The sequence below is a fragment of the Loxodonta africana genome, chromosome 10 (assembly GCF_030014295.1).
Source record: "Loxodonta africana isolate mLoxAfr1 chromosome 10, mLoxAfr1.hap2, whole genome shotgun sequence".
NCBI lineage: Eukaryota > Metazoa > Chordata > Mammalia > Proboscidea > Elephantidae > Loxodonta > Loxodonta africana.
Window position 1 is genome coordinate 57,510,653 of NC_087351.1, and position 144,179 is coordinate 57,654,831.

Genomic DNA, 144,179 nt, shown 5'->3' on the forward strand with positions numbered 1-144,179 from the left:
TGACATGACAAAGATAGAAATAAAAGGTTAAAATGGTTCAATAAAAGAAAGAACATCTGGTTGAGTATGTGTTTAAGGCTTAAGAGGCTGTTGGGATTAGTGAAATGGTATTTCTGTTGAGTCTAAGAACAGATGAAATTTAAAATGGCAGAAATGGGTGGAATTGGGAAAACACTGATAGGAAATGGCCAATAATCCTTAAGTAGGGGATGCAGGGCATACTTTGTGGGGAGAAATAGTTGATAAAGGTAGAAAGATAGGACGGGCGAAGGTTACAGATATTCTTACTTATGTCTTTCTTTTCTCTTATTTTTATCTGTTTCTTATCTCAATATTTCCTTCTGTCTTCTCTCATCTTTTTACACTGAAAAATATGTCCCCCAAACAATTATTTTACTTAATTGTTAGGCCATTAAAGCATTTCCTTAAAGTGTCTATTATATATGATTTTCAAAAGTCACTACAATGAAATAGTACTCATAAAAGTCTAGTGTAACAAGTCTTAGAGGATCAAAAAAGAGAAAAAAGAATAAAAGCTGAGCTATAAATATATGGGTGTGAAACCAGGTGGTTTTCCATGGAGGACTTTTTCCCCCACAGGTGTGTAGTTTTGAGGCATTGGCTTTTAACTTCTACTGGATTAAAGATAAAACCTCCGAATTGAAAAAGATAAGTAGTTAGATTTTTCCCAGTTTTTTTTTTTTTTTTTTTTACTTTAAGGAGGAAAGAAGGCTACTCTCTATCTAGAGTTACTTTGTTTTTGGCTTACCCTGTAGTTTTTTGAGGAAACCCTGGTGGTGTAGTGGCTAAATGCTACGGCTGCTAACCAAAGGGATGGCAGTTCGAATCCGCCAGGCTCTCCTTGGAAACTCTATGGGGGCAGTTCTACTTTGTCCTATAGGGTCGCTATGAGTCGGAATCGACTCGACGGCGCTGGGTACTGGGTTATAGTTTTTCAGCTTTGAGAGATTTTGTGTTATAGTTTAAACATGCCTTTGGGCAAATTTGATTTTTATCAGAGCAATTTCAAACCGTGCTGCATCCACAAAGTTAGAGATACAAGAGCTCGTTTGTGATCACCTTTAATAGGGTGATATTAGTGCTTTTGGTAACTTTTTAAAAAGTAAGCTCTTGGATAAGGAAATTGTTAACTATTGCTTTATTGCGGTTTAGTCATGTTCTAGTGCTTGCTAGTTAGGATTCTAGAAAGCCACAAGTGGTTGGAATTATAAAAGATTATTGCTCTTGTGGTTAATAATAAACCTGTTTTCCAGTTCAGATTATATTTACTTTATGTATGAGTTTAATCCCGTGATTTTAAAATCATGAAGAAATTAACAGATTAGATAAATTTCCTTTATGATGGGATCTACTTATTTTTTTAAACAAATTCTTTTCATGAAATGGTCAGTGTGTTTTTGATTCTCAGTTTCCAATATGAATCAGTTGCCCTGTTTTTGTTTCTTCTATTTATATTAATGATCATAAAATAGCATGCTAGAAATTCTTTCATTTTTTCTATATATAGCTAGGAAGTAATGCTATTTGTCTGTCAATATGCTTCTAAATTTGACGAACCCACAAACTCAAAAACGTAGCTATAATTTTGTATGATTTTGAAATGTTTATTTTCTGGCTTTCAGTACTAAAATGAATGTTTGCTTTTATACTAGTAATGAATTTGTTACACGCTTACTTCATGATTGTTTAGTCCTTCTTGAACTACTCAAACAGTGTTTCTCTTCTTGTCACTGTACTTACTAACCTTACTAAGTTAGGTTTAATTTTGCAGATGTTTGGTTTAAACTTGAAATGAGAACCTTGACTTGTAATCCACATTTTCATTGCTTTGGTTTGGTGAAGAAATTCTTTCGTCATTAAGATGCCACTTCAATATAATATTGAGGCAGAAAATTTTCTCATTAATTGTTAACTGTAGTTGTTAAGCCTGAAAATATCTTTAGAAAAAAATGCCTCTGGCTAAATGTTCCTTGTCTGCAATGAGAATTGCTGGTGTAAATGGCAGAAGTTGCAGTCTGACTGTCTCTTGCACACGTACCTTGGATTTCTACTAACTAGAGAATTGTCTGCACCAAGAAGTGGACTCACCAATATGCGGTATCTGTCGTGGGGGAGGTTGATTGGCTGTCTCTTTACAAAAGTTTAAAAAATAACTGTTTTATGCCCTTGGATGGAATGATTTATTATCTTTGACAAAAATAAAATGAAACTTCCTGTGCAAGGAAAGATGAACCAATCCAAGCTTTGGCAATTAATAACCTTGCCTAAAGAATAGAAGCAATTCATTATGATTGGTTTCAATTTATTTTTTCTCTTAAGATTTTATGTCTGTTTTCAATGAAGGAGAAGTGCTCAGATGTAGTGTAGTTTTTAAACACTATATGCAAACTATCTGTATGCAGCCTCTTTCTTGATTCCTATGCTGAAATTAAGGAGCCCTGATGGTTAAGTGCTAGGCTGCTGACTGAAAGATCAGGAGTTTGAGCCCAACAACTGCTCTGTGGGAGAAAAATGTGGCAGTCAGCTTCTGTTATTGCCATTGAGTTGATTCTGACTCGTAGGTTACAGCCTTGGAAACCCTAAAGGGCAGTTCTACTCTGTCCTATAGGGTCTCTGTGAGTTGGAATTGACTAGGGGGCAACAGGTATGCTGAAATTGGAATGCTTAATATTTATAAGGATTACTTAAAATTTAAAACTTAGCATGGTAACATCTAGGCAGATACCCAATTATAGATATGGAATAACAGTATTTTTGGCAGAGTTTCCTTATTCCATTAATACTCTTGGGTGATTTGATTCCCTGGAGGCTGTTTTAATGATGTGTTCATAGAAAGACTGACATTCCTAGAATTTCAACTGTACAGTGCAAATGATATTGATGGCAAATTACACAAAAGAAACAGCCCTGTTCTATGTGGCCAAGCTTTGGTAGACAAATACTTTATGAGTTCCAAGAAGTATCAGTCACTAGTATTTACTATTACAGGTACAGAATACAACAACATATAACTGCAGATAGGTGAGTGTGTTTGATAGAACACAACTGGAAAAATAAACACAGGCTGTATATTGTTTTCTCCTGATTGATTTAAATTCTAAGGTATAGCTCCCTTGTCTGTATCAGTGTTCCACTGAATACAAAGGTCTTTCAAGTGGAAGCGCACAAGACTAGCATGTCTAACATTTCCCACTCAGTTGAGAAAATCATGATGCAGAGAGTCAAACAGACCTGTACCTCTAATTTATATCCTTTGGCTTTTGCCAAATTCTTATTTCTGATTATTTCCAAGGCCTATGAAACAGTCACATTTAATATTCATATCTGATGTAGATGCTTTTAACTAGGAAATAATTTCTGATTAACAGAGCTACTGTATATGTACTATGGTTCAAGTATATAATTCACTCGTAAGACAAAGACACTAGATAGTTTTTGTTTGGACTTAAAAATCTCCTTCAAATAGACCCAGTGTATTACCAACTGGGATAGATATTTCATGAATGAGTTTTCATTTCATTTCTAAATAATGATGGTTCGAAGAATTTATCCAATTTAGCAGGTACAATAACTATTTTCTCTACTTTTCATTTGATGAACATCTTTTTTTAAAGTCTATAAATGGAAACTATAATAAATGAGATTTTAGAAATAATTAGATTATGAATTCAATATGCAATGTCAATGTTTGCCAAAAATTGCTGAATCCTTTATTACTTTGACTTCTGATTGAGTACACTCTGGCTTTCCTTTCTAAGTTTAAAAATTGTGCTATGTCTGATTCATAGTGCCTCTAACAAAGGGTATTTCACATAGATTAAATATTGAATTGAATTAGTGTGAAAGAGTCATGCGCAGCTAAAACTTTTGTTATACTTTTGAGAATAGATACATTCAGATGGGAACAATGAGCTCAGATTGGATTATCATACTTGGCTCTTTGGGAAAAATTTTCAAGGCTACCATTCAGTCTCTCATAGGCTGGCACCATTCAGTCTCTCATTTGAAGTTAATAGCTGAAGGTACTCCATAGTGACCCTACAGGACAGAGTAGAGCTGTCCCACAGGGTTTCCAAGCCTATAAATATTTATATCTTTCTCCTACAGAACGGCTGGTGGGTTGGAACATGACCTTTAGGATAGCAAATGAACACCTAACCACTGCACTACCAGAGGTCCTTACATATTGGCTAAGGTGGTACAAGTGGTTAACACTCTTGGCTGCTAACTGAAAGGTTAGAGGTTCGAGTACATTCAGAGATACGCCTGAAGAAAGGCCTTGTGATCTACTTCTGAAAAATCAGCCGCTGGAAACTCTATGGAGCACAGTTCTACATTGACACACGTGAGGTCTCCATGAGTCAGAATCTGGATTTTTTTATAATTTGGGAGATCACCTAGCACTTGAGACACAGAGGCAGCATTTTATATTTTGGACGTAAAATGTTCTGGGCTGTGCTAGTGTTTCTGCCACATCAGTATATGGGCAAGTTCTCAGAGTAAACTAATAACGTATTAAACTTCCAGAAGCCTGTTTTTATGGTGTTAATTGACCACTACTGAAATAATTATCCTGTTTACTGGCCTGTGTGTGGCATAGATCTCATGGATATTATAGCAATTTTCAATTTGGAATGTAAGAAGACCAAATAAAAAAAGACCAAATAGCACTGCTTTATTCAAAGATATGTGTTTGAGAACTTAATATACTCGCTGTGGTAAATATTGCCTGTTTTATCCTATCTGATACCCTTTCTGAATCTGGCATACCTTCTAGATCACTGTAGGAGTTTTCATGAAATCTCTCTCTCTCTTTGTCTTCTCATCTCTTTCTCCTTAGTAGCTTAGGAAGCTTTGTTTAAAAATAATAAATAGACACATTATTTAGCTTATTAAAATATGGGGAAAGGGAACTTTTAAATTTTAATTTTAGTGACTGTTATGGTGGCACAGTGGTTAAGCATTTGGATGTTAGCCAAAAGGTCAGCAGTTCAAATTCACCAGCCGCTCCTTGGAAACCCCATAAGGCAGTTCTACTCTGTCCTATAGGGTCTCTACGAGTTGGAATCTACTCAAAGCTAACACGTTTTAATTCAATAGTAGCAAAGAACTGAAATTAGAGGAGAAAGTTGTGTGAATTAATGAGACTACTTCTTTCCTGGATAAAAGGAGCTCTGTTAATCTGGTAATTGGCTTGCTAGTTTTTTTTTTAAGCTTTGAAAAGTAACTTCCAAATATACTTTTTTTTTTTCTTCTTTATCTCAATGCCATACTTTTGTTGGGGAGACTGAATATTGTCATGAACCCAAAAGTAGGTTTGTAAAGAAAAATTCATCCTGGAAAATTGTCAGCCCGTTGAATTCTGTCTTGTTAGCACAGTGGAGCAGGATTATATTTGTTTGATTCCTCATAAAAACACTTTGTTTCTTCAAGCATTGTGGAGTCAATGGGATTCAGCTTTTGCTTTTGGTAGATTAACAACAATGCCTGCTGTAAACAGCTTGCTCAGGCTGCTGTCTTACCCCTTGCAGTCAGTGATAAATACCTTGCAGCCCGACATAAATGCAGTCCATGCATATAAAAATATTAAACCACTTGATGGCACAAGTTTATAGATGCTCTTCAAGTTTCATTCAAGCTCTGGTATCTGGAAGTCTGTTATGACTTTCCTATTTCCTTTTGCTTCAGGACATTGAAATGAGCCAGACTCAGAGACAAGATATACATATTTATATATGTTTTGTAGGAACAACTGACCTTGAAAAAATGCAGAATAACTTGGAGAGGGCTGAATTATGCTTACTTTTCAAATTCCCGGTAGTCCTTTATTTTCTGAGCAGTGATTTAAAGTCCTTGAGATTGAAGAGCTTTTGAAAGGGGCATTTATTAATGTGTTCAATATATTTATTTATGACCAAATATATTTTAAAAACAGCATGTGTTCTAGATTTAGAAAATGTTGTTAGGCTTTTTTAGTGTCATTTTACTTGTTTTGGAAGACTTATAGTTTAAGAAAGTATTTTAATTTTGACTGGAAAAAGAGGAGGAAAGACAAAAAAAGAAAACTCACTGAAATGTTTTTAGTATATAATTGTTTATTCAGAGTAGTTTTTACCAGAAGTTTCAAATAACATTTCTATAAATCACACATGCAGTGATAATTGATTTTTATAATGATGAGTTTTAGTTATTGTTACAGGTTGAAGAGCCTCTGAATCATTAAAGAAATGTTACTATTAATTTTAGTGTTAAGTGGTACAATGCATCATTCACAGAGATGCAAGTTTACTCATGCCTAGGAAAGATAAGCAGGAGTAGTTAAGCATCCCTTATGTTAGCCCATGCTAGATTGATGTTAGCCCATGCTAGATTGAAAGGGGCCACCTTCTGTCTCTCTAATGGCAGCATCCGTGTCAGAATATCTTAGAAACGTCGGTCTGAATAGTAATTGTGGCCCATTTTAAGAGACCAGATCTTTGTACCAGTTTGGACTGTCTGCTTTGGCCTCCTCCTGCATCTGTCTCCTTGCCTTCTTTCTCTCCAATGCATCCTGCACAACTTTGGTCAGATACTATTTCTAAAACCTACTTTTATTATTTGTGCCATGCTTCAGTCATGAACCTACCACGTGCTTGTCCCTTGCCCTCCATCTCAATCCTAACTGTATCCTCTCTGTTCTGATTGGCATTCATTTGGGGCGGTGGTCAATGGAAGACAGAAAAGAATGTCATGAGGGGGAAAAAAAAACAACTGAGATGGGAAAGAGAAGACAAAATAATTACAAGAGATTATATTTGTGTTCTTGGACACTCAGGACAAATTATTCACATTTTAGTTAGTTTGCATCAGCTGCAACTTCAAAGTATTATTTTATGATTGCCGAGATGGTTTCATCTAACTTGGAGTATGAGCTGGGCTGATTTCCATTGTTAGAAAATATAAATTCTTTATTTTGCTGGTTTGGAAACCAATGAATAACACATTTGCTAGTATTTTCTGTTGACAGATATTTAGATAGTTTATATTTTTCATTAGTTGGAATTGACTTGATGGCACTTGGTCCTGATAAATCGAAACAAACCAAACCCATTGCCGTGGAGTCAATTCCAGCTCATGGTGACCCCCATGTCTTACAGAGTAGAGCTGCTCACTGGTCCAGAGGGTTTTCTTGGCTGTAATCTTTACAGAAACAGATCACCAGGGCTTTCTTCCATGGAGCTACTGGGTGACTTAGTTGAGTGCAAGGTTAGCAGTTGAGTGCAAACCATTTGTGCTACCTAGGGGCCTCCCCTCCGTTTTTTCGGAACTGAAAATAATTTTAAATATACCATCACCTTTGTATTAGAGGTGCAAGAAATTTTTTGATCCACTCATATCATCTTCTGATTCTCTGAATGGGCAATAGGATACATGACATTGTACCTTCTTTCCCTCCCACCCCCCGCTAGTGGAGGGATTCATCTATGGTTCTATAAATTGTGGCTTAGCTTAAAGACATGCAGTGAGTAGTTATAATCAGATTTCTTTCTTGGCAATTTGGAATTGTGAAACTAATAAGCTGTGCTGGTCACTGATAGTTTGAGTTGTAGGCTAGGATGACCATAGTTGACCATGCACAAACTGATGGTTAAGGAACAATAGGAGGTCTATTGTTAGCTGCTGTAGACTCAGCCCCTGACTCATAGTGACCCCACACACAAAGGAATAAAATTGCCCAGTCCTGCACCATCCCCGCAATTGGTTGTGGATCAGACTATTGTGATCCATAGGTATTCATTGGCTGATTTTAGAAAGTAGATTTCCAGGATTTCTTCCTAGTCTCTTAGTATGTGAGCTCTGCTGAAAATCATTCAGCATCGTAGCAACATACATGCCTCCACTGACAGACGGGTGGTGGCTGCGCACGAGGTGCATTGCTATGAATAAAATCTGAGTCTCCTGCAAGGAAAGCAAGAATTCTACCCCTGAACCACCACTGCCTCCATAGCAGATCTATAAAAGAGCAAAAATGGAGCAGAAATACAGAGCGCCTACTATGTGCCATTCACTCTTCTAGCTGTTCGGGTACATTAGTAAATAAAACAAAGATCTCTGCGTTCATGAGGCTTACATTCTAGAATAGACAAGCAACAATAGACATTTCACTGAGTAATGTAGTGTACTGGAAGGCAAAAGTGCTATAGAAAGAAGAAAAAGAGCAGAATGAGGGGGACTGGGAGTATAGTTCTTGTAAGGGTGGATGATTTGGGTCTTGGGAGAGGGATGCAGAAAGCTGCTGCCTTTGTTCTGACAATTTTCTTGTTATTAGCTCCAGTTTGCGTGAGCCCTGCCTGGAAAACCAAACCAAACCAATTGCTATTGAGTTGATCCTGACTCACAGTGACGCTATATGACCGAGTACAACTGCCCCATACTGTTTTCAATATGAGTCGAAATCAGTGACAATAGGTTTGGTTTTTGGTTTAAATCTTTACCGAAGCAGAGTGCCACAACTTTCTCTCGTGGTGCAGCTGATGGGTTTGAGTCGAGCGCTTAACCACCGCCCAGTTGTACTTATTTCCAGTGCTTGGCTTTTGTTGAATTTCAGTATCCTTCAGTAAGTCTCCTTTTCCATTTAAATTAGTTTCAATCTGTCCTGTCCTTTTCAACTTTGATGAAAACATTCTTATGCATTAAATTTTGGGCATTTGTCCAATGATTTTTTGGGGGGATAACTTTCTATAGGAAACCCTGGTGGCACAGTGCTTAAGTGCTACAGCTGCTAAGTGGATTACTAGATTGATGACTGTGCATATTCAAATTATTTTCAAGACAGATTACACTGCCATCCACAGTCAATGGGAGTGCCCGATTCTCCATATCTAACACAGACTTATGTACAAACATGTTTTAAATCTTCGTGGAATTAACATTTTATTATTGAATTTGGACATCGCTTATGTATCTGCTGTTTGTATTTATTCTTTTGAGAATTATCATATACCTTTTGCCATTTTTATGTTACAATATTTATGTTTTCATTGATTTTTAAGAGATCTCAATATAGTAGATACATTAGCCTTTTCTCTGACATGTAAGAGGTAAATATTTTCTTTTTACAGTCTTTTAAATTTTTTCTTTTTTTCATAGAGATATATTGATCTTTTTCTTTTTTGAAGTTAGTCAAATATACATAAAGCAATATAAAATTTTCCTTCTGACTTTGACAATGTGCTTTAGAAAACTCTTCTCCATCCCCAGATTATACTCAGCTATATTTTCTTTTAGTATTCTTCCAGTTTTAATTAATTAGGATTAAGCTTTATTAGTGAGGCTGTGTGTATTGATTACCCCTCTACCCTCCTACTTAAATTTCTTACTCATTTGTGTCTGTACAATATCCTGAGTAGATTGGGAGCTATCTCTCTTTACCCAGCCTACCTTTGTCTTCAGCTTTTACTCTTCTGGATTAGGAGGTTTCTTATGTCAGAGTGAGTGAGCACTGTTATAAGAAGCCTGGTCACAGAAAAGCTTGGACATTTTGCATCTTTCTGGCAGGTACATTCCTCTCATTCTGACTCCTTGATTGCAGGTGGTGTTTGAAAAAGTGTGGGGTCAGTGCTCCTCAATCAAAATATCACCAAACCAATCACTTCCCACTCCAGCCTCATCCTTCCTTGGAAACAAAACAAGTTCTAATACATTGGTTCACAACCTTGGATGCACATTGGCATCACTGGGAGGATTAAAAGAAATTCTGATGCTAGGCTATACCTTCTCTAAGATTCTGATATAATTGTTCTGAGTTGTGGTCTAAGCATAGTATATTTAAAATGTCTGGGTGATTCTAATGTGCTACTAAGATGTTGACAACACAGGCAGGCCAGCTCTTCTTTATACTCAAAGATGGGAGTGTATTTCCACCTAAGGATATGCAACTAAGGATAGATAATATATGTTGTTAGGTACCATTGAGTCATTTCTGACTCATAGTGACCCTGTGTATAATACTGCCTGGTCCTGCACCATCCTCACAATCATTACTATGTTTGAGTCCATTGTTGCAGCCACTGTCTCAATCTGTCTTGTCCAGGGTCTTCTTCCTTTTTGCTGGCCCTCTATCTTACTTAGAATGATGTCCTTTTCCAGGGACTGGTCCCTCCTGATAACATGTCCAAAGTACGTGAGATGAAGTCTCACCATCCTTGCTTCCAAGGAGCACTTTGGTGTACTTCTTCCAAGACAGACTTGTTCCTTCTTCTGGCAGTCCACGGTATATTAAATATTCCTTGCCAACACCATAATTAAAAGGCATCAGTTCTTCTTCAGTCTTCGTTATTCATTGTCTAGCTTTTGCATACGTATGAGATGATTGAAAATACCATGGCTCAGGTCAGGCACACCTCAGTCCTCAAACTGATGTCTTTGCTTTTCAACACTTTAAGGATGTCTTTTGCAGCACATTTGCCCAATGCAATATGCCGTTTGAGCTCTTGACTGTGGCTTCCATGATCATTGATTGTGGATCCAAGTAAAATATTTGACAACATCAACATTTTCTCCATTTATCATGATGTTGCTTATTGGTCCAGTTGTGAGGATTTTTATTTTCTTTATGTTGAGGTATAATTCATACGGAAGGTTGTAGTCTTTGATTTTCATCAGTAAGTACTTCAAGCTTCTTCGCTTTCAGCAAGCAAGATTGTGTTACCTGCACATCACAGGTTGTTAATGAGTCTTCCCCCAGTCCTAATGCCTCTTTCTTTTTCATATAGTTCAGTTTCTCCAATTATTTGCTCAGCATACAGATTGAACGAGTATGGTGAGAGAGTACAACTCTGATGCATACCTTTAAACCACGCAGTATCCCCTTGTTCCATTCAAATGACTGCGTCTTGGTCTATGTACAAGTTCCACATGAGCATAATTAAGTGTTCTGGAATTCCTATTCTTCGAAATGTTATCCGTAATTTGTTATTATCTATACAGTCGAATGCCTTTGCATAGGCAATAAAACACAGGTAAGCTTCTTTCTGGTATTCTCTGCTTTTAGCCAAGATCCATCTAGCATCAGCAATGCTACCCCTCATTCCATAGGTAGATAGATAATACATAGAACTGAGAAATAAAATTCTCTGTAGTGAAACACCTTGTGGAAATTGGGGTAAAGTGAATCTGCTGACTCTGAGCCAAGCCTCAGCTCTCCTTGAATGTCCCTGGGTAAGGTCACAGTATTGAGACACTATGAGATACCCTGGAGAGGATGCTCTAGTAAGAGTTGTGAGAATTAGCTTCTAGTCTTGACCCTACAGTTACTAAATTCTGTGACTTTTGGGCAGTCACAATTATGGACTTCCCTTACATTCTTTAAGTGTAAAATGAATGTGTTTGACTAGTTGATTTCTCACATACTTTCTTTTTAAATTGTGCTTTAAGTGAAAGTTTACAAATAAGTCAATCTTTCCTACAAAAATTTAAATACACCCTACTATGTGCTCCTGGTTGCTCTCCGCCTAATGAGAGAGCACACTCCTCCTCTCCACCCTGTATTCTCTGTGTTCATTCAGCCAGCTCCTGTCCCCCTCTGCCTTCTTATCACCCCTCCAGACAGAAGCTGCCCACATAGTCTCATATGTTTACTTGAGCCAAGAAGCTCACTCCTCACCAGTATCATTTTCTGTCTTATTGTCTAGTCCAATCCCTGTCTGAAGAGTTTGCTTTCAGAATGGTTCCAGTCTTGGGCTAACAGAAGGTCTGGGGACCATGACCTCTGGGGTCCTTCTAGTCTCAGTCAGACCATTAAGTCTGGTCTTTTCATGGGAATTTGAGATCTGCATCCCACTGTTCTCCTGCCCCATCAGGGATTCTCTGTTGTGTTTCCTGTTGGGGCAGTCATTGGTTATAGCAGTGTACCATCTAGTTCGTCGGGTCTCAGGCCGATTGAGTCTCTGATTTGTGTGGCCCTTTCTGTCTCTTGGGCTCGTAGTTACCTTGTGTCTTTGATATTCTTCATTCTCCTATGCTCCAGGTGGGCTGAGGCCAATTGATGCATCTTAGATGGCCGCTTGCTAGTGTTTAAGATCCCAGACACCACTCGCCAAAGTGAGATGCAGAATATTTTCTTAATACATTTTGTTATGCCAATTGACCTAGAAGTCCCCTGAGACCATGGTCCCCAGGTACCCACCCCTACTACTCTGGCCTTCAAAGCATTTCATTGTATTCAGCAAACTGCTTTTGGTTTGATCCAGTTGTGCTGACCTCTCCTGTACTGTCTCACATACTTTTTATTCAAATTTGTTTTTAATTTCCTAACTGCCCCATAATATTGTGGGAGGATGAGTAAATGCCAACATGACATATCGTCAGACATGTAGTGTATCAGACAGGGTCCAGTCAGGAGGCAGAAACCATACCGGTCATCTGACAGGGAAAACTTGATATAAAGAATTTTTAATGAGACAAGAGGTGGTTAACTAATAACAAGTGTGAAAGAGAATGTTAAGATGTACATAGGTAGCATCTGCAGAGAGTGGCTATTGCCCTGAGGGATGAGAAAAAATGATCGGGGAAGAAACTTACCAACTTAGGGGAGGGTTCCGTAAGGCTGAGATTCGAAACTCTGAAGAGAGGGTGTGGTTGCTACTGGAACAAACTGCTCACTGTTGTGGTGATGAAGGAGCTTGATGGGGACTGCTTGTGGTGGAAACTTGAGAGCTACCATGGCCATGGTGACCCTTCTTGTAGGGCACCTGCTGCTGAACTCAAGGACTGCCAGTGGCTATTGGGACCCCTGAAAGTTTCCTTCTTCCTCCAACCTGGCAGTGTTCCTCCAGGACTCCTGATTGGCTGTGCCTAGTGTCCAGACAGCTGGTGAAGGAGAAATATAGTCTGCACAAGGAAAACAAAGGGGGGCTTGGAGCTGAGAGGCAGTATATTAATATCTGGAAAATGTGGTCAGTATGCTTTTTAAACCCATAAACAGTAACTGTTGACATAGAAAATAAGCCCCCAAAATTGATACTTTGCTGTTCTCTATACAAAATGGTGTATTTGGGTAAAATCCTATTAGGTCTGAAGCTATTTCGAGCCTGAGAAAATTTCTAATATTTTAAAAATTCCATCTTTGAGCTATAATTCTGTATCACTCTCTGGCAAAGTGATGGAATGGTTTGTTTCATCATTCAATTTTGCCACCCAAGTGAAGACCAGATAGTGCTCGAGTCCACAGAGAATTTTATTGATTTAACTTTAATACTGTGTATTAATCTTGCTCCGAACAGCCTTTCCTACTCATCCGATTCCCCATATACTGCTTACAGTTATTTTCCATGTATAACCCATACGGCTTTTCAAATGCATTTATCTCATGGGAATCCAAAAGCTCTAGAAACATTTTTTAGTGTATATTTCAATGGTTGCAATTTCAAGGTGCAGCAGCAGCTGGTAGCCATCACAATTCATCTGCTGTCTCTTAGGGGATGTAGTAAGTTGCCCAGTGAACTTGGTACTTTTCTATATTTATTTTTCTCCCTTTCTCTCACTTAGATTGTATTTAATCAACAAAGTATACTAATATAAAGACAGAAAATTATTCTAACTAAAAAGATAAATTTTGACTGCAAGTGTTATTTTTATAAAATAGCCATTACTACTGAACTTTTTATGAGCAAAAGCCATCTCCTTCTCACCATTCCATATTACACAGCCTAAGTTTTAAGTTTAGACTCTCATCATACCTCACCTAGACTATTAAGCTAACCTACTAAATTTTCTCCTGGACTCCATTCTCACTTGCCTCAAATCTGTCCTCCATACCGTCATCTGTAAGATCTTTCCAAAAGACCTGATTTATTCCAAATCAGGCCATGTTCTTCTCCAGGGTTAAAAACCCCCGATTGCTTCCTAGTGACCGATCTCCAAGCCTCATCCCCTTTGTACTTTATATGTCAGTTTTCTGAACGACTGGCAATCGATTTCACACCACTACATACTGTTTTGTGCTTAGTGGATCCTACTCTTTCAGAACCAGGTCAAGCGTTGCCACGAAGATATCCCTGATACTTAAGAAGAGCTTTTTACTCTTTGTCATCAGTGCTTTATTACAGGACTCAGTCAGGCACTTGAAATATTTGAGTACCTACTTTGTGCAGGAAGAGGGACTAGAAAGTGAGGGATAAAAGATGGGAGAGTGCTATTTTACATAGGACGACTGACTTCTTTCAGCAGAGAGCTGAGTGAACTGTTCAAATGAGCCATGCACGTATCTGGGAGAAGAATATCTCAGGCTTAAGGTACAGTAAGTGCAAAGGCCCTGAGCAAGGCTGTGCTTTGGTGTAGGAGGAATAGCAAGAAGGCAAGATCAGCAGGAGAAGAGTAAGCAAAACAGAGAGTGGTTGGAGGCAAGTTTGGAAACTGAAGTGAGTGGAAGGCCTTATAGGCCATGGTAAGGAGTTTGGGTTTTATTCTGAATAAAAGGGGAAGTGAAATATTGTATAAAAGCATGTAGGGTTGAGTTCCCTTTTTGCTTTCATAGTGGAAACTAAGTTAATATTTAGAACACAGGGACATGACATATCCTAGCTAAAATTCTTTTCACTTTTGTAGCAAAACCTGAAGTGAAACAATGGGTTGACCTGTTATTTTACCTTTTATAGGTATGAGATATATTTAAGTGAAAGGAAGTGATGATTCTTGGAAAAATCAATTTCTTCTTATCAAATCTCTGAAAATGAAAAAGGCTACAATTTTTGCAACTCCTTGGAAAATAGCCTGTAGTCAGTAGTGGTTGTTGATCATGCATTAACCCATATTGCAAATCAAACTATTGCAAGGCACATTGGATTTTTTTGATCAATTTGTGTCTGAATACACAGGCTATATCTGTAATTTAAATTTCTTGTTAAAGATTCATAGTAAAATCTTGAGAGAATCAATGAAAATAGAAACACAGGAGTATACAGTTGTTTTCAGCATGGAAAGGACTTTTTAAAGAGATGAGATCTGTATCATTTTATAGAATGAATTAATGTGTAAATTGCATAACTCTTTTGCAATTTAATAAGAATTCTAAAAGCAATAAGTGACATAGGCTATATCTGAACTTCTGACTTTTAAAAATAAAATAGATATTTTTAAATCATAGACTTGCTTAAGATTAAAATAAAAATCTACGTTAGAAATTGTATATGAAAATCAGGGATATAGGTGAGTCTCAATAATGCTATAATTTGTACAATCAAAGTTGGTATAGTTATGTCATTCGCTTTGTAGGAAATATCCCATTCCACCTTCTAGTTACATATAAATTTCAAAAGTATAATACTCTTGTGAAAGTGAATGGGTCTCTTCCTGAAGAGCTGTATTAACCTCTTTTGGATAACTGGGAGTCCTTGGGTGGTGCAGTTAACACACTTGGCTGTTAACCGAAAGGCAAGATGTTGAAGTCCACCCAGAGGCACATTGGAAGAAAGGTCTGGCAGTCTATTCTGAAAGTCCACAGCCATTGAAAATGCTGTGGAGCACAGTTCTACTCTGACACACATAGGGTTGCCATGAGTCAGAATCAATTCCACGATAGCCGGTTTACTGGTTCTAGTAACTGAGGATGTCACACGGCTAACATCTGCATTTATCACACAAATTATTCAATAAAAGGTATGAAATCTGAACTAAAAAATGATAACAAAAAGTTTCAACTCTATAAAATTATACCAAAGAATTTGAAGAACATTAAAAAATAATGGGAGCACAGAATGTAATTCACACTCATGTTTATAGTTCCACAATTTGTACACACAGTATAAGAAGGTGATGGAGTAGGTCTCCTTGTATGCTTAGAAGCAATCACACCAGAGGATAGAGAGGATTAACCTATTTAAAATATTTTCTTAGAAAATATTTTAAACAGATGCTCTTCCTCCACTCTTCTCATATAAGTCTAAGTTATTCAATTTTAGTTGTCAGAAAATGGAATATTTCTTCTCTGTTAGAATCTTATGTACACTCTAAGGCATCTGTGTTTTCTAGAATTTTATTTGAGTTCTAGAACATATTAAATATAGAATTAGATAAAGAGAAGGTAGATGAACAAATGTCTCATTCATCTCCAAGTTAGACAAAATCCACATAATCTGACATCATCTCACTGAAAACTCTTTTCTGGCATTCTTTGGGGGTAGATATTTCTCAGAACAACCAAAGAACTTGATATTAAGGAAATAAGGATGATTTTTACAATATGACCTAGCGTATCCATTTAGAGTAATAACCTTTGAATAAAGAGTAGGGCAGTGAATTTGGCAAGAAAGGAGGATTGACAGAGGTAAAACAGGCTGTGTTCAGTACACTTTGATGTGGCCCAGCTACCTGGTCAAGCTGTGTGCAGGAGTCCCAGGAGTTCCATACTCTTAGTTTATCAGCTATCAAAATATAACCAGGCAAATTAGCCTGCCTGAATTCTTTTGTTCTGATGTACTCTAATCCTGGTGTGCCACACTTTGTTCTGGCCTCAAAGTGCCTGGGAGGGTTCCAAGAAGAACTTGGGAACAGAAATTACTTCATTGGGGGGTTGGGGTGGTGCTGGTGGATAGAGCTGGTCTGCTAATTTTTCATTTTAGAGGGCCTATTTTTAACTAAGCCTGTTTACTCTCAAATTCCCATATTATGGATAAAAAAGACTCAGGTCAGAAGATTGGATGAATAAAAAGTAATGTACAAACAAGTGTTCTAGCAAAGAAGCAGTAAAAGTCAGGTTCTGTAGAAACCAGGAATGGAAAATTCTTAAAAAAGAGAATTATAATAGTCATGTAAGCAAACTAGTAAGAAGTTACAGAGGTAGGTAAAGGACAAAGAAAGAAGAGACATACTGAAAAAGGAAATAGAGGTTAGTTGAAAAAATACCCCATTTATCTCCATATTAAATAAAGCTCACTTAGTAATTTCCCACAATTCATTACTATGATGAGTCATTTTCTGAAAGGAAAATTTGCCTCTGATGCCAGAGGCCCAAACATGAGAAATGTTCAGACTTTCTGATCCACATTTTCTGAACATTGACAGTTCCTTTCACGTGACTTGGCCCTTTAAAGGTGTTCTTGCAATCATTTCTCTTGCTAATCTACCTGCCAGGCCTCAGAGGTCATTAACACTGGCCTGCTTTTTAAAGTCCTGAGCTGAAGCCTCAGGGTATCTGGTTGTGTACAGAAACACATACTGGGGAAATGGCAGAGTTTCTGTCTTTTTGCAGGGAGGAAATCATCCCTGTTAATTGAATGAAGAGCCTGAAAGATGCTTAGATAATTGTTTGTAGCTCTCCTGTGGAATGAGTTGTCTTTGTCATGTCTTTGGAAGTCAAGACTCCAGTTCAAGCTTTTCCTCTGTGAATTAGAATTTGAACTCTTTTCATTAATGAAAATTAAATCTTTACGATCAAATCTCTGACTATAACTAAAAATCTATGTAAAAAAAAATTGAAATGTAAATTTGGACTATCTCCCCTCTACTCTTTACTCTAGGGAACAGATTTGGGGATTCACAGCGGCAAAATACCTCACGCACAGGAACTCAACTTATTTAACTGCCACTGGTGTATTCTTTGTTATTGAATACAAACACAGATTTGAAAATGGTGTCTGAAGGACGCTGTGCTCCAGATGCTGGTCTAGAACTCCTTTAGTACTGTGTGTTGCTGACTTGTGTACAGTGCATTGCCTTCTTGCACATGATAAGTATGGAAGGGAAGCTCTGGGATACCAAAGAAAGTCTTACTCGGTTACCTAAAAATTGGGAAAGAACTTATATTTTGGAGCCAAGATGAGTTCCAGTTCCTGCACAGACTCTTCAGTTGGGTAACCCTGGGAGGTTGCTTATCTCTTCAATCCTTAATATAAAGATAGGAAATTTGTACACTGGTTGTGCCATCTGAGACATTGCCAGGCACCTGGTAGGAAATTGATAAATGATAGCTATTATCATTATTATTCAGGTATTAATTATATGAATATTTCTTAAAATCTAAAACCATCTTGACTCGGGATACTGAAGGAGTCAGGCATTCTAGAGAGATGGGTTTACTCTGTCTTCAAATTATTCACATACAAGTTTTCAAGGAGAGGGAATTAAGTTGCATGTTGAGCTCTTATTACCTCTAAGGTCGTCTTCTCATTTTGTCCCCTTATATCCAGTTTTCACAGGAGAGAATTGCATTCTGTTGTGCTTTAATTTTCTCTGCGCTGTTGCAGCTATTACAAGAAAGTTTGCTGACTTCTTTCTTTTCATTTTCTATGCTAGAACTCAACACCCACACACACATAAACACACACACACATACATATACACATATATACAACCCTCCAACACACTCACACAGTAGACTGACAACTTTTCTCCTTCATATTATCTTTCTAAGCAAGCTTCTGTGGCATTTAAAGTCCCCAAGTTAACTCACTCTCTCCTGGCTTCCTCATCTGCATTGATACAAATGATAATTATACATACGAGGTCACTTAAGATGACCTTTTAACTAGCCTCTAATTCTTCCAGCTGTTTTATAACTTGGCTTCTGCCAGAGACTTTTAAAGGGGCCAAGTTTATTTTTATCTGTACAGTTTAAATAGATTTGAACAAAAATTTCAAGCAGAAATATACCAAAAATCCTTAACATTAAAGTTGTTCATTTTTGAAGTTGCAATCATGTATCATGCTTCTCCTAAGCACTAAACATGTATATATACAAAGATGCTTGCTTCTGTAGTACTCTAGGAAATAGAATAGAATTAACAAGAAAACCAGAAGTATAATTCTGATTACTGATCAGACTTGGGAATGGATATGTCTACCTACCGTCTGTTATTGTTCGGCTTGCAATCTAAGAATGGGTTTTATATTTTTAAATTGGTTGCAAAAAAAAAAATCAGCAGAAGGATAACATTTCATGATATGTGGAGATTACACAAAATTAAAATTGTAGTGTTATGAATAGTGATTTGAACACAGCCACATTCACTCGTTTACATTATTGTGTATGGCTGTTTTGATGCTACAACAGCAGAGTGGAATAACTGAGACAGAGAACACATGGTCTGCAAAATCTAAACATATTTACTATTTGACTCTTTACAGAAAAGCTTGCTGACCCCTGATCTAAAGCCTTTCCTGGACAAAATGTTATTTACCTGTATTACGGTTAAATTATACTTTCCTAAGTGTGTTATTAAGTGATTTATCTGAAATCACAAAATTAGTGACACAGATTGTGTCTTAGGGTGGGTTCCCTAGAGAAGCAAAACCAGTAAAGCGTATAAATATAAATATATATATATATATTTAGAGAGAGAGAGAGAGATTTATATCAAGGAAATGGCTCACACGTTTGTAGAGGCTGGACCGTCCCAAGTCTGTGGGTCAGGATACAGGCTTCTCCTGATTGATGTAGCCACAGGGACTGACAAATCCAAAATTGGCAGGTTGGAGAGCAGGGCTGTTGCTCACAGGCTGTGAAGACCGATGAATCCCAAGATTGGCAGGCAAGACTGCAGGTAAGCTGCTAGCTTAAGTTCCATGAACAGGAGGTCAGATGAACAGAAGCCAGTTGCAGGATTCAGAGCGAGCAAAAGCCCATAAGCCTTGCCAGAATAACCATTTATATTCAATGCAGGCCACACACCCAAGGAAACTCCCTTTAACTGATTGGCTACTCACAGCAGGTCCCATCATGGGGATGGTCACACATCACACCTCATCATGGAAGTGATCAGAACGTTGTACGACTGCCAAACCACCGAGAATCATGGCCTAGCTGAGTTGACACACAACCTTAACCATTACAGTTTGGGTTTCACATTTCTCAACAGGACCAACTTTTTTTTTTTTTTAATTGTGCTTTAGGTGAAAGTTAACAGAGCAAATTAGGCTCTCGTTCAACAATTCATACACAAATTTTTTGTGACAGTGGTTGCAATGCCCACAATGTGTCAACACTCTCCTGTTCTCCACCCTGGGTTCCCCATTTCCATTCATCCAGTTTTACTGTCCCTTTTTGCCTTTGCTTTTGGGCAGGTGTTGCCCATTTGGTCTCCTATACTTGATTAAACTAAGAAGCATGTTCCTCTCATGTGTTGTTGTTTGTTTTATGTTGTTGTTAGATGCTTTCAAGTTGGTTCCAATTCATAGTGACCCTATGTACAACAGAGCAAAACACTGCCCGATCCTGCACCATTCTCATAATCGTTATGTTTGAGCCCATTGCAACCACTGTGTTAGTCCATTTCATTGAGGATCTTTCTGTGTTTTGCTGACCTTATGCTCTACCAAGCATGATGTCCTTCTCCATGGACTGGTCCCTCCTGATAACATATCCAAAGTGTGTGAGATGAAGTCTCTCTATCTTTGCCTCTAATGAGCATTCTGGCTGTACTTCTTCCAAGACAAATTTGTTTGTTCTTCTGGCAGTCCATGATATATTCAATATTCTTTGCCAACACCATAATTCAAAGGCATCAATTCTCCAGTCTTCCTTATTCATTGTCCAGCTTTTGCATGCATATATAGGAGGTGATTGCCTTGGCTTAGGTCAGGCGTACCTTAGTCCTTAAAGTGACATCTTTGTTTTTTAACACTTTGAAGAGTTCTTTTGCAACAGATTTGCCCAATGCAAAGTGTTGTTTTATTTTCTAGGCCTCCTAATCTTTGGCTGAAGAGTGAACTTCTAGAGTGACTTCAGTTCTGAGTTAAAAGAGTGTCTGGGGGCCATAAATTTTGGGGGTTCCAGGACTAACATTTTAAACTTAATGAAAAAGTATTTAAAGACTATTCATGTAGAATGAAAATCTTGTATTTTTTAAAATATACAATAATTTTTCTCTTTCATTTATTCAATAAGGATTTAGGACATAGGGGGTTTTCCAAGTAATTTATCCTTGGAATATTTGCAATATAATAGACTAGGGGATACGTACATTCATGAAATGGGTGGTAAGTAAATCCATGTTATTGAGCTTCAGATAATGTACACACTATATGAACAGTGAATTCAACAGAAGGAATAGTATCATGGACTACAGTTAACCTGGGAAATAGATAAAGAGTAGTATTCATTCTATTAAATTTTTTGATGTGTGATTTTAAATTTTGTTATAAAGATTCAAAGTAACATATGAAACAGAAAATAGAATCTATTAGAATAAAGCAGTCTACACAATTGTCTTTTGTACTAATAAATGGCAGTTTTTTTTCATGGGGCGGTTGCTATGAGTTGGAATTGACTCAATGGCACACAACAACAAAAAAAATAACCTAAGATTTTTTTTGCTTGTATATTGTTAGGAACTCACTGGGTTAGGCATATTTAAAGTTTTCAATCAAATAACGTTACTATTCTTATTGCTGCTCAAATTTACCTGTTTTGATCACTGCAAATTTTTAAACATACTTTTAAAAAGTTCCCTGAGTATATGTCATGAGAATTTCTTCCTTTTTTTTTTAATATCTTATTGTGTTTTATGTGACATTTTACACAGCAAATTAGACTCTTATTCAACAATTTTTATACAGATTGTTCCATGGCATTGTTTACAATTTTCACAATGTGTCAACATTCTCCTTATTTCCATTCTGTTTCCATTGATCTAGCTTCCTTCTTCTCCTCTCTTTTTCATCTTTTGGGTAAGTGTTGCCCATTTGGTCTTGTATAATTGAGTGTTTAAGCGACACATTACTCACGGGTGATGTTGTTTATTTTGTAAGCCAATCTATTATTTGGCTAAAAGGTGACTTCCAGGAGTGTCTTCAGTGCCAACTTCAAAGGGTTTCTTAGGGAGATAGTCTTGGAGGTCCCTCTACTCTCTATTGGTTCAATAGGTGTGGACTTTTTTTTTAAATGAATTTGAGTTTTGTTCTACATTTTTCTCCCATTCTCTCCAGGACCTTCTATTGTGTCACTGATCAGAATGATCAGCAGTGGTAGCTGGGTGCCATCAGTTCTTCTGGTCTCAGGTTAGAAGAGGCCATGGTTCATGTGGGCTCAGGAGAGTTTCTGAATGTGATTTTACTTAAAGATCAACTTAAGCACTTTTAAAATTTTTTTATTGCACTTTAAGTGAAAGTTTACAAATCAAGTCAGTCTCTCATACAAAAATTTATATACACCTTATCATATACTCCTAGTTCTGCCCGTAATGCGACAGCACACAACTTCCCTCCACTGTCTATTTTTGTGTCCATTTGGCCAGCTTCTGACCCCCTCTGCCCTCTCATTTCCCCTCCAGACAGGAGCTTCCCACATAGTCTCATGTGTCAACGTGATCCAAGAAGCTCACTCTTTACCAGAATCATTTTCTATCCCATAGTCCAGTCCAATCACTATCTGAAGAGTTGGCTTTGGGAATGGTTCCTGTCTTGGGTTAACAGAAAGTCTGGGGACAATGACCTCTGTGGTTCTTCCAGTCTCAGTCAGACCATTAAGTCTGGTCTTTTTATGAGAATTTGGGGTCTGCATCTTTCTTTTATGCCATTGCTCTCCTGCTCCCTCAGGGGTTCTCTATTGTGTTCCTTGTCAGGGCAGTCATTGGTTGTAGCCGGGCACCATCAAGCTCTTCTGGTCTCAGGCTGATGCAGTCTCTGGTTTATGTGGCCCTTCCTGTCTCTTGGGCTCATAGTTACCTTGCGTCTTTGGTATTCTTCATTCTCCTTTGCTCCACGTGGGTTGAGACCAATTGATGCATCTTAGATGGCCACTTGCTAGCATTTAAGACCCCAGATGCCACTTTCCAAAGTGGGATGCAGAATGTTTTTCAACTTAAGTACTTTTAATGTTTCATCTTTATTCATGCAATGAATTCTACACTGCCTATTCAAATTCAACTAAGAAACAAAGCCTTAAGTTTGAGTTTTGTGCTAGAGATGTCAATTACTATGCCTTTTTAAGCAATAGCTTTTCTTGAGTCTTGAGATCAGCCCACCCTGGATAAGGCTCCTTGCTTTTCTCTGTCCCCTCACAATTTTCTTTTTATTTGAGGTAGCTTAAATGAGTCTTCTGCAAACATGTGGGCCTAAGACAAACAAAAACTTTCCTATTAAAAAAAAACACTAGATTGAAAATAAGGAGACTTGGTTCTTTTTCTGACTCTGACACCAACTAGATTACAATTTGTCAGATTGGTCTAATCAGGATTTCCCCAAATGATATCTCTCAAAGCATGAATTCTATAGGATTCCTTGAAAAAGAGTTTCTTGGTCAAATAAATTTCGGACTTATTGGCTATAATTTTTCTGTCTTGGAGTGTCATTAAGCATGTTAGCATGTGAACCTGTACAGGAAATAAATCAGTTTGACTTGGTATAACTGCAGCTTCCTAAATCCACTTGGCTACAGAACTATTAATACTACTATCCTGTGCTTCTAAAGTTCCAAGAAACATTCTTTGGGAAATGTTGGACTAGCTAATGTGTAGATCCCTTCTAACTCTGAAAGCCTGATTTAATGACAAAATATCAAAGTTACCTTTTCTTCCATGTGGAACCTCTTTTCCCTCTTATGTCTTTATCTGTTCAGTCAATGAAGCTGACCTAATTTATTCCCAATGTGTGTGTGTGTGTGTGTGTGTGTGTATAAATTATCAGATTCCAGACTTCATATTTGATGGGATTTTTTGTTTCCATAATTTTCTAATGTGGCCTAGAGAAAAGTAGGGCTGGCATTGTCAAAGCTGACTCTTAAAAAGATTACCGTAGTATTTGAATATTAGATAAATATTTTAGAAGGATGAGATTTTAGAGCAATCCTAGAGATGAAAACCTAAACCAGGGCAGTCATTGTAGAGATACAAAGAAAATGGATGAAAATAGATGAGTTATCAATTAGGAGGATTTAGATTCCAGTACATACACTTAGCATCATCGAGGCTTTTGGTTTATGGACTTGGGGACTGTCTGGTACTGGCTCTGCCACTAACTGAGTCACCCTCAGTAAAACATACAGTTTCCTGGGCCAAAGCTTTTTTATTTATAAAATGAGTATGTGTTTCACTAGATGACTCTGAAGGTCTCCTTCTGTTCTAAGTCAATGATTCCTATGAAACATGTTTAAAAATCTTCTGTGGTTTGTATACTAGTGCTATACAGAGAGACAAAGCCGAAAAGACCTAATTGTTTTCTTTCTTTTTAAGTACACTTATATTTCAAAGAATCAATTAGCTTAAAATATGAGGCTGGAATGTTCCTGAAGGTATTGGTAATGTGTTTGATGGGAATTGCAAGATGTTGGCAAAGGAGATAGTGGCGAGGGGTTTAAAATTAAAGGAAAGATATACGATAGCATTAAGAATAATTTTTATGAACGAATAATTTAAGGTAGTTATTAGCATCAGAGTAATACAGCAAAGATTCTTAATGTGAACAACTTTGATTATTTGCATAGATTGTTGAAAATAGAAAATACAGAAATAGGCAATAGCTTTGAAAGAATATAGACTCTGGGACAAGTAAAGCATTCTAGATGGCTTTCCACACTCTGAAGAAGACCTTATGGGCAGGCCGGGACATCATTTCAGATTTTCATTTTCAATTCCCAGCATGTTCTTTTACTAACCTTTTTCTTTTTAATTACATTCTCATTTTATCCAAGCCAGCAGCTTTAGAATTTCTGCGCTTTTCGTTTCATGCAGTCAATTTGCAAATAGAGCATGTCTGGGTTCCTCTGTGGCAAAGAAAATTAAAGAAGTTAACTTTGACTCCGTGACAAAATGGCTACAAACACAGAAAACTTAATCGTGGTCCTTCACAAAGTGCCTTTATTAAGTTATCTGATCATAGCTCTGCCCAAAGTAAACCTTTAAAGCTCCTTAAACATACTTACTAGCTCTAAGCAATCAAGGGTAAATGACCTTAATGTATAATTCCGGTGAAGAACACCTCACAACTTGAGGATAGCAAAAGTAGTCCAAGTATTCGATGGCACTAAACAGAACAACCAATTTTTTATTTCTCACCACAGGCTTGCAAAACTATTGCATAAAGCAGTCATGAGCAGCGTCCACTTTTAATATGGTGTTTGCAATTCAAATGTTTTTCTTCTTCAATTTTAGTCTACAACTGCAAACTCTGTATTCCCTTCTTGCTTGTCGTATCCTCGGGGCTTTGTTCTGCCAAATTGTTGGCTCACCGCTTTCAGTGGTAATTTATAGAACCTGTTTCACTCTGTGTCACCACAGGTTATAAATGAAAATGGAAACAATTTGCTGTTAAGAAATCTTTCAGAAACAAAATGCAAATAACATATTGAAACAAACTAAGGCTATTTTAAAAGAATTAAAAAAAAAAAACCCAAAATAGTGCAATATAATTACAAGGGTTGTATTACAGTAAGGTTCTCACCCTCCCTCTCTCTCTCTTTCTCAGTCAGAGAGTTTTCTTCTGAATTTAAATTAAAAAATACTTTCTCTCAGGTACTCTTTATTTCTGCTTTTCCCGATCAGTTGGTTTCAAGCCTTTGAACTGCGGTGGGAGTGGGGTTCTTGAAATTATTATTACCAAGTGTCTGCAAATCCGCCTGTACACCAAATATTGTCACCAGACTGAATGATCTGTGTTACACATTTGTGGACCATTATTTTTTAAAATAGCTGATGTTGTAATTACATTAATTTAAAGCTAAAGTGAAATCATGGTAAACTTTTTCTATTATGCATTTTTTAATCAACAGATTCTCAATGTATACCCTCTATCAAACGGAGATTTTAAATGTAAATCTAGAAAGGAGTTTCTCATACTCATAGTTGCGAATCACTCTTATATTGAATAATATATAGTTTAATTAGTAGTTAAAAGAATTACTGTAAGTTTCAAACATGATTCTTTTAAAGCAAGGTTTCTTAATTGCAAATTCATTAACCTCTGGAAATTGCTTGCAAAATATTATATAAATAAACATATGTTCATTTTTGTTTTTTCTGAAGACAGTACCCATAGCAGTTTTCAGCCGATTTTCAAAAATTTTTGTGACCATAACAAGATTGAGAACTTTTGTGTGAGGGAAAAAGATAAATATAAAAAAAGTGAGTAAACTCCATGTTTTCTTGGAGTGAGCTGTATAACCAGATTAAATAAAAAAACAAAACAAAAAACCTTGAAAGCCTCAAGTAAGTAAAGTTTTTGTGGGTTGCATTTGTGGGAGAGTGGCATATTTCAACATAAAATTAAATATACTCTTATAACTGCCTGATCATTTAGCATTGGGAGATCAGATTGTGGTGAAAATTCTTAAAAATGATCAATTGATTGAAAAATATGAATATGTTGTCTAATGTGGTGCAGTAGTTAAAAACTTGGCTGCTAATCAAAAGGATGCCAGTTTGAATTCACCAGCTGCCCTAGAAACCCTACGGGGCTGTTCTACTCTGTCCTATAGGGTCACTATGAGTTGGAATCAACCTGACAGCAACAGATTTGGTTTTGGTTTGGTTAATATTGAACAATTAAGACAACTAGGTTACTGACTTCTAGAAATGTTCCCCTTTAAATTAGTCACACTGGCATCAAGTAGTTATGAATTTATTTTCGCTTCCATATTTCTATCTGTAAAACAAATTAAAATATATATTCCTATTTACTTAATGGAAATGCTAAGATAAATGGATAAAAAAAAAGATAAATGGATACTACCTGAAAACATATAAAACTCAGAAAATTGAAATATGCTTTATATTTCCTAGGAAAATTCAGACTTAGTTATCAGAAAATATAAAATACATAGACCATCTGTTTTAAGTATTTTCATGCTCTCTTCCTTATGCCTCCTGTTAGACAAGTACCTTGAATTCTAGACCTATACCTCTCATCTCAAATAACCTGGTAATGAAGTTTGGAAAAAGGTAGATTGCCCTTTCTCAATGCTTATGTACTGGTGTCCAGAATAAAATGTAAGGACACAAAATTTCATTTACAAGCATCAGACAAGATTGTGCTATGTCTTCCCACCAAATAGTAAGCTCTAGGCTTTCAGATATCACAAAATTCTTCAATAATATTCTATCCCTGAGAACTCGTATGTTACATTCCTAACTGGCACCACGTAATGCCATTTTTAGCAATGACTTTTGACTAATGAGTTACTGTATTTTATATTTTTAAAAACTTTATCTGTTGAGATAAAATTTATCTACAGTGAAATGCACAAATCTTAAATGTATAATTCAACAAATTTTGACAAATGTATACCTCATATAAATAGCATCCCAATCAAAATATAGAACATGTCAATCTCCCCAGTAAGTACCCTATATACATCATCCCCATAGGGGTCCGCGGTTCTGATTGCTATTCCTATATTAGTTTGAATTGTAGGAGAACTTTACACAAAGAAATCATATAACAAGTACTATCTTGTGTCTGGCTTCTTTCATATGCATATTGTGATGAGCAAGTCCTTTGAACAAGCTAGGCAGCCATGGTTTGCTCCCTTCCTCTTTATGCTGGCATCTTTAGGCCTCAGAACAAACCACCACCTCCACTGAGGCCTGACGTTTGTTAGCAATATTAAAACCGGACGGTTCTGGCCTAACCACTCCTCCCTCCTCTGGAAGCCAGGGGAGCATGACGCAGGGTTAAAAAGATACGATTAGTCACTTAGGTTGGGGGTATGAAATAGCTGGGAGAGGAAGTTTTCTGAGTCTCTTCAGCTGTGGTGCAGGTGGGGCACACATAGTGTAAATTTACAGTCTACCTAAGTGGACCTACCTGGGCAGGGGGAGACTGGCAGTAAGCAGTGTCCTATTTAAGCTCCTCACCCGTGGCACAAGGTGGGGTGTGACCTGCATCCAATATATATACATGTTCTGGCAAACCTCTCTCTCGCGATCTTGCATCTGACTCATCTCTGTCATCTCTGCCCAAACAGCTCGTGATGGAACTTTTCTGGTTGTCTGCTGTCTGATTCCTATAAGTAATAATGGCTACTTTCCATCTGCTAACTTGTGTTCAGGCTCTGATCAGAAGGACATGATGTTTACGGAACAATCCATATTAGTTATTGGTGCCCTTTTTCTAATGGCCTCCTGGCAATCTAGTATTTGGGTACAACCTTTGAGAACTACACAGATTTGGAGCTTTGTCCTACAGTTATGGTGTGGTTTACATGTTGTCCTACTCTGATGGTTAAGGTTATGTGTCAACATGGCCAGGCCATGACTCTCAATGATTTGGAAGACATTATATAATCATCCTCCATTTTGTGATCTGAGATAAGCAGCCAGTCAATTGAAATGGGAGTTTCCTTGGGGGTGTGACCTGCATCCGATATATATGCATGTTACAGGAAAGCTGTCTCTCAATCCTGCATCTGACTCATCATCCTCTGACCTCCAGTTCTTGGTATGTGAGCCAGCAGCCTACCATCTGACCTACCAATTTTGGGTTTGTCAGCCCCTGCAACCACATGAGTCAGGAGAAGCCTCCAGCCTGACTGATGCCTGACCTACCAATTTGGGACTTGCTATTCTCCCACAACTGTGTGAGCCATTCCCTTGGGGGGGGGGGGAACTATGTGTTCATATATACGCTTCACTTGTTTTGCTCCTTTAGAGATCCCAGTTTAAGACATTTGGTACTGAGAGTGGTTCTAGAGGAGCAAAATCATAAGGATGAATTTTCTGAATTGGTTCTCAAATCTGTTTAAAGGTGCTAATGATTCTATTTCCACTAATAATCCATGGGATGAGGTGGAAATAGAAGTATGAAAAATATTACCACCATTGGATCAAAAGTTTGTGAGAGACAAGGCTCTGGGTGATTGCATATTTGATACTTTTCTACAATTTTATCAGACTAAGACGTATAAGAAAGCTGGGTGGTTGGTCCTACTTTCACTAGACAAAGTGGTGAAAGAAACAGATGAGCTCAAGGCTTCAGAGTCACAGCTCAAGCACCACATATGAGACCTAAAAGTTGCAACTTGTGCTTTGAAAGAAAGTCTTATTTTTTGTAGCAACAGGGCTAATATTGCCAAAAACCACACGCAGAGTCTTATTGTAGAGTGGCTGAATTACAATGCCAGTTGAATTCCCAACCTGAAATGGTGTCTGAAGTTAAAGTGAGGGCATGTATTGGAAAGAAATGGGATCCTGAAACTTGGGATGGGGACATACGGGCAGATAATCAGGAAGCTGGGGACACTGAGACCCTAAATTCTATTGAATCAATCCTGCCAACAGAACCAGCCCCCTTACTCCCACCTGAAGAGATTACTCCATCTCTGTCTGCTAAGCCAGCCTCCCCAGTAAAACCATTAACCCCTCCACTCCCATCTGATGAGATGAACACAGCTGTGTCTGAAGAATCTATGTCTGAGGTATTGCCTGGGGTGATGCCTGGGGCAATGCCCGGGGCAGATGCCTTACAAGACAATGCTGAATGTCCCCACAACCCACCCCCATTTTTACTTCCAGACCTGTAAGTAGACATAAGTCCCAGTGAACCCCAAGAGGTGAAGTACAAAGTGTGATTCATGTGGAGGTACATTACACTCCAAAAGAACTTTTTTTTTTTTTTTAAAATGTGTATAAACAGAAACCTGGGGAATATGTGTAGGAAAAACAGTTAAAGCATGGGAAAATTGTGCAAGAACATAAAGTTGCATCAGTGTGAGTTTACTGATATGGGCTTACTAAGCACAAATTCTTACTTCTATGTTTCAGTTTGAAAGGTTGGAAAAGGATCCAAGAGTTTATTTGGTTGATTCACTGATGCATGGATTGAGCAGTGGCCTATGCTAAATCAAGCTGAATTGGCAGTCCTGCTTTGGTATACTGTAGAGGAAGGTATCCAAAGACTTAGGGAAATTGGCATGTTAGAGTTGATAGATCAGATTGGACCCACAGACCCATTTGTGGAGTGCCCAGAGGAGACACCTTTTACCACAACATTGAGGAACAAATTTGTGAAGGGTGCCCCAGTATCCTTGGAGACTGCTGTGATTGCTATTTTATGTAAGTCAGATTTGACAGTGGGAACTGCCCTAACTGAATTAAGACACCTAACTACAATGGGGCTGATTGGATCTTGGGGTGGTAGGGGCCAAGTGGTGGCACTTAATCAACAAAGACAAGGTGAACATGGTTACTATGATGGACAACAGAGTCAAAGCAGTAATCAGAGTAGTCTGACTTGTATGGACTTGCGGTGTTGATTACTTAGTCATGGTGTCCTTACGAGTGAAATAGGTGGGAAATCTACTATTTACTTGATCTGTAGATGCGGAGGAATTCTAGGTCAAGTGAACAGCAAGTGGAACACCAGAATAGGGAGTCACAACCTATCAATCAGTTCTCAGACTTGAGCCAGTTTACAGACCCAAAATCCCTTGAATGAAGGGGAGGCTGGATCCTCTTGAAGGAGGACCGCACTACACTGCCAAAAATTTATACAGTTATTCTTTTTGCCAGTTTTATCCAAAGGGATCTACGGCCTTTTATGAGTGTGAGTGTTCACTGGGGAAAAAGAAATAATCAGACTTATCGGGGACTACTGGACACTAGCTCTGAGCTGACACTAATTACAGGAAACCAAAAATATCACCAGTCAGAGTAGGGGTATGTGGAGGTCAGGTTATTAATGGAGTCTTAGCTTCGGTCCATATCACAGTGGGCCCAGTGGGCCTCTGAACCCATCCTATAGTGACTTCCCCAATTCCAGGATGTCTAATTGGAATAGACATACTCAGCAACTGGCAGAACACCCACATTGGATCCCTAACATGTGGAGTAAGGGCTACTATGGTAGGAAAAGCCAAGTGAAAGCCATTAGAACTGCCTCTACCTTGGAAAATAGTAAACTGAAAGCAATAACACATTCCTAGAGGGATTGCAGAGATTACTGCCACCATTAAGGACTTGAAAGATGCAGGGGTGGTGACTCTTATACATCCCCATTCTGCTTCCCTATTTGGCCTGTGCAAAAATCATAAATGACAGTGGGTTATCGTAAACTTAACCAGGTGGTGACTCCTATTGTAGCTACTGTTCCCAATGTGGTTTCATTTTTTGAGCAAGCTAATACATCTCCTGGTACTGGTATGCAGCTACTGACCTTGCCAATGCCTTCTTTTTTTTTTAATAATTTTTATTGAGCTTTAAGTGAACGTTTACAAATCAAGTCAGTCTGTCACATATAAGCTTATATACACCTTACTCCATACTCCCACTTAATCTCCCCCAATGAGTCAGCCCGCTCCCTCCTTCCAGTCTCTCCTTTCGTGACAATTTTGCCAGTTCCTAACCCTCTCTACCCTCCTATCTCCCCTCCAGACAGGAGATGCCAACACAGTCTCAAGTGTCCACCTGATACAAGTAGCTCACTCTTCATCAGCATCTCTCTCCAACCCATTGTCCAGTACCTGCCATGTCTGATGAGTTGTCTTCGGGAATGGTTCCTGTCCTGGGCCAACGGAAGGTTTGGGGACCATGACTGCTGGGATTCCTCTAGTCTCAGTCAGACCATTAAGTCTGGTCTTTTTATGAGAATTTGGAGTCTGCATCCCACTGTTCTCCTGCTCCCTCAGGGGTTCTCTGTTGTGCTCCCTGTCAGGGCAGTCATTGGTTGTGGCCGGGCACCATCTAGTTCTTCTGGTCTCAGGATGATGTAAGTCTCTAATTCATGTGGCCCTTTCAGTCTCTTGCGCTCATAGTTATCGTGTGACCTTGGTGTTCTTCATTCTCCTTTGATCCAGGTGGGTTGAGACTAAGTGATGCATCTTAGATGGCCACTTGTTAGCATTTAAGACCCCAGATGCCACAGTTCAAAGTGGGATGCAGAATGTTTTCATAATAGAATTATTTTGCCAATTGTCTTAGAGGTCCCCTTAAGCCATAGTCCCCAAACCCCCGCCCTTGCTCCGCTGACCTTTGAAGCATTCAGTTTATCCCAGAAACTTCTTTGCTTTTGGTCCAGTCCAGTTGAGCTGACCTTCCGTGTATTGAGTATTGTCCTTCCTTTCACCTAAAGTAGTTCTTATTTACTAATTAATCAGTAAAAAACCCTCTCCCACCCTCCCTCCCCCCCTCGTAACCACAAAAGTATATGTTCTTCTCAGTTTACACTATTTCTCAAAATCTTATAATAGTGGTCTTATACAATATTTGTCCTTTTGCATCTGACTAATTTCACTCAGCATAAGGCCTTCCAGGTTCCTCCATGTTATGAAGTGTTTCAGAGATTCGTCACTGTTCTTTATCGATGTGTAGTATTCCATTGTGTGAATATACCACAATTTATTTACCCATTCATCCGTTGATGGACACCTTGGTTGCTTCCAGCTTTTTGCTATTGTAAACAGAGCTGCAATAAACATGGGTGTGCATATATCTGTTCGTGTGAAGGCTCTTATTTCTCTAGGGTATATTCCGAGGAGTGGGATTTCTCGGTTGTATGGTAGTTCTATTTCTAACTGTTTAAGAAAACGCCAGATAGATTTCCAAAGTGGTTGTACCATTTTGCATTCCCACTAAGAGTTCCAATCTCTCCGCAGCCTCTCCAACATTTATTATTTTGTGCTTTTTGGATTAATGCCAGCCTTGTTGGAGTGAGATGGAATCTCATCGTAGTTTTAATTTGCATTTCTCTAATGGCTAATGATCGAGAGCATTTTCTCATGTATCTGTTAGCTGCCTGAATATCTTCTTTAGTAAAGTGTGTGTTCATATCCTTTGCCCACTTCTTGATTGGGTTGTTTGTCTTTTTGTGGTTGAGTTTTAACAGAATCATACAGATTTTAGAGATCAGGCGCTGGTCAGAGATGTCATAGCTGAAAATTTTTCCCAATCTGTAGGTGGTCTTTTTACTCTTTTGGTGAAGTCTTTAGATGAGCATAGGTGTTTGATTTTTAGGAGCTCCCGGTTATCTGGTTTCTCTTTATCATTTTTGGTAATGTTTTGTATTCTGTTTATGCCTTGTATTAGGGCTCCTAACATTGTCCCTATTTTTTCTTCCATGATCTTTCTCGTTTTAGTCTTTAAGTTTAGGTCTTTGATCCACTTGGAGTTAGTTTTTGTGCATGGTGTGAGGTATGGGTCCTGTTTCATTTTTTTGCAGATGGATATCCAGTTATGCCAGCACCATTTGTTAAAAAGACTATCTTTTCCCCAATTAACTGAGACTGGGCCTTTGTCAAATATCAGCTGCTCATATGTGGATGGATTTATATCTGGGTTCTCAATTCTGTTCCATGGGTCTATGTGCCTGTTGTTGTACCAGTACCAGGCTGTTTTGACTACTGTGGCTGTATAATAGGCTCTGAAATCAGGTAGAGTGAGGCCTCCCACTTTCTTCTTCTTTTTCAGTAATGCTTTACTTATCCGAGGCTTCTTTCCCTTCCATTTCAAGTTGGTGATTTGTTTCTCTATCACATTAAAAAATGTCATTGGAATTTGGATCGGAAGTGCATTGTATGTATAGATGGCTTTTGGTAAGAAAGACATTTTTACTATGTTAAGTCTTTCTATCCCTGAGCAAGGTATGTTTTTTCACTTAAGTAGGTCCTTTTTAGTTTCTTGCTGTAGTACTTTGTAGTTTTCTTTGTATAGGTCTTTTACATCTTTGGTAAGATTTATTCCTAAGTGCCAATGCCTTCTTGATTCTGGTGTTGAAGGATCATCAGAAGCAGCTTACCTTCAGCTGGCAAGGCCATCAATACACCTTCACTGTCCTACCTCAAGGTATATTAACTCTCCAGCCCTATGTCTCAATTTAGATGGCAGGGACCTTAATCTCCTTTCCCTTCCACAAGATGTCACACTAGTCCATTATGTTGATGACATTATGCTGATTGTACCTAGTAAGGAAGAAGTACCAATGAATCTGGATTTATTAGTAAGACAGCTGCCTGATACAGGATAGGGAATTAATCCAACAAAAATTCAGGTGCCTTCAACCTCAGTAAAATTCCTAGTGGTCCAGTGGTATGGAACATGTGATATTCCATGTAAAGTGAAGGATAAGTTGTTACATCTGGCCCCTCCTACAACTAAAAAGGAGGGGCAACACCTTGTGGGCCTCTTTGGATTTTGGAGGCAACATATCCCTCATTTGGGTGAGCTATTCTGCATAGGGTCGCTATGAGTCGGAATCGACTCGACGGCAATGGGATGGGTATTCTGGCGTATGTACCAAGTGAAAAGCTGATAGTTTTGAGTGGGGCCCAGAACACTTATTCTGGATGTGGATTTGCCTTCCCTGCACTTAATGCTTCTGTCAGAACTACTATCCATGGACTTACAGAATGCCTTATCCACCATCATGATATACCAGACAGCATTGCCTTGGATCAAGGAACTTACTTCACAGCAAATGAGTGTGGCACTGACCCCATGCTCATGGAATTCACTGGCCTTACCATGTTCATCATTTATTAGTCATCTAGTGCTGCTGTAACAGAAATACCACAAGTGGATGGCTTCAACAAAGATAAATTTATTCTCTCCCAGTCCAGTAGGCTACAGGTCCAAATTCAGGGCATCACCTCCAGGGGAAGGCTTTCGCTCTTGGCTCTGGATGAAAGTCCTTGTCATCAATCTTCCCTTGTTCTGGGAGCATCTCAGCATAGGAACCTCACGTCCAAAGGACACGTTCTGCTCCTGGTGCTGCTTTCTTTGTGGTATGAGGTCCCCATGTCTCTCTGCTTGCTTCTCTCTTTTATATCTAAAAAGAGATTGGCTTAAGACACTAATCTTGTAGATCTCATCAGTATAACTGCCACTAATCCATTCATTGCATAATAGTGATAGGAGTTCCAACACATAGGGAAATCACATCAGGTGAAAAATGGTAGACAATCTTACAATACTGGGAATACAGGAGATCCCTTAGGACGCCTCTTAGTACTATGCACTGTGGTTATAGTCAATGGAAAACTACAGGAACCTAATTACAGCATGACTACTAATGGTCCTGTCCCTTCGGGAATGGTGGTTTGGTTACTCCATCAGGCAGAGACCCATGACCAGCTGAGCTGAGGTGGTTGCTGAGGGCAAAGGGAATATAGAATGGGTGATGGAAGAAACTAGTTCTAAATACCAGCTATGACCACATAATCAGTTGCAGAAATGAGGACTGTAATTGTTATGAGTTTTTCTTCCCAGTTTTGTAAAATGTGTATGTGTGTGTCTATATATTTTATATGTTGCTGTAAAAAATTAGCATAGTGCACTTATGAAAATACCTTGTCAGGGGAGGCTACAGCTGGCAAAAAAACAAAGCAAAACAAAAAACATACAACACACACATTATTTGTGTAAAAGCGCAGGGCATATCCTGTATTTTTACACAAATAATGCACATGTTAACCCAGTGCCGTTGAAATGTTATATCATATATATATCAAATATCTTTGTTTTATTCCCTCCCTTATTCCATTATTTATCATAGAATAAAAAATATAAATGCTGCAAGTGCATTTTCAGTTGTATGCATGTTAGTTGTACCATATCTGACTTTATCATTTTATTTAGAGATTATGCATGGTTTAGGGAGATATGCACAGGTGCCAAGTTGACAAGGGGCAGACTGTGATGGTTAAAGCTATGTGTCAACTTGGTCAGGCCAGAATTTTCAGTGGTTTGGCTAATACCATGTAATCATCCTTGATTTTGTGATCTGATGTGAGCACCAATCACTTGAAAGAGGGAGTTTCCTTGGGGGTGTGGCCTTCATCCAATATATGTGGATGTTCTGGCAAAGCTTGCACTTTCTAGATCCTGCATCTGACTCATTATCCCCTGACCTCTGGTCCTTGGAACTTGAACCAGGAGTCTGCTGCTGATTTTGGGTTTGTCAGTCCCTGCAACCACATGAGTGAGGAGAAGCCTCCAGCCTGACACCTGACCCATGAATTTGGGACTTGCCAGCCTCCACAACTGTGTAAATCATTTCCTTGAAAGAAATGTTTGTCTATGTATTTATATACATACTTCATTGGCGTTGCTCCTCTAGAAGAACCCAGCCTAAGATATCTGCAAATATGCTTTTGACATTTTTCCTGTTGTTTCTGTCAGTAGTTTAGCTGATCCCTTTGTCCCATTGTGTAGAAAAATGAAATATTTACCTACCTTCTTTTTGATAGCTATTTGAACTGTTTCAAGCTTTAGTACTGTGAATAAAGCTGCCATAAACATTTGCACAGGTCTTTCTGTGGTCATATGTTTTTCTTTTGAGTGAATAGCCAGGAATGAAATGCTCTGTTACTGGGTAAGTATATGTTTAACTGCTTTAGAAACTGCCAAAAAACTTTTCCAAAGTAATTGTGCTATTTTATAATTTCACTAGTAGTGTTATTAGGAATTCCATTGGCTCCACATCCTCACCAACTTTTGCTATGGTCAATCATTTTAATTTTAGCAGTCTTAATGAATGTGAACTATACCTGTGGCTTTAATTTGCATTCTCCTGATGATTATTGATGTTGAACACTTTTCATATGCTATTTTTATTTCTTTTTCAGTGTAGTTTTTTGCCCATTTTTTTTTATTGGGTTGTCTTTTTGTTATTGATTTGTACTAGTTTTTAAAAAATATATTTTGGATAAAAGTCATTTGGGGTGTGTGTATATGTGTGGCTTGCCTTTTCAGTTTCTTAGTGCAGATCTGTAAGTGTAGACATTTGTAATTTTGATGAGATCCAGGTTATCATTTTTACCTTTTATAGTCAGTGCTTTTTGGGTACTCTGTAAGAATTATTGCCTCCTCCAAGAGAAAACATAGTCCTCCATGCTTTCAAATAAAAGATTTATGGTTTTAGCTTTTCTGTAGATCTATGATCTGCCTTGACTTATTATTATTTTTTATAGATTGAAGTTGTTTGAATTTTGTTAGTTATTCCTGCATCTTTCTTTGAAAGACTTTCCTTTCCACACTGACACAATAGATCTTTTGATCTGTTTCTGGACTCCCTATGCTATTGCAATGATCTATATGTCTATCCTCATGCTAATGCTATGCTATCTTGATTATTCTAACTTTATAGTAAGTTTCAAAATCAGGTAGTATAATCCTCCAATTTCGTTTACTTTTTAAAAAATATTTTGGCAATCCCAAGTTCTTTGGGATTTTTATACATTTTAGAATTTTCTTGTAAATTTATACAAGAAAGCCTCCTGGAATTTTGATCAAGATTGTATTAAATGTATGAATAATTTGGGTAGAATTGACATTACTTCAATGTTGAATCTTCCAATCCATGAACACAGTATATTTCTCCATTTATGTATGTCATCATTAATATTTCTTAAAATGTTTTGTAATTTCAGTGTATGGATGTTTTACAGTTTTTGTTATTGTAGATAAATTTTTAAAAAAATTTATTTTCTATTGTTTGTTGCTAGTATAGAGAAATACAATTGCTTTTTCTATATTTTACAACCTTGCTAAATTTATTGATTAATACTGTTTTTTTTTCTGTAGTTTGACTGGACCGTTATACATAACATATATCTATATATCTACATCTATGTATCTATGTACCTATATAAAATAAATTTGGAAACCTTGGTGGCGTAGTGGTTAAGCGCTATGGCTGCTAACTAAAAGGCCAGCAGTTCGAATCTACCAGGTGCTCCTTGGAAACCCTACAGGGCGGCTCTACTCTGTCCTATATGGTCACTATGAGTCAGAATCTACTCAGCAGCAATGGGTTTATATTATTAATTTGTGTATTTTTTTATTTCTGTGGATAAAGACAGGTTTAGTACTTCCTTTCCAGTTTTATGTCTTTTATTTCTTTTTGTTCCTTATCCCACCTGGTAAGATTTTTAGCATAGTGTTAAATAGAAGTTTTAAACACACATATTCTTGCTCTATTCCTGAGATTTAGAGATAGACAGTAGTATTTAGTATTTCAGTGGTAACTATAAAGTTAGCTACAGGTTTTTAGTGGATGCCCTGTACCAGAATGAGGAAGCTCTCTTCCATTCTAAAATTATCAGTTTTTGGTCATGAAAGAACCCTGAAATTTTTTTTTTCCTGGAAAATTTATTTATTTATTTTTTAATTAACTTTTATTTAGCTTCAAGTGAATGTTTACAAATCAAGTCAGACTGTCACATATAAGTTTATATACACCTTACTCCGTTCTCCCACTTGCTCTCCCCCTAATGAGTCAGCCCTTCCAGTCTCTCCTTTTGTGACAATTTTGCCTGCTTCCAACTCTCTCTATCCTCCCATCCCCCCTCCAGACAGGAGATGCCAACACAGTCTCAAGTGTCCACCTGATATAATTAGCTCACTCTTCATCAGCATCTCTCTCCTACCCACTGTCCAGTCCCTTTCATGTCTGATGAGTTGTCTTCGGAAACGGTTCCTGTCCTGTGCCAACAGAAGGTTTGGGGACCATGACCGCCGGGATTCCTCTAGTCTCAGTCAGACCATTAAGTATGAGGACGCTGAATTTTATCAAATGCTTTTCCTTCTTTATTACATCAATGTGATAAAATGCACTGATTTGTTTTTTAATGCAAAACAAGCATGCACTCCTCAAATAAACCTTACTTGGTTATGATATAGTTTTATATGTATTGCTGTATTGTATTTACTTATATTTTGTTTAAAATTTTCTATCTACATTAATGAGGAGTATTAGTCTGTATTTTCCCCTTGTGATGTTTTTGTGAATTTTTGGCATCAGGGTTATGCTGGTCTCTTAAAATGAACTGGGAAGTGTTCTCTCCTCCTCTCTTTTCTGAAAGAGTTCTGCTAAGAATCTTTTTTCGACCTTAAATATTTGATTAGGGCTTCCAAGGGATAGTGGATAGATTAGAATTGCCAACTTTTTGGTTAGCAGATGAGCTCTTAACCACTGCACCACCAAACCAAACCAACCAAACCCAGTGCCATTGAGTTGATTCTGACTCATAGTGACCCTGTAGGACAGAGTAGAACTGCCCCATAGAGTTTCCAAGGAGCACCTGGTGGATTTGAACTGCTGACCCTTTGGTTAGCAGCTGTAGCAGTTAACCACTATGCTGCCAGGGTTTCCACTGCACCACCAGAGCCCCTAAATATTTGATAGACTTTTTCAGTGAAATCATTTAAACTGTAATTTCATTAAAAGCCTTTGAATTATATTTGATTTCTTTAACACGTGGACTATTCTGAATTTCTGTTTGTTAGCTTTTTCAGTTGTATCTTTCAGACAATTTATCTGTTTTACCTATGTAGTCAAATTTATTGACATGAAAATTGTCCTAATATTTGCATATTATTATTTTAATGACAGTAGGAGATCTAGTTAAGTGTTTAATACTGATAATGAATATTTTCTCTTTTTTTTCTTGAAAATGTGTTCTTAAAATTTATCAATTTTATTAATCTGTTCATAGAATTTACTTTTGGCTGTTAATTTTTTCTATCATTTGTTTTCTATTTGTTCAGTTTATATTCTTATTTTTATACATTGTTTCTACCTATGTAAGGTTTAATTTGCTTATCTTTGTCTAGTTTCTTAAGATGGACACAACTGATTTTTAACTTTTCTTCGTTTCAAATATTAACATTTAAAACAATAAATTTTCCTCTAAACCCCACTTTAGCTGCATTCCAAAAGTTTTGACACAGTATTTTTATTAACATTCACTACAAAATATTTTCTAATTTCCTTAGTGATTTATTCTCTGAGTTATTGTTGTTGTTAGGTGCCGTCGGGTCAGTTCCGACTCATAGCAACCGTATGTACGACAGAAGAGAACACTGCCCAGTCCTGCGCTAGCCTCACAATCATCACTATGTTTGAGCCCATTGTTGCAGCCACTGTGTCAATCCATCTCGTTGAGGGTTTTCCTCTTTTTTGCTGACCCTCTACTTTATCAAGTATGATGTCCTTCTCCAGGGACTGGTCCTTCCTGATGACATGCCCAAAGTATGTGAGATGAAGTCTCACCATTCTTGCTTCCAAGGAGTACTCTGGCTGTATTTCTTCCAAGACAGACTTATTAATTCCTCTGGCAGTCCATGGTATATTCAATATTCTTCGCCAACACCGTAATTTAAAGACATCAATTCTTCTTTGGTCTTCCTTACTCATTGTCCAGCTTTTATATGCATATGAAGCAATTGAAAATAGCTTTTAACACTTCAAAGAGATCTTTTGCTGCAGATTTGCTCGATGCAATACATGCTTTGATTTCCTGACTGCTGCTTCCATGGGTGTTGACTGAGGATCCAAGTAAAATGAAATTGTCGATTACTTCAGTACTTTCTCTCTTTATCATGATGTTGCTTATTGGTGCAGTTGTGAAGATTTTTGTTTTCTTTATGTTGAGGTGTAATCCAGACTAAAGGCTTTGATCTTCATCAGTAAGTGCTTCAAGCCTTTTTCACTTTCAGCCAGCAAGGTAGTGTCATCTGCATACTGCAGGTTGTTAATGAATCTTCCTCCAATCCTGATGCCATATTCTTCTTTATATAACCCAGCTTCTCAGATTATTTGCTCAGCATGCAGATTCAATAAGTATAGTGAAAGGATACAACCGTGACGCACACCTTTCCTGACTTTAAACCACAGAGTATCCATTTGTTCTGTTCAAATGACTGCCTCTTGGCCTATGTACAGGTTCTGCAAAAGCACAATTAAATGTTCTGGAATTCCCATTCTTCACAATGTTATCCATGATTTGTTATGATCCACATGGCCGAATGCCTTTGTGTAGTCAATAAAACACAGGTAAACATCTTTCTGTTATTCTCTGCTTTCAGCCAAGATCCATCTGACATCAGGAATGATTTCCCTGGCTCCACGTCCACTTTTGAATACAGCTTGATTTTCCAGCACTTCCCTGTTTATGTACTGCTGCATCCATTTTTGAATCATCTTCAGCAAAATTTTACTTAATTGTGGTATTAATGATATTGTTTAGATATAGGGTATGATTAGATATAGGGTATGAAAGAAAGAGGTGATTCAAGAATGATGTGATGTTTCTTGGCTTCAGCGACTGGAAGGACAGAACTACCATCCAATAAAACGAGGAAAGATGTGTTTTTGTTGTTGTTGTTTTTGGGGTGTGATCAGAAATTCATATATGAAAATTCTGAATTTGAAATGATACCTACATATCAATAAGCATTTGAATATGTGAATATAAACACAGGTGTCATAGGTATATATACCATATTTAGACAGAGAAGGGCAGAGGACCAAGGATGAATTCTTAGGACATTTCAAGTTTAACAGGTCTGGAAAAAGAGGGGAAACTATCAAAGAATGTTGAAAAGGAGTGACAGAAGAAATAGAAAGAAAACCAAAAGAATGAAATAGCTTGGAAACCAGGTTAAGAATGGGTATTAAAAAGGAGAGAGTGCTCAATTCTGTCAGCCTCTACATTTAGGTTGAGTAAAATAAGGGCTGAGATTGACCATCGGCTTTAACGACAGGGAGGTCATGTGATTTTGACAAAAGCAGCTTTTGGTGCAGTGTTGGGGAGGTGCAGGGTGGCGGAATCTGATAAGGAGAGTTTTACCACAAAGAGAAATTAAAAAATGGGGCAATAGCTGACAGGAAAGTGTGATCAGCAGATTTTTTTTCCTTTGAAGATGACATAAATTAGAAGCAATTTTAAAAAGATAAATCTTAAAAAGTTTAAATCTTTTATCTGTATTTATTCATTATTTGCTTTTACCTGTTTCATTCCAAAATGAAACTTTTCATTTCAAAATGAAATCTTTGAAATGGGTTACAAAAACAAAATTAAACCCAGCTAAAACAAACTTAAATGGAATGCATTCCGTAATTTTACCTGTACAGAAAGCCTTGGGATTTTCTGCTCCAAGAAATAGAGTAGGTGTCATCCCATATTTTGGAAAAAGAACCAGCATGGTTATATTATTCGTCCAGGTAGACAGAATAACTCACAATGCCATCCACATTGTGGAGCCTACTTGCCCAGTCTGTGAATCAATTATTTGCTTGCTGATACTAGAAGTACATACTTTTGGTTTCTGGTTTGCTTGGCTGCTCCCAAAACCAGATTTAAAGTTATATTTTGTGTTACAGTTAAAATAGCATAGTGATATGTTGGTTAATTTGTTTTTCATTGATAAAATGAGTTCTGAAGTGTTGTTACCTATCTATAGTCAGAAACACACTAGCATTTTCTTGCTTCTCCTAATTTATCCTCAAGATTATGTTTTATCTACTTTACTTTTAAGTGTTATAATCCTCATTAGTCAAGTGCAACACAATTCTGGTTTTAATTTTTAAAAGTTAAATTTAGAAAGGTCTGCTTCAGAGTAAATAAGCCATTTTGGTGGATTAGCTATTATAAGTATTTGCAATTCATATTTGCATTTTAGTTTTTCTGATAACTGGAAAGGTTTTAATAAACTAAAAAGATTTTTTCATGGATAAGGTATTTTCTAATCAGAAAAGTGAAATGATTTTCACCCTCCATTTTACTGAACTTTTATTTGTCAGACAAAGAAGATTCTCTCAATCTCTCCACCATATTTAAATCATCACAATTTAAGAACCATATTATTAGACTCTCTTTTAGATTATAAGCTCCTTAAGGAGAGGCTGTTTTTACCCTCAGCCCTTAACATAATGTTTGATATATGGGAGCCACTTAATAAATATTTAAGAAACATAATTATTGGTCTTAAAACTTCTGTTGTTGCTGTTGCGTGCTGTGGTATCAATTCGGAGTCAGTAACCCCATGTAATGGAGTAGAATTGCTCCATAAAGTTTTTCTTGGCTGTGATCTTTGCCAGAAGTCCTGGTAGCACAGTGATTAAGAGCTTAGGCTGCTAACCAAGAGGTCAGCAGTTCAAATCCACTAGCTGCTCCTTAGAAACCCTATGGGACAGTTCTACTCTGTCCTATAGGGTCCCTAGAAGTCAGAATTAACTCAATGGCAATGGGTTTGGTTTTGGGAATCTTTATCAAACCTTTTGGTTAGAATCCCAGTGCTTAACTGTTGTGTCACTGGGCTCCTGTTAAAGTTTCTAAATCATGTCAGTCCTTAACTATAACACCCAGTCTCAAAGATGCTTCTGTTTATAGACCAGTTGCTATTTTCTTACCCTCTACTTTGCCTTGACCAAATAGTCAGGCTTCTCTCCTTCCTACAGCCCCCTGAACTTTGCTTGTGTCCAAGTCTTAAACAAGCGCAAAACGCAGAACATGCACCCTTATCAGCCTACCCCATCATCCGCTCAGGTCATGCACCCTGCTTACTCCTCTTCATTAGCCCAGCTTCTCCCTGACTATTTACTGCTCTGTAACCTTACAGCCTTTTCCTGTTTGATTTTGAGACTATTAGAGAGTTCCAAAATTGGAGAATTCTCCCTATTTTAGTAGCTTTTCTTTCTGAATAAAGGCTCTTCTTATTTAAGCCTGAATTTGTTTTATTTGACATTATAAATATAGATTGGACTGTAATTGAAATTCTTTACACCTACTCCTCGCTTATCAGCTCTCTCATTATCCGTTATCTAACAGTTCACATTTATGACAATAGTAAAAAATCTACTATGCAACTACTTTGCACATTAATGACGTATGCCTGGCAGTAATAAATACCAAGGTGAGAGGAGAGAGAAATGCTGGCTGTGATGGTTAAGGTTATGTGTCATCTTGGCTGTGGTTTAGCAGTTATGTAATGATGTAATTTGGCAGTTATGTGATGATGTAATTGGTAGTTATGGAATGATGCAATTGGCAGTTATGTAATGATGTAATTTGGCAGTTATGTAATAATGTAATTGGTAGTTATGTAACGATGTAATTGGTAGTTATGTAATGATGTAATTTGACGGTTATGTAATGATGAAGTTACCCTTCGTTTTGTGATCTGATATGATAATCCCTCCATTTTCAAATAATGCTGATTTTCATAATGTGACTGATCTGTGGAGACTAGCCATGTCAGTAAGTGAGGAGTTGGTGTGTTTAATGAATCAACTCTTGTAGGTAATAGATCCTACACAGAGTTTAGACCCTATATTGATTTTTGCTCTGACGTCTTATTTTTCAAATTAAATTCAAAATTTGAAGAGATAACATTTTAAGAGATTCTTAATTTATAATTTATTTGAAGGATTATAAAATAAGCTTTTTCAAGGAGTACAAAATGGATTATTTCATCTTCTCTAATTTCCTTTGAATTATTATTTCCTCAGCTTCTTTTAAGTTTTTGCAGTTTTCTGTTATAAATATGCTAGTTGTCTTGATCTTACCATTTTTTTTTTGCTGTGGTCAGAGCTTTTTAGAGATTTCTGGCTTGTATTCCTGTCTTTTGAAGTTTGAGTAGGTAGTTGAGACTCTGAAAGCTGGAAAAAGGGAGTGAATCCATTGCATGCGCACACTCCCTTTTGCCCTTGTACACAAGTTTCTTTTCATATAATTAAAATCAATTTTTAAAAAATATTCCTTCTTTCCTCAAAGATTGATAAATACCCATATCCCAGCTACTTATTTTCTGGGAACATTAAAAAAAAAGCCCCTTAGCTTTATTTCTTTATTTCCCAGGGTTTTACACGTCTGTGCACATTCTCCCTCTAAGAAGACTATTGCGTTAAAAGTCTTAGTCAATAAACATCATCACAAGAATTCTTCCTATACAGAAAAAAAGCTGATTTAAAAATGCACTAAGAAAATGGAATTGTCATGAATCTGGAATTTTGCTACCTAGATATTGTCCATTCTTTTGCGGGCCCACTTATATATTGTAACCATAAACACCTACAACAGAGCAAAGAAGGCTTTCTGTTTGGCTTGGAATTCTTCGGCGTATTAATTCTAGGGAGCCCCGTGAAAGAAATGTTCAGGGCTGAAATATAAATGCACACTCAGTGCCCAAGAAAAGAGTCATCTGAACCATGATTTACCCATCTTCATTTTCTGAGTTCCACCCCTCAAAATGTCTAGTGTAGAGAACAGCACAAACGAGAGCAAATTAACTTTCATTTTCCAGCAGGGGGAGATGGGAGATGCGCAGGAGTGAATCAATCACCTGCCACTCGCTGCACTGACGGCATTCATCCGTGTGAGCAAACTTCTGTGTGGGCAACACCAGTGAAATGTATTTCTCTGAGCCAGTTTAGTGCTTACATTCAGGGTGTGCCATCTTTCTGGCAATCAGGATAAATTGTGTCTCAGTAATAACATTGTAGCAAGCTATTCTTTACCGTGAGGAGCTGGTAATGACTGTGTCTTATATTTGCATTAATCCTGACAAGATTTACTGGTGCTTTGCTGATCTGTAAATTTCCAAATGGCAAACAGCAGCAAAGGTCAACACAGCAATAATATTAATAGCTTTAGAAAAAGGTTGAGAGACTCGGAGATTCCAGATGATAGCCTGTGTGAGAGGGAAATTCAGTGAATGTTTATCTCATCTATTACTTCACCCGTCCTTTTGTAAGGTAATTATAGTGCCCTAGCAGAGGAAGCATGAGGTCACAAAGGTCAGTAATATAGGATGTAGTTTAAGCATAGGTAATATTTTTCCAGAATCTATACCTTATAAGGAAACTCTGGTGGTGTAGAGGTTAAGAGTTTGGCTTCTAACCAAAAGGTCAGCAATTCGAATCCACCAGGTGCTCCTTGGAAACCCTATGGAGAAGTTCTACTCTGTCCTATAGGGTCGCTATAAGTCGGAATTGACTAGACGGCAATGGTTGTTTTTTGGTATACCTTATAAAAGAACTTGGAAAATCTAGTGAGAAGATGCATTGTTATTATTGTTAGGTGCTGTCGAGTGGACTCCAACACATAGCGACCCTGTAGGACAGGGTAGAACTGCCCCATAGAGTTTCCAAGGAGTGGCTGGTGGATTTGAACTGCTGACCTTTTGGTTAGCAGCTGAGCTCTTCACCAGTATGCCTCAGGGCTCCAGTGAGAAGATATAGACTTTTAGATATAACAGTTTTTAGCTTTAGCACATTTGGAAGGTTGAGGACAACTCAGTAACACCTTAACACTTTTTTTTTATATGGTAATTTTTTATTCTTCACTAAATGGAAAGCTCAGAGCTAGGATAGCTCAGAGCTAGGATAGCATGTTTAAATATAAAGAGATAGAGTCGCCTTGATTCTTTAGGTTTCTAATGGGAGAAATGTGTTCCACATCAACTTAGATTTGCCTCTTGAATGAAACCTTTCCTGATGCCCCCAGAGACAAGCTAATTATTCCCTCCTTTGTCTAATCTCCTACTCAGATGGCATAGAAGCTTCTTTCTGTCAAGACACTCTTTACATTGTCCTGTAGTTTCCATGTTCTGTAATTACTTTCCAGACCCTTTTAATCTAATGCAGCACTCAGCTTGTAACAGGTGTGAAATCCAGAATGCCTGAGTGCATCTCGGCAATTACGTACACAAGCCGTGCCTGGGTTATGAATATCCAATTTATGAACAACTCGTAGTTATGAACTAACCTCTATGAAGGCTATTATACAAAAAGTCAAGATGCAAACATGGTTCATAATAACAAATGGATGCTACCTTGCTCTGCACATCAAAACATTATTATTACTGTATTATCATGCTAAAGATGTTTTAGTGTATCTGGAGGTGTTTCTTTAAATGTTTTTTATGCATAGAAAGATACACTATATACTATACACTAAGACGAACATTTGACTAACTGACGTTAGATACAAACTGTACATAACTGTTCAGATTTACCTACAAATTGAACTCAAAGACAGATTTAGGAATGGAATTCATTCGTAATCTGGGGACTCCCTGTACTTAGTCCCTCTTTGTTCCATAGTGAAGAAGAGGGGTCAGATAATTTTAGAGCAAGGAATTTCTGTGGGAGAGATGTTGAATAGGTGTAATGTGTAGGATATCCAGGCTGGAATTGCCACAAGGTGATTAGCCAGAATAATCATATGTCGTCTGCCTAGTCCACATATTGATCTCAAGTAAAACATAGATGAATTCTTTAGGTATTTTAAAGATAGTAGAAAAGAAATGAATGTGGAATAACTGTATCCACTAGCATCTTAAAGATAATAGAAAAGAATGGATGTAGAATAATTAAATCCACTGTATGGAAAGAAAACTAAGTGCAGTCTGTTTTATAGTTAAACCTAAGTGGTATTATATCCAGCAAACTATAAATAATATTGAGAGGTTCTGGTACAAAACCTACTAACTTTTCTTCATCAAAGACATGGGGAAAGTTCTAAGGTTGGGCATGGATTTCTCTTCTTATTTTAGTGTTCAAAGTCTTCTAGGCCCATGATGATGTAAACCAAGATTTTGCTTGGATTAAACCCATTGCTGTCAAGTTGATTCCAACTCATAGCAACCCTATAGGACAGAGTAGGACTGCTCCATAGGGTTTCAAGGAGCAGTTTGTGAATTTGAATTGCCAGCCTTTTGGTCAGCAGCCAAACGCTTAACCATTGCGGCACCAGAATTCCGCACTTGCTTACATTAGAAACTTTATTATTCTCTGGAGAAAATTCCAGTCATATAGAATCTTTGTTATTTATATTTCAGAGGGGTTTGGTATTCACTATTGAACTTGGTAAAAATGCTGTTGGCTGACTTCTTCCTCTCTTTGTGGTCCTACACTACTTCGTCTTTCTCTGATCTCTGCACGCTCTGAGTACTTTAGGATGTGTCTTGAATTATACCTTACGTGGGCATTCAAGAGGTTGTATTCTGTCTTTTTGCTGAGGAGAGTTATTTCCTGAGAGAATCTGAGCCAAAGCAGAACTTGCATTGGGCTGAAGGACCATTCTAGCTGCTCTGTGACACAGTTCAATATCCTTTCTGGCTAAAATGGCTCATGGTTTTCCTTTTGAATCATTTCACATCTGATGAGACCTGGGCCTTGGAGACAGACTATGGCTGAAATCAGGCAAAAATTTACCTATTGATTTAGATGCTTGTCTTGTTTTTGCTAGCATGCCTTGTGTCAGAAAGAGCAGGAGAGTTATATGATATGGCTACTGTGGGGAAGACTTCTGTCTCCCTTTTCAGCAGGTCCACTGTGGGAGACGGAGTTAACACTCCTACTTCCTCACTTCTCCTTATATCCACACCCTTTGCTAAGCAACTGGAAGTTCATCCAGTTCTTCTCTCTTTAAATTGGAGCTTAACCTTGTGCCTTGCTTTGGCCAATGGGATATCAGAGGACAAGACACAAGCCAAGGCTTGAAATATGCTTGTAGAGCTGAACTTCCCCTCTGTGTCTTTGCCACTGTCATGTGAAGAGCTTCCCCTAGATAGCTGTTGTCCTTTGAGCATGGGCATAGGAGTGAACACAACTGAGGAGATCTGAGCCCAACCTAAAAAGTATAGACAAGCCCAGTGGGCTTCTCATGTTGAAGCAGACTCACCCAGAGGAGCCAGTCCAGATCAGCTGACCTCCACTTGAACAGCAGTCACGTGAGTGAGAATAAACAGTTGCTGTTTTAAAGTAGTGAGTTCTTAACTGAGTGTGGCCTTGCCCCCCATAGATATTTGGTAATTTTTGATGACATTTTTGATTGTTACAACTGGAGGGTTACTACTGGAATCTAGTGTGTAGAGGTCAAGGATGTGGCTAAACATCCTATAATGCACAAGACAGCCCCTCACAAGAGAGAATTATCTAGCCCTAAATGTCAATATAATTTTTTTTTATAAATGTGAATAGTGCTGTTATAGAGAAATCCTGTTTTAAGGTAATAGCAAACTGATACGTGGATCATTTTCTACTTCTACTAGCTGCTTCCTGCCCCTCACAAACTAAGAGTCATAACTGAGCCAGAGCCATCACTGAAGGTTTACTAGTGAGCAGGCTGTTTATGCCTCGAAGGCTTGACATTATTCTCTGTGCCATCTTTTGTGTTTTTTTTTTGTTTTGTTTTTTTGCCAGCATGTGGTAAGTAGACTTAGGTCCTTGAGGGTAAATCCAACTATCTCTTCTCCCTTTTTTCCTCTCTTCTAGTACTTCCTCTGTATTTCTTGTTCACTTATGTTCTCTCTTTTTAGATGCTCCTGAACTTGCTAGGTTGTAAGATATAGGTTTGGTTTGGCTAAGTATGAGGGCTTTCTGCTACTTGCTCAGCTATAAATACAGTGGTACTTTTACTTCCATTTTGTTGTTTTTCTTCATGTATATGGCTCCCCCAGGAACTCCACAGAGAAGGGGATATTTGACATGACAGGATGCAGGCAGTTCTTGGTCCTGGATGGTAATATAATCAAGTAGCACTGAAACCTCTCTTTGAAATCCTCACAGGCTCACGGCTGTTAAATTGTCTGGTAAAAATGTTAAATTTCGTTAAGAGTTCAAAGATGTGTGGAAACCACTGGGAAAGATTTCATGGAAAAAAATGGGAAACTTTCAACAACTATTTGTTGAATCCGTTTTTAATAAGTATACTTGGCTTTTCTACTCTGTCGTATAGGGTTGCTATGAGTCGGAATCGACTCTGCGGCACTGGGTTTGGTTTTGTTTTTAAACTTGGCTTTTAAGCATTCAACATCCATCAAAGTATTGCCTCAACTTTTTTCCAGGCTTATTTATCCTAGTCTATTTTTGTATGCCACATAGTAACCAAGCCAGATAACTCATTGCTCCCCAAAGAAGCTTCTGGCTTCACATTGCCATAGTTTTGTATATGTTATTCTTTCTACATTGAACTCATTCCCCTGTATTTATAGAATCCTTTTTCTGTGTTTTTTTTTTTTCCTTTGAACTTCTTGTAATTTTGTTTGTGTACGTCTTAGTGTTTCCAAATTTCTGGCAGATATTAATCTTTGGGATTGAGGAATTTTTGGGAATTCCACCAGTCTTTAGTTATTTTTAAAATACTTTGTACATTATTATGGATTTCTAAAAAGAATTATATAATAAATCTCAATTCTGTTCAACCATTGTACTTTGGAAGTAGATAACTTGTATTCTAGATTTCACAGGTTTGCAGATGAAGAGGAATTTTGCCATGGGATGGAATTGGACTTGGAGTTGATTTAAGATTTTTGGGATGATATGATGGGGTGAAAGTATTTTACATGTGGGAAGGACATGAATTTGGGGGGTCAAAGTTGGAATGTCATCAACTGAATTGTCCCCCCAAAATATGTATCAACTTGGCCAGGCCATGATTCCAAGTATTTTGTGGTTGTCCTCCATTTTGTGATGTGTTGTAAATTCAGCTTCTATGCCTGTGGTTATGATCCCATTTGGGAGTGAGCTGTCTGTTGTGTTAATGAGGCAGGATTACATCATTTTAATGAGGATTATGGTGGAAGCAACACCCTTACTCAGGTCACAGCCCTGATACCATGTAAGAAGAGTTTCCCTGGGGTGTGGCCTGTATCACCTTTTATCTTACAAGAGATAAAAGGAGAAGCCAACAGAGAGAGGGAGGGACCTCAGTACCACAAGGAAAGAAGAGCCAGGAGTGGAGCACATTTTTGGACCCAGGACCAGTACACTGAGAACCTCCTAGACCCAGGGGAAGATTGATGCCAAGACACATGGAGATCTCTAAGGAATGCCAGGTCCACAGACATGGAAAGCAGACAAGAACCTTTCCCCAGAGGGGACACAGAGAGAAAGCCTTTGCCTGGCACCAGTACTCTGAATTTGGACTTCTAGTCTTCTAAACTGTGAGAAAATAAATTTCTGTTTGTTAAAGCCATCCACTTGTGATATTTCTTTTATAGCAGCACTAGATAACTAAGACAGAAATTTGATCAAAGACTACAGCTTTCCGTATTGGATTATACCTCAACATAAAAAAAAAAAAAGGAAACAAAAATTCCTCACAACTGGACCAATAAGCATCATCATGATAAATGGAGTAAAGATTGAAGTTGATAAGGATTTCTGAGTGTTACTTAGATCCACAATCAACACCCACAGAAGCATCAGTCAAGAAATCAAATGACGTATTGCATAGGGAAAATCTGCTGCAAAAGGCCTCTTTGAAAAGTGTTAAAAAGCAAAGATGTCACTTTGAGGACTAAGGTGTGCCTGACCCATGCCATGGTATTTTCAATTGCTTCATATGCATGTGAAAACTGGACAACAAATAAGGAAGAACAAAGAAGAATTGATCCCTTTGAATTATGACTTTGGTGAAGAATATTGAATATACCGTGGACCTCCAGAAGAATGAACAAATCTGTCTTGGAAGAAGTACAGCCAGAATGCTCCCTAGAAGTAAGGATGGTGTGAAGCTTTGTTTCATGTACTTTGGACATGTTATAAGGAGGGACCAGTCTCTGGAGAAAGACATCATGCTTAGTAAAGCAGAGGGCCAGTGAAAAAGAGGAAGACCCTCAAAAAGATGGATTGACACAGTGACTGCAGCAATGGGCTCAGGCATAACAAGGATTGTGAGGATGGCGCAGGACCAGGAAGTGTTTTGTTCTGTGATAGATAGGGCCGCTGTGAGTCAGAACCATCTTGACCGCACCTAACAACAACAACCACAACATGGTTTTAAGCTTAGCTATTAAGCTCCAGTACTATTCTTTCTTATTGGTTCTGTGAGAGATTAAATAATTCACTCGTGGCACTGAAAGCAGTTGGAGGGAGAATAACGATCTGAACTCTCTAACCCCAGGAATTTTCCCTGCTTACATCTGCCTTGGCTTCTGAAATGTAACATGATAAGGGAAAGAACCTATGAAGAAGAAGTGACCTGTCAATTTAACTAAGCATAATATGAGATTGGCCTTGGGCTGGAACAGTGTCTGTATTTTTGTTGTATATATACTAAAATCTCTTCTACTAGAAGAAAAGTTGAGAAATGATAAAGAAATTGGAAAAAAAAGTAAGAAGGTGATTAAAAAGTGAAGATACAAATACTTCACTCCTGACCTCTTGTTCTCTGATTTTTCCGATCTCATTTATTTTTCAGTTGTGTGCTTGTCCTTGCTGCTTAAATTCCTTTTTTTTCTTAACATCTATATTTATAGATATTCTTTTGCATAATGGAATACTCTGCTTGTATGAGTTAGACCTGTCTTCTTTAAATATATGATGAAAGTAGCTTCTCTCTATGCTGCATCAAGATTATTTCTCTCTGAAGCACAGGAATAATACGCTTACCATGCATTAATGCAACTGGGTTTAAGTAAAAGCCATTCTTTACTTCATACCATCCAGCACACTTCTTTTAAAGGGGAGTGAGTTTATTATTCAAAGCCACATTTAACTAGGAGATTTTTTGCCGGAGTTAGCCACTCTATCATGGAGCAGAAATGAAAATTGTATGCTGACTATAGACCAAGTACAACCGCCTTATTGAACATTTTAGCAGATTGTACCAATGCTATGATTACAGGGAATCTATTGTGAGAAGTTTCCTAAGTTATGGGCCAAGAAATGCATGAATACCAATCAGATATGGTAGCACGTTGAGTTATAACTATTAATGGAGGCTCTGCCCCCCTCTTTAAAGGAGAAACACAACAGCCCAATGGCCCTCTGCTTTTTGTCTTGTATTCCTTCTGACAGTTTGACTGACCACAATGGAACCTCCTGTTAATTTTTGTCCAAACTTATTTTGCTATCAAATACATGATGCCATTTTGGAATAATTTGTTCAGCTACTGTGATTTTAAGGTTTGCATTTTTTGTTCACTGAACAAATTCTTAATTATCTCAGGGCATTTCAAATGCTCTACAAATCTTTGTGCAGTCAAAGTTATTTCTGTGAATAATGTACAGACTAACCTCTTGGGAGCCCATCTATGTTTGAAAGGTTTCCTAATGGGCTGATTCTTCCCTTGCACATATGCTGGTTTATAATTTACAGCAGCCCTCCAGGAGCTGTGTCTAATCCCACGGCCCTGCCACACATCACAGCACACAGCCCTCAGCTGCCACAAATTCCTGGCTGGGAACTTTCTGTTCTCTTCTTTCCCTGCAGTTAATGGTAGTTTGTTTCTGTAGTTTTAATATACCCAGTTATTTAATTGAGCCCGCAGCATGTTAAGTTTTATATCATTTAAATTCTTCGATAACTTCCTTCTTTGAAGATATAATTTGCATATATTCTACAATATTTTTACTTTTCAGTTTAAGACATACAGATTATCATTTCTCTTTATAGTCAAGTGATTGGTTGAGCAGCCAAAACAAATGGACTTCTGAGAGCATTTCTATAGCTGTTTCTCCCATTGCTGTTCATTACTACCCACCTTTGTGCCAGACCTGCTGTTTTCTCTGCCTCTGCAGATATTTCTTCAAATCAAACATGAATCTCTTTGGGAATAGCAGTTGTCTTTTGCCTTTGTGTTTCTTAGGCATATGTTCACACTTGGATTTGTGGAATGGAAGAAAGCCAAATTAATTATACTTTACTCTTTCAGCCCTTGACGTGTATTTTTGAACAGGCTGCCATCAGGCTAGCTTAATGTCCCCTATATTAGAGGCCTCTATTAAAAGAACTGAATGTAATTATACTATTTTTAGTCTTTACATTCCCAAATAATTTCCTGGACTAAATTTAGCAATATGTATTTAGCATTTTCTTCCATTTTCCAGTCTAATTTATTTCCTTCCTAAATACAGCCCAGTACCTCTGATTGATTTTTTATCTTTTCTGGTCTTTACAGCTACTCACTATTTTTCCTACATCTTGCTTCCAGTTAGATGCAAACTAGACATATTAGCTTTGGGGTTCGATCATTAAACTTTTCCAGAGAAATCCAGAACTCCGATACTTAAAATCAATAATATTTTGAGAATATAAAATTCATAAAAAGGTTTAAAATAAACCTCAGGTGGCATAGTAACTTACCAAATTATTTTAAAAATGAAAAATTTACTTTAAGGCAATACGCTTTGAATAAAAATGTGATTTTAAAAATAATTTACTTTTAGAAAAATAAATTGACTTTATAAACTCAAATAAGGATTTTGGTTTCCAACTACTACAATAAATATTTCACTCAAAAATAGCAATATATATTGGAAATCGAAATGATGCATTTTTTTCCTTAGTGAATATTATTGAAAAAAAAAATGTGAAGTGATTTATATACATACGATGTTTGAAAAATTTGCTTCTTTTGGGATTTCTGGATTTCTAATTCTTCTAAATAAAAATGTTAATAATTAATAAACAACTTACAAAACACTAATCCCATACAAAAGGTAGTCTCAGAGAAATTGTTTTTTCTCAGCATCTTCAAATGTTATATAAATCACTATGCTTCTTAGGGCAGAGGCTTTTTCTAAATTTCCAGGAAAGATATGTCTCATATTTTAAACGTAATAATATAAACTAGGCATAAATAAGAATGATAATCCAAAAATTAAAAAAAGTAATTCCTCTAGAAAATCAAAACTAATTTTTTTTTTTTACATTTTACGAAAACTGACAAAGCCTTCAGATCTCTCTCTTTCAAGTGGAAACTCCCTTCCTGCTATGAGTGAGAACTCCCTTTTGTCTGTTGCGTTTAGTCTATACCTGGTGGTCAGGCCATTACATTGTATAATGAACTGGTTTTTCTTCATGTTGCTTCCGATTTTATTTTGTTTTTCTTGGCATAATCTTAAGCACTGTAAATTTTAAAGGACAACAATGTAGCGTATTGTCTGTTCTTGGTATCTGGAAATTTAGTTTTTGCATTGATACCTCAATTTATGAAAAGCTGTTTCTAAAAAAGCATATATAATTAAAAACAAGCCTTTTGTTGCATCAGTCATTCTTCTAAATCTTTCAGCTATTTCTTGAGCTGTGCCACATTCCTGGGACTATCTCAAAACTAGCCAGGTACCTAGGGAGAAGGGCGATTCAAGTTATCTTCAATAGAGCTCCATGAGCTGCCACAGAAGTATAGTATTAAGGCCACAGTGAGCAATTTACATTGGTAATACAATAGCCTTGCTTTCCTGTTAAACCTTTTGTTAGGAGAAATGATTAATCATGTGACATTTTCTTTTCCATTACAATCTCTGTGATGAGAATATGAGACTGCGAAATGCCTATTACATTTTATGAATGATGGCAGGGTACAGTAATATTTTGAGTTTTTTTTTTTTTTTTTTGACTACACTATATTGTTGGCCAGCTCTCTCATTTGGTTCGAGTACGCAGCATTCTGACTTATGACTGAAAGAATTAGATAACCCTAATGCAAAATACTAAGAACGTATCATTCAAAGGCAGCATGGATCACACAATGCTATGTTTCCATTAAAACAAGATTGTGGTGAGCTATTCTAATATTGTAACATGAATCTGTTCTCATTAAAAGATTGGTATTTAAATTGGACAAAGAGCAAATTGAAACCAATCCTACTCAAAACAATTTATTGCACATTTTTTCTCTTAGAACATGCAATAGAATTGATGAGCCATTGGGTAGTCGCAGCATTTTTTAAAGTACGGATGCAAAGGCGTAAAACGTACAAGGATAGTGCTTTTGAATTTCAGAATGCTAGTGTCAATAACTAGACAGAAGTTACTTGCAGACCCTCATGGTGTGGCAGGGCCCTGGGATATAGGAAGGAATCAGGGGGCAGGAAGCATGTAACATGATTCCAGTTCTACTGGGCATTAGGTTTGGCTCCCTAACCATTTTTTATTGCTTAAGCCTCCTGCTGTCAGACTTTCCTCTCTTACCAGTCTTGATCATTTCTCCCTTCTTGGCTACCATCACAATATCTTCTCTGTCTTCCCTGAGAGAACAGCTGAGTGCTAGGATCTTGGGAAATCTGGGATGAAAATGCTAAAATCTCCTTGCTAGTATCAAAGTTATTACTATTTACTTAGAATCAATGATGTGGTAGCTCTGTTTAAACTCCTAAGGTGACTCTGAAATGAATTCCATTGTCTCTAAGTTTCTTGAGCTATTAGTATAGAATGACAACGTGCTAGTTGGTATGCTCTGCCTTTGTGCCTCTATCACCTTCATGAAACTATAATCCTCCTTAAAAGCACTAACTGTATGGATTTATCAATGTATTTCTCACAGTTTTAAGTTTGTGGTGGCTTGTATTTAATAGGTATTCAATAAATATTTACAGAATTTATTTGAGAACCTACTAAGAGGAAATGAGCTTACATTCCACAGCAGATAGGACTTTAATTACCTTCACGGTTGAACTCACTACGTGGATCTTCAGGGATACTGAGTGGCTATTTCTGAATGTCTTTTATTTGTTTAACTAATGTTTATTGAGTCCTGCATGCCCAGTATTGTACTGTGAGCAGGGGACCGAGAGAAGGGTAATTAAGAGCCCAGGGCCTCAAGGGGTTTCTAACAACAGGATATCTTTAGGGGTATTTAGCTGTAAGAAGTGCTTAGATTAGTCCGGAGGTTAGATCACAGTATTGTTCAGGTCAAGATAATTAATTAAATTCTTTTCACTTAGCCAGACACCATTCTTTATGATTTCTCTTGGGTCTGTGCTGCTGGTCACAGTGGGACTTGGTGATAGAATACATGTGAATCTTTGTCATCATTGCTGCCATGGGGGAAAGCTCCTCTAAAACCTGTTACCACAGGTGATCAGTGGCATCATCTCTTTTTATAAAGGCCATTTTCACCTCTAAGACTTTTTCTTCTTCTAGCATGGTTATGGAAAACATTTCAACTTCAATTCTTATTTTTAGAATTAATCCTAGATTGTTGACAGTAAACTGGCTTAGTCTGAGGGACCTCCTCTATGCAGCTGTTCCTGCCTTTGGTTGTTTTATGATAGGCTACTGGAGTGCTCACTTGTCCAGGCTGTGCTAGCCTACACAATGTCTTCAGGAGAATTACAAAAAGGAGGCTTCTCTAGGAAGATGAATTAGAAAAAGGCACCCTTTCTTCTTCAGGCTGATGCAGCCCTGTACCCAGGTACAGGATTTAGTAAGCAGAGCATGGGTTGGATTTCAGTCCCACTCACACTGTTGGCCAGACTCCCTTGTGCTTTAGACAAAATACACAACCATAGGTAGCAGCCCCGGCAATTGGAGATGAAATAAAATTTAATTAGTGACTGTATTAATGATATCTACCCAGTTTTTCACCTTAAGGTGGAGGCTAACCCTACTTCCATAAAAACCTACTCTGGTAATAACACATCTCCGGACTCACTTCAATACGCAAGGCCTCTCACATAATGCTTAAGAGAACTTGAGTTCTTGAGAGATCAGCTTAATGCTGCTTAATGGGTTGTGTGGGATAGGTATGAAAGGAAATTGTGGGGAAGTGAAGAACATTGCACAATCTGAATGTTTCTCAATAAGTAACAGGTGTGTAGGAAATGTCATTTTTATGCTAGGATAAATAATATTTATGCTCTACAGTTTATATTGCTTTGCTTGTTTGTGAAGAGCCTAGAAGAAATGTTATTTTTTTAAACTGCAGCATGGTATATTATAAGATCTCAGTGTTAAGGGGCCTTTAAATTTAACAGATTGAGGAGAGGAGCCCTTTAACGCTTACAAACCTAAAGCAGGTATCTTCATAGTCTCAGTAGCAATCAGTTGCCTTGCCTACCTTCACTTACCCATGTGAACATGTACTGCATGCTAGGCAGTTTATTTCACGTAATTTAAATAGGATTAGGAATAACTTAAATTCTCTATTTGCCACTGCAGAGAAAAGTAAATAGTACAATATTGACCTTGATTCTTTCTGACTCTTCCCCCATTACAAAATGGCTCTGTTGGGACCAAGATCTTGTTGCCTGATTCATTTCAGTATGCTCAGATCCGGTAACAGTGTCACTACACTGAGTATATTTTCAACATATATTGTTGAATAAAGAATGATTAAATGTTTATTAATTATATTACCATTACATTTTGATTAAATATAAAACGGGCTAGTTTTCCAAACCGAAACTAGGAGTAGTAGATGGGCATTCAAAGGACAATTGTCAGTTAAACTTAGGGTATTTTTTAGTGAATAGAATTCATTGCTTACACATTTCTTTGTCTATAGAAAGCTTGTAGGAAGGCTACAAGGAAAAGAACAGCCTGTGTCATAAATTAATAGAGCACCAGGGACGGCTGTCAAGAAACTAGAGGCTGTTTTCTAAACTTACCATTATCCTAGCTCTTATCTTACTTTGGTGGGTGGTTCCAGGCAGAAGGAAGCTGAGGAGATGAGGGTAGGGCACATTTGGAAAAATGTACATTGAATGGGAAGTGCATCTTATAAAGCTTGGATTTGCAGTACAATTAATCATTAATTCTAATATATACAGTAAAACCTGTGAAAGCCAGAACCTGTGTAAGGTGAAAACCCGTCAGAGAAGGAAAACTAAAACATTTTCCACTGAAACGAATGATAGAAAAGTGGTAAGACTGCACCCTGTCAAAGGCAGAAAACATGCTAGACTGGGAAAAACAAGGCAATCCCATCGAGTTCTGGCTCTCACAGGTTTCACTGTATTTTTGCCAATTTTTATTATCAACAGACTGAAATTTCAGATAAATTGACCATGTGATTTGTTTGTGGGCCTAACCTTCAGAGATATAATGAATTGTGTCTATAGATATTACTGTATAAATTCTATTTACCAGAAATATCTCTGATTTATACTGAGAATGCATGTTTTGAGTTCTAACATGAATTTTCTATTATTACTGACCTGGATTATATCACATCACTTATGTATGCAAATTAGGCAATTGCTAGCATTTCCATTTGTGCTGCTAATTATTTGGCAGATATTGTCCTTCCATAAGCCAACACTCTTATAAATGATTATACTAGGTATTCAGGAAAATGAAACATATTATAATGGCTCTGTGCTAGGATCACAATTGAAGTGATATGTGTGTCTTGTTGTTCTGATAATAGACAAAATAGTTCAGCACTGTAATCCGATCCACACAAGACTTGGGAGTAGACTTGCCGTTACTACATGGCATAGAGACAGTAATCTATTTGGTTTTAGAGACTTGGGGAAGGGTCCTTCTCTCTAGATATCTCGCTGCTACTTAGATCCCTTTACATCTCCTTTCTATGGGACCAGTCCTGCTTTATGCCTGTTGCCCTGGTATAATTATTAATAGTGCCCTTTTACTCTCTAAAGTATCCCTGTGTTAACAAGAACTTATATGGACACACTGAAAACAACAACACAAACAAGTAAGCAAAGAAACGTGTTGCCGTCAAGTCAATTCAGATTCATGGCGACAACATATGTTACAGAGTTGAGCTGCTCCTGGTGACCCCATGTGTTACAGAGTAGATCTGCTTCATAGGGTTTTCTTGGCTGTAATTTTTATGGAAACAAATTGCCAGGCCTTTCTTTTGTGGTGCCATTTGTGGATTTGAACTGCCAACCTTTAGGTTAGTAGTTTAGAACAAACTGTTTGTACCATCCAGGGATCTGTATGGACACACTACTCTTAATTGTATGCCACGAATATTAACCAGAACCAGCTGCCATCGAGTTGGTTCCGACTCATGTTGACCTCTATATTTCAAAGCAGAGCAGCACTCCACAGAGTTTTAAATGTCTGTGACCTTCTGGAAGTAGATCACCAGGCCTTCCTTTTGAGGAGCCTCTGGGTGGATTAAAAACACTAACCTTTCAGTTAGTGGTTAAGTGTTTAGCCGTTTGCACCACCCAGGGACTCTTAAGGTTATTTATATGTTAGTGTGAATGCAATTCAGAATCTTTCCTAAAATGGTTTTTTTAATGAAGAAATCAGAGGGAGGCATAGACTCTGGAAGGGGGAAAGAGTACTTAAGTGGAAGCTTCAGGTAGTACAGACCAACTTGGTTATTTCACAATTTTTCCAGAGAAATTTCTTTCCGGAATCTATATTTTAAGTAGATTTACTCAAATTTTATTTTTTTATTCTTTCTTTCTTTTCCTTTGATATAGAAACTAAATAAGAAACACTAAAAACAGAAAATCTGGAAAAAATGTTGAACATTTTCCCTTATGTAATGGAAAACTATGTATGGGTCATTTTATTTTAAATTAATTTTGTTGTTGAGTATGTACACAGCAAAACATATACCAATTCTACTGTTTCTGCGTGTCTAATTCAGTGACAGTATACTCTTCAAGCTGTGCAACCATTCTCACCTTTGTTTTCTGAATTGTTCCTCCCCTATGAATATAAAGTCACTGCCTCCTAAATTTCCTATTCAGTCTTTCCTGAGTTGCTGTTGTCAATTTGATCCCATAATTCTCAAGGTAGACTTTCTATACTAGTTTAGCTAAAGTATTGCTTAGTTTTAAGAAGACTTCAGAAAATATTTTTGGTTTAATGTTTAAAGATTATCTCTGTCATTTTTATACATGACATTTCAAGTTTATTTTACTGCCTGTTCCCCTCTGCTTCTCTCTTTGTTTCTGGGTCTCCTACTGCATACTCTATTTTTTGCATTCTTCTCTTTCTCTCTCTTCCTTTGTGTGTCATTCTCTGTCTCCCTCTATCTGTCTTTATCTCATCTTCTTCCTATATCCAATGCCATTTTGCCTTTCTCCTCTGTCTTCTAAAACAGTAAGTTCAAGACCTCAACATATACGCAACACATATAGCAGAGTACTGTCAAATATTTACACCGCTTGAATTTCAACACATAGTGGTGTCATTGTTGATTTTAAATGGCTGTAATTTGTAAGTTTTCCTGTGATCTTAATTATATTTGCATAACAACTTGGTTTTTTCATCAACAGTAGTATTTTTTGAACATGTGCTATAGACTCTGGACTTTGATAGGCATTATGGAAAATTTAGTATTGGAGAACTGTAGCTCTTGTAACCTCAAAGACAGTTACAGTATAGTTAGGGAAGTTGTATGTGATTCTAACACTTGAAATTCTAGTGAACCATACAAATAAGAATGTGGACTGCTCCAGATTTATAGACAGGGTCTATTTCAAGATTACTTGTAAGAGAAAACAAACAAACAAACAAAAAAAAACCCATTGCTGATGAGTGGATTCCAACTTACAGCAACCCTATAGCACAGCGTAGAACTGCTCCATAGGGTTTCCAAGGAGTGGCTGGTGAATTCGAACTGCTGACCTTTTGGTTAGCATCCCAACACTTAATCACGGCGCCACAGGGGCTCCACTTGTAAGATAGTCAGTTAGAAATCAGAATTCTTTTTCCTCATAGGAAAAAAAAAAAAAAAATTAAGTGTGGTCATGATAGTCCAGCCTAGAAAAACAAGTTATGCTTACAATTGATTGTATTAACGTGCTATAGAGCTTAAATGTCCTGAGGAGAAGATCATTCTATATTTCAACTGAGATAGTAGAAACAAATACTTCTCCTCTAGTGCAAGTTGTGGGATATATCTTGGGTAGCAGGAAGATAAATGAGAACCACGAGAGATGAAGGCATTAATGATCATTTGGATGTGGAGGTGGTTTCCAAAGCTAGATGCTCACAACTGGGAGTGAAACTGGGAGTGATAAGGTCCTAGCATGTGTGGTGGAGAAGTGTACAAACCAAACCAAATGCGTGTACAAACCAAACCAAAACAAAACAAAAAACCAAAACTGTAGCCTTCCAGTTGATTCCAACTCATAGTGACCCTATAGGACAAAATAGAACTGCCCTATAGGCTGATCTTTTGGTTAGCAGCCAAATGTTTAACCACTGCACCACAAGAGCTCCTGAATGTACAAGGAGAAGGAGACTAAAGAAAATTTAAGTAGCCAGGGGAGGCTGTGAGGAGGATATGTAACTTGAGCTGGGTATTAAAAAATAGGTCTTGTTATGCACATTTTATACAAATTTTCTGTATGTTTGTTTTAGGTGGTTCTTCTTGGGTTTTTTCTTTTTTTTTCCTTGGGTTAGTCTTTCCTTTCAAGACCAAATGTGGCTTAATTGGTCTGAAAACTGCCAGTTGGCTATTTTTATACCTTTGCCATGTTCACAATGCATCTCTCCAGATTGTAGGGAACAAAGGTAGCAAGAGAGGATTTTTTCAGTCATGACTCATACTTCAACTATATGCAGCTGACTTTCAATTATCTATATGAAGACCTCTGCTCTTGAGTATTATCTATAGAGATTATATGAAGCCTGAAAAAATTTCACTTTGACACCTCTTGTAGACTCAAGGCCCCTTTGTGCACTGTTCAATTTCATGTTAAGGTTAGGAAACTCAATTCTGTCAAAGAAAATAGGAATGATATGCTTTTCTCAAAAGCTAACAGAACGCATTTGAAATGCACTTTCAGGAGTTTGAATATCAGAACTGTGTGAGAAGCAAATGGTGCAATGGAAAGAGCAATCATCTTGCATTCAGAAGACCCAGGAATTAATCTTGGTGGCCCCATTTTTTAGATTTATGGAGCTGGGGGAGGCAATAACCTCTTTGAGGCTCAGTTTCTTTATCTGGCAGAAGCAGCTAATAATATGGGCTCATTTATCTTATAGGAGGCTGTGAGGCAAAAATGAGATTAAAAAATATGATGCAGCTGTGGAAATGACTCTACAAATCTAGTGCTGAATGGGATCTTAAGATACCATTTAGTCTAGTGTGCTAGTTTCAAGCATATAAATATTGTTTCAGATTTATAAGAGAGGAAATTAAGACCCAGAGAGTTAAGTGAATTGTACTTGGTCACACAGAAAACGAGTGTTTGAAAACAGAGGGTTTCTCTGCTGCTGCCATTTCTCTATTGCTGCTTCTCACTGTCTGTGCCATCTCCAGTGTAACATCTTTCCTCATTTCCTTCTGAGTCCTCTATCCATTTACAGTTTCAAAACGCCTTCCACATTTTAGGTATCTGTTAGAGCAGCATTCCACTCCTGGTACCAAATTCTTAGTTTCTAGTGCTGCTACAACAGAAATACCACAAGTGGATGGCCTCATCAAACACAAGTTTATTCTCTCATAGTCTAGTAGGCTAGAAATCCGAATTCAGAGCACCAGCTCCAGAGGATGACTCTCTCTCTATTGGCTCTGTAGGAAAATCCTTGTCATCAATCTCCCCTTGGTCTAGGAGCTTCCCTGCACAGGAGCCCCAGGTCCAAATGACGTGCTCTGCTCCTGGCACTGCTTTCTTGGTGGTATAAGGTCCCCAAGTCTCTCTGCTAGCTTCTCTTTTTTATATCTCAGAAGAGATTGGCTTAAAACACTGAGGCCTGCCTCATTAACATAGCTGTCACTAACTCCATCTCATTAACATCATAGAAATAGGGTTTACGACATATAGGAAGATCACATCAGATGACAAAATGGTGGGCAATCACACAATACTGGGAATCATGGCCTAGCCAAATTGATACACAGATTTTGGAGGGACAAAATTCAATCCATGACAATAATGGATCTCAATAGAGAAGAATGTTTTTAAAGTGCCCGTTGTTTTTTTGCCTTAAAAATAAACCTGCTTACTTTAAAGAAGAGAGATGGGATATCTATAATAGTTACCATTTTCAGAATGTGAGTTGGGACTTAGGGTATACAATATCTGTAATTTTACTTCTTGGAACCATAGCCAATTTAATTTAAAATATTATTAAAATGCAGAATTTTGCATTTGAACTTATTTACTTGAGTAACTAAGATTACTAAACATTACATGAGTTACTCATGAATGCCAAATTTGTGGGAATTAGAGAGGGTACAAGTGTCTGGGAAATAAATAGAAGAGTATTTATAATGCTTCCTAATTAAAGCAATTGATATTATTTAAAAAAAGAGGAGGGTAAGCATTTATTGAACATTCTTCCCAAGCCGTTAAGGAAGATCAATGCGGCTCAACCTCAGCTAGCTGAGGGCTGTAAATTGAAGAGAAAAAAATCACATTTATCCTACATTTACCTCACTTTATCCCTGTGGATTTAGGAAGCTCTTAGTGAGGTGCGTGTGCAGAGAATCAATAAACAACAATGTGTATTACTCTCCTGATGAGTTGCCACTCTAACTGTAATCAAAGGAATTTAAAAAATTATTAAAATAAAATTAAGATCAGTAAACAACCAGTAGAAATAATTTTTAGTTCCAGTTCTAAAAGAAAGTTTATCATTTGTTGTTTATCACTAATTGCTACAAGATGACATGCTCAGAATTTGTCAGCCTTGGCTGACAGCTATTTTCTTTCACTCTCAGATTTCACTGTGGTCAGGTGCTTTTTTGCAGTTTGGTACGAACCTTGATTTTTGACTATCTGAATAGGGCCAAAGACTGAGAAAATTGTCTGCAGTGATATCATTTAACTGGCTCGTTACTATGATTGATCTGAGGTGGTGGAGCACAGGCTGTCCATAGTAAAGAGTCTCAGAGAAGCAAATGCCAGTTTGACTATTTGCTAAAACTGTCCCACTTAGAGGAAGTGAGTTACAAAACTTTAACACATGGGCTCTCTCAGGAGTCTCCTAATACTTTGGATCAAATAGAAAACAGATGTGAAGTGTTTGAAGTAGTGTCCAGTTACTTCTGATCTGAAATCAACTGAGAATAGTGGGATGGCAGAATAATAGCATGACAATGGCATTATATCATAGTAGGGTTTCCCTGACTTTCCTTGGTCTTTTGCAGTCAAATTTCTCACCTATTTTATTTGACCTGAAGACTTGTTCATTGTATATAATGACCAATTTTATAACTACTATAGTTCTTTTTGGAAACCCTGGTGGCGTAGTGGTTAAGTGCTACGGCTGTTAACCAAGAGGTCGGCAGTTCAAATCTGCCAGGCGCTCCATGGAAACTCTAAGGGGCAGTTCTACTCTGTCCTCTAGGGTCACTATGAGTCGGAATCGACTCGACAGCAGTGAGTTTGGTTTGGTTTGGGTATAGTTCTTTTGCATTTATAAAAAGACTTCACAAATGAATAAGCTGAAGAAAACAACATGGTCGACGTGATCACAAAAATTTATAACACACCTCTGAACTTTGGAAAGAAATGAAAGCACTCTGGTCAGCTACTCCATATATTTGAAAAAATAGGCTTTTGAGTTCACAATCCATTTCTAACTACCTGTTTGTAACGAAGTTTGGAGGTCAAGTTTTCAGTATTGGAAAGCAAAGTCATTAAAATCCATGAACACTTTCTTTAATTTTTTGGAGGATGATAAAAGTACTTAAAAAGGATCACTTGAGAATTTTTTGGGGAAAGTAAGCAAAGAAAATACATAAAATAGAATAATACATTGAAAGTAACTTAGTTTACATAAAATATAGGGACGTTATAGATGGAATATTTTGAATAAAAATAAAAATGGGTAAATAAATTTTGGATTATGAAAGTAATAAATATTTGTTATAGAATATTTGGGATCCCTGGTGGCACAGTGGTTAAGAGCTCAGCTGCTAGCCAAAAGGTTGACAGTTCAAATCACCAGCCACTCCTTGGAAACCCAATAGGAAAGTTCTGCTCTGTCCTATGGGGTTGCTATGTCAGAATTGACTCAATGGCAATGGGTATAGAACATTTGGAAATTATGGGAAAGTACAAAGATGTCGTTGTTAGGTGCTGTCGAGTCAGTTCTAACTCATAGTGATCCTATGTACAACAGAACAAAACACTGCCACGTCCTGTGCCATCCCCACAATCATCGTTATGCTTGAGCCCATTATTGCAGCCACTGTGTCAGGCCATCTCATTAAGGGTCTTCCTCTTTTTCATTGACACCCTACTTTACCAAACATGATGTCTTTCTCCAGGGACTGATCTTGATAACATGTCCAAGGTATGTGAGACGGAATCTCACCATCTTTGCTTCTAAGGAGCATTCTGGGTGTACTTCTTCCAAGACAGGTTTGTTTGTTCTTTTGGCAGTGTATGGTGTACTCAATATTCTTCACCAACACCATAATTCAAAGGTGTCAATTCTTCTGTCTGCCTTGTTCATCGTCGGGCTTTTGCATGCATATAAGGCAATTGAAAACATCCTGGCTTGGATCAGGTGCACCTTAGTTCTCAAAGTGATATCTTTGGTTTTTAACACTTTAAAGAGGTCTTTTGCAGCAGACTTGCCCAATGCAACAATTGTTTAATTTCTTGAGTGCTGCTTCCATGGTTGTTGATTGTGGACCCAAGCAAAATGAAATCCTTGACAATGTCAGTCTTTTCTTGGCTTATCATGATGTTGCTTATTGGTCCAGTTGTGATATCATCACTTAGTAACTACTATTTGTCCTCCCTATATGTATTTTTAAACAAAAATGACATTATTCCCTTCATGCTTTTTGATAATGTGAGTCATCGCTGAAAAACATAGGAAGTGCAAAAGCCTTGAGGTAGAAATGAGCTTGAAATGCTGGAGGAACAGAAGAAAGGCTGGGGTGGCATGATTATAGTAGTGAGAGAGATAATAGGAGATGAGGTCCAGCAAACTAATAGTCATGAGCCATTGGTAGACATAAATCTAGGTTGAAAGTTTAGTTCATTCTAAATGCATTGTAGCAATATATTGAAATGAGATGAGAATGATTAGTAAAAGGTCAATTAGAAGGCTATAGAAGTGGTACAGGTAAGAGACGATGGGCGCTTGGACCAGGATTGTAACAGTGGAAATGAATGGTGAAAAATGGACAGAGTCTGTATTAATTTTTAAAGTAGAATTGACAGAATTTGCTGATAGATTGGCTGTGGGACTGATGAATGGTAGGAATCTAGGCCGACTCCTAGATTCTCTTTCTCAAATCTTCATAAGGCTGCCTCCTTTTTAATTCAGGTGTCTAGCCAGATATAACCTCTTGAATTTCCTGTTTTATTTTCTTGAAAACATGGGTCACTCTTTAAAATTATTTAGCTTATCATTGTCTCTTCCCATTCATAAGAATACCTCTGTTAGATCAGGTGACTTGTCTATCTTGTTCATCAATATATCTCTTGTGCCTAGAATGGTGCCTGACCCATAATTCTTGCTCAATAAATATTTGTTGAATGGATAAATGAATTATAAAAGCATAAGAAGGATTAAAATCATAGAAGTCAATTTTGACAAATTAAAATATAAATTACAAAGTCAACGGTATGAGGAACATAATCTAGAATAATTGGGAAAAACAATATAAAAAGAGAATACATACATAGCAATAAAATTAAGAAAGATAAAACATATATATAGCCTAAAACTGAAAAACAACAAAACTTAACTAAATTCAAGAGAAAATTATCTCTCATTATAAGGTTATTAAATCAGTAAATACTAAATAACAGGAGCATTAAATTGAAATTCAGCATTTCCTCCATCCTTTATCCTCTGCCACATAAAAAAATGAGAGATGTGTTTAGGTGGAAATCTTGAATTGTAAGTCTATTTTGAAGAATGATGAATTTTTATTTATATAGAATAAAATAGAATAGAAAAATATTCATATTTCACGTATTCAGAAATTACTTCATTGGAAGGATTTGAAATTATTTTCTTTATTAATAACATTTAAAAATGAAATTCCTGACTTTAGAACATTTCCTCTAATTTTAAGGGTAATATTTATTGATTTTCAAGAAAGTTGTGTTGGCCAATATATGCCATATAACAAGTAAAATGAAATCCTTGACAACTTCAATCTTTTCTCCATTTATCATGATGTTGCTTATAGGTACAGTTATGAGGATTTTTGTTTTCTTTATGGTGAGGTGTAATCCATACCGAAGACTGTGGTCTTCAATGTTCATCAGTAAGAGCTTCAAGCACTCTTCACTTTCAGCAAGCAAGGTTGTGTCATTGGAATAACTCAGGTTGTTAAAGAATCTTCCTCCAATCCTGATGCCCTGTTCTTCTTCATATAATCCAGTTTTTGGATTATTTGCTCAGCATACAGATTGAATAAGTGTGGTGAAAGGATACAACCCTGATGCACACCTTTCCTGACTTTAAACCACGCAGTATCCCCTTGTTCTGTTTGAACCACTGCCTCTTAATCTAGGTACAGGTTCCTCATGAGAGCAATTAAGTGTTCTGGAATTCCCATTCTTTTCAATGTTATCTATAATTTGTTATGATCCACGCAGTCAAATGCCTTAGCACAGTCAATAAAAACACAGGTAAATATCTTTCTGGTATTCTCTGCTTTCAGCCAAGATTCACTGGACATCAGCAATGATATCCCTGGTTCCATGTCTTCTTCTGAATCTTACTTGAGTTTCTGGGAGTTCCCTGTCAATACACTGCTGCAGCCACTTTTGAATGATCTTCAGGAAAATTTTACTTGGTGTGATATTAATGATTTTTTAAAATAATTTCTGCATTCGGTTGGATCACCTTTCTTGAGAATAGGCATAAATCTGGATCTGTTCCAGTCAGTTGGCCAGGTAGCTGTCTTCCAAATTTCTTGGCATAGACAAGTGAACACTTCCAGTGCTTCATCTGTTGGTTCAGACATCTCAGTTGGTATTCTGTCAGTTCCTGGAACTTTGTTTTTCGCCAATGCCTTCAGCGCAGCTTAGACTTCTTCCTTCAGTACCATCGGTTCCTGATCATATGCTACCTCCTGAAATGGTTGAAAATCATCAAATTCTTTTTGATGTAGTGACTCTGTATTCTGCCCATCTTCTTTTGATGCTTCCTGTGTCATTTAATAGTTTCCCCACAGGATTCTTCAATATCGCAACTTGAGGCTTGAAATTTTTCTTCAGTTATTTCAGCTTGAGAAATGCTGAGCATGTTCTCCCTTTTTTGGTTTTCCATCTCCAGGTCTTTGTACATGTCGTTATAATATTTTACTTTGTCTTCTCAAGCCACCCTTTGAAATCTTCTGTTCAACTCTTTTACTTTATCATTATTTTCTTTTGCTTTAGCTACTCAACGGCCAAGAGCAAGTTTCAGAGTCTCTTCTGATACCCATTTTGGTCTTTTCTTTCTTTCCTGTCTGTTTAATAATTTCTTGCTTTCTTCGTGTATTATGTCCTTGATGCCATTCTACAACTCCTCTGGTCTTTGGTCATTAGTGTTCAATGCGTCAAGTCTATTCTTGAGATGGTCTCTAAACTCAGGTGGAATATACTCAAGGTCATACTTTGGCTCTCATGAACCTGTTCTAATTTTCTTTAGTTTCAACTTGAACTTGCATATGAGCAATTGATGGTCTGTTCTGCACTGGGGCCCTGGCCTTGTTCTGACTGATGCTATTGAGGTTTTCCATCATGTCTTTCCACAGATGTAGACGATTCGATTCCTATGTATTCCATCTGACGAGATCCATGTGTATAGTTGCCATTTATGTTGGTGAAAAGAGGTATTTGCAGTGAAGAAGTCTTTGGTCTTACAAAATTCTATCATGTGATCTCTGGAATGCTTTCTGTCACCAAAGCCATATTTTGCAACTACCAACCCTTGTTCTTTGTTTCCAACTTTCGCATTCCAATTGCCAGTAACTATCAATGCATCCTTGTTGCATGTTTGATCAATTTCAGACTGCAGAAGCTTGTAAAAATCTTCAATTTCTTCATCTTGGACCTTAGTGGTTGGTGTGTAAATTTGAATAATAGTTGTAAAAATTGATCTTCCTTGTAGGCATATGGATATTATCCTATCACTGACAGCATTGTACTTCAGGATAGACCTTGTAATGTTCTTTTTGAAGATGAATGCTACACAATTCCTCTTCAAGTTTTCATTCCTGGCACAGTAGGCCATTTGATTTTTTGATTCAAAATTGCCAATACCAGCCTATTTTAGCTCACTGATGCCTAGTATATTGATGTTTATGCATTCCATTTCATTTTTGATGATTTCCAATTTTCCTAGATTCATATTTCGTGTATTCCAGGCTCCGATTATTAATGGATGTTTCTTCCCCTTTTGAGTTGTGCCACATCAGCAAACGAAGGTCCTAAAAGCTTGACTCCATTTACATCACTAAGGTTGATTCTACTTTGAGGAGGCAGCTCTTCCCCAGTCGCCTTTTGAGTGCCTTCCAACTTGAGGAGCTCCTCTTCCAGCAGTATATCAGACAATGTTCTGCTGCTATTCGTAAGGTTTTCACTGGCTAATTCTTTTCAGAAGTAGACCAGTGGGTCCTTCTTCCTATTCTGTCTTAGTCTGGAAGCTCAGCTGAAACCTGTCGGCCATGGGTGACCCTGCTGGTATTTGAATACCAGTGGCATAGCTTCCAGCATCACAGCAACATGCAAGCCCCCACAGTATGACAAACTGTTAGGTGCGTGGGGGAATATTATTCTTGGAGAATGCTAAAGAATTTGTTTATTGGTTGCACACTTCTTTCATCCTTGTGGTACTAGGAATATTCCAGGTTGTGATGAAATGCAGATTCTGATCATTCTTTCACTGAAGTATAAGAACAAAATCATACCCATTGCCTTAGAGTCAATCCCAACTCATAGCAACCCTATAGGACAGAGTAGAACCATCCCATAGGGTTTCCAAGGAGTTGCTGTTGGATCAAACTGCTGACCTTTTGGTTAGCAGCCCACCTCTTAACCACTGCACCACCAAGGCTCCTCATTGAAGTATTAAAAAAAAAAAAACTGTTGCTTTCCATTGGATTCCAACCCATTGCGACCCTATAGGAAAGAGTAGAACTGCACCATAGGGTTTCCAAGGAGCACCTGGTGGATTCGAACTGGCAACCTTTTAGTTAGCAGCCTGAGCTGTTAATCACTGTGCCACCAGGGCAATCTGTTAAAGAAGAAATTCACTATTAGATATCTGCTATAGCTTTAGAAACAGTTTTTTATGTTTCCTAATCAATTATCCTGTGGAATCTAGACCTATTAACCAATCCTCATTTTCAGTGGAATCAGCATCAGTCTTAGTGAATGAAATACCTTCGAAAGTGTTTTTTGCTATACATGCTCCCAGCAGCATTTCACATCTGTAATGTATCTGCTTAATTTCAGTATTTCAGCTTCTGACATGGAAATAGATTGCTTGTAGTTGAAGGACTATCTTTTCCTAAATTTTTAGTTAGAGAACATTTTCATATTGGCTAGAATTCAGACTATGAGTCTATTTTTTCAGACTACTAGAAAATAATTCGTTTCTTCAGCCTTGTTTCTCAAAATTGTCATCTAAATAAGAGTGTGTGTATGTGGGAAGTGAGGGGAGAGAGGACGAGGGTAGAACAAAATACACTGTTTCTCTTTAACAACCCTTACTGATATATTTTAACATTAAAAAATATGGTTGATACAGAGATATGTGCTCTAGGGATATAAAGCTGAGTAGGACCTAATTTTTCTGGCTGTATTACCCAGTTCTCCACTGTGGTAATTTTCATGATGCATTTCTGCCTTCCCCACTAGATTATAAGGAGGGATGATGTATGGTCAACTCTACCACACTCCTACTTCAGCACTTGTACTTATATTTAAACCTCACAAATTCACATCCATCTTATTAGGTAGATACAGGAGAACTATCCTCCCATTTTACAATTGGAGAAATAGAGACCCACAGCTCTTAAATGGATTTCCTAAAGACATTGGAGCCCCAGTGGCATAGTGGTTAAGAGCTCAAGGCTTTCCTTAATAGCTATTAACATCTTTTCCCTAGAGTTCAGATACAGGATTTCTGTATTCAAGATTATTTTTTCTGTTACTGAAATATTAAATTACAGTAAACTTACAGATATTTATTAACAACTATGTGCAAATCTCAGTGTTGTGTTCTATAGATGATAAGGATTTTTGAAAGCAGATGATTACTGCCAGGAGCTCTTGATCTCTTGACTAATACTGGGACAACGTTCTTTTCAGCTACTGGTAATTGATATATAGTAGGCATTAAAGTATATTTAGCAAATGGGTGGATGGGTGGATGGGTGAATGAATATATGGTAATTTTAAAGGTGATAAAAAAACAAATAAACCCATTGCCGTAGAGTCAATTTCAACTCATAGCGACCTTATAGGACAGAGTAGAACTGCCCCATAGAGTTTCCAAGAAGTGCCTGGTGGATTTGAATTGCTGACCTTTTGGTTAGCTGCGTAGCTCTTAACCACTACCCCACTAGGATTTCTGACCCTGTGATAAAAAAAAAAAAACTGACCTGTAAATAAAAACTGATAAGTTGGTAATTCCTCTCTTAGACTAGTCATGCTTGAGAAGACTATACATTTATTTTGGATTTCAGCTTTTCACATGTTGAGGAAGATGGGTTGATACTATACAAATAAAAAGGCATAATTCAGGTTAAAAAACAGGACAATGTCAGTGTAAAGGGAATTGAAATTGAGAGAGTCTTGAGATAAACAAACAGGAGTTACATTTGTCAGTAAGTCTGGTAAGAAAAAAGAAAGTGAAAAGTGATGCACATTGAGATATACAGTTTCCTGAAAAGAGAAGGAGTGTAAATTCACCAAGTTTATCATCAAGATAAACTCCCTAGGACTATAAGATTGAGGTGATTAATGAGTTTGACTACATTATATCTTCAGTTCCTAGCAGTTGTCCTCAGAGGGCAATCTCACAGAGAAAATAACATCCAAATCCAGACATCCTCTACCATATTTGAACTCACGAGAATCCAGTATCAAACTATCACTTTCTTATGTCCCAGAATTAAAGCCAGCTGCTCCAGGTTTTATGTGGTCTGAAGCTTATTCAATTTTGGATGCTTCCTCCAAAAGAAGAAATGCAAAATTCTGATTATAGTAGTAGGTACAAAAGTAAGTATTTATATAGAATAAAAAAGTAATAACAAATTGCAGATTTTTAAAAGCTGACAAATATCATAAACATTTCTTTCCATTGGCTTTTGGCTTACCAGGATATTTCCCTCCTTGTGCTAAAGGAAAAAATGAAGACCTTTTAGTCAAAAATTCTGAGTTAAGCAGGAAACCCAGTCCAACACAGAGGTTATTATCTGGGGTTGAGGTTTGGGATAAGGACAGAGTATCGGTTCCATGTTAGGAAATCAGTTTCTGAGCACTGCTGATTGGCTGATGTTATCTGGGCCAATCAAATCAGTTAGGCACTAAATAAGTGTTGACCTGATTGTTTCTGAATTCTCTAGAAAGTTTTTTGTAGTTTTTGCGTACATGAAATACTCATTTCTGGATTATAGTGCTATATTGCATTTGCTGCATGAGCGAGGTGCCCATTTAAGGGCCTTGGTACCCTAATTGTTGTTTTAATAAAAGTCAGGTCTGTCCTGCTGTCAGCACGCTGGCTGGCTATGATGGGTTTAACCATTCCTCCTTTCAGACATTTTACTTTCTGTCTTGGCACACAATCATCACTCGAGTGTCCTTTCTAGAGAGTAGCTGCAGGGCAGCATTAAAGTGCCTGCTAATGCATCTGATCAAAGAAAAAATAATCATTACAGAAAAGAGAAAAGCCTATTATTATAGTTTGGAAAATCCCATGTTAACCAGCTTCCTATTTGACCTTAGCTAAAACCAAGTGAATAAATCCCACAACTAAATTTGTCTAACTTTGAGAGCCAATTGACTCTTTTAAAGGATTTTTTTTTTCTTCTTGTCTTGAAGAGTTAACCAGAAACAGCAGAAAGTTTTAGTAAGAACACAGACATCCCCTTCTGGGGTCAATAAATGCTTGAAAGTTGCCTGATTTTTCCGTACCATGATATCATGTGACTCAAGGCTCTTTGACCATGCCTTTATGACATTTATAGTCTCATCTGCAATTGTAGCTGCAGTGCTGTGCAATCCCTGCTACTTCTAGGCAACTGTCAATATTTCTCTGTCACTCATTCTACTACTTCAAAGTCTTCTTACTTTTTGCTTCTCATATCACAATTCCACATTGTTCAAATCGTAATCCTTCCAGAGGAAAGAAAGTCACATAACTATTTAGCTGTAACTCAGGAGTTAAATATGTCCAGAAGCGATCCTTCAATGACCCCTGATTCGATATTGTTTATAAATGGTCTTTTCTTTAAAATAACAAAGACAGTTCCTGTGCAGAACATGTACAAACCCAGATCATACAGCCATCAAAGCAACTCCGTTTCCTAATGCTCAGTCTTCCCAAGTGGCTAAGCTAATAATTTGGAATTGGATATGCACTGTGGCAAAAGAAAAATTGTTAAAACTTAACAGATTGTAGATATGTATTAGTTTATGATTTTAGGATGCCATGGAAGCAGAGGGCATTTGATTAGAAAAAATGGCAAAGTGATCATGACATACTAACCAAAATAAACAAATAAATAAATAAACCCAACCTGTTGCCGTCAAGTCAATTCTGACTCATACCGACCTTATAAATGAAAAATCAAAACCAAACCCAATGCCGTCGAGTCAATTCCGACCCATAGCAATCCTATAGGACAGAGTAGAACTGCCCCATAGAGTTTCCAAGGAGCACCTGGTAGATTCAAACTGCCAACCCTTTGGTTAGCAGCCATAGCACTTAACCACTATGCCACCAGGGTTTCCCTATAGCACAGGGTAAAACTGCCCCATAGGGTTTCCAAGGAGCACCTAATGGATTTGAACTGTCAGCCTTTTGGATACCAGCCATAGCTCTTAACCACTATGCCACCAGGGCTTCCATGATATACTAAAAAAAAAAAAAAAGTACTAGAAGCTATTAAATATCCAAGAAACATCAGTTATTTAAGTGTAAGCCCATAGCCTAGAGATCAAGAAGCCAAAGGCAATGCCCTTGCTGATTTATCAGGTAAACAAGCAGCTTTTACTATTCTACCCCTAACAGGAGCCATTAAGTTGACATCTATCTCCATCAAGTTGTCAGAAGGACAATTGCCTCAATTTAGACAAATATAATTGCCAAATGGTAATTCTACAACAAAATTAATTTGCTTTCATTTATTAGTTGTAATATAAGGAAAAAATGCTCCTTTTCCAATTAATTTAGCGTATTTTTATGCAGATAACACACACCTTCTCTGTTTGCCAACTGTGCCCTCCACCTCTGAGGTATTTTAGTAAGTGTGTCTATGCCAATTTGCTGTAAAAAAAAAAAAAAATTGGCATAATGATTCTTATGAAAATACCTCTCAGGAGGCAGGTGCAGTTGGCAAACAAACATAGAAACCGTACATTATTTGCGTAAAAATGTGGTACTAATGTATGCTTTTATACCAGTGTCTTAATTTCCTAGTGATGCTGTAACACAAATACCAGAAGTGGGTGGCTCTAAAGAACAAAAATGTATTTTCTCACAGTTCAGAAAGCTAGAAGTACAAATTCAGCGTGTGGCTCTTGGGAGTGGTCCTTCTTTTTCTATTTCAGTTTTTAGCAGCCAGCAATCTTTGGAGTTCCTGGGTTTGTAGATTCATCTGCCTTTGTGTTCAACATTGTTGTCAGATAGCGTCTGTCTTCCCCTTGCATGTGCTTGCTTCTGTGTCTAATCTGCTGATTTTATAATTCAGAAGTGATTAGGTTTAGGATACACCCTACACTGATATGGTCTCATTAACATAACGAAGAAAACCTTATTTCCAAGTGTGATTGCTTCTATAGGATTCTGACTCATATTTAGGGGGGACACAGTTCAATCCATAACAACCAGTATAGACTCAAATATTATTTTTATTCCATGGATATTTTGCTACTATTATTCCTTATTTTGGTGTTCAGTTGGTTTCATATTTGGCAGGTAGAAATCCTTCAGATTGACTTCTATGTCCTCTTTCCATGCCTCCAGCATATTTTGAGCAGTATTTTACTTTCTAGAACTACAAGAGTTCCAATCTCATCTTTTATTTTCCTTGTGCCAATAGTAGGGTAAACTATATTTCCAAGAAGCCTGGTTCCTTTTAGTGGTGACTAGTCTTTAGAAACTAATGTTAGAGCTTAGAGTGTGCTCATTGATATTGGGGTGTCTTTGATTCTAGGCCCTTTCAGCTGACAAAGCTAAAATATATCTATCTGTCTAATCTATCTATAATATTGAATATACCATGGACTAGAAGAATGAGCAAATCTGTCTTGGAAGAAGTATAGCCAGAATGCTCCTTAGAAGCCACGATGATGAGACTTTGTCTCACATACTTTGGAAATATTATCAGTAGGGACCAGTCCCTGGAGAAGGACATCATGCTAGAGCAGAGGGAAGAGAGGAAGATCCTCAAAGAGATGGCTTGACACAGAGGCTGCTCAGTGGGCTCAAGCATAACAATGATTTTGAGGATGGCACAGGACGAGGCAGTGTTTCATTCTATTGTACATAGTGTCACTGTGAGTTGAAACCAATTTGATGGTACCTAACAACAACAAATATATATATAATATATCTGTATTATATATATACACATGTACACAAATATGTACATGAAGTATTTTTTGTATGTGTGTATATATACATAAAAAAACTCTATCTTTCTACATGTATTTATTTGTATCAAAACCCATGAGTTTATGGTGGCAACTTTCATTCCAATTCCACACCAAAGGATTCATTCTAGCCTTCCCCTTTTCATATGTGTAGCTGGAGGTTCAAATCTATCCAATCTGGTGATCTACTCTCAAAAAAAATCAGCCATCGAAAACCCTATGGAGCACAGTTCTACTCTGACACACATAGGGTCGCCATGAGTCAGAATCAGCTTATGAAAGGACAGAACGAGGTCTGTCTATGTTGAGTTTTAGCATCTACTGGCCTTACGTAGGCAAAGATCCTAAAACGTTCTTTACTCAATTTTGTGTGTATGTGCACGCGTATTGTACGTTTGCGAGTCAGGGTATGTTTTGGGGAAAATGTGTCATAAAAAGGCATTGTGGGATGGTGTTGTCACATTGTGGGGATTGCAACCAATGTCACAAAACAATATGTGTAAATTTGTGAATGAAAAATTAATGTAAGCTGTGAAGTTTCACCTAAAGCATAATAAAATTTTTAGAAAATTTAAAAAAGGCAGTGTGATATAATGCAGTATTCTGCTCATGTCCTCCATAACAGTGTATTTTTGCTTATATACTCTCATTAAATGTATATTTATTTAAGTTAGGTATTTTTGTACTATACTAATATATTTTGTAAGTCAAAACAAAAATAAAAAATATATGAACATAAATAGAAGTTTTAATATTTTCCTTCCATACCAACAGGTCACCTTGTATACTTCTCGGTTGCGTAGACCACTGGAAACCACTGCAATTTTGGATCCATAATCACTCACATATTAATTTAAGGAAATTTACTCATTCTCTCTGTGCTTTACTCTCCTCCTTTGTGGTGAGAATTAAATAGAACAATATATGTAAAATTTCTAGTATATTATTTGATGTAAAATATTCTTAACAAGCTTTAATAGAATCTGAATGGTATCTTATATTTTTCTTCTCAAGAGTGATTGTCAGAGAAGACATTTAGATACAAATAGTCTTGAAGAAAGAGGACTTTAATTATACTTTATGATGAGGGGAGTCAAGTTTACCCAATGGAAAAAGTTGTCTGAAAGTTTCAGTATATTCCCTCTTTATCACATTTATGTTTTGCCAGCAGTTAGTTAAGTCCACATACTGTAGTATTAAATTAAAAAAATTAAAAAAAAAATTATTGCTTGCCATGGACCAGGTTCTTTGTAAGGTAATAGAGTGGTGGAAAATATAGCCATGTGGAATATTATTTATTTGAGATCATACAAGATTTGCTTTTATAGGATTGATAGCCCTCAACTGAGTTTAATTTTTAAATTATATAAAGTTCTAGTTGCACATAAGAACCATGAGTTTGATATGATTTGCAGGAAAAAGTACAGATTTTGGAGTTAATTATATAGGTTCAAATTCCCTCTCTATTATTTGTAAACCATTTAATCACAGGCAATATTTCTGAACTTTACTTTTCTCATCTGTAAAAGAATAGTAATAATTATCTTTATCATGGGATTGTTGTGAGAATTAAATGATAATGTTCATGAAACACTTGCACAGCTCTAGGCAAATAAAGTTATAGTCAACAGATACTACTTATCTCAAGAAAACATTTTAGAAGAACCTTGTTAACCATAAAAATAAGTACCTATCACCCCAGTTCTAGAAGAGTTGTCATTTAATTCATGTCTTTGCCTTCAGATCAGAGCTAAATTCATAGTAACGTGACCATATCTAATCCCTGCTGTAACTGCTTCTGAGTTTTAATCCTATATTGAGTTTTAATCTTATGTTATCATTTCTCATGTATCGGGTAAACCTTTACATTTTGGAAAATAACCTGTGGATTAAAAAAAAAAAAACTTTTTTGAGGATACATAAGATGACCATAAGGCATGACATAATTTATATAGTTCCAAAGTAGTGAGTGCTAGGCTGTGTGTTCAGCTTTCTGCTTATGAGAGTTTCAGAAAGAAATCCAACACTAGCTCTAAGGAAATAATATATTTTTTAAAGATTGCAACTTAGAGCTATTTCACAATGCAAATGATAAAACCCAAACTAGTTGCCTTCAAGTTGATTCTGACTCGTGGTAACCATGTGTTTCAGAGTAGAACTGCACTCCATAGGGTTTTTATGGGTGTGACCTTTTGGAAGCAAATCACCAGGCTTCTTTTCCAAAGTGCCTCTGAATGGGTTTGAACTACCAACGTTTCAGTTAGTAGCTGAGCGCTGAACTGTTTGTGCCACCCAGGGACTTCTAAGTGCTCTTTTAGAGTTGTATTGTTTGTTTGAAAGGAATTATGGCTATAGGGTATAAAAAAATATTGTTTATTAATTAGGACTCTGCTTGATATAAGAAACCAACACGAGGAAATTTACACACAAAGCGGAATTTGATTACAGGAATTCAAAGGTATTGCATTATAGCAAAAGGTGTGAAGGCCTCAAGGGGCTTAAACTAAGCAATGGTAAGTTATCAGGGTGCTCTGATTCTGTCTCTACTCCTTTCTATTCTTTGCCTTATTTTTTTTCTGTCTGCAAAATGTTTTTTTTCTCCTACACAATCTGTACGGTAGACTGAAAATATCTACTATATGGTTTCTATGTTTACATATTACACATTCAGCTAGGCAAGAAACCATTTTCTCTCCATTCCATTTACATTTTCCTAGGGGAGTGAGTTGGATTAAGTCTCCTTGGCTAATTATCCACCACTCAGCTGGTCAACTATGAACACATGGACAGGTTCAGACAGCAGCACAACTCTGCCAGGTGCCTACCCCTCTGAATTGGTTGTGGTGAGTTGGGTGTGGGGAAAAGAGCAATTCTTAGAGCAACAGTTCTCAAAGTGTGTTCTAGAGACCTCTGGGATCCCTGAGACACTTTAAGGTGGTCTGTGATGTCAAAATTACATTTACGATGCAAAAAAGATATATGTTATTTGCCTTTTCATTTTTCTCTCTGAGGTATATGGAGGAGTTTACCTAAGGCTAAGTGACATGTGATATTGCAAAAGATTTAATTCAAAAGTACATATGAGAGTCCAATCTGTCTTCTGTTAAGCCAGTCATTAAAGAGATTTTCAAAAATTCAAAACAATGCCCCTGTTATCAGTAATTTAGTTTTGTTTTGGAAAATACAGTTACTTTTTTCAAAAACAGAAATCATAAATTAATATAAACATGTATTAGACTTATTGTTATTTTAAAATAAATTATTGAATAAATATTTTAATAATTTTTCAGTTTTAATTTCTACTATGCTAAATTTCTATTTTGATAGTTATTACCCTCATAAACAAATGCTTTATAGGGCATTTGAGTTTGAGAACCACTGTCAGAAAAAGGGAAATGTGTTGGCTCATGGGTTTGGTGTATTCCCCAAAAGGTACCCTGCATAAGTTTGAATAAAAGAAAAACATTCTTTTTCAACAATTTCCATAACTTCAGAGAAAACTTGGCATGTAAACAAGCTCCTTCCTTCCTTTTATTCATTGTTCTTTACAAACCGTAGACATTTCTTACGGTTGTATGTCCCGATTTTCTTTCTGTACTTTAATTATACCCAAATTTCTATTTCTGGTTTATTCAGAGGATAAAAATTAACCAGAATAAATCCAGAGGTAGCCATTTTTCAGTGGCTTAACAACCAAGCTTACGGCTGATGTACTTACTTTTTTTTTTTTTAAGTGTTAAGGAACACTAGTTCAGCAGGAACACTTGCTTTCAGAAATGTTTGGGAAGGGGTTAGTACAGGAAATGCTTGGCCTGCTGTTGCTTATAAAAATTCTCTTCAAAGTTTTCTGTTGACTTGCTGAGTAAACACAGCAATTAGGGAAAAAGGGGATTCAGACAGTGAACTTACTTCTAGCAATTCATATATTTCAAGGCCATGGATTACTTACCGGCTTTTGAAAGATAAACTTACTGATAAGAACTGTTGAAAAATGGATTTTGCCCCCAACTCTTTTGAATTGTGTAGTACTGAGGGAGCCCTGGTGGCACACTGGTTAAGCATTGGACTGCTAACCAAAAGACTGGCAGTTAGAATCACCAGCCACTCCTTGGAAACCCCATGGGGCAGTCGTACACTGTTCTACAGGGTCGCTATGAGCCAGAATCGACTCTATGACGATGGGTTTGGTTTTTTTTTTTTTAATACTAATGGAGTTTGGTCATGTAATTTTCGGCATCAAAATTAAAACCCATTGCTGTCGAGTCGATTCCGACTCATAGTGACCGTACAGGACAGAATAGAACTGCCCCAAAGAGTTTCCAAAGAGCGCCTGGGGATTTGAACTGCCAACCTTTTGGTTAATAGCCGTAGCATTTAACCAGTACGCCACCAGGATAGCTGTTCATTTATCCTTTACTTATTCATGTTTTCTTGTTTAGCATTTTACATTGACTGCCAATATGTGTATAGTTTTTTTTTCTCGGTAATTATTTGGAAAAGAATATGAGGATTCTTTAAATGAAATGGGTAAATATGAGGAAATAAAATCATGTATGATCAGCATATCTATTTTAAAATGTTTTTTGTAAGTGAAGGAAAATACTATTCCAAACTTGCTTTTATTAGAAGACAAAGAAGTACTAGTTTTAACAAAATGGGTCTGTAATTTTCTTCTGAGGCCTGAATATTAGTCTTGAATAGAAAATGATCTTTCCATGGTTTTTGGTAAAACACTCAATTTTATAACCTCTGTCCTCATTATCATTTGGAAAGCGTGGGAGTGTGGACTAAAATTTATTCCAGTTGATTAAAAGATGGTCCAAATAGTTTAAAAAATAACAGATTTTTTTAAAACTTTATACCACTGAATTATTCTATAATTTCAAAATCTAAATGATCATTACTTTATCTTTGGATTAGAAAAAGGAGATATTTATAGTAAACAAATTTAAATGCAACTGGAAAGCAAGAAGGATTTTTCTTCCCTACATTAAAAACAAAACAAAACAACAACCAAATTGGGAAAAAAATGTATGTTCTAGACCAGATTTTCAGTTCACTTTATAAAAAAAAAAACTTGGAAAACTGTGTAACTTATCTACCAACTCTTCTATTTAATTTTTAATTAGTTATATATTTAATTTTTAATACTAGCTTTATTGAGATATAAATTCATACATCATAAAATATGTTTTTGAAGTATAGAATTCCAGTGGAAACCCTGGTGGTGTAGGTTAAGAGCTAGGACTGCAAACCAAAAGGTCGGCAGTTTAAATCCACCAGGTGCTCCTTGGAAACCCTATGGGGCAGTTCTACTCTGTCCTATAGGGTCGCTGTGATTTGGAATTCGACTCGATGGCAACAGGGTTTAGAATTCCAGTTTTTAGTATGTTCCCGGAGTTGTGCATCTATTAAAAATTTTACCACTATCTAATTCCAGAACATTTTCATCCCACTCCAAAAAGGAACCCAGTACCCATTAGCAGTTACCTCTCACTCCTCCTTCCTACAGTCTCTGGCAACCACTAATCTCTTTCTGTTTCTATGGATTTGACTATTCCAGATAATTTCATATAATATGAGACCATTTGCATCTGACTTCATTCACTTAGCATGTTTTCAAGATTCATTCGTACTATAAAAAATCAATACTTCATTTCTTTCTATACCCAGTGCTGTCTATAAATAAAAAAAAAAAGCTGGGTAATATTCCATTGCATGGGTATACCACATTGTGTTTATCCATTCATCAGTTGATTCACATTTTGTAATTTCTACTTTTTGGCTATTATGAATAATGCTGCAACGAACACTCATGTACAAGTTTTGTGTGGACATATATTTTCATTTCTCTTGGGTATATTCCTAGGAGTGAAATTGCTGGTCATATGGTAACTCTGTATTTAACTTACTGAAAACCTGCCAAACTGTTTCAAAGCACCTGCACCATTTTACATTCCCACAATCAATATACGAAGGTCCAGCTATCTGCATCTGTACCAAAGTGCTCGGCTGCTAGTTGAAAGGTTGGTGGTTCTAACCTACCAGCTGTTCCCCAGGAGAAAGAAAAATCGCATTAAGATTTGCAGTGTTGGAAACCCTATGAAGCAGTTCTACTCTGTCCTATAGGGCCACTATGAGTGGGAATTGACTCGATGGGAGTGAGTTTGGTTTTGGTTAGTGGGTGTGAAGTGGTATCTCATTGTGGCTTTGATTTGAATTTCCCTATATGACTGGTGATGCTGAACATTTTTTCATATGCTTGTTAGCCATTTATATATCTTTAGTAATATCTGATGAAATTCTTTGCCCATTTTTAATTGGGTTATTTGTCTTTTAATTTTTGAATTGTTTATATATTCTGGGTATATGATCTTTATCAGATATAAACCCAGTGCCCTTGAGTCGATTCCGACTCACAGAGACCCTATAGGATGGAGTAGAACTGCGCCATAGGGTTTCCAAGGAGCGCCTGGCGGATTCGAACTGCCGATCCTTTGGTTAGCAGCCGTAGCACTTAACTACTACGCCACCATGGCTCTCTTATCAGATATATGATTTCCAAATATTTATCTCCCATTTTGTGGGTTGTCTTTATTTTCTTGATGGTATGCTTTGAGGCACAAAAGCTTTAAATAGTGATTATGTCCAACTGATTTTTTAAATTTTTGCTTCTGTATTTGGTGTCATATCTAAAACCATTGCCTAATCCTGGGTCAAGAAGATTTACTCCATTTACTTCGAAGAGTTTTCATGTTCTAGCTTTTATACTTAGGTTGACAATCCATTTTTAGTTAATTTTTGTACATGACGTGAGGTAAGGGCCCAACTTTATTCTTTTACATGACTGTCCAGTTGTCCCAATGCCATTTGTTGAATATTCTTTCTCCATTGAGTGGTCTTGAAACCTTTGTCAAAAATCAGTTGACCAGAGACACATGTTTTTACTTCTGGGCTTTCAGTTCTATTCCACTGATCTATGTTTCTTTCATTATTCTAGTACCATATGCTCTTGATTATGGCAGCTTTATAGAATGTTTTGAACTTGGAGAGGGTGAGTGCTTTATCTTTATACTTTTTCATGATTGTTTTGATTATTTTGGGCCACTTGCATTTACATATGAATTTTAGGATCTGCTTGTTAATTTTTGTAAAAAGGCAGCTGGAATTTTGACAGGGATTGTGTTGAATCTGAAGACCAACTTTTGCCGCTTTCAAGAGTCTCTTTGTCGTAGGATTTTGACAATATGATTATGATGTGCCAAGGTGTGAATCTCCTTGATGTAATCTTATTTGGAGTTCATTGATCTCCAAGGATGTGCAGATTAACATTTCTCATCAAATTTGCTGAGTTTTCAGCCATTATTTCTTCAAATCCTTTTTCTTCCTCTTTCTCTCATCTCCTTTTGGGACTTCCATTTGTGTGTATGTTGGCACGCTAGATGGTATCCCACAGGTGTCTTAGGCTTGTTCATTTCTTTACATTCCTTTTTATTTCTGTTCCTTAGACTTGATAAACTCAAATGACCTGTATTCAAGTTTGATGATTATTCATCTGCCAGTTCGGATTTGCTCTAAGGCCCCCTCTAGAGATGTTTTTATTTTACTTATTGTACTTTTCAACTCTATAATTTCTATTTGGTTTTTCTTTTTTAAAAGAATTAATTTTTTTCCTCTTTATTGGTATTCTCTCTTCAATGAGACATCATTCTCATACTTTCTTTTAATTCTTTATACATTGTTTAGTTCTTTGAATATGTTTATAATAGCTAATTTAAAGTCTTAATCTAATATGTTCAATATCTGGTTTTCCTCAGACTGCTTTTTATTGATGTCTTTTTTCCTGAGTATGGGTCAGAATTTATTGTTTCTTTGAATGTCTCCTAGTTTTTTTTCTTCTTCTTGTCGAAAATGGAATATTTTAAATGATATAATGTGGCAACACTAGAGATCAGATTCTCCCCTCTCCTGAGGGTTTGTTGTTGTTGCTCTTTGTTGTTGTGAGCTTCTATTGGATGGATAACAATTACCTGTAAGTAATTTGAGATTTGTATAATTTAGATTAGTTATTTTCTGACATCAGTGCATATAACTTAGTGGTTAAGAAACTTACATAAACTTTGTGAACAATTCAAACAATGGACTTTAGCCACATATTTGTTGAAGTGTGCATAAATGAAATGCTTTGAGAGGAACACAAAATGAAGACCTACTAAGTTCTTAATATGAGAATAAATGTTGTGTTATAGTAGATGTGTAATTGCTGAATTTTTGAGTACTTCCCTGCCTTTCCATTTGCCCTCTTCCTCTTGCCTCTTTCTATTTTTTCCTCTTTTGCTCCATTTGCATTTCCTTATAATGAGTGGGGCTGACCATCTTTTTATATATCATATTATTTATATTTCCTTGTGAATTGTCTGTTTTGTTTTACTCATTTTATCATTGGGGCTTTGGTCATTTTCCTACTGATTTTAATACCTCCTAATAAATTAACCCATTGTAGTGTAAATTGCAAATACTTTTCTCCTTGTTCATTTGTCTTTTGAATTTGGTTTTGGTGATTTTACCACGCAGATTTAAAAAATAATTTTTATATTGTTAGCTTTATCAATCTTCTCTTCAAGGCTTCTGGGCTCTGTGTCTTACATAGCAAGTCCTTCCTCAGTTTAACATTGTTTTAAAAGTTGCTAGTGGTCTCCTATATAACTTTTACAGTTAAATCCTTTGGAATGTGGTGGTGAAAAGTGCAAGAGTCAGAGGGCCTGAATCAATTGTTTTACCACCTAATAGTTGGATAACTTTGGTGAATTACTTAATCCTTCAGTATTTTAATTTCCTTATCTGTGAAATGGATATAAATAACAGCATCTACCCCATAGGAATGCTATGAGGAGTGATTCGATAATAGTATGTGGCGTATATTAAGCTATCAAAACATGTTAGCTATTTTATGATCCATCTGAAACTTATGTTAGTGTAAGATATGAAATAAGTAGCTTTATTTTTGGAATGTATTAAAGCAATTTTTGAGGCCTAATGTATGTTTTCTTTTAACCAATTGGACTTGTGCAATTAAAAAAAAAGTGTATGATCTATTTCCAGGGTCGCTATCTATTATTTAATTCTACCTTATTAATTAATTTTGTTCTATTGAGAACTATCCACTTGACCTAAGAATGGGGAATAAAAATTCCTATTATTAATATGTCAATCTCTAATATTTCCTTGTATTTTATGTAGTTTTTACTTTATGTATGCTATGTTATCTGGTGCGTACATATCTATAATGGTTTCATTGCGAATTGTGCTATTTAAGGAAAGAAGCAATAACAGTGCCCTTCTTTATCTCATTTGATAGTTTTTGCTCTAGATTAAACATTATATGATATTAAACTGTATGTATTTACCTTTTCCCAGCCTTTCATTTTTGGCTGTTCTGAATCATTATTTTAGAAGTGTGTCTTATATATAGCATAGAGTTATTTTTCTTTCTGATCTAATCTGAAAGTACTTTTCTTCTAAAAGATGAGCTTATCCTTTTGCATTTATAAATATGGCAGATATGCTCGGTCTTATGTCTGCTTTTTATTTTTGTTATAATTTATATATTTTAGCCTTAATTTTTGAAGCCTATTACTAAAGGGGAGCCCTGGTGGCACAGTGGTTAAGCTTTTGACTGCTAACCGATTTGTGTTTTCTTTATCTTCGGTGTGTTTATTCTGATAATTTGGAAGGTTTGTATTTTTGTTATAGTGTTTACCTTTAAAACCATGCTGCTATACAATTGTTCAAATTTTTCTATTTTTTAGAGTTTCTATTGATTTCTTACTCTGATCTATAAGATCAGTGTATTTTCTTTTCATTCCCTTCCTTTCACCTTCACCATATGAATTTACTTGAGTTTATAATCCTCAGTGTATGTTTGTATATGTTTATCACTTTTATACTTAACTCATCAACTTTTAATTGTATGTTTGATGCTATATGAATGGCAAGAATATTGTTTTTAATGTTCTTTATTTCCCTTTAATTTTCCTATTTTTTTCTCATACCTATACTCTATTTCCCTTATTGTTATTTCAGCATGTCTATTTTTTTCTGTGTATATATGTGTATGTTTATGGGTGTGTTACTCCCAATTTTATCATCATTCCTGTGATACTTTAATTTTTTTCCCTTTCTTGAGCTTTGCCAATGACATTTCTTTATTTTTGCTGTTTTAGTATCTCAGTGATGTCTTTGGTCACAGTTTTTATTTGTTTCTTGGGAACATTCTTCTGGTAAGTTTTGCTTTTTGAAGTTTTTAGTATTATTATTTCTCCTTTTCTCATGTAGAGCCTTTGATATCTCCTTTTCTCATGTAGAGTTATAAATATCCTATGCTGAATCTTTTTTGACCACTTATCTTTGAACAAAGTGAGTTGTTTCTAGACCAGCTATGCAAGATTTTCATACAGGGAAGATGCAAGAGCTAAGCTGCAAATGAGTAAGAATTTTCTCTATGGCCTTGGGATTTTTTGGGTTTTTTTACCCTTAACTTTGTTGCTCACTGACATACTAATTCCTGCAAATGTGACCCATCTGTGTGATTTTTCTTCCAGAACGACTCCCCATGTTCTTAGAGCCAAATTGCTTCCTTGAAAGCTCACACTGCCAATCTGTTCATCCCTTCCCATTTTTGGAAATAAGGAATTTTGGCTTGTACCTAAAGGGGTCCTTTAACCTTGAATATCATACTTTTCCTGAAATTAGTAGCTACCGGTGTTCTCCCTCTAAACTTTCACAAACCCTATTTGATCTTCAATGTTTTTAGAAGTGATTTCATCCATTTTTTGATTTGTGTTTCATTTGTGTGTGATTTTTGTTGAAGATGTGATATGCATTTCCATTTTTTATTTTTCTTGTTAATTTTAGGTAACTTCTAAGAAGAGCAGGGACGGGGGGCTCTAGATTTCTCCTACCTTTGAAATTCGAAGGATATCATGCCTTTTTATTAATGGGCTGACTCTGTTATCCCTTTGATGAAGGGTTAAGCTAGGTGGCCATGTTTCTACCATATGCTTCCTGTGACCATAACTGGTTTTATCTGGACAAACACAATTTTTTCCAGGCAAAATAATACATTAGGATGGACTGGGGTAATTCAGAATTTTTCTCTAAGTATTTGAACTTAGACTTTGTGATCAGGTTGTCACAGGGACTTGACATGAAATGTCACAGAGAGACTCAGCTGAGTAGCCACTTAGTTATAACTCAAGTGAGTAAGTTGAGAAAAAGAGAGTAGAATATATGTATAGAACCAAGTAAGATGCAACAAAAAAGAATATCCGAATTTAAAGAAACTCTGTGATTTCTAAGAGATAGAAAAATCATCCTTAATCCCTAATTCCTTTCTGGTTTCCAGAGGCCTGGCTATAGTATGTCTTGCTCTTCAATTCTGTGAGATCTCTGTTTTTCTTGAAATTCCTCTTGATCCCTGTAGCAGGTTCGGAATGTGTTTGTTTCTTGCATCCATAAAAAAAAAATAATAATAAAAGTAAAAAAGAGAGGCTACAAATACAGGACAGATGGCATTTAAATTAGAAATGCTAAAAATAAAACAAATTGGTTTCACGTACATTGGAATAATGATTTGTATAATGAAAATTTTGCAACATAAACAAATTCCTGGAAATATCTGTCTGTATATTGAGGAAAAAGAGAAGTCCCCAGATCACTAAAGTGACCCATTCCTGAGTGTGTCTTTAAGCATTTTTTGGTTAGTCGGAACAGGTGCAAACGGTTCGTACGTAGCCTTACTTTAGTGCAAGAAAAGGCTCAAAGCATTTTCAATGATTTAAAACTGCATGCACAGCAAGCGAAGGTGACTGTGATGGAGAATTTGTTACAGGTAGAGTTTGGTTCAATCATTTTAATGTGAGGGCAAATTTGCAAACATTAAAGGGCAAGTACAAATTGTCCATAGTTGGATGTTTGTAACCCAGGGTCTGCCTGTACTTATAAAGAGCTAAGGTAGATCCAGGGCTTCTAACCATTTCCTTCTGGTTTGAACTGCTGCTAATATTTTTCTTTTCTAACAAGTTCCTAGGTGATGCTAATGCTGTTGATTAGGGACCAATTCTGAGTACCACTATTAGAACAGTCGTTCTTAAAATTTATTATACATAAAAATCACTTGGGGATCTTGTTAAACTGTAGATTCTGATTCAGTATATCAGGAAAGAAAGAAAAGATCAAATTAGATGTCAGAAGAGACTCTGAAACTTGCCTTGAACACAGAGTACCTAAAGCGATTGGAAGAAATTGTGAGGTAAAAAGGCTGAACAGAAGATTTCAAAGGGTGGCTTGAGAAGACAAAGTAAAGTATTACAATGAAATATGCAAAAAAAAAAAAAAAAAAAATCTGGAGTTAGAATACCAAAAGGGAAAAACATTCAGCATTTCTCAAGCTGAAAGAACCGAAGAAAAAATTCAAGCCTTGAGTTGCAGTATTGAAGGATTCTATGGCAAAAATATTGAATGATGCAGGAAGATTCAAAAGAAGATGGAAAGAATACATAGAATCACTGTACCAAAAAGAATTGTTCAATCTTCAACCATTTCAGGAGGTAGCATATGATTAAGAAATGAAGGTCCTGAAGGAAGAAGTCCAAGGTGCACTGAAGGCATTGATGAAAAACAAGACTTCAGGAATTGACGGAATACCAACTGAGAAGTTTCAACAAATAGAGGCAACACTGAAAGTACTCACACATCTATGCCAAGAAATTTAGAAGACAGCTACCTGACCAGCCAACTGAAGAGATCCATATTTGTGCCCATTCCAAAGAAAAGGATGCAACAGAATGAAGAAATTATCGACCAGTATTATTAATGTACCACACAAGTAAAATTTTGCTGAAGATCAATGGAAGTAAAAACAGGGACAATGGTTGGAGCCCTAATACATGGCATAAATAGTATATAAACCATAACTAACAATGCACAAACACCAGAAGACAAACTAGATAACTGGGAGCCCCTAAGAATCAAACACTTATGCTCATCAAAAGATATTACCAAAAGAGTAAAAAGAGAATCTACAGACTGGGAAAAATTTTTTTGGCTACAACAAATCTTATAAGGGTCTAATCTCTAAAATCTAGAAGATACTGCAACACCTCAACTAAAAAAGACAAATAACCCAACTAAGAAATGGGCAAAGGATCTGAACAGACACTTCACTGAAGAAGGCATTCGGGCAGCTAACAGATACATGAGGAAATGCTCATGATCATTAGCCATTAGAGAAATGCAAATCAAAACTACAATGAGATACCATCTCAACCCAACAAGGCCGGCACTAATCCAAAAAAACACAAAATAATAAATGTTGGAGAGGTTGTTGTGAGACTGGAACACTTATGCACTGCTGGTGAGAATGTAAAACAGTACAACCACTTTGGAAAAAGATTTGGTGCTTTCCTAAAAAGCTTAAATCAGAAGTACCATATGATCCAGCAATCCCACTCCTAGGAATGTATCCTAGAGACATAAGAACCCTCACACAAATAGACATAAGCATACCCATGTTCATTGCAGCAGTGTTCACAATAGCAAAAAGATGGAAACAACCTCGGTATCCATCAACAGATGAATGGATAAACAAATTATGGTACATACACACAATGGAATACTATGTAATGATAAAAAACAATGAGATGTTCGAGAAACATCTCACAATATGGATGAATCTCGAGGGTATTGTGCTGAGTGAAATTAATCACAAAAGGATAAATATTATAAGAGACCACTATTATAAGAACTAAAGAAATGGTTTAAACACAGAAAAAAGCGTTCTTTGATGATTACAAGGGTGGAGAGGGAGGGGGAGGGGAATTCACTAACTCAATAGTAGACAAGGATCAAATTTCATGAAGGGAAGGACAATACAAAATACAGGGGAAGTCAGCACAACTGAAACAAAGCAAAAGCTAAGAAGTTTCCTGGGTACATCCAAAAATTTTGAGGGACAGAGTAGCTGGGGCTGGGTTCTGGGGACCATAGGTTAAGGTGACAGTGACAACTAGGCCAACTGGCATAACAAAGTTTATTAAGAAAATGTTCTGTATCCGACTTTGGTGAGTGGCACCTGGTGTCTTAAAAACTTGCAAGCAGTCGTCTAAGATGAAGCAGTTGGTCCCTTCCCACTTAGAGCTAAGGAGAATGAAGAAAACCAAATATCCAAGGAAAATATTAGCCCAAGAGACTAAAGAACCACATAAACCAGAGACTCCACTAGCCTGAGACCAGAAGAACTAGATCGTGCCCAGATTTCACCAAAAACCACCCTGACAGGGAATACAACAGAGAGTCCCTGATGGAACCGGAGAAAAGTGTGGAGCAGAACTCAAATTCTTGTGAAAAGACCAGACTCAGTGGTCTGACAGAGACTGGAGGCACCCCTGAAACTAAGTTGGATGCTGTGTTAACCCAGACCTGAAACCATTACCGAAGCCAACTCTTCAGGCAAAGATTAAACAGGACTATAAAAAAAAAAAATAATGTAAATGAGGAGTGTGCTTCTTAGTTCAGTCAGATACAGGAGACCAATGGGTGGCTCCTGTCCGGAGGCAGGATGAGAAGGCAGGAAGGGACAGAAACTAGTTGAATGAACACAAGGAACCCAGGGTGGAAAGGGGGAGTGTGTTGTCACATTGTGGGGATTTCAACTAATGTCACAAAACAATATGTGTATACATTTTTTATGAGAAATTAACTTGAGCTGTAAACTTTCACCTAAAGCCCAATGATTTTTTTTTTTTTTTTTTTTGCTGAAGATCATTCAAAAGTGGTTGCAGCAGTACATCAGCAGGGAACTGCCAGAAATTCCAACCAGATTCAGAAGAGGACTTGGAATGCGGGATATCATTGCTGATGTCAGATAGATCTTGGCTGAAAGCAGAGAATACCTAAAAGATGTTTACCTGTGTTTTATTGACTATGCAAAGGCATTTGACTGTGTGGATCATAACAAATTATGGATAGCATTGTGAAGAATGGGAATTCCAGAACACTTAATTGTGCTCATGAGGAACTTGTACATAGTCTAAGAGGCAGTCTTTCAAAAAGAAGAGAGGAGTACACTGTGGTTTAAAATCAGGAAAGGTGTGTGCCAGGGTTGTATCCTTTCACCATACTTTTTCAGTCTGTAAATAATCTGAGAAACCAGATTATATGAAGAAGAATGAGGCTTCAGGATTGGAGGAAGACTCACTAACAACCTGCGATATGGAGGTGACCCAACCTTGCTTGCTGAAAGTGAAGGGGACTTGAAGCACTTACTGATGAAGGTCAAAGACCACAGCCTTCAGTATGAATTTCACCTCGACATAAAGAAAACAAAAATTCTCACAAATGGACCAGTAAGCAACATCATGACAAACTGAAAATACTGAAGTTGTCGAGGATTTCACTTTGCTTGGATCCCTAATCAATGCCCATGGAAGTAGCAATCAAGAAATCAAATCACGTATTTTATTGTGTAAATGCGCTGCAAAATATCTCTTTAAAGTGTTAAAAAGCAAAGATGTCACTTTAAGGACTAACATGTGCCTGACTCCAGCCATGATATTTTCACTCGTGTCATGTGCATGCGAAAGCTGGACAATGAATAAAGAAGACCAAAGAAGAATTGATGGATTCGAATTATGATGTTGGTGAAAAATATTCAATATGCTGTGGACTGCCAAAAGAACTGAGTACTTAAGGGTATTTGTCAATGACGATTTCCTAAATGAGAATAGAACCACAGCCAGAATGATCCTTAGAAGGGAGGATGATGAGACTTTGTCTCACTTACTTTGGACATGATGTCTCTGGAGAAAGACATCATGCTTGGTAAAGTAGGGGGTCATCAAAAAAGAGGAATACCCTCAGAGAAATGGATTAATACAGTGACTGTAACAATGGGCTCAAACATAGCAACAATTGTGAGGATGGCGGAGGACTGGGCAGTGTTTCGTTCTGTTGAGCATAGGTTCACTGAGTTGGAACCAATTCTATGGCACCTAACGACAACAACAGCAACATATCTGGGGTGGAAATGCAAATTCTCAGCATGGGTTTGAGCTGGAAGGAAGTGGTTTGAAGCCCTGGATAGGTCATGTATAGTCCACGTTAATATGAGTTCATCTCAGAGAGGGCATGTTGATTTGGTGTGGGACAGTAAGTTAATTAGTGTAGTAAATTAATATGGCACACTAGTGACAATACTGTATCTAAAACAATTTATTGGTGTTAATTTCTTCATTTGCAAATGTACAAAGTTCACCTGTTAAAATGGATATTTTAATATATACTATTTTTATAAATTGCTTCTGAACTTACATTTTTTTTTTAATTAGCTGTAGTTTAGTTAAATTTTGTGAGGGTGCTGGAGAGAACCTTTTCCTCTTAACCTTGCATAATTGAGTATTTTATATATATATATATATGTATGTATGTATGGAAGGCGGCACTACCAACACCATAGATAGAACTATGAAGAAGTACTTCTGGTGTCTTTAAGCTCCCCTCTTCTTGAATTTTCTTTGCTGAAAAGCTTACCTTCCTTATCCCTGTCTTAAGTGTTCAGGGCCCAGGAATATTTCCCTTTCAAAAGCTGCTCTTAGGTAAAGATCTAAAACTTTTCATGTTAAAAGGTTGAAAGAACTGCTAAAAATGTTTTATTATTAATACTATTTTAAATAATATGTCTAATATTTATTTAGATTTTTATGCTTTGCAAAACAATTTCACATCATTTATTCACTGTTGCAACTCTTCACAGTACGTACTGTTCCATTTTGCAGATGGGGAAATTGAGACTCAGATACTAAAGCTGGGATTTGGATTCAGATTTCTAAATTCTAACTGTTCATAGCAATAGCTGTCTTATGAGAGTATTATAATTTTACAGATAAGAAGACTTATGCTAAAAAAGTAAGTCTCCAATTGTAGAATTTCTGGTATCACTGTGCATGGTGAGTGAGATGACTAGTATTCTTGCAATCATACAACTTGGGGGATTGTCTTTGTTGAGGAATAATGCTCTAATTGAACATCAAAACACCAAATATTATTGCCTTTGATGATGGCGAGATAGGTGGAGTAGAGTAGAAAGAACTTCCTATGGTGAGTCTATCACTGTATGGAAGCCAGATTTATGTTGTGTCTTTGACAAAATAACATCAAATGTATGCTTGGTGATAATGTACATATGGAGAGAAACATGCTGATGCTACTTCAGAAAAATGATCCACTCAAGATTGTGTTTCCAAGTCAGAGGGGGTATGTTCTCGCATTAATCTGATGGAAACATAAATTAGTCACTTCTACTCTCAAATCTGAGATGAAAAAACAGCTCTAAATAAGAGTATATGTCGATGATTTCCTCAACGAGAATGGTAATAACCATTGCTGAGCAATTTAATTCGAATATAATACTCTGAATTCCCGTTACAAGTTGTTTGTGGTTTTATATTTTTGTTTTTCCACAGTATCTTTTAAAACATTCTACACATACCATAGTTTAAGTACAGAACTAAATTAGTTAAATTTAAAAACTTGAATACTATTACATTTAACTTAACCAGAGGTTACTTTGCTGACAATCTCAGCAATTTAGAGACAATTTAGGATCATGGGATAAGCCAAACCAAGCCTTTTAAATGTTTAGACTTCTAAAAGTGCATCTTTAAAACTCTTCAGTTTTCTTCATAGGGAAGATGTACTTAGAAAAGACCTACTTATCCTTGGTATAGGTATAGTTCTAACAAATGTTTATTTCATTTTTTGTACTGTAAGAGAATGGAAAGATAAAGTCACAATTTGAGACAGGGGTGGGGTCAAGATGCTGCATTTAGTACATAGAGAAACTAAGCTTAAAGAAGTTTACCAGCACAACCAAAGTCACACTGTGGAATTAGGATTCATACACAAGTCCACCTGATTCTGAAGTCTGTACCACGTAATACAAAGCTGCTCAATACTTGGTACTTTTCCTGTTATTACCAACCCTTGTAATGATGCGCAACACTTTCCCCTTCTTCTGTTAACAGCACTCCCCTTCCTTTGGGTAACTAGTTCTCAACCACTCTAGCTGGTAGAACAGTTATCACCCAGCCACAGTGATTGGTCCAAGGAGGGAGCATGTGACCCAAGAAAGGATAATTAGAGCCCTTCCTTGTGTTTATGTACTGAACCAGGGAGTGAGAAGTCCTCCTGTCCCTTTAGGATTGCTATGGTAGGATAACGTAAGCCTGAAGCTGAATAACTGATAATGTAAGCTATGTCACCCTCCTGCCATGACATCCTTGGTGGTATAGTGGTTAAGTGCTGGACCTGCTAACCAAAAGGTAGGCAGTTTGAATCCAGCAGGCGCTCCTTGGAAACTCTGTGGGGCAGTTCTACTCTGTCCTGTAGGGTTGCTATGAGTTGGATTCACTTGATGACAATGGGTTTGGTTTTTTGTTTTATTGTAATGAGCTACTACTGAAAGACAGTTATAATTTTTTAAAGAGGCTGAAAAACTGATGTAGCATTTTATCTGAAAGGTATCTTGAAAACATGACATAGTAGGTAGTGATAGTTGTGATTCACTTTTTACTAAAAAACTCTCTGCTGTCTAGTGGATTCCTACTCATAGCAACCGTGTAGGACACAGTAGAACTGCTCCACAGGATTTCCAAGGCTGTAAATCTTTACAGAAGCAGACTACCACATCTTTCTCCCACAGAGTGGATGGTGGTTCCAACTACGAACCTTCTGTTAGCAGCCCAGAGTTTGATTAAATCCACATCCTTTCTCTTCCTGGGTACATGCCGAGTCTGTATTTCTTAGTCTACCTTTTAGCTGGGCATGGTCATGTGATAAGTTTTGGCCAATGAGATGTGAGCAGGAGTGACATACACGTCTCCCAAGCCTGGTCCATAAAACCTCCTGTGCATAGGGTGATCATACATCTTAGTGTGCATAGGACAGTTATGGATTACGCCTGTTGTCAGCTCTTGTTAGCCACCATACCCTTCCTTAAAGTATCCCAATTTAAACAAATTGCATAGGTAACTCACTTTTGGATGACACTATACTAGGGCTTTCTTCTTTGGCAGCATTTTGTGGTCAACCTGTTACCCTAAAAGTTGCACATTGAAGATAATGTAGTTATAAGAAGGAAGGATCCTGGATCTCTGAATCACTACTTGAATCACACAGAGAGAGCTGCCTGTCTAGTCATTTTTCACTATACTTGGGTAAGAAGAAAATTTATTTTGTGCTTGAGCCATTATACCTTTTTCAGATTTGTTTGTTACAGCAGTTAGTCTACCCTAACTAATATAGAAATCTAAAAGCCAAATTGTTAGTGTTCAGAATATAAAATTAGGAGATGTAGATGCTCATTTCTAACTGATGTGAACACAATTTCACTTTTTAATTGTAATTTATTTTAAAAGACCACTGAATCAAATCAGGTATAATATTTCAATATTGTATGATTTGTTTTATAATGCCAATGTTGTTAGTAAAAATCAACACAGAGTCATAATAAATTGAGCCTGGGCTGCCTGTTCCCACAGGGTTGGTTAACAGGACTATTCTGCTGTGAAACTTCCCATGAGCATGTAGGAGAATGTTATATGATGGCTGGAATAATTTGATTACTGTATGTTCATCAACTGGAAAGTCTAGTCATAATATCCTTTTTGTCTTCATTTTGTCCCTTGATAACCAATTCATGAGGCCAATCAAGCTGAATCAACTTTTTTCTGGAAGCAGAAGTCTTGCAAACCGTCTCTGATACCATCTGCTGCACAGAGAAAGGAAATATGGTCTGCTAATTGGTACGTTATGAAGTAGCTGGGAGGCTGAATGGTGGTGGTTTTCGAATCGATGGATTTCTGTGAGACCTCAGATTCTGGCAGATGCTAGTGACTGCATTGTACTTGGCGCTAGAATTATGAGAGACCCTCTTACTCAAAGTCTTTCAGCCATTGTGGTTACTCAGACAGGGGAACAAAAGCAGATTTCTTTTAGGCAATTACATACACCTTAATTTTTTAAATTAAATTAACACATACAGAAACTGTATCCAAAGAATATAAAATTGCATGAAGGATAAAGTAAGTCTCCTTCATCTCCCTTCTGATACCTCACAAGTAGCCATTATTCAAAATTTTGTTTGCATATAGACACTTTTTTTTTAAGTGAGTAGCTAATACAGTTCTGTAACTCTCTCTTTTTCTTTTTAATGCAACAATATGCTGTGACCATCTTTACTTGATGGTAAATAAAAACCTACTTCATTCTTTTTCTCTTATGTGAATGTAACATACTTTGTTATTACCAGTTCCCTTATTTATGGACTTCTATGATGTTTTCATAATTGGGCTATTATAGTTAATACTATGATGGTGTAGTGAATGTCCTAGTAACTTATCCTTTTGTATTTGTGGAAGTATAAAAAAAAAACCCAGTGCCATCGAGTCGATTCCAACTCATAGCAACCCTATAGGACAGATTAGGACTGCCCCATAGAGTTTCCAAGGAGCGCCTGATGGACTTGAACTGCCGACCTTGTGGAAGTATATTGGGGGGAAATATTTCTAGATGTTGAAATGTTGGGCCAAAGTCTAGTGCTTTTAAGAATTTGTAATATTGCCAAATGTCTTAGTCACCTAGTACTGCTATAACAGAAATACCGTAAGTGGATAGCTTTCACCAAGAGAAATTTATTTCGTCACTGTCTAGTAGGCTACAAGTCCAAATTCAGGGCATCAGCTCCAGGGGAAGACTTTCTCTCTCTGTCAGCTCTGGAGGAAGGTCCTTGTCATCAGTCTTCCCTTGGTCTGGGAGCATTTCAGCACAGGAACCTCAGGTCCAAAGGACGCTCTGCTCCTGGTGCTGAATTCTTGGTGGTATGAGGCCCTTCAGTCTCAGCTTGCTTTTCTTTCCTTTTATCTCTTGTAAAATAAAGGGTGGTGCAGGCCACACCCCAGGGAAACTCCCTTTACATTGGATCAGGGATATGACTCTAGCAAGGGTGTTGCAATCCCACCAATACTGGGAATCATGGCCCAGTCAAATTGATACACACATTTTTGCAGGGATTCAATCCATGGCAATCCATGACACCAAATAATCTTTCAAAATGTGCCAATTGCATTCCAGTTATGATTATTGCTTCCTCACACCCTTGGCACTGAAATGTTGGTTGGGAGCTCTGTGTGGGGAAAGAGGCATTTTCATGTGGCAACCTCCAGTATCAACATGTAGGGAATTCCTCCCTCCTAAAGTCATTTGGAGCCCTCCTTGAAGAATGTAAATCTGTTTGCCAGCCTTCTTGGAAGTAGGACAAGGATGTGACTAATATATGACAAAGGTTTCACTTTCGCAAAAAAAATTTTTTTTTTAGTTTTTGTGTACATGTTTGCAAGTTGTTAAGTCTACAAAACATAATTATTTAGAGAAATTTGGGGGGGGAAACTCCATATCCCACTCTACTTAAAGGATCATGGAACCAGAAGATACCTCAGAAGGTGGGTATGAGGCACAGGAAAAAAAGCTCTGTCTCCTCCCACACAGCCCAGCAAGTACCCCACAGTCAGCAATGTCCAACTGAATGGGCCCCTCCATTCAGTGTGCAGGTTTTCCTTTAATCCCCAGCTTTTGACTATTGAGCCTCAACCTCTCTCCCAAATCAGACACTCTATAGGTGCCTAAGTATAGATCCTCTCAGTTCAATTTATCCAAAGTAAACCTCCCATCTCTGAGGTAGAGTTGGACATTGCTGACTGTGGGGTAGTTGCTGGCCTGTGTGGGAGGAGACAGAGCTTTTTTTCCTGTGCCTCATACCCACCTTCTGAGGTATCTTCTGGTTCCATGATCCTTTAAGTAGAGTGGGATATGGAGTTTCCCCCGCCCCAAATTTCTCTGAATAATTATGTTTTGTAGACTTAACAACTTGCAAACATGTACACAAAAACTAAAAAAAAAAAATTTTTTTGCGAAAGTGTAACCTTTGTCGTATATTAGTCACATGCTTATTATTATAAGCTTCTGGATTCATCGGATATTTTAAAGAAGTACATTAGCTTAAAGGGGATGGCCGGTACTCAGGACTTTGGTGTTGCCCTTGTAACTACTTTTATTAGCAGAAATGTTTTTAAATTTGATCTGAGTAAAATGTTACATAACACATGACATTTTCGTATTGAACTTGGACTAACTGGTCCAGGTGTTTCTTCTGGTGAAAGTTATTAGAAGGAAGTAATTACTATGATATATCATTTTCATGAAACAAAGTATTAGAATATTGTCTGCAAATGTGATATTACTAGGACAATGGAACAATCACTTTTATAGGACTAATCATAAAGTTGACCTAATACTACAGGGTTTTCATAAGAGTCAGGATAAGATTGCACATCGCATTGGAACTCCAGCTAAGTTAGCGCATATTCAGCAGGGGATGAAAAGAGAAATTGGGAAATTCTAATTTGAACCAGGATGATAGAGAAGTTATATTTGTTTATACATGTTAGTAATATGTTTTATCCACACTGTAAACAACAGAAATATCATGTAGTTGATAAAAGAAGGAAGATGGATCAATATTATTTGTATTCTACCAAAACTCTGGGTAAGCTTAAACAATGTAATTATTTTTGTCAGTTGGAATAAATCTCCCTCTAAAGTAATAGGATGGGTTTTTTTATTTTGAGGCAAGTCTTCAGTCAATATTTAAATTTGTTGTTCAATATACCTAGATGTTTACCAAAATAAAGAATCAGTACATATCTCGCTGTGCTTATTTTGGTTGTTTTATTAAAAAACCTTTGAAAACATTTTATCATAAGCAACAACAGATGTGTCTAGGGACACAGCCTGACAAGGTAGCCTCAGGCTCTATATTTCTTATTGCTGCCGTAACAAGTTACCACAAACTTAGTGGCTTAAAAACAACACAAATTTATTATCTTACAGTTCTAAATTCTACATGGATCTCACTGGACTAAAATCAAGGTTTCAGCAGGACTGCATGTCTTTTTAGAGGCTTAGGGCAGAACCCATTTCCTTGCCTTTTCCAGCTTTTAGAAGAGCTGCCCACATTCCTTGGTTTATGATTGTCTTCCTCTATCTTCAAAGCCAGCAGTGTGGAATCTCTGATCCTGCTTCCGCTGTCACATCTCTTTGGGATGAGAAAGGTTTTCCTCTTTTAAGGACTTGTGTGATTAGATTGTGCCACTTGGATAATCCAGGATAATCTCCCCATCTCAGTGTGTTTAACTATAGTGACATCTACAGAGCCTCTTTTTCCATGTAAGATAACATGTTCACAGGTTCCGGGGGTTAGAACTTGGACATCTGCTTTTTAAAAAATATGTGACCTTGGGCAATTTAAAAAATCTCACTTTTCCAATATGTAAAATGAGAATAATAATAGTAATTAATCTTAGAAGTTTGTTTGAGAGAATTAAAATAGGAGTGCATATAAAGTTCTCCGGGAAGAGCTATATTTATTAACAACTTCAATACAAGTAATCCATGTTGATAACACAGCTATTGGGAAGCATGATGTTCAATGGGGGCACTGCTTATCCTTTGCTTCATGTTGTTTTCTAAATTAGTATCTCTTCTTAAGGCTTTGCAGTGCTTCCTTCTGTCACATCTCTTAATATATACTTAAATTCTGCTTATACTGCATAATATTCATTAAAAAAAACTCATAGTAATTATTAAATCCTGAGCCAGCTTCTCAATATTCAGAATGCTTTTAGCTATCAATTTTTCCTCTTCAAATTCCAGTTCTCTGGCAGATCAAGCTGGTAAAAAATAATCTATTTTTGAAAATGGAAAGTGTCATCTTACAGAGCTCATTTCAGGAATTTGGAAGCATCACAAGATATTAAAACGGTGTTTTTTCCCCTAAACTGCTGTATATCAGGATTTTTGTTAGCACTTGGAGTAAATATCTATTACAAAGAATTTTACTTGGATCCACAATCAATACCCATGGAAGCAGCAGTCAAGAAATCAAATGAAGTATTGCACTGAGCAAATCTGCTGCAAAAGACCCTTTAAAGTGTTAAAAAGTAAAGATGTTGCTTTGAGGACTAAAGTGCCATAGTATTTTCCCAAGCCACAGTATTTTCAGTTGCTTCATATACATGCAAAAGCTGGACAATGAATAAGGACAATTGAAGAAGAATTGATGCCTTTGAATTATGATGGTGGTGAAGAATACTGAGTATACCATGGACTGCCAAAAGAACAAACAAATCTGTCTTGGAAGAAGTATAGCCAGAATGCTCCTTAGAAAAAAGATGGTGAGACTTCGCCTCACATACTTTGGATGTGTTATCAGGAAGGACCAATCCCTGGAGAAGGACATCATGTTTGGTAAAGAGGACCTCATTTTTGGTAAAGGAATACCCTCAACAAGATGGATTGACACAGTGGCTGCAACAATGGGCTTATACATAGCAATGATTATGAGGATGACGCAGGACTGGGCAGCATTGTGCTCTGTTGTGCATGGGGTCACTATGATTTGGAACTGACTCAATGGCACCTAAAGACAATAACAACAAAGAGTTCAGAATCTAGATGGGAAGATAAGTAAAAAGACAATTATAAAATAGTGGGCCAGGTGCAATGATAAACTGGTAAAGCCATAGGAAAAGCTAATCCTTTCTGGGTAGGTAGGCTGGGGGAATCTCTCTGCAGGAGTTTTGCAGAAATTGAGCCCTCATTTGGCTTCCAGGATAACCCACTCTTGGTTTACCTTCTACCTCACTCACCACTTCTTTCCAGTCTCTTTCGCTGGTTTCTCTTCATCTCCTGATCGCTACTCTCTGTCTCTACTTTCTCCCTTTGTGATTTTACTCTATCTCATGACTTTAAGTATTATCTATAGGCTGAGACCTTTCATCTTTGTCTCTAACCCATAGTACTGCACTGGCATTCACCCTCGTATACTGTAGTATCTACTCGATGTCTCCACTTGAAATCTATCAGGTACCTCAAACTTCATACATCTAAAAATGAACTCTTCCTCCTCCAAACTTACTCCTTCTCCATTATTTCACATCTTGGTCACTATTTTCCCATTCATTCTTTTTAAAATAGTACATTTTTATGCACCAGACATTGTTCTCAGTGTAGATAATAGAGCATTCTATCAGCAAATCCTCATAGCCCTAGCTCTAAAATATTTGCTGACAAAATAAAATTAATTCCCACTGTCTCCAGTGCTTTTTAACCAGTCCAATGCAAGCCATCATTGTCTCTTAACTGCAATATTGCAATGTCTTAATTAGTCTTCTTGCTTCTTGCCTTGTCCCCTGTGCTTTGTTCTCCACAAGGCAAATAGAATGCTCAAATCTTTTCATTCTCAAAATCCTGCAATATCTTCCCATCTTGCTCAGAATGAAAACTCAAGTTCTTACAATAGTTCATAAGGCCCCTCCCTATCTTTTTGATCTGATTTTCTGCTGCTCTTTCCCTCATTCATCCTGCTTAGGCACACTATTTCCTGCTATTCCATAAACATGTCGAGCACAGTTCTTGCAGGGTGTTTACACTTGTCCTTATGCCTAGAACTCTCTTCTCCCAGATGGCCTCACAGCTTCAGGTCTTGGCTCAAATGTGAGCTTCTCAATGAAACCTGCTGACCATTCTAATTGCACTCCCAGCACTTTATCCCTTTCGCCCCATCAGAATATGAGCTTCATGAGGGCAGAGATCTAGCTGTTTTATTCATTGCTATATTCTCAGCTTTTTTTAGAGTAGTATTTGGAGCATAGCATGAACTTAATGAATATTTGCTAAATTAATTCATGGGCAGAGGTTACCTAGATGAAGAAAGAGAGGCAGGGAAAGAGGAAAGGTGTTTCTACATCTGAAATAGCATGGGAAAGGATGGAGAACAGGCCATAAGAGAATACCCCACATGGTGTTCTGAATGAGAATGGCTGTGTAGCAAAGTGGAAGGGACACTACAGGGGATGCACTGAGATGGGAGATCGGGCCTGGCTTACCTGGAACTGGGCAAAATATTTCATCCCCTGTACTTCCATTCATTCATTTCCAGAGTGGGTGGTTTGTACCTGCTTGCTCTAAAGGGTTACTGCAAGTCTCAGTTTTTTATAATTCTATAGATGATGAAGTTGTTAGTTTCCATTAAATTATAAATTGCACTATTTTGATTAGGTTTATAATAACTTGGAAAAGATGATTAGAATTCCATGTGTCACATGATAACTTAATGTTTCATCAAATTGAGATTCATTCTTCAAGAAAGCAGTTTGATTTTAATGTATCAAGGATAAGTTTAATTTATCTGGATATAAAATTTCCAAAAACAAAAACCTACAACTGGATAAAAACAAGTAAGTCACTTAACCAGAATCATAAATTCAAGGTGAGTTAGTAATTAACAGTGTTGATTTTTAAAAGCTATCAGAAATAGTTGATATTTGAGAGCTAGGAGTAACATAATAAATTTATTGTTATTCAGACTTTTATTAGGAATTGCTCTAATTTTGGTCTTTAGGTTTTAATAAATTTCTAGAGACTCGAGACAGAGCCAAGATGAAATATAGTATGGCACATTTTGAAAAGCGATTCTAAAAGAGTCAATGTATTGAGGTTTTTTTTTTTTCCTTATTAGAATAGAGAAGGTTCTTAACTTTTGTCAAGCATTGGGCATTTGAAAGAGGCTTACAAGAGGGATTCTGTCCAATTAACCTCCATGTCTACTGGGGATTGAAAGAGTAGTAGGGGGCTTAATTTTCAGCAAGTAGAAGAACTCATTTAGCTAGAGAAATTTTTTTTTGTTTTATCCAAATTGTGATTAAACATTGTAACAGTCGACAGAGAGCCCTTAGAAGTCCCCTACTTTAAAAAAAAGTGAATAGAGATGAACTTAAATCCTTACTCACATGAATGTACATTCTTACTTCCTGATTCTCTGATGATCCTCTAAGAATTCTTGCATTTCTCCGGTGTCAAAAGCATTAAGGGCAGATGTATTTGTTGCATGATTTCTTTTTTTTTTTTCATAAAACATTTTTTTTTTTTCATCCTTTAGATAAAACCCAGCACACATTGTCTGCTTTGATATCTAAACAAGCTTCTGGGCATTCATGCTAAAAGGAACTGTGAGAGGCCATCTTATTTTTTTTCCCCGCCCTCTTTTCTCTCTGGTCCCAGGGTAAATGTAAAGTGTGTTTCAGAAGATGCTGTACAGTTATGTGGGTGACTGTGTTCTCTACCAGCATGCTCCACGGCCTACCAATGCTTCTGAAGGGACTTGGACTAGACTTGTGGCACTTGCCATCTTTGTTTCTTAAACTCGCCTCATGGATAAACAGCTGCGGTGAGCTCAAGTGATTCCAGAGAGTGATTCCACTCTTCCCCATTGTTCTATATCAGAGCAACTTTCAGTAGACACTTAAGAGCACTTCTCAGCCTCAAAACAGGAACATAAAATAAATTCCAGCATTTGAATTTCTGCCAATTTCTTCAGCAAAAACTTAAACTGCTCTCCTTTTCAAGTGACACATCTTGAAACGTCCCTTTAGGTTGTGGATGCTAAGTAGAGAGAACCAGAGCTCACATCTTTCCAAGTTTAGGCATAGGAACTGATTGTCCTCCTAGGGTGTTTGTCCGGCATCAACAGACCTCAAAGCTGGGAACTGGTTAATAGTTGCATGGTGTATGTGTTCTACCCTTGTAGCAGTAGGGGCTCCTGTAATAGCTAATAAGGAAAGACAAGCAGACAATTAAATATTTGGAAATTGAAAGGAGGTTACAGGAAGTGTGGGAGCCGTCATGGTAGTGAAGGCGAGCTCTGAAAATATGAGATTCTAATTCTGACTCTGCTATTTACCTTCCATTTTGCCTGTCCCTGGGCTTGCAAATTTTTCCAGTCTCAGTTACTTCATTTATAAATAAGGAATGATAAAAAATAAGTATTTCCCAGAATTGTTATGAGAATTAAATGAGACAATGAATGCAATGTGACTATTACATGGTAAGAATTCAATATGTTAACTCTGGTGACTAATATTGAGGAAAATAGGCCAAAGAATAATATGAATGACAAAAATCTGTGGCTGAATTACCTGTTTTCACAAGATATATGTGACCCTTTAGCCCTCTGTAGGAAACCCTGGTGGCGTAGAGGTTAAGAGCTAGGGCTGCTAACCAAAAAGGTTGGCAGTTCAAATCTACCAGGCACTGCTTGGAAACTCTGTGAGGCAGTTCTACTCTGTCCTATAGAGTCTCTATGAGTCAGAATCGACTAGACGGCAATGGTTTGGTTTTGTTGGTTTAGCCTTCTGCAGAGCAGTCCAGGTAAGTGGCACTCCTTGGTTGGCTGGATATTACTTTTTGTGGCTATGCATTTTGCCTGCCCCCAGAGGGCTGTTTTTCTAAACTCACTGTTTGAAGTACTCCTGTTGGCAGTCTCTTGAGGGTACAGTTTTAAATCTTGCTCAATTTTGTCTTCTCTTCCAGACTGCTTCTGGGCTCCTATGTTAGGTTTAGGTTCAGATTATGTAAGCCAAAATGATTATTAGTTTAACTAATGTAGGTTTTGAAAATTTATCTCATTAAAACACTAAAATACACTTCAAAGGCAAATGCAAACTGACTTTAGATTGTCAGAAGTTTTATTTAAGGAGGCATTGGGTTTACTATAAGGAAAACCTGGTGGCGTAGTGGTTAAATGCTACAGCTGCTACCCAAAGGGTTGGCAGTTCGAATCCACCAGGCACTCCTTGTAAACTCTATGGGGCAGTTCTACTCTGTCCTATAGGGTCGCTATGAGTCGGAATTGACTCGACAGCACTGGGTTTGGTTTGGTGTATTGACTATAGCTCCAAAATGAGGGGGAAAAATACTACATTCGGCAATTTTGGGGAGAAAGGGCAGTTAATATGATCAAACACCGTTTTAGAAACTGAAAGGATGTATAGCAGTTCCCCTCACCACCAATCACCTTTTAAAAATTCTTTTATTTTTCCTTTTGATTTGTCGCTTTAAAGATTTGAATTCTGTCCCTCACCATCTTCATGCCCTCATTGAACAGTTTCTGCTCATGTTTGAGCTGCCATCCCTACAAACAGTATTTGACTTAAAGCTGATTTTCTCCGAAGCCTAGTATTCATGGAAACATTGCACTAAAAACTGCATGTACAGGGGACCACAGTTAGCATATTTTAATTTGACTAGGCAAACCAACTACTTCTTTTCATGTGCTCTTTGAACATCATCCTGTACTACAAAGTAAACTTCAAATTGGTAGGGTCACACTCAGTGCTTTACTTCCCTGCAGCAACACCAACAGGCAACCAGTAATGATTATGCTCAATATCTCATCTTCAGAACAACCTCTGGAGGATAGCCTGAGTGACTTCGCTTTGTATAAAATAAGTAGATATTTAATTTTCATTCTTCTCTATTCCCAAGGAGCCCTGGTGGTGCAGTAGTTAAGAGCTATGGCAAGCTATGGCTGCTAACCAAAAGGTCGGCAGTTCGAAACCACCGGCTGCTCCTTGTAAGCCCTATGGGGCAGTTTTGCTCTACCCTATAGAGTTGCTATGAGTCAGAATCAACTTGACGGCAAAAGGAGCTGTGTCCTCAAATATCTGATGTCTGATCTCAAATAATACTCAGAAAAAATAGATTTAAACAAAGTATAAGACTAAGGTAAAAAGATACGGATAATAGGATGATGGCTATTTAAATTCATTAAAACATGGGGAAAGAGGAAGAGGGTGAACGAATAAAATGTTCAAACAATTATGTGATTTTTCACAATTGAAGTATTACTTTTTAGTATTATGCTATACGGAAAACTAAAAATTCTAATAAGTAAATGGAAACAATTAACTTCAGTTTACCAACAACAACCCAACCTGTTGCCATGGAGTCAATTCTATGTGTTTCAAAGTAGAACTGTGCTATATAGGGTTTTCAGTGGCTGTAATCTTAGGGGAGTAGATCACCAGGTCTTTTTTTCTGAGGCATCACTGGGTGGATTCCAACTGCCACTCTTTTTGTTAGTAGTTGAGTGCAAGCTGTTTGTGCCATCCAGGGAAGACAACTTCAATACAAACCCAAACCAAACCCATTGCCACTGAGTTGATTCTAGCTCTTAGTGACCCTATAGGAGAGGGTAGAACTGCCCCATTGGATTTCTAGGGCTGTAATCTTTACTGAAGCTGACTGCCACATCTTTCTCCTACAGAGTAACTGGCGGGTTCAAACCACCAACCTTTTGGTTAGAAGGTAAGCACTTAACCACCGTACCACCAGAGCTCCTGAACTTTAATATAGGGCTCTATTATTTTACGCATGATAAAAAATAGAAAAAAGCTTAAGTTTTTGCCAAGTCTAAATGATTTAAAATTTTGGATTTGCTCTGTCTAGACCAATGAACTTAAGGTAACTGGAATTTGTTTTTAAATAAATATGAAATGAGAGAAAAATCAAATTTTATCTAGCATGTTAGATGCTATTACAGACACTCTATCCATTCATGCATGAGCATTTTAAATTACGCAAAACATGAAACTTTGAAACTAGTCATTTGTTATATTTCCAAATTCCCACAAGATGGCAGAATTCAGAGCATTTTAAAATATGTGTCTAGATAGGTAGTTAGAATTATTTTAAATCTTGTTAACTAGGTTAAGCACAAATCCTGTTTTCTGATCAGTGATACAAACAATATTCACATAGAGCAGGGTCTGGTTTCTCCTTTTGTTACTTGCAGAGCCTACTAAATTGAAGTAATGAAACAATGGATTGCATGGGGTTTGCAATATTCCCCAGGCAGAGAACTGCTTTGTTGTTTTATAACTCTAACTTGAGGTCATTTGTAATCACCTAGGAATGTACTGCCTCATCTGTGTGTTTCATTTGTTTTATTCATGAGGGTCAGAGATGAACTGGGATGCAGCCTCTAACAGATGGAACTTCGCGTCTTGGTATTTCAGAGGTTCCAGCCACATGGCAGTGTGGTTCTGCCACCAGTGAGGAGCAGTCAGTCCTGTCTATCACCAAGGTTGAGCCTATAAATATTTAAATGATTATGTTTTACTTGATAAGAGTTTGCTATGCCACGAGTGATCCAGGCTTGTTGTTGCTTAGTGTTGGAATCTTTGGGAGAAAGGAAGAAGACTCCTGGGTTTTTGTTGTTGTTATAGCTTTTTTTTTTTTTTAATGCTTCTGACTATGAGTTGGAATCTACTAGACAGCAATGGGTGTGGTTTTTTTTTTTTTGGTAATATTTTGTTAGTGACTCTCACCATAGATATGTCTGTAAGCAGCTTTTAATGCTTCCATAGGCTAGGAAAGGAGGCAGGTTACTGGAACCAAATTGGAGTAAACTACACTGAGTACCAGCTTAAGAAATAGACATTTGAAGTTAGTACCTATTTCAAACCTTGCATAAGTTTAGGTACATCTTCCCTCTGTTTTTGTAGATGGAGATCTTATATTCTTCAATGCTTTGCATTTCTTTATCTATGAGTAGGGTCGCCTAGGGAATAAGCTGCATCCCTTCTGAACTGTCACCTTTTAAAATTAAATGTAGTTAGACAGGTAGGCTGTTCCTTCATTTGATAAGTGGTATATATGTAATTTTGAAAATTATCTCTTCTATGTGATAATATTGGTGCCAAAATTATAGTTCTGGCTGAATCCTCCTGGCACTTATCCAGTGTTCATGGGAGAGAGTGTTTATGTTGCAAGATGCCAAAACTTGTGAGAAGAAAAAAAATAATAATAATGAATTAACTGGTGGCAAACATCTCTAAACTGAGGATGAAGATTGTGTTATCTTACAATGTTGCAACTGTTAATTAAGGGTTTTAGATTTTTATGGTGTTATATGAGGGTATCTCAGGTAGTTATTATGTTAGTGGTTAGGTGGAGACTTGCATTTATAACTGATATAAATTTGGAGTACAGTTTATGTCAAATGTATTTGAATTGTTGCACTAAAAAAACAAAAACAAAAACCGGTTGCCGTCAACTTGATTAGGACTAACTGCTCTCAAAATGCTTATGGATACCATGAGGACAATATTTCTTAAGATTCTGTAAACCAAAATGGTCTTTGGCTTCCCTAGGGACAATACAGAGGACATAAACACTGAAAAGGGGCACTTTGGTATAGCAACAAATATCAACTTCGAAATTTTCCTAACTGTGTAGTTACAATGCCAGAAACCACTTTAAGATGGGATGTATATCTCCAGCCTGGTTTGCAGACTGAATGGCATATCACTGGCCCCATCTTAACATGTACTTAAAAATGTTCAGGGTGACATTGTTTGTAAGAAAGAGCTCTCGCTATGAAATAAATACCTTCAGGAAAGAAAAAGAAAACCAAGAAATCTCTGAATGTAATTTCTATCACTTTTTTTCTATTTTGAATTTTGGAAAAATAGCTAGTAACAACATAGAAAATCAAAACATTTAAAAAATATTTTGGAGATTATCCTTCTCTCCTACTCTAATAATTAAATATACAGATAAACATATTCAGTTGCAAAGAATTAAATCTAACTAGTTTACATATAAAAGGATGCATTCTAGAATGTTAAATAGCTTATAGAATCATTGAGAGGGCTAAAGGAATAGATTCTGAAAGCCAAGCCACAGAATGTTAAGTTGCTGTCACCTTTGTCTCAATCAGGCAGTTTCCTGTTGAATGAAGAAGTCACAGCAACAGCCGTTGGCTCCAGAACAGTGTAACTTCTGGTGTGATCCATACCAGCAAAACGAATGTGCTCTTCTTGCCTCTTTCTAATTTACCTCAGTTCAGAGCTCAAGTCTCTCATAAGCAGATCTACTCATACTTGGATCCCTAGCTGCAAGGGATTCTGAAAATTGTAGTATTTAACTTTCTGATAACAAACCAACTAGTCATATTTGCCATAATGAAAATTATGATGAGAATTATGACATAATTTCTAGGGTTAGTTTTATCTTAATTGGATAAAACAGCTAATTGAACACCGGGATGCTGGATTCTATTCTGTCTTTGGTATTTACTCAAAATGATTTTAGGAAATTTCTTATATCTACCTTCTTTTAGTTTTGCCCCCCGTAGATTATTGTGTGCAGTTGTCATCCCATTATATCATGAAGCAAAGAAAGCTTATGGAAGAAAATGTAATTAAAAGGATCAAGGTAATAGAGCAATTCCAGGTAAAGCTACACTGAAAATTTAGAACTCCTCAGCCAGGGAAAAGAAAGGAGAGAATTTATGGCAACTATAAACTTGCAGGAATGGGTAGGAAGAAAAAAGACTTTTATAGCAAAACTAGGATTTGGTTAGAATCTTGAAGAGGTGATTTTTAAATAAATACAAGGAGCTGCTTAGCCCATCCACCAATATATATTTATTTTATTTTTGCTATGTATGCAGCACTGTCTAGACCCTGTTGGAATATTTCAATTTGTTACCTTGAGAAACACAAATTTTGTAAGTGCTCAAATATTTAACATTAATAAATTAATGAAATATAAAATAAAAAATCAGTTCAAGACTTGTTATATTAATTTACAAAGGGTAGATGATCAAATTTAGTCTGGGATGACGAATATCTCTGTCTTTGGTCAAAGTCATGGGAAAAAAACATAGTATACTGGAAAGATATTGATCTTTGGACTTAAGTCCAGATTTCAATTCAAATTTTGCCATTTGATAGTTGTGTGATCTTGAGCAAACAACCTCTAGTAGCTTCAACTTCTTTCTCTGTAAATTGGAGAAAAATATATGTAGCATTTATAGTTGTGAAGATTAGAAATGGAACAGATGAAATATCTAGTCACGTGCTGTGATACACAGCAGGCAGAAGAAACTGTGGTTACCTTTTTAGTATATTGCTACTTTGTCAGAGACACAATGCCAATTAGTTGGACACTTGATACAAACAAGTGAGGCAATGCTCATCTCCTTATGTATGTGTGTAACCCCTTGTCACGTTTTTCCTATCCTTATGAATGTGGACCACATACAGAATTGAACTCTTGCATATCATACTCTCTTCACATTACCTTATACTTAATTGATTGCAGTAAAATTGTAACTGATTTTTTGGTCTTTCCCTGTCCCTAAGTCTGTCCCCATTCTAGCCCATGTAACTGTTCACATACTAATTTTGTTACGACAGACCCTTGCCAGATATTTGCAATGGCTTCACATTGTGCTTACATGAAGACTTCTCGGAGGTTTTTTAAAAAGCAACATTTTGTTTCAGCAAAACTCTTAAATTCTATTTGATGGAGGCTGGCAGGCATGGCGGGGCAGGGTAAGAGGACAGAAAAGTACTGGGAAGGAGTGGAGAGAAAGGTACATAGACATTTAAAAAAACCCATTGCCATTGAGTCCATTCTGACTCAACAGCCTCATAAGACAGAGTGGAACTGCTCCATAGGGTTTGCAAGGAACAGCTAGTGGATTCGACCTTTTAGTTCCAAGGAGTGGCTTTGAACTGCTGACCTTTTGGTTTTAACCAATGTGCTAGTAAAAAGCCAAATATATAGTAGGTAGATAGATATGTAGGTAGGTATTTAGATAGAGAGATGATAGATAGATAGATAAATAGATAGATGATAGATAGATGATAGGTAGGTAGGTAGGTAGATAGGTAGATAGAGAGATAGAGAGAGAGACAGATGATAGAGAGGTAGAGAGATAGGTAGATAAACAGAGTGGTAGATAGAGAGGTAGGGAGGTGGATGGACAGATGGACGGACGGACGGACAGATGGACGGATGGGTGAAATGAATTAGAGGGAATGGAAGCTCGAAAGGTAGAGGAGCATGGTATGGTGAAGCTGTGTCTGTGTGGTATTGACGTGGGAGTTGGAAGACCCAGGTTCTGTAACTTGTAACTCTCTAAGTCTCTTTCTGCTGTGATATGATCTGTTTGGTTAATGAGATACAATGTTCTATGTTTCTAAACAATGAAGGGCTATAAATGTGCCTTGGTGACAAATCTAAGATTTGAAGAATTTGTGAAGGATGTTTTCTCTTTCCTACTTCTCGAAAATTTTTTACATTAGTACTACATTTCCTTCATACCCTCCTGAATAAAAACATATATATACACACACACACACATATATATTTTTTGTGTGTCATTGAGTCGATTCCAACTCATAGTGACCCTATATAAATATACATAATGGATTTTTTTTCTAAGTAGGAAGATAATACATGCCTATTGCAAAACAAGTACTAAGAATAAAAAGAAAGTTTACATTTTCATATTGGGCATTATGTTTTTTGACATTGAGTATTTGGACATGTGCTTGATACTTTCCTTTGGATACATTCTTAAAAATGAAATTTTTGAGTAAGTGTTCACACATTTTTTTTATTAACTTTTATTGAGCTTCAAGTGAACGTTTACAAATCAAGTCAAACTGTCGCATATAAGTTTATATACACCTTACTCCATACTCCCACTTGCTCTCCCCCTAATGAGTCAACCTTTCCAGTCTCTCCTTTCGTGACAATTTTGCCAGCTTCCAACTCTCTCTATCCTCCCATCCCCCCTCCAGACAGGAGATGCCAACACAGTCTCAAGTGTCCACCTGATACAAGTAGCTCACCTTCATCAGCATCTCTCTTCTACTCACTGTCCAGTCCCTTTCATATCTGATGAGTTGTCTTTGGGAATGGTTCCTGTGCTGGGCCAACAGAAGGTTTGGGGACCATGACCGCCGGGATTCCTCTAGTCTCAGTCAGACCATTAAGTATGGTCTTTTTGTGAGAATTTGGGGTCTGCATCCCACTGATCTCCTGCTCCCTCAGGGGTTCTCTGTTGTGCTCCCTGTCAGGGCAGTCATCGGTTGTGGCTGGGCACCAACTAGTTCTTCTGGTTTCAGGATGATGTAGGTGTCTGGTTCATGTGGCCCTTTCTGTCTCTTGGGCTCTTAGTTGTCATGTGACCTTGGTGTTCTTCATTCTCCTTTGATCCAGGTGGGTTGAGACCAACTGATGCATCTTAGATGGCCGCTTGTTAGCATTTAAGACCCCAGATGCCACATTTCAAAGTGGGATGCAGAATGTTTTCATAATAGAATTATTTTTCCAATTGACTTAGAAGTCCCCTTAAACCATGGTCCCCAAACCCCAGCCCTTGCTCCACTGACCTTTGAAGCATTCAGTTTATCCTGGAAACTTCTTTGCTTTTGGTCCAGTCCAGTTGAGCTCACCTTCCATGTATTGAGTATTGTCCTCCCCTTCACATAAAGCAGTTCTTATCTACTAACTAATCAGTAAATAACCCTCTCCCACCCTCCCTCCCTCCCCCCCTTGTAACCACAAAAGTATGTGTTCTTCTCAGTTTATACTATTTCTCAAGACCTTATAATAGTGGTCTTATACAATATTTGTCCTTTTGCCTCTGACTAATTTCACTCAGCATAATGCCTTCCAGGTTCCTCCATGTTATGAAATGTTTCAGAGATTCGTCACTGTTCTTTATCGATGTGTAGTATTCCATTGTGTGAATATACCACAATTTATTTACCCATTCATCCGTTGATGGACACCTTGGTTGCTTCCAGCTTTTGGCTATTGTAAACAGAGCTGTAATAAACATGGGTGTGCATATATCTGTTTGTGTGAAGCCTGTTATTTCTCTAGGGTATATTCCGAGGAGTGGGATTTCTGGGTTATACGGTAGTTCTATTTCTAACTGTTTAAGATAAGGCCAGATAGATTTCCAAAGTGGTTGTATCATTTTACATTCCCACCAGCAGTGTATAAGAGTTCCAATCTCTCCACAGCCTCTCCAACATTTATTATTTTGTGTTTTTTGGATTAATGCCAGCCTTGTTGGAGTGAGATGGAATCTCATCGTAGTTTTAATTTGCATTTTTCTAATGGCTAATGATCGAGAGCATTTTCTCACGTATCTGTTAGCTGCCTGAATATCTTCTTTAGTGAAGTGTGTGTTCATATCCTTTGCCCACTTCTTGATTGGGTTGTTTATCTTTTTGTGGTTGAGTTTTGACAGAATCATACAGATTTTAGCGATCAGGCGCTGGTCGGAGATGTCATAGCTGAAAATTCTTTCCCAGTCTGTAGGTGGTCTTTTTACTCTTTTGGTGAAGTCTTTAGATGACCATAGGTGTTTGATTTTTAGGAGCTCCCAGTTATCTGGTTTCTCTTCATCATTTTTGGTAATGTTTTGTATTCTGTTTATGCCTTGTATTAGGGCTCCTAGGGTTGTCCCTATTTTTTCTTCCATGATCTTTATCATTTTAGTCTTTAGGTTTAGGTCTTTGATCCACTTGGAGTTAGTTTCTGTGTGTGGTGTGAGGTATGGGTCCTGTTTCAATGTTTTGCAAATGGATATCCAGTTATGCCAGCACCATTTGTTAAAAAGACTATCTTTTCCCCAATTAACTGAGACTGGGCCTTTGTCAAATATCAGCTGCTCATATGTGGATGGATTTATATCTGGGTTCTCAATTCTGTTCCACTGGTCTATGTGCCTGTTGTTGTACCAGTACCAGTACCAGGCTGTTTTGACTACTGTGGCTGTATAGTACGTACTGAAATCAGGTAGAGTGAGGCCTCCCGCTTTCTTCTTCTTTTTCAGTAATGTTTTGCTATCCGAGGCTTCTTTCCCTTCCATATGAAGTTGGTGATTTGTTTCTCTATCACCTTAAAAAATGACATTGGAATTTGGATCAGAAGTGCATTGTATGTATAGATGGCTTTTGGTAGAATAGACGTTTTTACTACGTTAAGTGTTCCTATTCATGAGCAAGGTATGTTTTTCCACTTAAGTATGTTCTTTTTAATTTCTTGTAGTAGTGCTTTGTAGTTTTCTTTGTATAGGTCTTCTCCATCTTTGGTAAGATTTATTCCTAAGTATTTTATCTTCTTGGGGGCTACTGTGAATGGTATTGATTTGGTGATTTCCTCTTCAATGTTCTTTTTGTTGATGTAGAGGAATCCAAGTGATTTTTGTATGTTTATCTTATAACACGAGACTCTGCCAAACTCTTCTATTAGTTTCAGTAGTTTTCTGGAGGATTCCTTAGGGTTTTCTGTGTATAAGATCATGTCATCTGCAAATAGAGATAATTTGACTTCCTCCTTGCCAATCCGGATGCCCTTTATTTCTTTGTCTAGCCTAATTGCTCTGGCTAGGACCTCTAGCACAATGTTGAATAAGAGTGGTGATAAAGGGCATCCTTGTCTGGTTCCCGTTCTCAAGGGAAATACTTTCAGGCTCTCTCCATTTACAGTGATGTTGGCTGTTGGCTTTGTATAAAAAAAATAGATGCCCTTTATTATGTTGAGGAATTTTCCTTCAGTTCCTATTTTGCTGAGAGTTTTTATCATGAATGGGTGTTGGACTTTGTCAAATGCCTTTTCTGCATCAATTGATAAGATCATGTGGTTTTTGTCTTTTGTTTTATTTATATGGTGGATTACATTAATGGTTTTTCTAATATTAAACCAGCCCTCCATACCTGGTATAAATCCCACTTGGTCATGATGGATTAATATTTTGATATGTTGTTGAATCCTATTGGCTAGAATTTTGTTGAGGATTTTTGCATCTATGTTCATGAGGGATATAGGTCTGTAATTTTCTTTTTTTGTGATGTCTTTACCTGGTTTTGGTATCAGGGAGATGGTGGCTTCATAGAATGAGTTGGGTAGTATGCCGTCATTTTCTATGCTTTGAAATACCTTTAGTAGTAGTGGTGTTAACTCTTCTCTGAAAGTTTGGCAGAACTCTGCAGTATAGCCATCCGGGCCAGGGCTTTTTTTTTTTGGGAGTTTTTTGATTACCGTTTCAATCCCTTTTTTTGTTATGGGCCTATTTATTTGTTCTACTTCTGATTGTGTTAGTTTAGGTAGGTAGTATTTTTCCAAGAATGCATCCATTTCTTATAGGTTTGATTTTTTGTAATAATCTGATATGATTCTTTTAATTTCAGTTGGGTCTGTTGTGGTGTGGCCCATCTCGTTTCTTATTCGGGTTATTTGTTTCCTTTCCTCTATTTCTTTAGTCAGTCTGGCCAATGGTTTATCAATTTTTAATTTTTTCAAAGAACCAGCTTTTGGCTTTTTTAATTCTTTCGATTGTTTTTCTGTTCTCTAATTCATTTAGTTCAGCTCTAATTTTTAATATTTGTTTTCTTCTGGTGCCTGATGGATTCTTTTGTTGCTCACTTTCTATTTGTTCAAGTTGTAGGGACAGTTCTCTGATTTTGGCTCTTTCTTCTTTTTGTATGTGTGCATTTATTGATATAAATTGGCCTCTGAGCACTGCTTTTGCTGTGTCCCAGAGGTTTTGATAGGAAGTATTTTCATTCTCGTTGCATTCTATGAATTTCCTTATTCCCTCCTTGATGTCTTCTATAACCCAGTCTTTTTTCAGAAGGGTATTGTTCAGTTTCCAAGTATTTGATTTCTTTTCCCTAATTTTTCTGTTATTGATTTCCACTTTTATGGCCTTGTGGTCTGCGAAGATGCTTTGTAATATTTTGATGTTTTGGATTCTGTAAAGGTTTGTTTTATGACCTAATATGTGGTCTATTCTAGAGAATGTTCCATGTGTGCTAGGAAAAAAAGTATACTTTGCAGCAGTTGGGTTGAGAGTTCTGTATAAATCAATGAGGTCAAGTTAGTTGATTGTTGTAATTAGGTCTTCCGTGTCTCTATGGAGCTTCTTACTGGATCCTTCTCCGAAAGTGGTGTGTTGAAGTCTCCTACTGTAATTGTGGAGGTGTCTATCTCACTTTTCAGTTTTGTTAAAATTTGATTTATGTATCTTGCAGCCCTGTCATTGGGTGCATAAATATTTAATATGGCTATATCTTCCTGGTCAATTGTCGCTTTTATCATTATGTAGTGTCCTTCTTTATCTTTTGTGGTGGATTTAAGTCTAAAGTCTATTTTGTCAGAAATTAATATTGCTACTCCTCTTCTTTTATGCTTGATATGTTTTTTTCCATCCTTTGAGTTTTTTTTTTTTTTTTTTTATTTGAGTTTAGTTTGTTTGTGTCTCTAAGTCTAAGGTGTGTCTCTTGTAGGCAGCATATAGACGCATCGTGTTTCTTTATCCAGTCTGAGACTCTCTGTCTCTTTATTGGAGCATTTAGTCCATTTACCTTCAGCGTAATTATAGATAAGTAAGTGTTTAGTGTTGTCATTTTGATGCCTTTTTTATGTGTGTTGTTTACAATTTCATTTTTCCACTTACTTTTTTGTGCTGAGACGTTTTTCTTTGTAAATCGTGTGATCCTCATTTTCATAGTATTTGACTTTATGTTTGCTGAGTAGTTATGTTTTTCTTGGTTTTTATTTTGAGTTATGGAGTTGTTATACCTCTTTGTGGTTACCTTAATATTTACCCCTATTTTTCCAAGTAAAAACCTAACTTGTATTGCCCTAATATCGCCTTGTATCCCTCTCCATATGGCAGTTCTATGCCACCTGTATTTAGTCCCTCTTTTTGATTATTGTGATCTTTTACATATTGACTTCAATGATTCCCTGTTTTGAGCAATTTTTTTTTTTTAATTAATCTTAATTTGTTTTTGTGATTTCCCTATTTGAGTTGATATCAGGATGTTCTGTTCTGTGACCTTGTGTTGTGCTGGTATCTGATATTATTGGTTATCTGACCAAACAATTTCCTTTAGTATTTCTTGTAGCTTTGGTTTGGTTTTTGCAAATTCTGTAAGCTTGTGTTCATCTGTAAATATCTTAATTTCACCTTCATATTTCAGAGAGAGTTTTGCTGGATATATGATCCTTGGCTGGCAGTTTTTCTCCTTCAGTGCTCTGTATATGTCATCCCATTGCCTTCTTGCCTGCATGGTTTCTGCTGAGTAGTCTGAACTTATTCTTATTGATTCTCCCTTGTAGGAGACCTTTCTTTTCTCCCTGGCTGCTTTTAAAATTTTCTGTTTATCTTTGGTTTTGGCAAGTTTGATGATAATATGTCTTGGTGTTTTTCTTTTTGGATCAGTCTTAAATGGGGTTCGATGAACATCTTGGGTAGATATCCTTTCGTCTTTCATGATGTCAGGGAAGTTTTCTGTCAGCAGATCTTCAACTATTCTCTCTGTGTTTTCTGTCCTCCTTCCCTGTTCTGGGACTCCAATCACACGCAAGTTATCCTTCTTGATAGGGTCCCACATGATTCTTAGGGTTTCTTCATTTTTTTTAATTCTTTTATCTGATTTTTTTTTTCAGCTATGTTGGTGTTAATTCCCTGGTCCTCCAGATGTCCCAGTCTGCATTCTAATTGCTCGAGTCTGCTCCTCTGACTTCCTATTGCATTGTCTAATTCTGTAGTTTTATTGGTTATCTTTTGGATTTCTACATGCTGTCTCTCTATGGATTCTTGCAACTTATTAATTTTTCCACTATGTTCTTGAATAATCTTTTTGAGTTCTTCAACTGTTTTATCAGTGTGTTCCCTGGCTTTTTCTGCAGTTTGCCTTATTTCATTTCTGAGGTCATCCCTGATGTCTTGAAGCATTCTGTAAAGTAGTTTTTTATATTCTGTGTCTGATAATTCCAGGATTGTATCTTCATTTGGGAAAGATTTTGATCCTTTTGTTTGGGGGGGTTGTAGAAGCTGTCATGGTCTGCTTCTTTATGTGGTTTGATATCGACTGCTGTCTCCAAGCCATCACTAAGATATTGTAGTGATTTATTCTATATTTGCTCACTGAGTCTTATCTTGTTTTGTTTTCTTTCAATATATGTGGATGGGCTACTAGATTGTGCTGTCTTGATTGTTGTAGCCCTTGACTTACTTATGACCTATTACCAGCTGGTTTGGGCTGTTACCAGATATATATGCCTGAGTCCATTCACTATTCTTGAGTAGAATCTGATTTTGGGTCATCAAGTGTGTGATGCACCCTAACACCTATCCACCTCGAGAAGTAGTGGTGATATTTGTGTGCACCAGATTCTATTAGCAGCTGGGGTTCTTACTCCGGGGGGGGGGCAGGATGCTGACAGGCTTCCCCCAAGTGTCAGTGGGGTAGGTGTGTCTCTATTCCTAAAGCACCTTGGTGGGAGGGCTCTGCAGCTGTACCTTAGGCCCCCAATGCAAGTGCCTCTACAGATTGGTAGGTGTCACCCTCCTTAGACCCTTAAGGCAGGAGGCTAGGTGGTCTGGGGGGAGCTTCAGCCCTCAGTTCCCTGTTGTGGGTCGGTGAGGGCTCTGTTGAATATGAAGAGATATCAGACCTGGGAAACTTGTTTTTCCAGTAAATCCACTAAAAAAAAAATGCAGTCAGATCCCTATCAGAGATGCCTTTGCATTTTAATAGCCACCTTGTTCCCTGTAGGGATGAAAGACCGAGATATGGGTCACATATGCTTGGCTGGAGCTGGTTCTGTGTTTTTAGTCCTATTAGGGAAGAATTTTTGGTCCCTGGGTTTTTTGTGGTTGCTTCTCTCAGGCCAGAAGAATGGGTTAGGAAAAGACCAAAAAAAAAAAGGGGGGGGGGCGGAGAAGAAAAGCAGCAGAGCGGTTCTCCCTCTGGCTCAGGAAATTCCAATGTTGATGAAGCCTCGTGGGAAGGGGAGCGGAGGGTTCAGAAAAACAGGAGAGAGTAGCACCCCGGAATATAGACAAAGTTGCTTATCTTGCTTGGGATGACTATTTTATCTGAGATTCCCGAGGGGCATGTTGCCTATGTGTGCTGGCTGGGTAGAGATTGCCCCCGAGGATCAGGCCCGCAGAAGCTGAGGTCAGTTCCTCCTCTGCCAATCCAAACCCCAGCGTCAAGGTTCCCCAGCTGGGGTACAGCACTCCCGGCTCCAAAACCAGTCGCTGCCTCCCGGGGACTTCTTCTCCCAGCAGCTGCGTCGCCGCGTGACACACGCGGACCGGCTGGGCCCCCTCTCAGGGTCAGTTCAGGGGGGTAGGGCTGTGCCTCGTGTTTGCACCTTCACAGGATGCCGAGCTCAGCTCCCCTGCACCCAGTCCAAAGCCCTGCGCCAAGGTTCCCTGGCTGAGACGCTGCACTCCCAGCTCCAAAACCAGTCGCTTCCTCCCAGGGACTTCTCCTCCCAGCAGCTGCGTTGCCACGCCGCCAGTGCTGACCGGCTGGGCCCCCTCCCGAGGTCCGTTCAGGGGCGTAGGGCTGTGCCCCGTGTTTGTGCCGTCACAGGATGTTGTGTTCAGCTCCCCTGCACCCAGTCCTAAGCCCTGCACCAAAGTTACCTGACTGGGACGCTGGCTCCAGGTTCCAAAAACAGTCTCTGCTTCCCCGTAGTTGTTTGTTCTCCGTCTCTGTCACTCAGGTCATCTCTTTAAATCTGTGTTTATTGTTCAGAGTTCGTAGATTGTCACGTATGTGATCGATTCACTTGTTTTTCCGAGTCTTTGTTGCAAGAGGGATCCGAGGTAATGTCTACCTGGTCAGCCATCTTGGCCCCTCCCCCGTTCACACATTTTTAAGGACTTTTTTTTAATTGTACTTTAGATGAAGATTTACAGAACAAACTAGCTTCTCATTAAACAGCTATAGCTCTCATTAAACAGTACACATATTGTTTTATGACATTGGTTACCAACCCCATGACACGTCAACACTCTCCCTTCTCAACCTTGGGTTCCCTATTACCAGCTTTCCTGTCCCATCCTGCCTTCTAGTCCTTGCCTCTGGGCTGGTGTGCCCATTTAGTCTCATTCAATTTTCAGGATTTTGACATGCATTTCCCAAACCTGTCTTCTGCCATCCCTTCACCAGGACAAGTGCAGCATGTGAGAACACTTGTTTCCACACCCTCTCCAACCCTGAGTTTTTTTTGATCTTTTAAATATTTTCAAATCTACTAGGTGAAAAATAGTATCTAATGGATGTTTCAGTTTGCACTTCATTCATTAATAGTGAACCTGAACATATTTTCTTATGGTTATTGGCCATTTCTATGCACATAGCAGCCAATATTTTACCGTAGCTTATTATCACACTCATGTTTTCCATGGAAAAATGCCATTATCAGCCCTTCTGCAGCAAAAATAATGAGGTTTCTGGGTATGTATTATTTTATGTGTTGTTCTTAAGATTAAGAAAAATTAAAAAAAATAATTGATAGTGGCCTCATATATGATACCTAAAATAAAAAGGATTCAGAATTTTTGTATTATATTCGTGTGCAAAATTGGTCTAATTTTAGATTTTCTGCTGTGTTCTGTTCTGCTAGTAGGGGCACTATGACAGAAATATATGTGGCACGTCATAATTCCAGAGAAATGAACAGTTTTCACTTTGCTGCAACTGTGTTTCCCAGTTAAACCTGGACCAGCTTTACTTTTCCACATTTGCTGAAGTGAGGCTCAGTCAACATTAACAGAACTATCTTTATGAAGATCTTCACTGTGAATAGTCTTAGAGAGTGACAAGCGCCATTGCCTGAATAACAGTTACATTCACTTTAGAACTGCCTTTCAATAAACTCCTCACAGTGCTTCCGCAGTATTAACTGGTAGGTGTCTTTATGATCCTTCTTGATAGAGCTGGGACTCCTAGAGTTTGAAATGAACAGGCAAGGGCAAGTAGAGTATTTTTCATAACAATATTGTGCTGAGTGAGGAAAAAATTCAGGACCTTTATCCGTGTTTCTGTTTTAATCTCAGATTTCTGATTTTTATTGAAAGCCATTTCTTCCTTTACTGATGTGTTCTGCATGCACAGTCTGCTAACGTGTGACTAATACGCTAAGTGCTTCTTCCCCAGTGGAGAGAACAAGATCATTTGGAAGAGATTCAATTCAAACCCGCTCTTATCAGTTTGCTTTATTAGCTTTGGTGTCTGGATATACACAGTACCCCTTATTCCTGCTTCAAGTGGAATCGTTTGCTAGGAGAGGAAAACATTCTTTGCCCTTGAGAAACCTTCAAAGTGAGTGAAAATTGCTGTGATGCAAACTCTGGAAAGCAATTTGTAAACCTTTGGGCCACCAGCATTGCTATTTCCCATCTTAGTGTCTATCCTTCCTATTTCATCACATTTTTTATCTGTCTTTTTATGTCAGAAGAATTATTTTGTTTGCTATGGTAGGCCCAGGGATATGATCTGGGGAGAATACAAAAATGCCAAGGATATGAAACTCAGAAAGCAAGGACAGTGCTGGAATTTAAGGAATATTCCATAGAAATAAGCTTTCCCTGACTAAGCTTTTCCTATTTTTTTTTTTCTTTCTCTTTCAGTCATTTCTCTAGTAACCTACTGGCTATTGTCCTTTTTACTTGTGCTCTACAAGTAACCTCCATCTTACACTATTACACTGCTAAGGATTACCGGCCTCTTCTTCGAAAGTAAATGTGGTTTAAGGGCAATAATTCCATGTCTGGCACATGGTGTTGAGTAAATGTGTGGTGAACTGAACTGAGGGAAAAAAATCCCTATAGATTTCCAGGCACGGGGTGTTTAGTCTTAGGGTTTTTAGTCAGTTCCCTGACACAGTGCTCTGTCTAAACCCTCACCATGGGACTGGCATTTTTTTTTTTTTTTTAACTTGGGAGGTTGTTAGGTGCCATTGAGTTGAATTTTGGCTCATAGCAACCCCATGTGACAGAGAACTGCCCACAGGGTTTTCTAGGCAGTAGCCTTTATGACAGTATGTTGCCAGGTCTTTCTCCTGTGAAGCCACCAACCTTTCAGTTAGCAGCCGAGCGCTTAACAATTGTGCCACTGGGGCTATAAAGTAAGTAGCCAGTGCATTAATTTAAAAAAGCAGGTGTTTACAAAGTATTCTTTATTATAAAGTACCAGAATTTGAGAGATAAAATATTAAAGACAGCAAGTCAAAGCAGTCTTTCAAAATACAAATAAAAGAAGCTGGTTCTTGGCTATGAAAACACATAAAAGATTAAAAAATTTCAATCCAGACTGTAATAATGAAAAGGGAGTACTAATATTGCCAAAAGGAGCCCTGGTGGTGCTGCGGTTGAGTGCTCAGCAGCTAACTGAAAGGTTGGCAGTTAGAACCCATAGTTGCTCCATGGGAGAAAGATGGGGCAGTTCTACTCTGTCTTATATAGGGTTGCTATGAATTGGAATCAACTTGATGGCAATGGGTTAATATTGCTAAATCATGAACAATGCATAAAATTAGATTTGTGGAATAACTGAAGTTGTATCATGGTAATAACTGTCAGATGAAATTTAGATGAAACAAATGAGATGAGCTTTGTGAAACAGTGCAGAGAATGAATGGCATAACTGGCAGCAAGCAAGTGGGAAAGTAGGGCTGGGAAGATGAGTAGTAACCAGAAACTACAGCATGACCACTGAAACATGCAGGAACTTACCCAATGGGTATGACAACCACAAGCTCCCACAGCCACGTTCTCCATCCTTATTGGTGAGGTCTTGTGTGACAGGTCGATGTATACATTTTTACCAGAGGAAAGCATGACTAAATAAAAACTTATCTTTTTCACCTAGTATTTATTACCATGATACATCTAGTCATAGTCTGATCACATTCTTATGATGTGTCAAAATACCCTTCAAATATTTCAAGAAGAATTGAAATATTTGAAACTGGACCTTTAACATAAAAGTTGAAAACCCGTGAAAAGATTCTTAAGGACAGAAGACATATCTATTTAGTTCTTTTTTGCCTGGTGTGTTATATTGTTAAATACTTTTGGGGAAAAGTACTTAAATATGGCCATAAAATGGAAAAAAAAAAAAAAAAAGCTGACACTGAATTTTATAACGTTTATGAATTAATTTGTTTACTTTTCCCCCCAGTTTCTACTTAATGAGTTTTAATGTTCTACTGGAAACCTTAGTGGCATGGTAGTTAAGAGATACAGCTGCTAACCAAAAGGTTGGCAGTTCGAATCCACGAGGCACTCCTTGGAAACCGTATGGAGCAGTTCTACTTTGTCTTATAGGGTCACTATGAGTTGGAATCGACTCAAGAGCAGTGGGTTTTAACGTTCTATTGGAACTATGGGGATGAAAAAAGACATCAAGGATACAGTTATCTTTTCCTCGAAGGGTTTACTATTTAGTTAGAAGGAATGAAAAAAACCCAGAATATTTGTGAGATGACATGCAAGCACTGATCAGATGTGTTGATCAGAACTCTCAGCTGCAAATGACAAAAATATCAGTCTAGTTAGTGTATAGAAAATGGATTTATTGGTTCACCTAACTGAGGTAAAAAAAGTGAGGAGTATAGGGAAAATACTCCTACCTGAACCACTCACTGTAGCTTGACGGAGAGAGCGGCTTGATGGAGTGCTGTGATTTGCTGGGCCTGAGTCATGTGGCCAGTTCAGTGGTAGTGATGAAAATGAGCTGCTCCCAGTAGGTACAGGTTAGGTAGAAAGATAATGTGCAGAGAAAGACTATAACTGCACTATATAATAAGTGATAGATGGAAGGAAAAAGAAACTAGTCTTTGTAGTTCCTGTAATGTATCTCATGTCTGGCTATGATCTTTCACATTCACTAGATAAATTTCCTTCAGATCACATAGTAGTGAATGGTACTAAGAGGGTTTTTTGAATCTGTCTACTAAAAAAACTTATGATATTTTCAGTAAAAATACCACCTTTAATGAAGGTGAGTTTCGATCTCCTTCTTGGGAAAATATCAGATTTTGAAAAAAAGAGGAAAAAGACTTAGGAAAGATGGACAGAAAGGTGGAGAAGGGAAAGAAAAAGACGTGTAAGAAATAAGGGTACAGTTTGTCTAGTCTTATCAGAAATGGGGAACACCTGAGGGGAGCCATGAGAAATGTTAGCGGGCCAGACACACTGGGGTCCGTTCATGTTGTTGTTGTTAGATGCTGTTGAATCCCTTTCAATTCATAGCAACCCCATGTGACAAAGTAGAACTGTCCCACAGGGTTTTCTTGGCTGTAATCTTTACAGGAGCAGATCACCAGGTCTTTCTCCTGCAGAGACATTGGGTGGGTTAAAACTGCCAACCTGTTGATTAGCAGCTGGGCCTTTAATGAGTGCTACCAGAGATGCTTGGTTCATTCACAGAGGTCCTTAAATGCTCAACTGGGAAGTTTAGATTTGTCCTCAAATATGATTAAAATAAATCAGTTAAGAGTTTTCATCAGAAAGGATTTGTGATGAAAAGGGTGTTGAGATTTTTGCACAGTGGTATGCAGGACTAACTGGAGAATGCACTAGAGGCAAGGAGATAAGCTGCCAGACTGTTATCAACTTCTTGATGCATAATGACAAGAAACCACCCTAGAGAAATGACAGGAGGATTTGAAAAGCAAGACTCAGACTAATGATTACGAAACTTTGGTGTGCAGAAGAATTACCTGGGGGAGTGTGCTAAAATGCAGATTCCAGGGATTCTCTCAATGGGTCTGGAGTGGGCACAGCAATATGTATTTTAACAAACTTTCAGGATGATTTTGATGCAGCTCATTCACAGACCAGAGTTTGTTTCAGAGGAGGAATAGGCAAGTGTTTGATTAACTATGGAGGGCATCAAGCTGGGAGGAGAGGGCGGTCTGCTGTGGATGGTAACTAGAAGGCTGGGAAAAGGGCCCTGATCCTAGGGAGAGCTGACGAATCTGTTTAGAAACATTCTTATTCATATTTATATTTGAACCTTGGATGTGTGGATTTCAAATGGCATTTTCTGCCTATATAAAACTGTTGATAGAAAGATGTCTTGGAATGCAAACAAATGAAAACTACTAGGCACTTACCCTTGATCAACAATACTGGAAGTTATTGCACCAGGCACTTACTGGCTTGGGATAGTTTGGGGCAGAGTGTGAGATGGGATGATGGTGTTGTTGTGTGCCATCTAGTCGATTCTGACTCAGAGACTCTTTATGTCAGTTTAGAATTGCCCAATATAGTATCCTAGCTTAAATCTTTACAGGAGCAAATCATCAGGTCTTTTCTCCCATGGGGCAGCTGGTAGGTTCCAACCACTGACCTTTTGGTTAGCAGCCAAGCTCTTAACTGTTGTCCCACCAGGGCTCTTTTCAGGTGGAATCCAAAAAAAACCAAACCCACTGCTGTCTAGTTGATTCTGACTCATAGCGACCCCATAGGACAGAGAACTGCCCCATAGGGTTTCCAAGGAGCACCAGGTGGATTTGAAGTGCCAACCGTTTGGTTAGCAGCCATAGCTCTTAACCACTATGCCACCAGGGTTCCAGGTCAGATAGAGTGGTGTGTTACAGCAAAAGCCACGCTGAAGCTGTTCGGTGTTCAGAGATTACTGCTTGGGCATTCTTTACTTGACTATGGCTGTCAAAACTGATCCAGTGGCATTTGAAAAATCAAGATGAGAGGACTCTTTTGTTAGTATGACATATAAATTCTAAAATTCTCTTAGCCTGTCTCACACTGGCCAACGTGTTAATAATGTTACTAATGATTTTTTTTTTTTCTTTTACCTCATGAAGGCAATAGTACCTCGCGGACAAATTGTTATTTCTTTTAGCCTTTCTGTAAGATGTTAGTGCTCTTTCAATTTGCCTAGATAGCTTAAGAAAGGCCCACCACAACAAATACGGAAAATTTCTTCCTGTGACTCTATGAATTATGCTGGTGAACCAAAACATTTTTGTAAAGTTATTACTGTTTAATCTCTCATAGCTCCCTGCTACAACTTTTATTATTTCAGTAAGCAGGGGGAAGTTGTTTTCATATGTTATCCAACATTTCTTGGTATCATTTACTAAGAAAATTCTTCACGTAAAGCATATTCTCACTAAGACATTCTAAGTGGATTGGCTAAACATGATTTATATAGATTTACTCATAGAGGAGGAGCCCTGGTGGGGCAACATTTAAGCTCTTGGCTGCTAACTGGAAGGTCGGAGGTTCAAATCCATTAGCTGTTCGGTGGAAGAAAGACCTGGTGATCTGCTTCTGTAAAAATTACAGCCTAGAAAACCCTACAGGTCATGCTACTCTGGCACATGGGTCGCTATGAGTCGAAACAGACTCAACGGCACCTAACAACAAGTCATAGAAGAAATGTTTTTGACTCAGCCGTCCTTTCTTGATGCACTAGGTGTCTGTCTGACCTAGTCAGGGTTACAAGTTCATTTCTTCCACCTCAGTCCATGGAAACCCAGATCAATGTATACTTTTGTATCAGAGGAAAGCATTACTAAATGAAAACTTACCTTTTTCTCTCAGTTTTTATTACCGTGATTTATCTATGCATAGTCTGCTTTTCTCTGTTTTTTACTATGCATACTCATAATTTTAATCCTTCGAGATTTTCTCCCCAATTCTGCTACTTTTTACATACTGCTATTTTATGCCTCTCATGAAGGAAAAAAACACTAAAATGACAGTGATGTAGGTATTTATAGCTGTTACTGATTATTCATAGAAGTCTTCCTCTACCTTTCTCCACACTTCTATTAAGAAGCTTGTTCTTTGCAAGAACAAAATATATTGTTTCAATGCCAAATGTCAAGGCCAAAGGAGATAATGATTTAGAAGTTACATGATACCTACTCTTCTCTGTTAATTCATTCTCTGTCCCTCTCTCTCTTTAACATAACCTCTAATACTGTCTTCCTAGAATATCAGGAAGGTGCATTAGATTATTGTTTTCATATAGGATATGTGGACTAAAGTCCTTTCCTCCAAAATGCATGAATACTTAGCTTATGTAACATACATGCAACTCTTACTTTCAGTGGTTGATCTCTATTTCTGGCCATCTTTCAGTTGAAGTGGAGGTGGGAAGTCAAAATATGATTATTCCTTCTGGAAGAAAGCAGTGGTCATAAAGTGTTCTTGCTTAGATCCCATGGATAACTTCTGAGAATGATCAGGAGAGTTACTGAGGTCTCGAGTAGGACCATAAAGATAGTCACAATTATGACCTGACAGATAATGCTGCCCTACTGAATTGTTATTTTAGCCAGGTTCTCTCCCACTGGTATCATCTCCTGTTTATAGCCCTGGACCAGAGTGCATCTGGCTACTTCTGTCATCATTTGCGAGTGGCTACAAATTTAAAATACAGCAGTGCACGTGTGTGCACATGCACACATACACCAGAAAAACTGAGTATCACTTAATGATCAAAATAGAATGTGATTTAATTCTCTTTTCATATGGAGAGTGATGTGTTGGTATATTCTGTGTTTTTACCAATTTGTAGAGATTGAACAGCAAATGCTTGTATTTCGTATTTTTGATTTGAAATAAACATATACCCAATTCAGCAGCAGAAAGGCAATGTGCCTTGGGGACATTGAAATTGATACTTTTGATTAAGACTCTATAGGAGTTATGTCTGGAAAATTTGCTCCACTTTTCTGGGTTTTAGTTTTTCTTTTCCAAAACAGAAATAATAGAAAGTTTTTCCTATTATTAAAAGTTTTGAAGAGTAATGAGAGAGAGAGAGAGAGGAAAAAAAAAAAAAAAAAGGAAAACTCTATGACACAGGAAAATATGAATAAAATGAAGAGATGTTTTTTAGAGCCTAGTATCAATATTTTAGGAACAGTTTCAGTTATTAATGACCATACAGGCAATGGAATGTACCCGGAGATAATGTTTGAATGAAGTAAGCAAAAGCTTCAGTATGTTGGGGAGAACTCATAAAATGGTCATCAAGTGTCACGTACACTATGTGTGTTTGTTTGGATGGGTACTACTACTGTGACACCAGATTTCTTATGGTATTGTATTTTCCTGGTATAGGAAAATTTTCTTTTTCCAAGATTTTGCTTTTAATTATTTTGTTACATTAATTTTTAAAGATACTTTTATTGAAGTATAATTTTCATACCATTAAATAATCCATTGTAAGTGTACAATTGATTTTAATAAATTTATAGAGTTCTGCAACTATCATTGCAATCCAGTCTAAAACTCTGATCACTCTCCAAAGTTCCCACATGCACATAACTTTTTCACTCCCACCCAGTTCTTCTTTATGTTTTTATAAATTTTCCTCTTATAGATATTTCATACAAATGGAATTAATATACTGTCCTATGCCTGACTTCCTTCACTTAGCATAATGTTCTTGAGGTTTACCCCTATTGTAGTATGTATCAGTAGTTCCTCCCTTTTTATTGCTGAATAGTATTCCATTGTATAGATATATTGTACTTGTTTATTTACCGCTTAATGGACATTTGGATTGTTGGCAGTTTTTGGCTATTATGAATAATACAAGTATGAACATTTGTGTACATATGTTTTCATTTCTTTTGCATGGATTCCTGGGAGTGGAATGGATTACACAGTATGTGTATTTTTAAATTTATAAGATATTGCCCTGTTATTTTCCAAAATGGCTGTACTATTTTACATCCTCGTATAAAATATTTGAATATGTTGAGCATCTTTTCATGTGATTATCAGTAATTTGTGTATTTTCTTTGGTGAAATATCTATTCAAATATTTTGCCCACTTTTAAATCCAGTTGTTTTCTTTTTTTTGAGTTATAAGAGTTTTTTTTTATTATTATTATTATCCTGGATTTAAGTCCTTTCTCAGATACATGATTTGCAAAAATGTATCCTTGACTTATTAAATTCTTATTTAATTGGTAATTTTTCCCTTTTCCCAGGCAATACAAGAACTCGGAACATTTTTCTCCATTTATCTCTCTCTCAACTCATAATCTACTCTTGTTGTATATTTTAATTATATCTTTAAAACCTCACAGGATACTATTAATGTGTTATACAATCAATACTCATTTAGGTTTACCCATATATTTACTGTTTTTGTTGCTCTTCGTTCTTTCACGCATCTTTAAATAACTTTCCATCTGGGATCATTTTTCTCCTGCCCAAAGAACACATTTTACTTTTTTTTTTTTACAGCTTTATTGAGATATAATTTACTTATAATAAAGTTCATCCGTTTAAACTATACAGCTGAATGTTTTTTAATACATTTACAGAGTTGTAGAACCATCACCATAATATAATTTTAGAACATTTTCATTAGGCCAAAAAGAAATATTATACTCATTAGCAGTCACTTCCCATTCCTGACCCAACCCCACTCTCCTACTCCCAAGCCTAGGCAACCCAATAATCTACTTTTGTCTCTACAGGTTTGTCTATTCTAGTATTTCTTTTAGTACAGGTCTGTTAATGATGAATTGCCTCAGATTTTTGTTTGTTCAAAAATATTATTTCACTTTAACTCCTTCACTATGCCTCACTAAAATAATAAAATCCACGGCAAGGCCCCCTCTTTTTTTACAGTGCATATGAATGCCTAATGACACCCTGAGAACCATTCCTTAATATTAAAAAAAAAAAAAAATCCCCCTCATTCTGATTCCACGACCACCAAGCAACTTTCTGACAATTTGGCTCCCTCTGTAATTTGCACACAGGAAAGACGTCAACTGGTCATGTCAATATGGATCTTTGGTATAAGTGACAATTTTATTTCTTACTGTGAACTAATACACTGGCATCCTGCTTTACATTGGCCTCTGAGAGCTTGTCCTGGAGAGACGAATCCATTGTTACTGGATTGATAAAATCTGCTTTATGAATCCACAAGGCTGAGGACCAGACTAAACTGTGTTGAATTCTCCAAGATAAATGCTGACCTAGTCGGAGCCTGTCCAGCTGGTATCCAACCTTCCTTAAACCACAGGGTTGGTCTAATGCCACGATATTTAAAAGTATGGCACATATAAAAGCATGAAAAATATAAAAAGGTAAAAATGAGTCAAAGCATCAGGGCGAAGAAAAAATAAAATTGTGAAAATAAAATGAACCCAAGTATAAAGTTAGTATACAAAATTTACTCCATAGAATCTAATGCTTTGCTAGTGAAAGGTTTTAAATTTACTTCTGTTCTACTCCTTAGAAGGCAAATCAAAGTGGGAAAAAATAATCAGCTAAGGATTCATGCCAATTCTGTTTTTTTTTTTTTGGTTGTTGTTATTCCTTTCTGAAATAACACAAATAATACATGATTATTATAGAAAATGGATAATAACAGTTTGTTTGAAATCATATATAGTCCCACCCAGAGCTAATCAGTATTAATGTTTTGATATGATTCAATATTAGAAAAAGCTTATCTTTCCAAATATATATTCAGACATAATAAAAAATGTTAAAAATGGAATTATATGACCTACGACATATTTTCACACAAATAATGTGCACCATCTACATTTGTTTACCAACCGCTACCTCCTTCCTTGAGATATTTTTGTAAGCTTGTTGTAAAAAAATTGACATAGACGCTTATGAAAATACGTCATCGGGGAGGGAGTGGTTGGTAAACAAACATAGAAAAAAAAATTTTTTTTTTCTTTTTAGAAGGGGCCCTTTATTTGCATAAAATACAGTACTGTATTTACTTCATATTTTATGACTATCTTTCTAATAAATATTAATCTATATCATTATTTTTACTGACTATAGATGACTTCAGAGTAATCATGAATGAATAAGCCACAATTTATTTAACATAATTCTGTGTGACTTTCAGGTAACATTTTTTTTTTCTTGCTGTGATAGACAATGCCTTGATGAACATCCTTGCACATCTTTACGCACTTGCCCAATTATTTCCTTGGGATAAAGTTCAAAAAGTGGAATTGCTGGCTTTAACCAAGGTTTGTCAGAGAGTTCAATTTTTGAGCTGGGCCTTGAAGAATGAGAAGAATTTCATTAGGAGAAGAATTTCATTAGGCGAAGAATCAGAACTGAGCAATAGTAATATATTTTCTAAAACCTACATCAAGTGTAATACTAGGATTTCTTAAACATAAAGAACATTAAAAATTTTCCTAAGACCAAATTTGTGAATCTCTTACCAAGTAAGTGCTAGTTAGACCTGTTACAACCCTGTTAGCGTGAATGCTCAAGCCTAGGTTGTTTTCTCAGGGTGTTATAGCTCAGTGTGGTTTAAAACCAAGTGATGGGATCAATTCACTTCTATTTATGCACAAATTTCCCTAATAGATACTTATTTATCAAATAATAAGTACAAGAGTTATGCTAAGCCAGCAGATATACTGACAAGACAGCCATGGCTAAAATTGTGTTGAGGGAGCCTATGCTGCAAACTTCCATGAGTATTTGGTTTATGTTTGCTGTGCTTTTGTTGCTGCGGAGTTTTTGAAACAGAATATTTTTATATAAGGCCTGATAGGTATATTTGAAAATGGGCCAATATGATCCAGCCAAAAGTCAATGATCATACTCTTTTCTTTACTATCTCATTCAGTTTCTGGGAAAACATTTTGCTCTTATTCAGGTTCTAATTATAAATGTAACATAGAGTTTTCACACTTAATTTATTCCCAGAAGTAAGATATAAGGTTTTCATAGACAGCATAAAAGATTTTTTAGAGCAGTGATCCTTAAGTGGGGGTCAGACTCATTTTTTGAGCTTTTAAAAGTATACATTCCTGAGCTGTGTGCATGGATGGGTTCACCAAAGAATAGCAAGAAGGCCGTTGTGGCTCAGGGGGCTTGGGGCTTGGGGCAGAAGATGATGACTGAGAGGTAGGAAGGGGCCAGATTACATATGGCCTCTAGGCCTTGGTAAGGAATAAAGTTTTTTATTTATCTAAATCAAATACCTTTTTTTTCCAGAATTCTACCCCAGAATTCTAGTTCGTATGGATATCTCTTGTCTTGGAAGTACTACTACACTTTCATCACAGCATGTGATCCTGACTATAATTTTTTTTTTTTTATTACTGTTGTTATGTTACTCTTGTCTAAGCAACAACATGTCTTTTGAGGGCAGTTTCCATGTTATAGATAATTGTGCCTAGCACAGTCCTGAATCTGTAGTAGGTATTCCATAAACATTTGTTGATTCTTCATAATTCCTGTGAGGTTGGAGTGAGAAGGGAACAAAGAAAAAAAAAATATATGGGTGACCTGAAAATATGTGCTGTTACCATTGAGAAAATGAAGTCACTCATTCAAAGACTGGAGAATGAAACCATTTCAAAATTATTCTCTGGTAATTATATCTCCTCTTTCAAGCCATATTTTAATTATTTATCAGTTTTTATTTTAAAAAGCATCTATCATTAATTTGTTATCTCAGTAAGAAAGGTCTGCATTATCTTTCTTCCCCATGTCCTGATTTAATATTCATTCTTGTCAAATAGTTTGGTCACGGCTCAGATGTTACTGTGAAATTGGAAAGAGTACAGCATTGTTCTGCTACGCTTTTGAAAAACTGCTGTATCTTTTATATTAGGTAAATAGACACGGCTCCAAAAACGGATATACATTTCTATTCTAATTCTTTTCATGCTGATGTTACTTAAAGCACGTCCTAGAGTGAAGAATGAACAAGAACTGCTTCTTAAAGAAGAAAGGATAAAGCAGGATAAAGACATCAAAGCTGTTTCCATTACATTTTATGCTGAAAGAAACTAGAAATTATCAGGAAGGATCAGAACTTAATGAAAAGGGGTTACTGTTACAAATCCTACTGGGATTCTCAAAAGGGAGCAGGAAATTTTCAGGGGAGGAGGTATATTTACCCAACAAATGATGGATCTGTGCAGTTTTCTAGTTAATGCAAACAAAAGGCAGGGGCTTTAATACATTTACTGGGTACCTGATGTTTCAAATTTCAATAGCGAAAAAGATCTAAAAATGCTAGACACTTTCAAGATTTCTCAAAGTACAACTTCAAGTTCAATGTGAACTCACCAAGAACTGGTTTCACTAACATCCAGCATCGGCGTTCAACTGACATCAGTAGATTGTTATGTCTAAGGTTTTCCACGATGCCAAGCACTATAGAAGGATTTCTTGGTATTTGGTATTATTTTATTCATTCAACAAGTGTTTTTAAGCTCCTACTCTCTGTAAGGTACTGTGCTAGAGAACATGGAGGATTCAGAGATGTTTGAAGTAATTATTCAGCTCTAAAGGAACAAACAGTAGTAGAAAGTAGCCATCCAGTTGATTCCAACCCATAGCAACCCTATAGGACAGAGTAGACCTGCCCCATATGGTTTCCAAGGAGCATCTGGTGGATTTGAACTGCCAGCCTTTTGGTTAACAGCCATAGCTCTTAACCTCTGTGCCACTAGGGTTTCCAGCCATTACGAATATCTTTAATAATGCTTACCAAAGGATTAATTTAAACAAAATTGATGACTTCTAATAAGAATTAAAATATCCTGTTGTTTTAGCTTCAAGAAATATTTTATTCTAGCTGCACACCTGATTTGTCTTCTGTGACCTGTATAAAAATACCACCCTTTGACTCTGTTTGGTGGTATTGTGATTGTTCTGGGAACCCAGCACCATTCAGGAGTACAGGATAGTTGTGAGTCTAAGCTCTGGAATGGGGAACCTGGGTTAGAAAACCTCCCCACCACTTACCAGCTTTGTGATTTGAACAAGTTTCATAACCTCTTCTGCCTCAGTTTTTTATTCTGTAAGGTGGGGATAGTAAGGTTGATGTTACAGGATTGATATAATGATTAAATAACCTTTGTATTTACCAAAGTGCCTAACAATAATAACCATATGTGAATGATAGTTTATTTTAAAAATATAAATCAAATAATATTTCTCCCCTGCTTAACACTCTCTGTGATGGTTAATTTTATGTGTTAACCTGACTAGGTTATAAATGCCCAGCTATTTGGTCAAGCACTACTCTAGATTATGTCATGAAGTAGTTACATGTAATAAAATCAGTTAGCCTTAAGTCAAATAGATTACCCTCCATAATGTGGGTCAGCCTCATTAATCAGTTGAAGGGTTTAAGAGCAAAAAGGGAGTTTTCCCTAGGTTGTGTTCTGCCTCCACACTTTAAGTAGAAATTTTGCAAGAACTCCCTCACTCTTCACTCTTCCCATTGATTAGCATAGGAATTTTGGGACAGAAGACTGTAGGAATCACCAGCCTGTCCCCTCTAGACCTACAGATTTTGGACTTGCCCCCCTGCCCCTCACAATCACATGAGGCAATTCCTTAAAATAAACCTTTCTCTCCCTCTCTCTCTCTATGTATATGAATATATTTATATATTTCACAGGTTCTGTTTCTCTAGAAAACCTTGACTAAGATACTCTCTAATTTCTTTCCATTGCACTTAAAGTCAAAACTGTCTCTCACCTTCTTAAGATGCCCTGCAGCACCTTCCCAAAGCGTGGGACCTATCTTTCACCTGTCTTTCTCCATGTTCTCTTGCACAACTCTTCCCCTATACTCTGTACTTTCCAGCCAGCTTGGCCTTCTGCCTATGACTGGTTGATGCTAAGCACCTTCCCTTCAGGGATCTTTACTCTCGTTTTCCTTTCTATCTATAAATACTCTTCAACAAGATCTTCATGTGGCTTGCTCTTTCTCACATTTACATGGATCAATTTTCAATGAAGTTTCAGCATAAATACTATTTCTATAGACATGCCTTACTTGGTCATCACATCTACAGCAGTTATCCTCTCAGTGGTGCCCCCTTCCTGGTCACATTTTATCCTACTTATACTATTTATTGGAAACCCTGGTGGCGTAGTGGTTAAGTGCTACGGCTGCTAACCAAAGGGTTGGCAGTTTGAATCCACCAGGCGCTCCTTGGAAACTCTACGGGGCAGTTCTGCTCTATCCTATAGGGTCGCTATGAGTCGGAATCGACTCGACGGCACTGGGTTTGACTTGGTTTGGTTTGGTTATACTATTTATTACTTAAATTTTTGTTGATGGCGGTGTTTACTTATTTATGTTTTTCTTTCCTTACTAGAATGTAAGTTACAGAAAAGGAAGGACCTTGTTTGTCTGGTTAACTGTTTTTTCCCAAGAATCTATAACAGCAACTCACAAATACAGATATTTGAAAACATTCAAATGAATGAATGACTCTTTGTTGCTATTACTTCTATGAATGTCAAGTTCTATGCTGTCTAAACTCTACTTCTGGAAAAAAAGGACACTGATAGGAATTAGGTTCTTTAATTCATGGCTTCTTGAATTTCAGCATGTTCTCTTTAAATGTGTAAAATAAAAGTTTCAAATCTTTTTTATTTTTTATTGTGCTTTAGGTGAAAGTTTTATGGAGCAACTTAGTTTCCCATTAGATAGTTTATACATGAAGTGTTTTATGACCTTGGTTTCATTCCCTACAATATGTCAACACTTTCCCCAATTCCACCTTGGTTTCCCCATTTTCTTTCATCCTGATTTTCAACCACTTCCTGCCTCTCATCTTTACGTTTGGGCAGATAGTGCCCTTTTGATCTTGTATAATTGATTGTTCTAAGGAGTCCATTCCTCTCAGATGTTATTGCTTATCTTATGTGCTTGTCTATTATTTGGCTGGGAGGTGGTCTCAGGGAATGGCTTACTTTCTAGGTCAGAAGGGTGCCTTAGAGCCACATTCTCGGAGGTTCCTCCAGTCCCTGTTAGACCAGCAAGCCTGGACTTTTATGAAATTGATTTTTTGTTCTACAGTTTTCTTCCACTCTGTCCAGGACCCTCTGCTGTGATCCCGGTCAGAGCAGTTGGTAGTGGTAACCAGGCATTATCTAGTTCTTCTGGTCTCAGGGTTGTGTAGGCTGTGGTTCATGTGGTCTATTAGTCCTTTGGACTGGTTACTCCCTTGAGTCTTTGGTCTCTTTCACTCTCCCTCACCCAGGAAAGGAAAAGACCAATAGTTGTATCTTAGATGGCTGCTTACATCTAAGACCCTAGAGGCTACTCACCAAAGTAGGATGAAGAACACAGCCTTTATGTTCTATGTTTTGCCAATTGATGTAGATGTCCCCTGAGTCTTCTAGCCTAGGAACTTCGTCCTTCGAGGTGTTTGGTTATGTCTAAGAGATTTCCCTGACTATACCCCTTGTGTACTCTATATGAGCCTCACCTACGTTTATATATGTAGAAATATCTACCACCAAACCTGTATTTGTCGGTGGGTGTATTCCCTTACATCCTTCCACACCTTTTGGCATATCTACCTATCTGTCCATTCATGAATTATTGTTTGTTAATACTTTTGCTGCAGAAATGTCTAAGCTATAGTAGTTACTGTAGTTGCTCTTTATTCTTGCTTTCCTCTCAGTGCCCTCTCTTGGCTTGCTCATGTTATACTGACTTTTTCTATATTGTATATTACCTTTCTGTGAAAATAGCTTGAAGGCTGTATTTGACCTTTGACTTCACAAAGGGAAAGGAGAACCAAGATCAACAGCCCAAGGCTGATTCCTACGAGATGGAAGTCAGACACACCTCCTCTCTTGGCCATCTTTGCCAACTCTGACACCAGCCATCATTCCACAGCACTGTCTACTTCTCTGCTGGGTTTGACAATTAATTGCAATGGCCACACAGAACTCAGAGACCACACTCACAATTATGAGGTTTATTAGGGAAGTAACAGTTACAATTCAGGTTCAAGAGCATTCAGGATACAGTTCTTCCATCAGGATAGCCTCTCCCCAGCTGCACTTGCAGGCATGCCTCTCCCTGGCCCTCAGTCTCTGCCCAAAGGCACTCAGCTTTCTCTCTCCATGGGCCAGGAAGCCCATCATGCCATCTCCTGCTGCCTGGTCTCTCCTTCCTTGGTGGTGGTGGGCTCCTCCTATCTGTTCTGGAATTGGCTCCCTTTAAAGGCAAAACTGGCGAATCCCCTTGATGGGCCATAACTACCCTATTTATAGTCATACCCAATCACCTGAATAAGAGTCACAAGACGATGACTAGAAAGACCACATACAAAAGCAATTACTCCACTGCACTTTCCCTTCACCCATAATAACTCATGTCTTCTAATTGGTAATTTTTCCTCCCTCCCCCTCTTGTCCCTGGTAACCATCAAAGAATTTTTTTTTCTTTTTTTCCTATATGTAAATTTTTCATTGTTACTTTATAGGGTAGTAATGAGTTGAAATCGATTTGATGGCAACAGGTTTACAGTAGGACTCATACAATATTTGTCCTTTTGTAATTGTCTTATTTCACTCAGTATATTGTCTTCCAAATTCATCCATGTTGTGAGATGTTTCATGGATTCATCATTATTCTTTATCATTGTGTAGTATTCCATTTTGTACATGTAGCACACTTTGCTAATCCGTTCATCTCTTGACGGACACTTAGGTTGTTTCCAACTTTTTGCTATTGTAAATAATGCTGTAGTGGAAATGGGTATGCATGTGTCTATTCATGTCATGGCTCTTATTTCTTCAGGGTACATATCTAGGGGTGGGATTACTGGATCATATGGTATTTCTATTTCTAGCTTTTTGAGGAAGCACCATACCGTTTTCCAAAGTGGTTGTACCATTTTATATTCCCACAACAGTGTATAAGAGTTCCACTCTCCCTACAACCACACTAACATTTGTTATTTTCAATTTTTTTTTTTGATTAGTGTCAGTAATATCGGGGTGAAGTGGTATCTCATTGTAGTTTTGATTTGCATCTCTCTAATAGCTAATGATTGTGAGCATTTCTTCATATGTTTGTTAGCCACTTGAATGTCTTCTTTGTTGAATCATCTATTCATATCTTTTGCCCATTTTTAATTGGATTGCTTGTCTTTTTATTGTTGAGATGTTGAAGTTTTCTGTAAATTTTACAAATTAATTTCTTATCAGATATGTTGTAGGCAGAAATTTTTTCCCCAGTCCATAGGCTCTCTTTTGGAGAAGTCTTTTGTTGAAAATAAGTGTTTAATTTTTAGGAGGTCCCATTTATCTAGTTCATCTTGTGCTGTGTGTGCATTTTTAGCTTTGTTTGGTACTCTATTTATGCCATATATTAGGGCCACTAGTATTTTTCCTCCATGATCTGTGTAGTTTCAAGGTTTATATTTAGGTCTTTCATCCAGTTTGAGCTCGTTTTTGTGTATGGGTGTAAGGTAGGTCCCGTTTCCTTTTTTTTTTTTTTTCTTTTTTACAGATGGACATCCAATTTTGCCAGCATTGTTTATTGAAGAGACTGTCTCTTCCTCATTTAATGTTCTTTGGCCCTTTGTTGAAGATCAGCTGACCATAAACCTAGAACCCCGAGCTGTCGAGTCAATTCTGACTCATAGTGACCCTGTGGGACAGAGTAGAACTGCTCCATAGAGTTTCCAGGGAGCACCTGGTGGATTCAAACTTCTGACCCTTTGGTTTGCAGCTGTAGCACTTAACCACTATGCCACCAGGGTTTCCTGGCTGACCATAGGTGAATGGATTTGTGTCTGGGTTCTCAAAAAGTTTGAATTTTAAAGAGCATTGTAAATTTAATTTGCATATAAGAACAACTAGCAAATTCAGGTAAGATCTACTCACAAGCATATATTTTGTACCTTTATTATAAATGTTAATTACTAATTATAATGTTGTATCTTAATTATTACCTGTTGTTGTTATTGCTGTTGGTTGCTATCAAATCAGTTCTGTCTCATGGTGACCCTATGTACGACAGAATGAAACAGTGCCAGTCCTGCACCACCCTCATACTTGATGCTATGCTTGAGACCACTATGTCAATACGCCTTGTTGAGGATCTTCCTCTTTATTGCTATTTTACCAAGCATGATGTACATATCCAGAGACTGGTCCCTCAAGATGGCATGTCCAAAGTATGTGAGACAAAGCCTTGCCATCCTCTTTTCTAAGGAGTACTCTGGCTGTACTTCTTCCAAGACAGATTTGTTTGTTCTCCTGGTATACTCAATATTCTTCACCAACACTATAATTCAAAGGCATCAATTCTTCTTTGGTCTTTCATATTCATTGTCCAGCTTTTGTATGCATATGAGGCCAAGGAAAATATCATGGCTTGGGTCAGGAGCACTTTAATCCTCAAAGTGACATCTTTGCTTTTTAACACGTTAGAGAGGTCTTTTGCAGCAGTTTTGCCCAATTCAATGCATCATTTGATTTTTTGACTGCTCCTTCCATGGGCGTTGATTGTGGATCCAAGTAAAATGAAATCCTTGTCAACTTCAATCTTTTCTCCATTGATCATGATGTTGCTTATTGGTCTATATGTGAAGATTCTTGTTTTCTTCATGGTGAGGTGAGGTATAATCCAATGTTATTAATTAATATTTTAAATGATATTTTACTTGGATACACCTAGTTTCTTTGATGGCTTCAACCATAAATCTACCCTGAGCAAATTTAAAGAGACTTTTTTCAAGTAGTATTTTGCAGGCATCTGTTGCTTTTAAAGCACAGAATTGGCTACTTGAATCTTTAAATAAATGAAGACTTGACTCTCAAGAAACTGGTACCAATTGAAATTGGTACCAAAACCCATGAAAGAAGCAAAGTAAACTTACAAATACACATACCGACTCATAGGTTCAAGATACTGATAAATATCATTGACATTTAGAGAGAGGTCTGTAGGTATGGAATCATCAAGTAGACTAGGATATTGAATAAATCAGTGTTCCATTAGTGCTTCCTGTAAGACTGCATTTTAAAATATGCCTTTCTGTGTCTTGGAAAGCAAAATTTTAGGTACCATTTTTACTTACTCTTAGGCAAAAGATTCATATTTAAAATAGTTGAAGCTTCTATGGTGCTTGCAGCCTTCTCTAAATAGCAAAGTAATGGATACAGTAGATTTAGGTATTTACAGATTTAAGGTTCATGGTTTCTATTGTTTGCCAGTGATGCGGAGATGTTTTACATTTTTACTGAAACAAATTTGAGTCAGCTTCCCTGTGGCACTAGAGTCTGAAGAATGTTAATCAGCTAGTGAGTATATCTAGCTGGCATCCAGAACCTTCAGTATTTTTGTAGTTCTAATTCTCTGAAAATGATGCCAAGTTGGCTATTTTCAGAAATTTTTTCTATTAACTAAGATAGAAAATTATACCAAAATTTGAGTAGACAGATTGTGATGTAAGATATGCCCAGGAAATACAGGACTGGTTGGAAATGTGATTCGAAAGAAAGCAGGAGGGTACACAATTATTATATAACCACACATCTGGAGGTTTGCTAAAGACTACCCATTGCTGTCGAGTAGATTCCAACTCATAGTGACCCAATGGAACAGAGTAGAACTGCCCCATAGGGTTTCCAAGAAGCAGCTGGTGGATTCAAACTGCCAACTTTTTGGTTAGCAACCTGAGCTTTTAACCACTGTGCCAACAGGACTAGGTGTATATCGATTAGAATTGACTTGATGGTGACTGGTTTGGTATTTTTGGTTTTAGGCATGTATTTACATTACCTAAACTCTTGTTTTGGACCATTCTTTATGTTTTATTGATATTAAACCATAAATGATATGTATTTACATAAATATTTTTATATTTTACTTTTTTAAGCATACTCATTGTTATACTACAAGAATGGGTATTAAAAGTATAGAACTCTTCTGACTTGCTTGTTAGTTGTGTTATATACGGAACTTCTCTTTTTAAGTGCAGGGGTATGATGAAATTTTATTAGAAGCATTTTGGCTGTGTTTACATTTCAGTCAATAAAACTATTACAAAACCTTTCCATTTCTATTCCTGGTCAAATCAGTAGTGTCAGGTTTCACAGCTATGGTAGCATTTGCAGCAAGAGGCCACACTGATGGTTAAGGAAGAAAAATTCCAATGAGGAAGTATTTATTGAGCTCTTACTAAACTACGTCTCAGTGTGCTGCACATGGGTATTTTGTAATTGCTTCCTAGAGGGTTATAATCTTATTAGAAAGAAAGAGCTTAAATATATCAGACAATTAGAATATAGTCCAAGAAGAATGATCACTTGAATATAACCAAGCATCAAAATATATGACGAGTAAAATAAGAGCTCTGTGGTCAGGGAAGGTTTAAAGAAAGAAGAGAGCCTGGGAACAGAGCTTTTTATATATGTGTGTGTGTGTATATATATATATATTAAAAAAAAATATATATGTGTATATATATATATATATATATATATATATATATATATATATATATATAAAACTTGCCATAGAGTCGATTCCGACTCATGGCGACCCTATAGGACAGAGTAGAACTTCCCTGTAGAGTTTCCGAGGAGCACTTGGTGGATTCGAGCTGCCGACCTTTGTTTAGCAGCTGTAGCACTTAATCACTATTCCAGCGGGGTTTCTATTGTATATATATGTATGTGTGTGTGTGTGTCTGTGCGTATACATATATATGTGTGTGTATATTAGGAGCTCTGGTAGTGCAGTGGTTAAGCATTGGGCTGATAACCAGAAGGCTGGCCATTCAAATTCACCAGACAATTCGTGAGAGAAAGACATGGTGGTCTGCTTCTGTAAAGATTTATAACCTTGGGAACCCTATAGAATAGTTCTACTCTGTCCTACGGGGTTGCTATGAGTTGGAAATCAACTCCATGGCAATGGGTTTTATGTATTTTTGCATGTACATTTTTGCATGTGCATTTTACATACATTTTCTACATGTACAATTCAGTGACACTGTCTACACTATGTTCATTATGTTGTGCACCATCACCACCATCCATCTCCATACTTTTCCATCATGCTCAACAGAAGCTCAGTGTCCTGAAACCATGATTGTCTCTTTCTCCTTCCCTCCTGCCCCGATGAACATTAATAAACTTTAGTTTTTATACATTTGCCTACTCTAGATATTTCATATGAGTGGGATCATACAATATTTGTCCTTTTGTGATTGACTTATTTGACTCAGCATAATGTTTTCAACAGTCATCCATGTTGTAGCATGTATCAGAACTTCATTTCTTTTTATGGCAGAGTAATACTCCATTGTGTGCATGTACCTACCACATTTTATTTATCCATTCAGGGGGAATGTAAAATTGTATAACTGCCCTGGAAAAGACTTTTGGGGTCTCTCAAAGAGTTAAACATTTAATTACCCTGTGATCCAGGTATTCCACTCCTAGGTATATCCACAGAAGAATTGAAAGCAGGAAAATAAACAGATACATGTATACCAGTATTCATTGAAGCACTATTTAAAATAACCATCCATGATGCAATAGGAAGTCATTAAGGTCATGGTCATTATTTTTCCATAACCCATGTGCAAGCAACTTTAAATAAATCCACGTGTATATTTATCCTGATCCTAACAAATATTTAGAACCAGACAAGAAATTCCAAGTTTGGATAATATTTAATTGGGTTTTCTTCTTATTCTAATATTTTATGTTTTTTAAGTAAGTTATAGCCCTTACCAAAGTCTTATAATGCTTTATTTTTTAAAGAGTAACAATTAACACAAAGCTTTGGGATAAAAAGATGACATAATTTTAATAACAAAAAGCAGTTTGCTGGGATGATTGAAGAACACAGGGTGTTGACTACAGAGCTGTAAATTATAATCCTGAATCTGTCTCTATATTAAGAATTGGGGAGGGTATTCCTATCAGTGTAAATGTAAATATTTAAACAACAGCTTGCACACTGTGGCTAGAGCTCTATAACTGTGGGTTTTGGCTAATATTTACAAAATTAATAGAGAATTAAAAAAAATTTCATTATCTGGTTAATTTAGGAAAATTCTGGTAATTGTCTAATTTATGAAATATTTATTTTTTCTGGACTCACAAAGAGGGAACTCTCTGAAGACAGTATTGTTAAATAACAAAACTCTGCATAGGCAGTGTGACATTTACTCAGAAAAAAATAATCTAGGACAAAAGTTGAGAAAAATAGTTACCAGTTGGCAAGATTATACAAAGACTGACGAAGTGCTTTAAAGGACAAAGCCTTTGTCCTTTCTCCCTACAGGGAATCCCTTATGTTCCAAAATCTGTGAGTGATAGAAAGTCATTTGAATATTGCTTTATAATACTTCCTAAATATTCCCTAAAGGATTTGTTTATTTTAATGAGTCTGCAGTATGTTTTCAAGGAATATTTAATGCCATGAGAAAATCATCACAATTTGAATGGAAAAATGGAAACAAAACTATAAATACGACGGTAAGCCAAAAAGTATTGCTACTAGGGTTCCAGTTCATACATGCAGAGGTTTATTCCAAAGAAAACATGTTTAAACATGTCTCTGCAATCAGTGAATGGCTGCAGACAAGTTCTCTCAGTAACACACTTGTCTTAGTCTCCTTAGTGTGCCTTCAAAAACAAGGATACTTTTCATGCCATGGAAAAAAACGATTTTGAGGTCAGGGCTAATATCAAATTTTTAACAGAACTCAAGTGGACGCCTTCTCAAAATCTTTGAAGCTTTGCAACAGGTTTATGAGAATGGTGCTCCACATAAAACCATAGTTTTTAGATGGATCAAGTGCTTTAAGGGAGGTAGGAAAGACCTCAAAGATAAGCCAAGAGAGGGAAGACAGCTCAGAAGGTTATCGTGACTGTTTTTTGGGATTCTGATATATTTTCTCAAAGGACACAGAAGGATCACAGGAGCTTATTATGAAGGGGTTTTAAGAAAATTGAAAACTGCATTGATTAGAGAAGGGCCAGGAAGTTTGTGCCGAATAATTTTTTTCCATTGCAATGTACCTGCTCATTCTTCTAGGGCAGCAAGTCCTGTCATACGAGAATTCCCTACAGCCCTGATCTTGCCCCTTCAGATTTCTTTTTGTTCCCCAAACTCCAAGAACACTTATAAGGAACATAATTTGAGTCCCTTGAGGATACCAAAACTACCATTTTGATATGGTGTTAATCGAAGAGGACAGAATTCTTTGGGGAGGGGCTAGAGAGATGGAAACATTGCCTTCAGAAGTATATGGATGTAGATGGAGGATGTGTTGAGAAACAATAGCTTCACATTTTGAGATTTCTGTTTAATGAAAGTTTCTATATTTTTGTAGCAATATTTTTTTACTTACCCTCATACAGTATCATTTCTATTCTGTAATTAAATTAATTAAATGAATACATGCAAAAAAAGTACATTTTAGGAAATACATCACAATGCTTTTCAGAGGTTCTTAAATTGTAATTAATTGAAAAATTTTTTCTAAATTCTTAATATTGAACATTTATTCTTTCTATTCAGGGCGTAGTGGCCTGCTTACACTCCTGGCTTGTTTTTATTGGAACATTGGCATTTTCTTACAGATTTGTAGAGATTTTCCAAATATTAAGAAAAATAATCCTTGAATATTAGATTAGTTGGAGAAATTAGTTTTCTGTTGTAAAGGTTGTGAGTAGTCTTAAATCACCCTGACTAA